The 144,179-nt window shown below is 37.2% G+C and overlaps 1 pseudogene; it reads right to left on the reverse strand.

Moving 5' to 3' along the window:
- Nucleotides 1–16,435: 16,435 nt before the first annotated feature.
- Nucleotides 16,436–70,488, reverse strand: LOC129884231 (uncharacterized; annotated as a pseudogene).
- Nucleotides 70,489–144,179: the final 73,691 nt, after the last annotated feature.

Genomic DNA, 144,179 nt, shown 5'->3' on the forward strand with positions numbered 1-144,179 from the left:
ATTTATCTTTGCATTTTTCGAGGCCATAAATAGAACACTTGTACTTTTTATTATTCATTCAGTTTTAATTTAAAGTTTTGACGAACGAGAGCAAAGGAAACCTTCTCTATGGTTACTTTTTTCCTTCTCTTTCATTTTAGTCTACTTTTTAAAGCCATTAACTCTTTATATGATTGTATTCATGACTATGAGTGCCTAAATTCCCTTATTCTAGGGTTGCAGCCATAAGATTATGGTTTAATATGATTTGCTTTGGTTGAAAATGGGTTCTTGTGTATGATTACTCCTATATTATTGCTTCTACTATTTTAATGCTTGATCACCATTAAAATACATTAGTTCTCTACCTAGAAATTGAAAGACGGATAGGGGATAAAATATTAGAATATAGGGAACATGTTTGTTCTAGAATTGCCAAGGATAATTTGTGTATAAGATATCCGTGACACATACCTATACACCATGTTTGGCTACTATACATGATGCTAGGATTAATGCTTCTTTGTTGGTTTATACTAATTCCCTCTTAATGATGTAGTTAGATTGTAAACAAAGGTACGCAATTAGAAGTCGAGAGACCATGATTGTAATATCAACCCTGTAAATCAGTAATTAGAAGACCCATTGGCTACTAAAGTAAGAGTATTAATCTTGAAATCTATACGTGCTACAACCTTGGAAGTCATTCTTAATTTGATTAAATTTCTGTAAAATTATTGAATCACATTTAATATTATTTTCAATAAGTTCAAATTAGTCATAACAAACTAAACTCTTTGCAACATACACGAGTAATTTAGTTCATTGTGAGGTTAGCAAGTACCTAATTAAAGTCCTTTGGGTTTGATAATCCAGCTTTGGAAAGAGCCACTTACTACATGTGAGACCGCATGCACTTGTGTGTGCTTTGGTAGCAACAAGGTTTTAGCGCCGTTGCCGAGGACTTTAAATTTGGCAATAGTTTCTTTTCAATGTTTCTTTGTTATTTATGGTATACTTAACAACTTGATCTTAGCTATGATTTCTTGCAGGTATCCTTAAACAAGAACACTAGAAGGAGTGGAGAAATTATAGAGCTGCTAGTTGAGCTCGAGAGATTTTTACATCAACAAAGGAAAAAAGAGATTGCTCAATATCCGGTACCACAAGTCAATCTGGAGAACCTGCAAATATGACAGTGAGAATTGTTAGGGATGTGGTAATCCCTCAAAACTACAAATGTTACCAATAACATCCAGAAATCACTTGTTGGAGGTAGATTCTAACTAAAGCAGAATATAGTGCAACTCTTGCACACTAATGGTCAGTTCACTATATTGCCACATGAGGATCCATAAGTTCACTTACAAAATTTCTTAGAGATCAGTGACACCTATACACCAACTGGACTATCATCGGACTATGTAAGACTAACTTTCTTTCCTTTTTCTCTATTGAGGAAAGCAAGGAGGTAGCTGAAGACGGAGCCACCAAACTCAATCACTAGTTGGGATGATTTAGCCCACAAGTTTTGTGATTAGATTCTTACCATCAGGGAAGACAACAAAGCTAAGCAATGAAATCTTGAGTTTTAAACAAAAGGATGGAGAGAATTTATACCAATCTCGGGATAGGTTTAAATCTTACTTATTAGTTTTCCTCACCTTCATCAAGCTAATGAGGTGTTGATCCATACCTTCATTAAAGGGTTGGAACCCAACACCAAAATTCTTCTTGACTCCACTACAGGTGGATAGGGTTTGGAGAAGACCTTTTGATGAGCTCTATGCCCTGATCAACCATATATCTTAGGGAAATCCTAAGTGGAATGGAGGGAGCTCTAGGCCCGTGGTTCAAAAATAGACTAGTATGCTTGAATTTGATGCAGTGACAACATTAACAGCCCAGATTGCAGCAATGTATAATATGATAAACACGTAGTTGAATAGCTTAGCATTAGGGAAATAACATGCTCTAGTAATTATAGTACAACAACATACAACATGGTGAGAGGTGTGTGGTAGCAGTGAGTATATGTCTGAATATTTTAGAGCAAATCCGAAATCGGTAAATTTTGTAAGTAATCCACAAAGAGGTGGACGCCATCAAATCTATGGTAACACTTACAACCCCAATAGGAGGAACCACCTAAATTTCTCTTGGGGTGGAAATCAGCACCAAGGGTAAACTTAGTACAGACCACAAAGTGGAGGAAATCATTATAATCAATAAGGTTAGGGTAGCCAACAACTAGGAAGTTCAGAAAATAGGAGTGTAGAAGATATATTTAAACAACTCGTGGCTGACCAAGCTAAGTTAATCATTGAGGTTCGTTAATACCAGATCACAACTCAAAATTTAGAGAACCAGGTTGGATAGTTATCTAGTGTTTAAAACTCTCGCTGGCAAGGTGATCTACTAGGTAACACTGACCCGAACCCCAAGAAGTAAATGCTATGAGCACCAGAAGTGGTCGCCCATTTGTTAAATTAGCCTCGCAAAGCAACGTTAGTTAGGGTAAAGGTAAAGAAACGTCTTGAAGCAGGTGAAATTGGCTTTCCAAAAGTTGACCAGGAACCAAAAGCAAAACCACCTCCTCAATTTCCACAAAAGTTCAAAAAGAAAGAGGATGACTGTTTTGAGAAGTTCATAGACTTGTTGAAACAGGTACAAATTAACTTAACTTTAATTGATATTTTTTAGGGCATTCCAAAATATGTTAAGTATATCAAATACATAGTGGCTAACAAGAGTAAGTTAATAAAATATGACACGATAATACTCATTGAAGAGTGTAGTTCAAGAATTTTGAACAAAGTCAAGCTCCCAGCTAAGCAAAAAGATCCGGGGAGTTTCACAGTGCAGGTAACCATTGATAAGTGCAGCAATGCTAGAGGTCTCTTTGATTTCGATGCAAGTATAAAATTGATTTCCAGATATGCTTATAAAATTAAGCCTGGGAGAACCTAAACTGATCAAATTGTTTGCAATTGTTTGATCGTCTGTGGCTAGGCCAGATGGTATCATTGAGGATGTGTTAGTATAAGTGGGATCCCTTATTTTCCCTATGGACTTTGTTGTTCTAGATTTTGAGCTTGACCCTGAAGTCCCTTTTATCTGAGATGACCATTCTTAGCGACATGTGGAGCATTAATTGATATAGCTGCAAGTAGATGAGCCATGAGAGCACATGACATTGTCGAGGTATTTGATGTATATCAAGCATTGAAATTTCCCGCAGTTTATGATAAGTTATCCACAATAACTGTAATTGATGAGGAAGTGGTAGGTCAGTGTGTATTATCAAAAGACCCCTTGGAAAAACTATTAGTGGGTCCAGATATTGAAGTTGACACAGAAGAAAATGAGCTAGCCAGTGTTTTGTACTTTCCAAACGTAAGTATGTGGAAGAAAAATATGGAATCTTTAGATAGAGTATTGGGCTTTTCACCCAAACCATCCTTAGATAAAGCTCCTAAATTGGAGTTGAAGCCGCTTCCAGCCCATCTCAGGTATGTTTTTCTTGGTAGTAATGATACTTTACATGTGATCCTTTCTTTTTCTTTGTCTTATGTGCAGGATATAACAGCTCTAAAGGTGCTAAAAGGCATTGGAAAAAAATAGGATGAAAGTTGGATGATCTACATTGGATTAACCCAGCTTTATGCATGAACATGATCTTCATGGAAGACTGGCATAAGTCAAGTGCATAACCACAATGCAGACTAAATCCTGTCATGAAGGATGTAGTTAAAAAAGAGATAATGAAGTGGTTAGATGCAGAAATTATATACCCTATTTTAGATAGTAAGAGGGTAAGCCCAGTTAGTGTGTGCCAAAGAAGGATGGGATAACCATAATAACAAATGAAAAAAAATGAGTTAATCCCTACTAGAACAGTCACTAGATGGCGCATTTGCATGGACTATACAAAGTTGAATGATGCCATAAGAAAACACCACTACCCAGTCCCATTCATTAATTAGATGTTAGATAAGTTCATTGGACAAGAATACTATTGCTTCCTGGATGGGTATTCCGGCTATAACTAGATCACCATCATGCTAGAAGACCAAGAAAAGACTATTTTTACATGCCCTTACAAGATATATGCCTTCAAGCGTATGCCATTTATGTTATGCAATTCTCCTGCCACATTCCAAAGATGCATGATGGAAATATTCCACGATATGGTGGACGATTTTGTAGAATTCTTTATAGATGATTTCTAAGTCTTTAGGGAGACTTTTGATCTTTGTCAACAAAACTTGGACAAAGTCTTAGAAAGATGTGAGGAGATCAATATTGTCCTAAACTGGGAAAAATATCATTTTCTGGTAAATGAGGGGATTGTGTTAGGCCACGAAGTATCCAAAGAGGGGCTAGAGGTAGATAAAGCAAAAATTGAACTGATTGAAAAGCTACCTCATCGAATTTTAGTTAAGGGTGTTCACAGCTTCTTGGGACATGTTGGTTTTTATCGGAGGTTTATCATGATTGCCATACCCATGTGCAGCTTATTAGAAAAAGAGGTAAAGTTTTTGTTTGATGAAAAGTGTTTGCATTCATTTGAGCTCCTAAGGACATGGCCGACTGAAGCCCTAATATTGATAGCTCGTGACTGGTAGTTACCTTTTCAGCTTATGTCTGATGCTAGTGACATAGCAGTAGAAGCTGTTCTAGGGCAAAGAAAGGAGAATATCTTACACTCTATCTACTATACCCGTAAGACTCTCGATTCAGCCCAAGCAAATTACACTTTCACATAAAAAGAGATGCTTGCACTGATCTATGCATTTGATAAATTTTGCTCATACCTAGTAGGTACAAAGGTTATTGTTTATACTGACCATGCAACTCTCGGGGTAATTATTCAGTAAGAAGGATGCCAAGCCAAGGCTTATCAAATGAATCCTTCTATTGCAAGACTTTTGATATATAAATCAAGAATCAAAAAGGCTATGATAATCAATTTGCTGACTATTTGTCCAGATTGGAGGACTTATTAAATGTGGGTAAACAAATGCAAATAAAAGAAGAATTTCTAGATGAGTAGCTGTTAGCTTTGGAAGTGATTAAGTTATCATAGTATGATGATATCGTAAACTACATCGTGAGTGGAGTTTTTCCTTAGGTGTAACCTCCCAACAAAAGAAGAGGTTGATGTACGAGAAAACGTTGTACGTAAGGGATGAGTCATACCTTTTCAAACATGGTGTAGACATAATGATTAGAAAGTGTGTGCCTGAAACTGAAGTGCACCAAGTTGTATAAAGTTGACAATCATCTTCTTATGGAGGCCATCATGGAGGTGAGCGTACTGCTCATAAGATACTCTAATCTAGTTTCATTTGTCCCATTTTATTTAAGGATGCGACAGGTTGTGTCAAGATCTGTGATCAATGTCAAAAGATGAGTACAAAATCCAAATGCCATGAAATGCCATTAAAAATATCTTAGAGGTAGAGATCTTTGATGTGTGGGGCATGTACTTCGTAGGTCCCTTCCCACCTTCATATGGAAATTAGTACATCCTTATGGCGGTAGACTACATGTCCAAATGGTTAGAATCCATCGCCTTACTAGCCAATGATTCCAATGTGTTAAGTCACTTTCTCAAGAAGCATATCTTCACAATGTTCGGCACTCTAAGAGCCATCATCAGTGATGGAGGAAAGCATTTTATTAATCAGACTATAAAAAATTTATTAGCTAAGTTTGGTGTCAGGTACAAGGTGGTGACAGCGTATCACCCCAATCAAGTAGGTAGGTAGAAGTATCTAATCGAGAGGTAAAGCAAATCTTCTAGAAGACTATGAATGCCATGAGGAAAGATTGGTCCATTAAGCTGGATGAAGCTCTTTGTGCTTACTGGACTACGTATGAGATACCTATTGGAACCTAACCATATCATATGGTATTTTTCAAAGCATGTCACTTGCCTGTTGAGCAGAGCATCAAGCCTACTAGTCTATAATGAAGTTAAATCTAGATTTAGAGCTAGCAACAAGAAAGCGTATGAATCAGCTACATGAGTTAGGAGAATTTAGGCTCCACGCCTATGAGAATGCCAAACTCTACAAGGAAAAGAAAAAAAGATGGCATGATAAACAGATTGTTGTTCGCATATTTGAGCCCGAACGAAAGGTACTCCTCTTAAACGCACATTTGCGTCTCTTTCTAGGAAAGTTCATATCTAAGTAGAGTGGGACCTTTGAGGCGGTGTGAATGTCAGTGCATGGAGTCGTAGAATTATAGAACACTGAAAAAAGGACCACATTTGTGGTAAATAGACAATGAGTGAAACACTATTTCAGAAAAGATATGGATTGTGAAGAGGAACAAATAGAGCTTGAGAATGAATAACAAAGGAGCAAAGTCATGTTGCGACAATAAATGAGGGCTACACGAGAGGCAACTAATGGGGTGGTGTAAGATTTCCTATTGTAAATTTGTGTTTTATGGATTGTTTCAATTATATTTTATTTTCTTGTATATTTAGTCTTAAGATAAATTATAATTGAAAATCAAATAAAGAAGAATATAGAACACTAATGAACAGTGGAGTCCTCGATAAGTCTGCATCGCGGACCCACTCCCACCATGCACAAAATTTTCCCAGGTAAGTTTTCTTACTTTGAGTTAAATATTTGGCCCAAGTAAAGTGCGCTCCAGGTCCGCACGGACCTGGCAAAACTAAGGCTCAAATTAATTTTATAAAAATTGGGCGCATGAAATAGTGGAGTCAACGACATCTCTGCATCGTGGACTTTGGGCATTTTTCAAGACAGTTTGATTTAAAAGATGGGTTTTACCTATTTTTCAATAAAATACCCGACTCTAATCTCTTTTTAACCCCAAATCCGACCCATAACCCCAATTATCCTCCCAAAGAATTCAAAATTTCCCTCTCCCCAACTCCCCAACTCTTTTTTTATTCTCAAATCCGCGATGCTTTCTTGGAATTCAATTGATTTTTCTTATATTATCTTCTTTTCCAAGCAGTAAGGTATGTGTTCTTCAGCTTTTCTTTAATTTGGAACATGAAAATTGTTTTGGGTATGCTTTTGGGTCACAAATTTTGAAATTCATCTTATTTTTGGTTTATTATTGGTTGTTAATTGTTATAGGTAGGAAGATTTTGCTATAAAATTAATTTTTTTATTGGTGATTCTATTGGATAAAGTCTTGAACTAAAACCCTAGGTTGCAACCTATGAAGAAAGGGTTTAGGTTGAAGATTTATGAACATGTGTTGTGAATTCTTGAGTAGTAAGCACGTAGAATGACAAATATGTGAGGATTATGCTTATATTGTGATATCTTTGGTTACATGTATGTTTAAAATTCGGGAAATTGTTGGAATTGTACTTAATTAAATAACCATGTAAATTCTTGAGTAGCATGTGAGATTAGTTAGGCCTTGAATTTGTGAATGCAGAATGTATATAATCTCTTATTGTGCTAGTTCTTCATGTTTTAGACTCCATGTGTGACCAAATTATTAAACTAGGAGAAGTCTGAGTACCATATATTGAAATGCATTTGATGATAGCATTTAAGTGTGGGGTAGTTGTTTGGTACTGTTTGACTTGTGTTTTGAATCCGTATTTGAAAAGGCTTATATGTTGTTTTGTGTTAACCATAGGTTATCATGTCATCAAGCTGTAGACAATGGAAGAAACCGTCCACAAGTAGCCGTAAAAGGGATAGATATGTTCCCTCCTACCACCTATTCCTATTGTTCCACGTGGACAAACCCATAGATTTGGCCTGAAGGCAATACATAAGGGGGGTAAAAATTGGTATAAAAGACTTGTTGAGTCCAGGTACTTCTCAGACATGCCTATTGATGACGCGCGCCTAGCCAAAGAATTCCCTCAGATCATAAAGAGACTGATGAATCTCAATATGAACTTTATATTTACAGAACCGCAGCTATGCAACCTGTACATGGTGAGGGATTTCTACATAAACTACCTATCGAATACTCGTACCCACTATGTTAATGTGTGGGGAGTGGATGTCCTACTATCTCTTATGCTGATCAATGAGCTTTTAGGGGCTGTAGAGATGCCTCTTTCAACTTTAACAGAGCTAAACATTCGCCCTACGTACCAGGACATTCGACAAACTTTATATGCGCCTAGATCAATTGATTAATAGGTTTGCCACGGGCACAAAGGTTTCCATCTATCCTACCCTTATGCACATACGAATAGGAAGGCTCGCATCTGGGTGAATATTTTTATACACAGCCTCATCCCAGACTACACTTTACTGAGGTTACACAAGACATGGTCTGCCTGGTGTACGCCCTTATGAAGGGAATGGAGATTAATGTGGGCGTATCATAAAGTCCACCATTCGGAAATCTAGTGTGCACAGAGGCAAGGGATTTGCCTTTGGAGGCTTAATTATGCTCTTGTGCTAACGAGCAGGGGTACCGAAGAGCCCTTTCACTATATGGTGCCCCTCACTGTTGAAATTTATAATGTCACAAAGACTAAGGGGACAACAACTACTTATGGGCCCACCGTCATTTTAAATGAGAGGGATAAGCATGATGAGATGGTCATGGCTCGCATGTATAGTTTGGAGATGCTCCGACACCGGCTACCACCCATCCATTGAGGCTGAACTACATGAGGTGGAAAACAAATACCCTCTAAATGACCATGTTAAAGCTGCACTTGGCATAGATCCCGACTTTTTTGAGCTAATTTATGATGATGTTTCCATTGATGAGGACAAGAGGAGGTTCAATTCGGATGTGGAGTCAGACTTCGAAGAAGAGGAGGTTCCACCCTTGGACCTTGAGTATCCAGCTGATGTTGAGGGTATAAATGAGTAAATAGAGCAGTCTCTCACTTCACACTTTATTTCTGCTTCTATTGTATTTCACTGAGAACAGTGCTTATGTTTTAAGTGTAGGGTGGGGGCATGTTTACTTTTGTAAATATTCTATCTTATTTGAGTTGTTTTGTTTGGTCTATTTGTTTTAGGTTTTATGACATTTGTTTTTGGTTCTTTGGCTTTGGATAGTCCCTTTGAACCGTATAAAAAAATTAAAGTGTCATAAAAGGAAGTAGAATTCATTGAGTGATGTTTCCTCATGATGGATGGATGACGACTGTCCTAAGGGAATTCGTCATCATTTTGTAATATGTATGTAAGATGTTTTGCTAACATATATGATTACAAAAGTAGAAAATGAAGTGGTTGAAAAGCATGTAACTGATGGTACTGGCTAAGTTGAGACACCTAAAGATCTTTTGTTAGACTTTGAGTATGCAAGATTAATTTTGAATTTATGTGAATGTTAGGTTGAAATTTCATAAGAGTTTTCATTCTTGAATTGAGCAAGTGGCATGTGTGTGATGTTGATTGTGTAATCCTTGTTGTTTCTCCATTGCAAGAATTTTCTCAGCGTGTGTGTAGCAAAAACAAAGGGAGTTTATAGTTTAGGGAAAGGATCTAGGTATTTCCTTGGTAGTCTCATTCTACACCACCTTCATGTAAATCTGTAGTTAACCCCTTTTGAGCCTTTGACTTATTTCTTTGGTAGCCTTGTTTGAAGCTCATTCCCATTTTTTCTTGAGACTTTGAATTTGATCCAAAAAGCCCAAGTGCTTTGGAAACAGAAAGTGAAATTATAGGGAAGTCACAAACGTGTGAGACCAAGTGAATAAACATTGGTGCGTGAGAGATGAATTCTTGTTATTGGGGAGTGAAAAAAATGAAAAGAAAAAATGTGTGGAAATAAATAAAACCATGGTATGGTTGAAAGAAGAAAAATAAAAATAAAAAGAATTGCCTAACGCAAGTAGGAAGTGCTTAAAAAGAAAGGGGTAAACATCAAAAGAAAGAAATTGTGAGAATGAAATTGTGAAAAATGTGCTTAAAATGAAAAGATGTATTGTATTAAAGCACTTGGGAACTAGTCAATATTTATTCCCAAAAATAGTACCTACCCTTCCCCTAACCTACATTACTACCCGAAAAGTCCTAAGTAATTCTTAACTCTTAGCTAACTTAAATGAGCTACATATTACACTAAGGGAAAGCCTATGGTTTAGCTTGAGTAACTTGTGATTTCATTTGGGAGAGTGAGCGTACTTTGCTTAAATACCCATTGTTTTGCATCAAATATAATTGTGAGAGGTTATGGGTAAATCTTTCTTGGTGAGGGCACATGTTTAATGAAGGAGTGGTAATTATACATGATTTGTAACTTAACAAATCATATGAGTTTTCTTCATTATAGAGTCAACTCTTGAGGTTAGGTTGTGTTGGATTAGTCAGTCACGCGAATAAAGTTAATCAGTCACCCGAATAAAGTTAAACCTGCTTGTGAAATGTAAACTATTTGTGCAATTGTTGTGGTTTGGTGGACTGTCTTATGTGCATTGTGTTACATATTGCATATATATAATTGGAAGTTAGTTCGAGGACGAACAAAACTATAAATGTGGGTGGTGATTTTGGGTGCATTTATGCGCCCAATAGACAACACCATGTTTGTAGTCAAATTTGAGAACGAATTCTTACGAATTCTTAAAGTTTAGTTCATTTTTAGAGTATTTGTGGGTTATTTTAGCTAACCAATATGTTTAAACACTTTCAGGGCTAAACAAAGAGAAATTCACCTTAAAAAATGCATCTTGATGAAAGTGAAACTTGAAGATGAATTTGGGAACGAAAGTGAAAAAATTATGCTATGAAGCCATGTCGTTAATTTTTCTACCGGAATTTATGCATGATTTTTGGATTAATTATTTGGCGAGATTGTTGAGTCTGTGCCACGTCCGCATCACGAACCTAGCTGATGCTAGAAGGAAATTCTTTGAGAATGAGCAAATTGGGAAATTACACAGTGAAGAAACAAGTCCGCATCGCAGACTTTAGTGCAGTTAATTTATCTTTGCATTTTTTGAGGCTATAAATAGTACACTTGTACCTTTTATTATTCATTCAGATTTTATTCAAAGTTTTGATGAACGGGAGTGAAGGAATAACTTCTGTAGGGTTACTTTTCTCCTTCCCTTTAATTTTAGTCTACTTTTTATTGCCATTAATTATTGCAATGATTGTATTTAAGACTATGGGTGGCTATATTCCCTTATTCTAGGGTTGTAGCCACAATATTATGGTTTAATATGATTTGCTTTGGTTGAAAATGGGTCTTGTGTATGATTACTTCTATATTATTACTTTTAATATTTTAATGCTTGATCACCATTAAAATACATTTATTGTCTACCAAGAACTTGGAAGATAGATAAGGGATAGAAAATTAGAATATAGGGAACATGTTTATTCTAGAATTGCTTAGGATAATTCGTGTGTAGGATGTCCATGACACATACCTATAGACTATGTTTGGTCACTGGACAAGGTGATAGGATTAATGCACCTTTGTTGGTTTATGCTTATCCCCTCTCAATGATGTAGTTTGAATGTCAACAACGGTAGGCAATTATAGGTCGGGAGACCATGATTGTAATGTCAACCCTGTAAATACGTAATTAGAAGACCCACTAGATACCGAAATAACAAGTATTAAGCCTGAAATCTATACGTGCTACAACCCTAGAATTCATTCTTAATTTGATTAAACTTTAGTATAACCATTGAATCACTTTTAATATTATTTTCAATAGGTTCGAATTAGACATAACAAATCTCAACTCTTGGCAACATACATGAGTAATTTAGTTCAATGGGAAGTTAGAAACTACCTAATAATATTCCTTTAGGTTCGATAATTTGGCTCTGAAAAGAGCCACTTTAATACTTGTGAGACCGCGTGCACTTGCGTGTACTTTGGTAGGAATACTCCACGAACGTAGCAAGGGTTTCGCGAACACGAAAGCCAATCCCTCAGGGCTTCGAGAATGAGGCTCTAAGAATGCAACCCTGGAGGCCAAGCCTGTTCTATCCACAAACACGGCCCCAGCGATGCAAAAGCGAAAACCAAAATGGTCCTGCACTAATTGATGCATATTAACTGGTTTTGACCACTTTCCAACTCTCCAATGGGATGCTTGGGATTCGTTCAGAACCCCATGCACACAAATAAACTATGCTACCCCACTAAATTTGATGTTTTAAGACTCAATTATATAATCAAAATTTCCATCCAAGATCATCTCGACAAAAAGGAATCCGACACCCAAGCACCTTTTTAAGCCAAAATCCATAAGGAGGCTCTGAATGAGATCAGAAGCCTCAGGAACAATATGAAAGTTGTTCTGAACCAAACTCAACATTCCAAAGCTTACCACGCTGATAAAATTTTAATTCGAGCACAGTTACCAAGAATGTTGACCAAAGTCAAATATAGGCTAAGGCTTAATGGCTAAAATGCCCAATAGCTCAAACTCGCACAGTAAGACTCGGGACTCCAGCTGAACATGCTACTAGCCAAAATCATTATTTTGGAGCAGATGGAACCATCATAATTTAATTCAGAGATCATTTTCCTAGATTTTTGACTGAAGTCAATTGCTCAACCTCTAAGAACTCCCAAACTAGGAACTAGGCACAAAACCCAAACGAACAACCAGGCGACCGAACTGTTAGCGCCTGAAAGTCATAAATGACTTGGGTCACTATAGAAAAGCTCAAAATGCTAGAAAGATTGAAAAATAAAGAAAATGACCTGGAGGGTCAATACAATTGTTGTGCCGAAATCTTTTAGAAATTGGTATTTCATCCTCGAAATCACTATCATGTGGATAGTTCTTTCAATAACCTAAATGATCCACCTTCTCCTTCCCCTTCTGAGACTTTTCATTAAAAGATTTAACCTTATTTTTTGTCGGACTAATGATAATACATTTAAGATTTTCTTTAATAATGGCAACATCATCTCTTTTACCTTTATTGTCTGGAGATGGAGTGAATGCATGTAATTCAAAACTCGATCATGAACATACAATAGGAAGGCTGCCAAAAATATCTATTAGATTGATTACGCCTAGAGTAGTAGGTGTCAATTCTATTGAATGTTTTCTCATAAACCCATATGAGAAACCAAAATTTGAAAATGGTGATGATCTTGATAGAAATATCAATGGAAAAATCAAAATCTGAGAATGATGATAAGCTAGAAACCAAAAACAATGGATAAATCAAAATTTGAGAATGATTATTTGAAAGAAAAAACAATGGAGAAATGAAAACGTTACTGTACAAATATCAAAGTAAGTTGAAAAGACTAAAGAGAGGGATGAATTTCTTTTACATAGATAGAAGAGATGATTTAGAATGAGTGAAAAAGTGATATATGGAAATAGTAATGGTAGTGGGAAGAGAGAGAATTTTTTACCTTGATATAAGGAAGGTAAAAGATTTGATAGATAGCATTGAATATAGAATCAAGAGAGAGAAAGTAAATACATCTTAAAAGAAGAAACCTATAAGATTATATCTGTACCTACGGGTATATAATGCAGGCCCCGAGGAGAGGGGGTCAGTATGGAAAATGTACTGAATATGTAAAGCATGGACTGTAACAAATAAAGTAATAACCCAAATATAATATGCAGAAAATGAGCGAAATATTCAGAATATCAAAATACTTATCACAAACACAGATAATGCATACAAAAATACATATGTCATATCTGGTCCCATTACGGGACGTAGTGAACAAAATGTGGTCACCATCCCATCACCGGCGCCATAGCACAGCATAATTCCAGAGTAGGAAATATCTCCGTAATAGATCATATCATATCAGATGGCCATATCATATCATATCATCAGACATCAACATATATGTACATGGCACAATGTAACTCCACATCCCATATACAGGGTGTACCTTCCCCCTCACATCGGGGCACGACGAATAAGTCAGAGAAGTACGCACAATCATGTATCTCCTAGACCGGGCTCAGTGAAGGAAGCATTGAGGCATCCACGAGTAGAGTAATGAGAAACTAAATGTAATTAAATCATATTTGAGACTCGATGGAATGATCAAAATAAGATATCATTCAAAAATCAATACAAGCGTCATATCAAGTACCTTTTGAATGTTACTATGGATTGCATCAAAATAGAACCTTTGGAAATCTAAAGCATTGGCCATCCAAGTGGCTCTAAGAATAGAACTTACTTGGAAGCATATAAAAATCATATATTTGTTTCATAAAGACCATGCCAAAGAAAGGAAGATAGCTTCACATTTTTTACTACTCTCCATCATATAGAAGGCTTGAGAACCATAGCTTCATTATTATGGAAGTTCTAACATTAGGAAGTAGATAAGAGTCATAAATCATGCTCGGAGATTTATGGATGGGATAACCCCCAAAACTTACATCATGTAATACTTATCTCAAAACATTCCAAGAGAAGGAAGGGGTAGCTTTACATACCTATGCTAAAAACATGCCAAGAGAAAGAAAGTAGCTTCACATACCTCTTATGGATTACTCTTAACCACGTTCGCCTCGTCGTATTTTGAACCTATTTAACATGAGAGTAATACTAAGATTAATAACCTTTCACTTTCCAATTTCCAACTCTAAAACCACGTATCCATAGGAATTATTTCCTTATCTATTTCCCTTAACTAGCTTATTACTAGCTCCGAAGTTACCAAAATTTGGGCAGCATCTCCCCTATAACTTCAACATCCCCGAGATTTTAACTTGGCCAAAATATCAACAACCATACCAAAAAAAAAAACCATCAGCATATTTACTAGTAAATCACTTCAACTTTACACAATACAAACTCGAACCAACTCGCTTAACTACGATATCAAAATAGAGTTTTTAACCTTTGTTTCGTAAAATCTTTAACTATACGAAATGCATGGTCGTTTGGATGCAACCAGAAGCACCCACACCCTTATTAGAATACTTTTCATCCATGTAACACGCAATCAAACCAGCTGCAACCGCAGCACCACAATCACAACACACTACTCGACTTCGATTTAACTCTAACGACTTCAATTTAGTTCGTTTTTAACATCAAGCATACTTATGCTATTTTTCCACTTCAAGCCTCATTTAATACATGTAATATACCTCATAACAACATCATAAACTCCAATCTAAATGGAAAAGCCTTACCTTGTCAGAAACTCACCAAAACTCGCCAAAACTCGCCTCAGAAGCTCTTCTAGCGCGGCTGAAACTTTGTGGCTGTTTGCTATCCTTTTGGGGCTGATTGAAACTATAAATTTACATTAAAAACATCTTCATACCCTCTTGTTATACCCTATATAATTAATTCACGGAAATAAGTCAGAGAACTTACCTTTTTCTCCTTCCAAAACCGTGGTTCTCTCCCTCTCTAGCTAGAGTTTCTCTTCTCCATTTTTCTAGAATTTTCTTGGAGAAAAGAATGAATTTGGTTGTATATAAGAATGAATCATAATATATATATATATATATATATATGCTACCTTAGGGGGTGACACATGTCAAGCCCTAAGTGGTGACACGTGTCAATCCCTCATTGGGACACCGCATATCCTCCTCCATTACAGGTATGCCAAGTGGAAGGTGGGGTCCACTCCTTGCTTCATCTTCTGCCACTTGACACTCTGTCATGATGCCAAGTTTCACTCTCTTTTCCTCCTCGTGGGTTCATAATCTCATCTTGCTTTATGAACCTATGTAATCCTTGCTACGTAAGCTTGGTATGAACTCAAGTAGCTTAATAATATAATATTTTCAAGTTGGTAGCTTACGTACGTAAGTCGAGTCCTACGTCTCATTACTTGGCCTCCAACTTCTTTTGAATTCTTTTAACCATATTTCCAATCTTTCCTACTATGGGGTGTCACATTCTCCCTTCCTTAGAGTTGTTTGGTAGCATTATAGATTATCCGGCTCACATGGTGACTTCTAAGAAGCTTAATAACCTTTCAAGGTACAAAAGTACGGGGTATAACATATACCTTCACTAAAAGCTTTTGTGTACTACTTTGGCTTTCTCTTGAAATTGGAGTCATGCTTTCCTTATAAATTATAGCTCTCATACTTTTTAGACAATAATGGATATTTAGCTCCTTAATTTCATCAAAATTAAGATCACATGACATTAAATAACCATTGTTGCTTTGAAAAAATCAATAATTTGTCTTTCTATACTACGAATGGCAATTCAATAGGAATACCTCTAATTGTGTATTTTTTTAAATCCAAGACTCATAAAAACTATAATCTTTCATTATCCAAATTTCCATAAAATCTTTTGTTGGATTTAGTAAGAGGTAACAAGTCAATCTTAGAGACTTATTCAAATTGAGGAGACTATAAAGTTTCCCATTTTAAAATTGATGAATAGCAAAGGTTTCACACTGAGAAAGATTTTAGTGCATATATATCAAAACAATGAATTATGTGTTCATCTTGTTCTGAAGTTATAATCCAATGGTAAGCTCCCTTATAAAATATGGAAAATGTAGACCAATATAAATTGGAAAATTATTTATCAACTGATCTAATTCTCTCCAAATATCAATACCCAATTCATAAATTTTATCTTTTTTCTCTCCCACTTTATGGTACCCATCACAATCTTCTATGTAAACTTGGTAAATCCTAAAGAACATTGAAATCATTAACTACAGAATCAAAGCCAAACCAAAAACTTTTAATTGATCGATAGAATCCCTTTGGAACATCAAAAAGGCTTGATGGGAGCAGTCTACAATTTCTTGTAGATGGATTGATTAAGATGGTGGTTTTTATTTTCATCAGAAAAATTAGACCATGGCTAGGATCGGGGAATTTATCATTGTGTCATGACCGAATTTCCAGTGTGATGGCATGTGTCCTTTCCCACCAGACAAGTTAACCTAAAACCCAATATTTTGATAAATAAAGCAGAAACAGTCTAAATAAGTTAATGATAAACCAAAAGCGGAAGTCTTTCAACTTAAAGACCCCTAAACATTGGTTGTCACATGTAAAGAAAACAAAACTCAATGAAATACAAGTCTTAATATGTCTTCAACTCTCAAATAGAGTAAAGCATAAAAATACAGGGAGTGCGAGAGTTCGTTGGATATCAATAGCTACCTCTCTCAAACTCCAAAAGGTTTTAATGATCAGAAAGAGACGGTGATCAAAGTCCAGGCTCGAAACCTACACAAGTGTAGAAGAAAGGGTGAGTATCAAACAACAGGGTACCTAGCAAGCTAAATAGAAAAATTGAGTAAGTCTAATTTAATACATGAACTCCTTTCCAATCCAACTGAACCTCCAGACTACAACCTGCACAGAAATCAACCCAACCCAGCAGTTCATACTAAACAGTTCAACAAGGTTTATGACACAACTCAATATCACAAGATATGTCGTACTATTACTCACAAGTCACAAATAGGCATCAAACTATCAACATAAATATGTAGAATATGTATATGCACACTCAATGATCATGCATATGAACAATTACCGACAAAGACCTTGGCATAATAATCTTTGACTGGATATGACCTTGATCTCATAGACTCTAATTGAAAATGACCATAGTTGTAATATCTCTGGTATGAGAAATATAGAGTATGACATAATAAGATGAATAATTATCCTTGGTGAATCCATTGGTGGGTTAAGGGAGATTTTACATTAAGGGAAAAGTAGTATTTTCCCTAGTTTTATAGGGGGAATGAATCTAGACAATTTTTGGTCTAGGTTCATAGTCTATTTAATCCCCAAAGCACATAATTTTCCTCATTCATTCACTAATCACCCATCCTAAAAATATTCTCTCTACTAAGGGGCTCTCTAAACCTTCATTGAAGACCTAACAAGAATTTTCTTAAATTCTCCATTGATCTTCATGTTCTTCTTTAAGTTTTATTCATAATTTGTATTCAAGATATGTGGGATTCATCCATGGGTACCTTTCACCCATGGAGCCCAAAGAATTTCTTAAATTAAATTAATTTCAAATACAACTTTGAATCTTCTTAATTTCAACTTCAATTGCATGAGGTATGATGTATCTTGTGAATTCAAATATACTTTTGGTATAAATTGATTGGTAATTTCTTGGGATTGGTATATTCTTCTTATATATTCATATTATTATTGATTAGGGCTTAGGATCTCATTTTAGGGGATGAAAATCATGAAAAACAATGAAAAATCTAGAAATTTGCTGAGAGAACGCTGGGGCGGCGCACCACTATCGCACTAGAAATGTGTCTCTATAGTTTTTCTCTTGGAGCGATGCACCACTTTAGTGACCGCAAAGTGTTCCAGTGGTTTACACCTTGGTGTGGTGCGCCACTATAGCCCCATTCCCCAATTTCCCATAAAACACATTCACCAAATGCGACTTATGTGTTAAAATTATTTTCCTTTGGTTTGTTGATCCTTACTTCTCGTCAACTACTCTTTCAAGTCCATGAATTATATTTTATTTATGATTTAACCTCTTAACTAAGCATGAATTACTCCTCCATTATATGAACTTACTATCAAGTATGATTTACGAGTATGTTTCAAATTATGCATTCTTCATGAAAATTATAGAAAAGGTGACTTAGGTCCCTATGTGGTGAGTTAAGTCCTAATGATATGAATTATATCTGCATTATTTGTAATGTGGAAGGAAAATACTCACATTTCATTTACGTTATGAATTGATCTACTTTATGAATTTCAAATCTAAGATCCTGTCTATGATATGTTAACTATGATTACTTTGCTATATATGTATTACTTAGAATTTGACTTAGCTCCAAGTGGACTGGAGGTGGGGGGCCTAAAGCCTTAGTAGCATCTCCAAGTCCTATAAACTACGTGCCACTATAGGTGGCCTTATGGCTTAGCTAGTGAATCCACATATAGCGTATGTACATGACCTGCCTAGCGGAGTAGAGTCTACCTTGGCAAGAAGATTCCCCTTTTCTTCATTGTATAGGGAGAAAATGAGATTCAATGTTGAGCTCGCATGGTCTTAATGTAGGTTATGGTTCCTATCCCACATATGTTTATGACTATTATGCTACTTTATGATCTTCAACTATATCTTTTAAATGCTTTGATCATCAAGGTATTTCTCATGACTCTACTTAACCTTTTTACAATGTATAATCTTGATAATTGCATCTTATGATTCATGTTGCATTTCATACTCTCATACTTATACATTCAAACATACTAATGCATATTGTTGCCCACATTGTGTCACGATCCAATCTAGTGCCTAGTCGTAATACGATGATTGAATTCCCAAAGGGGCTCTAACCAAGCCTCTTGTACATATCATAAGCATACATAAGGTAAAAAAAAGAGAAAACATCAGAAGAGAGTCTAAATCATGAATAGAAATTTAAGAACGGCACATGACAACATAAACTCAAAATATTTGTCCAACTAAATGCTTCTACTTATGAATATGGGTGGAGGATAAGACATGTCCCTAGATTACCCTCAATATGAAACATAGCAAAATTCTTTGAAACAATGACTAACTCGATAACTAGTCCCTGATAAATGAGGACTCACTACAATTGCTTGATAGGAAAGTTTAACTAGCTATGTAGATGAGTGTGATCTTTAGCCTCAACCCCTACATTATGAGATAATGCTGGCAAAAGTATGCATTAGTACGTTGGAATGTATTAAGTATGTGGGTGTGACATGCAACGTAAATCATAGAATACAATGGTCAAGTAAATCACATGGTAAGATGAGGTAAGTAAAAACATGAGAAAATTATATTGACCAAGCATTTAAAAAAACATAATTTAAAATTGTAGCATACTTAAGAGATCATACTTAAGTGGGATAGGAACCATAACCGACAATAAGACCATGCGAGTATAACATGGAATTCCGTTTTCTCCCCATATAAAGAAGAAAAGAAAAATATACTTGCCAAGGTAGAATCTACCTCTCTAGGCAGGTCATACATATGCTATATGTGGATCCAATAGCTAGGCCATGAAGGCAACCTACGGTGGCACATAGTTATGAGGCAAGAGAGTTTATATAAGGATCCCGTATTTCAAGCGCCCATCTTAAGTCCACATTCGGTGCTAAGTCAAATCCCATGAAATACATACATAGCATAAAAGCCATAATTTTATATATTATAGTAATGATCATAGGTTTGAAATTATGGAGTATCTCATTTTCATAACATACTTGTAATATGAGAATTGTCCTTTCATCATTACAATCATTCATACATAGACATGATTTATACTTAGAATTTCATGATCATAGCTTATACTTGAAATTAGGGTAAGACATGAATGCATGATCAATTGACTTGAAAATCTTGAAATTCACTGGAAAACATGCATGATCATAAACTTTCTTTCAGCCCATACACAATTCAGATAGATAATATCATTAGGAAGTATAATTGAAATTACTCATTTTTTTCATCATAAACCCAAGAAATCAAAATAGGAGTATTCATGGAAAAACTCTTCAATTTAATGCAATAATCATCAATTTATATCAAAATAGACTCATAATCATTCTTTGAATCAAAATTCATGCAATTGGAATAGAGATCATAAAACCCATAAAATACTATACTTTAATTTGATAGAAGACTTGATAAATTGATTGGGCTTCATGGATGAAAGGATCATGAATCAATACCCACATAACTTACGTGAGAGCACTAATTAATTTGGAAAAACTTGAGAGTTTTGATGGAGAGCTTGAGTGAATTTACTTGAAGTCATCAATGGAGTCCTTGAGAGTCTTTTGTAGAGAGAAATATTTGAGTAGGTGAATTATAGAAGAATGAATAGAATTAGAGGTTTAGGTTTATTTATAGAGTTGAATTAGGTCCTAAAAACGTCTAGGTTCATTAGCTAATAATTTAGGAAAAGTCTAAAATGCCCTTACTAAAAATCCAACTCCGCTACAAAACCCTTGTCAGGTCTGCGATGCAGACTTATCATGGACCTTTTTATTTTGTGCAGTTTCTTGATAAATCTATCCTTCAATCTACGAGTCCTAAAAATCTACCAAAACTATTTTCCAATAGGTTTTGACCCACTGATCGATATTCCAAACTCAGATTTTCCAAAAAGATTAAGGATGATGCATTACTTGAGCGGCCTATTCCCAAGGCATTCTTAAGGCACTTATAAGCATTTTGAGGGATGTTACACATTGTCTCATAATTTAGGGGTCAAGTTTGACAATCATATCAATCCACGTGGCTAGTAAGCTATCCATAGGCGAAGTCTTGGTACGTCCTCATCAATCGAGGACAAGTATGAGTTGTTGTTTCTTGTTTTTTTTAGACTTTGGTTATTTTTCATATTGAGGGAGAGCTACGTACCTGTTTTATCCCCTGTCCATGTTCATGAATAAAGGCATCTAGTTGAATAAATATTTTGAGTCTATATTGTCATATGACATTCTTCATTGTCCATTCTTAATTTAGATTCACTTATGATGTTTCCATTTTTACTTTATCTTTTGTATGCTTATGATATGAACAAGAGGATTAGTTCGATTCCTTCAAGGTTTCAATCACCATGTTATGATTAGACCCTAGGTCGAGTCGTGATAAACTTAGTATCAGAGCACAAGGTTCAAGTGTCCTAGGGTATCCAACATACCACGTCAAGTATAGTCTTATTCTTGGTTTTGAAGCACGCCACATCTATGAATAGGAGGCTATGAGACATTTTTGGAATTCTCACTTTTTTATGATCTATGTCGTGCTATAGAGTTTACCATAAACTTATTTTCCCTAATGGTCTTTCTTTGTGATTTTCAAAAGAATGACTCCAAGAAGACCACCGTTTCTAAGGGGAAATAATGCCAATGAAGCCCAAGTTCCCCCGGCTCCTCCAGACAATGGTCCTCTATTGGACCAAGTGACTAATGCGGAGTTCCAAACCACCATTAGTATGCTATCCCAAGTGGTGACCAACCAAGGGATTACGGCTCCTCCCAATATTCCTACTCTAGCATCAAGGGTGAGGGACTTTGGATGAATGAATCCTCCAGAATTTTATGGCTTACAACATGGTGAGGATCTTCAAGAGCTCATTGAAGAGGTCTACAAGATAGTGAGTATTATGGGGGTGACTTTGGAGGAAAAATCATAGTTGACAGCTTACTAACTTAAGGGTGTTGGTCAGGTTTGGTGCACTCAATGGAAGTTGGAGAGGATGGATAAAGGTCCCATTGAATGAGAAGCTTTCAAAGTTGCCTTCCTTGATAGCTTTTTCCCTGTTGAGCTAAGGGAGGCTAAAGTGTTGGAGTTCATAAATCATTGACATGGAAATATGGGTATGAGGGACTCCCAATGTGGTCACATGTATGTTACGAGTCTTTAACTTTGATGTTTATACATTGCTTGATCTGTGTGCCAATTTTTCTTATATTACTCCTTATATTTCTATGATATTTGATGTGTTCCACGAAGTATTATTAGACCATTATTTGATTTATACTCCCGTTGGTGATTCGATATTAGCCAAGAGAATTTATAAAAATTATCCTGTGTGGGTCGTGCATAGAGTTATTCCATGTGATATTATTGAACTTGACATGACTGATTTTGATATTATTCTTGGTATGGATTAGTTACATGCCACTTACACATCTATATATTGTAGGACTCGTGTGGTTAAGGTTCACTTTCCTAATGAGCCTATTCTTGAATAGAAGGGTAATGATTCGGTTGTTAAGGGTCTATTCATCTTATGTATTAAGGCCCAAAAAATGATTTTCAAGAGGTGTATTTATCATATAATGTGAGTTAGGGATGTTGATTCCAAAACTCCTACTCTTGAGTTGGTCTCTATAGTTAATGATTTTTTTGATGTGTTTTTTGATGTTTTGCTCGGTATTCCTCCCAAAAGGGAAATTGACTTTGACATACATCTGCTTCCCAATACCCAACCTATTTCTATTCTTCCTTACTGTATAGCTCCGATGGAATTTAAGGAGTTGAAAGAACAATTGAAGGATTTGTTGGATAAGGGTTTTATAAGATCAAGTATTTCACCATGGGGTGCTCCCATGTTGTTTCTTAAGAAGAAAGATGGGTCACTCTGAATGTGTATAGACTATCGACAATTGAATAAGGTCACCATAACGAACAAGTATGCAATTCCAAGGATAGATGACTTGTTTGATCAATTACAAGGACCAAGATACTTTTTTAAAATTGACCTCCATTCCGGTTATCATCAATTGAGGTTAAAGGAGTGTGATATTCCCAAAATGGCTTTTCGTACAAGGTATGGTCATTTTGAATTTGTAGTAATGTTATTTGGGTTGACTAATGCTCCTTCTATATTTATGGAATTAATGACTCGTATTTTCAAGCCATACTTGGAAATGTTTGTAGTGCTCTTTATTGATGACATCTTGATTTATTCTCCAAATGAAGAAGATCATGTGAGTCACTTGAGGATTGTATTGCAAAAATTGAGAAAGAAGTAATCATTTGCTAAATTTAGTAAGTGCGGGTTTGTGATAAGGAAAGTTGCATTTCTTGTCCATGTGGTGTCCGGTGATGGGATTAAAGTAGATCCAAAGAAAATAGAGGCGGTTTAGAATTTACCAAGAACATTATCTCCTTCGGACGTTAGAAGCTTTTTAGGCTTATCCCAATACTATAGAAGGTTTGTTGAAGGGTTTTCATCTATTTCTTCGCCATTAACTAAGTTTACACCAAAGAAGGCAAAATTTCAATGGTCAGATGAATGTGAGAAAAGTTGCCAAATATTGAAGGATCATCTCACATCGACTCCTATTTTGACATTGCTCGTAGGTTTGGATGGGGTTGTTGTTTATTGTGAGGCTTCACGTGTGGTTTTGGGTTGTTTCTTGATGCAACATGGTAAGTGTATAGACTATGATTCTAGGAAACTTAAAGTGCATGATAGAAATTATCCAACCCATGATCTTGAACTCGCGGCGGTTGTGTTTGCTTAGAAAATTTGGAACCATTATCTTTATGATGTGCATTTTAATGTGTTTACCGACCACATAAGCTTGAAATATATGTTTAGCCAAAGGAACTTGAACCTTAGGCAAAACAGATGGCTTGAACTCCTAAAAAACTATGACATAAGTGTATTGTACCATTCGGGTAAGGCAAATATTATAGCTGATGCTCCTAGTCGGTTGTTTATGGATAATGTTGCACATATTGAGGAAGGTAAGAGGGATTTAGTTAAAGAGGTCCATAGCTTGGCACACGTAGGTGTGCGTTTGGTTGGTTCCAATGATGGAGGTGTTCTTATTCATAAAGGTTCAAAATGGTCTCTTATGGTAGACATCAAGGCCAAACAAGACAATGACCCAATTTTTGTTGAATTGAAGAAGTTGGTTGCCGAAAAATCCATTGAGGCTTTCTACCTAGGGGAAGATGGGGTATTACGTTACCAAAGTCGTTTGTGTATTCCAAATATTGATGGATTAAGAGAGTTTATATTGAATAAGACCCAGAATTCTCGGTATTCAATTCATTTGGGATCCACCAAGATGTATTTTGATTTTAGGGAACTGTATTGGTTGAATGGTATGAAGAAGGACATAGCAGAGTTCGTGACTAAGTGTCCAAATTGTCAACAAATGAAAGTTGAACATCAAAGGATGGGATGTCTAGCTCAAGACATTGAAATCCCTACTTCGAAGTTAAAAGATGTGAATATGGACTTTGTCACGAGTTTTCCTCGTACTAGAAGACAACATGATTCTATTTGGGTTGTTGTGGACCGAATGACTAAATCGACATATTTCCTACTTGTTAGGACTTCTTATGGTGCCGAAGACTATGCTAAGTTGTTTATCTGTGAACTTGTGAAACTTTATGGTGTTTCTTTTTCAATTATATCGGATAGAGGTACTCAATTCACATTTTTAGAAGTCATTTCAGAAAGGTCTTGGTACTAGAGTCAAACTAAGTACCTCTTTCCATCCTCAAATCGATGGAAAAGCCGAAAGAACAATTCAAACTTTTGAGGATATATTAAGGTCATGTGTGATTGATCTTTAGAGAAGTTGGGATGAGCATTTGCTATTGGTTGAGTTTGGCTACAATAATAGTTATCACATTAGCCTCCAAATGGCTCCTTTTGAAGACGTGTGTGAGGGAAGATGTAGGTCTTCGGTGGGGTGGTTTGAAGTGGGTGAGATGCTTTGATTTGTTCATATTTCATAGTTGATATAGTGGATAAAGTAAGTCTCATAAAAGAAATATTGAAGATGGTTCAAAGTCGTCAAAAATCTTATTTGAACACTAGGAGGAGAGAACTTGAATTTGATGTTGATGATATGGTGTATTTGAAGGTTTCACCTATGAAAGGGGTAATGCAGTTTGGTAAGAAAGGAAAGTTGAATTCTAAATATGTAGGACCTTATAGAATATTGAAGTGTATTGACAAAGTGGCATATGAGTTAGAGTTTCAATTTGAGTTGTCTTTGGTTCATCCGAAATTTCATGTGTCAATGGTGAGGAAGTTTGTGGATGATCCAAAATCTATTGTGACAATGGAGAATGTGAGTATTGAATAGAATTTTACTTATGAGGAGATCCTGATTGAGATTTTAGATCGTCAAGTGAAAAGATTAAGGAACAAAGAGGCTGCATCTGTTAAAGTCGTATGGAGAAATCAAGAAGTCGAAAGCGCTACATGGGAAGTGGAAGCGGACATGAGAGAATGATACCCTTACCTCTTTCCTAACGATCCATCCTAAGGTACTTAGACATTTATACTCAAATCCTCTAAAAACTCCTACGTTTCAACTTCTCTATGTCATGACACATGCATGCATCCCTGAATGAATGTTCCCAAAGGGGAGATATTGTAATATCCTGGGTGTCAGAAAGAAAGAGTGTGATATAACAAGATGAAAAATTATCCTTGGTGAATCCACTGGTTAGTTAAGGGAGATTTTTCATTAAGGGCAAAGTAGTCTTTTCCCTATTTTAATAGGGAGAATGAATCTAGACAGTTTTTGGGCTAGGTTCCTAATCTATTTAATCCCCAAAGCTATTAATTTTCCTCATTCATTCACTAATCACCCATCTGAAAAATCTTCTCTCTACTAAGAGGCTCTCTATACCTCCATTGAAGACCTAGCAAGAATCTTCTTAAATTTTCCATTGATCTTCAAGTTCTTCTTCAAGTTTTCTTCATAATTTGTATTCAAGGTATGTGGGATTTATCAATGGGTACCTTTCACCCATGTAGCCCAAAGAATTTCTTAAATCTTCATGAATTTCAATTACAACTTGAATCTTCTTAATTTAAACTTCAATTACATGAGCTATGATATTTTTTGTGAATTCAAATCTATTTTTGGCATAAATTGATTGGTAATTGCTTGGGATTGGTAGATTCTTCATATGTATTTATTATATTGTTAATTAGGTCTAAGGATCTTATTATAGGGGATGAAAAATCATGAAAAAAGATGAAAAATCTGGAAATTTATCGGGAGAACCCTGGGGAGGCGCGCCACTATCTTGCCAGGAATGTGTCTCTGTAGTTTCCCTCTTGGAGCGACATGACACTATAGAACCCGCAGAGCACTCCAGTGGTTTACACCTTGGAGCGGCGTGCCAATATAGCGCTATCGCCCAGTTTCCCACAAAAGCATTCACCAAATGCGACTTATGTGTTACAATTCTTTTATTTGGTTTATTGATCCTTAATTCTCGTCAACTACTCTTTCAAGTGAATGAATTACATTTTATTTATTATTTAACCTCTCAACTAAGCATGAATTACTCCTCCATTACATGAACTTACTTTCAAGCATGACTATTCAAGTATGATTTCCAAGTATGTTTCAAATTATGCGTTCTACATTCAAATTATGGAAAAAGTGACTTAGGGCCCTATGTGATGACTTAAGGCCTAATGATATGAATTATGTATGCATTATTTATAATGTGGAAGGACAATACTCACATTGTACTTATGTTATGAAATGAGCTACTCTATGAATTTCAAACCTATGATCATGTCTATGATATGTTAACTACGATTACTTTACTATATATGTATTCCGTGGGATTTGACTTAGCACGGAGTGGAATGGAGGTGGGGGGCCTACCAAAAGCCTTAGTAGCAGCCTCAAGTCCCATAATCTACATGCCACCGTAGGTTGCCTTATGGCTTAGCTAGTGGATCCACATCTAGCATATGTACATGACCCACCTAGAGGGGTAGAGTATACCTTGGCTAGTAGATTCTCCTTTTCTTCATTGTATAGGGAAACAATGAGATTCTATATTATAACTCGCATGGTCTTAATATCGGTTATGGGTCTTATCCCACATATGTTTATGACTATTATGCTACTTTATGATCTTTAACTATGTCCTTTAAATGCTTTGATCATCACGGTATTTCTCATGACTTTACTTAACCTTTTTACAATGTATAATCTTGATCATTGCATCTTATGATTCATGTTGCATGTCATGGTCGCATACTTAGTACATTCAAACATACTAGCACATATTGATTCCCACATTGTCTTATAATGTAGGGGTAGAGATTGAGGATCATATCCATCCACGTGGCTATTAAGCTTTCCATCGGCGAAGTCTTGGTGAGTCCTCATCTATCGAGGATAAGTATGAGTTGATGTTTTTTGTTTTTTTAATACTTTGGTTATGCTTCATATTAAGGGAGAGCTAGGAACATCTCTTAGCCACCGCCCATATTCATGAGTAGGGGCGTCTAGTTGGACAAATGTTTCGATCCTATGTTGTCATGTGACATTCTTCTTTGTCCTTTCATGATTTAGATTTTCTTATAATGTTTCTGTTTTTACTTTACCTTTTGTATTCTAATGATATGAACAAGAGGCTTGGTTCGAGCCCTTCGGGGTTTCGACCGCTGTGTTACGACTAGGTTCTAGGTCAGGTGGTGACATCAGTCTCATAATATCTTATGGGAAATGACATCGGACTCATAACCTCTGACCGAAAATGACCTCCGTCCTACAACCTCGCCGAAAATGACCTCGGCCATATAATCTAATTGGAAATGACCTCGTCCATATAATATCTCTGGAAATGACTTCGACCATATAATCTCTCATTAGAAATGACCTCGGCCATACAATCTCTCGCCGGAAATGACCTCAGCCATATCATAACTCTGACCAAAAATGACCTCCATCTCATAATCATATACCTCTCATCACAGTGTTTTAGAACCAATGAAACAACATGCTCACACAAGTAATAAGGAATAATCAAATCAGACAAACTGCAATCACAATTAGACTATCAAGTATTTCATCAAATACACATAAATATCTAGATTACAACATGTAATATTTAATACTCAAAAACATCACACATCATATTTTATTAAACCCATCAATTCATTTTAGACTAGTTCATATCACAATTTAACTGGTAACCTCATCCCCATTTCACCCTAACACATAAACAATAGGATATTTGGGAATTCGAAGAGATTCACGGAGTTTTAAGAGTCCACTTGCCTTAGCAGAGATGCGATCAATCAATCCACATGTTCCTTATCCTTCCAATTATACTCTAAATCTCCACAATCTATCCAAGTATTGATTCACAATAAGAAGCCAACTCCAACGATACTAAGAATGTGAAATTCGGCGAAAAAAGGGTCAAAGTCACAAAATTCGACTTCACAAAATAGGGGTTTAAAACCAGAAATATTTGGAGGAAATTGTTCCTCTTAGTCTTAGGAATTCAATAGTGAAAATTGTTTCGAAAACACAACCCTAATAAAGTCACAATCACCATTTTAAGAAATTCTCAAAGTTCTTGAAAAGGGGCCATTTTAACCCATTCAAATCCCAAAATACATGTTAAAATCACCAATTAATCATTGGAAAATGACGAAGTAGAGTCAATATAACTTACCCAATGCAATCCCATGATAAATCCCTCTCCAAATCGCCTACCCAAGCTTTCCAAACTCAAAAATGGTGGAAAACACTTTAAACCTCGTCAAAACCTTCTCTGATGTCGCTTTTACGGCTGGGGGTTCCCTTAAGCGGACCTCCCTTTCATGACCACTTGGTCGTTTTTGCAGCCCCCACTCCCTCGCTAAAATAAATGCTAGTAACTTTTGCGACCCTTCCACAAATCTTGTCCTTCGATTTAGTGAAGGGGGTCTCTCTTAAGCGAGTGTCGCTTTTGCAACCTACCCCCTCGCAAAAGCGAGATTTGTACTAGATAATAAGGCACCATCAACTGCTCTAAGTTTCAAAGTCTCCGAATTGACCCTTGGGATTCATTCGGAATCCCGCTCAGACAAACCATTTATGCAACCCTACTAAAATCAATGCTCCGAACTCAACAGAACCATCAGAATACAATTTCAAAGCCTCTGTCACCCAGAAACCAAAAAATCTCAACTAAACCAACATTATACCTCAAAAGACAAAAACACCATCAGAGCTTCCAAAAAATATACATGAATTCTCTCTATGCCTAAAATCACCCTCTGAATCCAATTAAGTCATCGAAAATCAATTACGAGCATCCGATCCTCAAATGTTGACCAAAGTCCATCCTATGGCGAAGAATTCAAAAATTTCCAGCTCAACCCCTCAAATCCACGATATGATCTCCCAAAGCAGTTCCGTCAACTCTCCAAGACCAATTTCAACATTCCAGAACTAATGGAATCAATAGAATTCCATTTCGAAACTCGAAACTCTGAATGAAATCAAATACCACTTTTGAGTCATTCTAACCCTATAAAACTCAAAGTTTACCAAAAATCTATTTTTTCATGAAAACCACAAAATCGACATCAAATATCAACTAAAAATGACTTGAGGTAAAAATACTAGGACGGGTAAAATAGCCTTTTTATGAAAATTTTCATAAATTACCTTCAGGGTCATTGCATTATCCACCACTAAAAATCATGTTCGTCCTTAAATATAACGTAAAAAAATGTACTGAAGCCTCAAAAATTTGTAGATACCGGGCCCCCATGTCATCCCTCGACTTCCAAGCCGCCTCTCTAATTTTGCAGTGCCTCCATTGTACCTTCACTAAAGCTATATACTTGGTCCTAAGCTTACGGAACTGTCGATCAAGAATGGTTATGGACTCCTCTTCAAAAGTCAAATAGGGGCTTAACTCTACCGTGTCAAGAGAAAACACATGAGACTCGTCTGGCACATATTTCAAGAGCATGAAAACTTAAAATACAGCATGTTCCACTAGTAAGCTATGTGGCGAGGCCAATCTATAATTCACCTCTCCCTCTCGCTCTAAAATCTAAAATTTGCCAATAAACCGAGGGTTAAGCTTGCCCTTCCGAAATATATCACGCCCTTCATGGGTGACACTCGAAGACAAATATGGTCACCCTTCATGAACTCCAATGGTCGAACCATCCTATCCACATAGCTCTTTTGCCTACTCTGGGCTATCAAGAGCCTACCCGAGATAACCCAAACCTGCTCCATGGCATCTCTAAGCAAGTCCATGTCTAAAGAGTCTATCTTAACTGAGTCAAACCACCCAATAGGAGATCAAAACTGCCTACCATACAATGCCTCAAATGGGGCGATTTGAGTATTTAAGTGATAGTTGATGTTGTAGGAAAACTCTGCTAAGGGAAAATACTGATCCCACTTAGCACCAAAATCAATAACACAAGCTTGGAGCATATCCTCCAACACCTGAATCATCTGCTCGGACTGGCCATCAGTTTGTGGGTAAAAAGTTGTACTCATATCAAGACTAGTGCCTAGGACCTCCTGTAAAGCCTGTCAAAAGTGCAAAGTAAACACTGAACCTCAATCCGAAACAATTGATACTGGAACTCTATGAAGCCGAACGATCTGACTAATATATAATTGAGCTAGTCTGTCAGTCGTGTACTTTAGAATAAAATGGGAAGACTTTGGTCAGTCTGTCTACCACCACCCATATAGAATCATTTCCACTCACGATGCGAGGCAAACCCACAATGAAATCCATGGTGATCCGCTACCACTTCTAAGTAGGAATAGCCATTCTCTAACTTACACCTCTAGGCCGCTGGTGCTCACACTTGACCTATTGACAGGTCAAACACTTGGACACTAACTTTGTGATGTCCCTCTTTATTCCAACCACTAGTAATGCTGACTATGGTCATGATACACCTTTGCCGCGCCCAGGTGAATAGAATATCGAGAGCAATGAGCCTCCTTTAGTATCAATCTAATCAACTTGCCTATCTTAGGCATACATATCCGGCCCCCAATCCTCAAGACACCCTATGAATCAAGTCTAGCATCCTTGGTTTCACCTCTCAACACCTTCTATTGAATTAGATATAACTTTTCATCATCAAACTACATCTCCCGAATCTGCTCAACAAAGGAAGAGCGGGCCTCAATAGAAGCAATAAATCCTCTATCCTTCTCAAAAACTTGCAATTAGATGAGGCTATTAGCTAATGTTTGAACATCTCTAGCTGAAGGTCTCCTGCCAACACAAATTGCGGAGAGACTCCCCATACTTAGAGTCTTTCTACTTAAATCATTGGCCACTACATTGGCCTTCCCCGAGTGATACAAGATAGTCATGTCATAGTCCTTCAGTAGCTCAAGCCATTTATGCTGTCTCAAATTCAAATCCCTCTGACTGAAGATATACTGAAGACTTCAGTGATCAGTGAGTACCTCATAATGCACACCATATAAGTAATGACATCATAGCTTTAACACAAACACCACTGCCTCTAACTCTAGATCATGGGTAGGGTAGTTCTTCTTATTAGCCTTCAATAATCTAGATGTATAGGAAACTACCTTCTCTTTCTGCATTAGCAGTCCACCCTAACCAACACCAGAAGCATCAGAATATTTGGCGAAGTCTACCCCCTCTTTGAGTAAGGTTAAAGTAGGAGTTGAAGTCAAAAAGGCCTTGAGCTTGTGAAAGCTTGCCTCATACTCATCGGACCAATGAAAATCTACTGACTTATGAGTCAGTCTAGTCAGTGGGGCAATAATAGTAGAGAATCCCTACATGAAGTGTCAGTAATGTTAAGCCAAAGCTACAAAACTCTGAATCTCGGTGTGGGATGTAGGGCTGTTCCACCCTCTAACTGCCTTAATCGTGGCTGGATCCACCTTAACATCCTCCTTGGACACCACATGTCTTAGAAATGCCATGGAATCAAGCCAAAACTCACACTTGGAGAATTGGCATAAAACTTTTCCTTCCTTAATTTCTAAAGCACCAACCTCAAATGGCTAGAATAATCCTCCTCTATTTTGGAGTACACCAAGATATCATCAATGAAAATAATCACAAAGGATTCCAAGTACGACCTAAACATCTTATTCATCAACTCCTTGAATGTTGCTAGGGTGTTGGTCAGCCAAAATGACATAACCAAAAACTCATAATGGACATAACAAGTCTGAAAAGGGGTCTTAGGAATATTTGACGGTCTAATCCTCAACTGATGATACCCAGATCTCAAATCTATCTTGAAGAATAAGGCCACACCCTAAATCTGGTCAAATAAATCATCAATATGAGGAAGAGGATATTTTTTCTTAACTGTTACCTTGTTCAATTGTCTATAATTTATGCACATCCTTATAGACCCATCCTTCTTCTTCAGGAACAGAACTGGTGCACCCTAAGGTGACACACTAGCGCGAATAAAACCTTTACTCAACAGATCCTGCAACTAGTCTTTCAACTCTATTGGAGCAATGCAATAAGGTGGAATAGAGTTAGGCTTAGTGTCTGGCTCCTACTCAATAGCAAAGTCAGTATAACTATCCGGAGGAACTCCCAGAAGATCAGTTAGAAATACATCTGCAAACTCCTTAACCACAGAAATAGACTCCATGGGAGGTGACTCAGCACTAGTATCCTGAATAAAGGCCAAATAGGACATACACCCTCTATCAATCAATCTCTAAGCACATATATAGGAGATGACCTTGCTAGGATAGGAACTACTAGTTCCCTTCCACTCGATCCTCGGAACATCTCGTATCGCTAAAGTCACAGTCTTAGCATAACTATCAAGTATAGAATGATAAGGAGAAAGAAAATCCATACCAAATATTATATCAAAGTCTACCATCCCCAATATAACCATGTCTACCCAAGTGTCATACCCGACTAAAGAAATAAAATAGGATCGATACACTCGATCCACCACTAAGGGCTCACCCATGGGTGTAGAGATATATACATGCATATGTCATGACCCAACCCCGTAGGCCGTGATGGGTGCCTGAATGGAAACTCACATATACCCCTGCTAACTATAAGTAAGTTTGTCCCCTATTTGGGTTATAATATATCAACAGGTATGATAACATATAAGCCGACGAGGCCATCCTAACATATAGGGTCATCTCATAATAAAACCCGCACAAGCCGACAAGGCTGCCATGACAAAGGAGACGTCCTAAAACATCCGTCTTATAGGTATAACTGCACATACATACATATACAACCCACATATACATAAACACAACCCACATACATGTATACACAACCCACATACATATCCACCGACCTCTAAGTGTACAAACAGTAACCTAAGATGGGATAGGTACCCCGCCGTACCCGTAAATAAATAAATATATACATCAAGAGTTAGTACCAAAATCTAGGCTCTGACACAATAGAGCACTTCTGAACTGCTGAGTGAGACTCCTATGCTGGCGGATCCACAAAGTGGGTATCTGTACCTGCGAGCATGAAATGCAGCCCTCCCGAGAAAGGGGGTCAGTACGAAATATGTACTGAGTATGTAAAGCATAACATAGTATAACTGGGAGCATTTCTGAAATAGAGAGTTAGGAGATATCGGTGTTACTTAAGGAACCACTGTACCTGTACTGGTGAATCATATAAAAAAAATGCATGCTCATACAATACAATATAGTCGGCCCCTTCCGGGACTCGGTGAGTCATATTTGTAAAACCATCAAAGGGACCGGCGCCATCATCACCTTATCGCATCACATCATCATACATATATATATATATATACATGCGTACCCGGCCCTTTAGTGAGGGACTCAGTGACTTGTTCATGTTATTGCATTATCATATTATCGCATAGCGTACCCGGCCCTTTAGTGAGGGACTCGGTGAGTTGTTCGTTTCATTGCATTATCTTGTCCTTGTATAGCGTACTCGGCCTTTTAGTGAGGGACTCAGTGGATAATGCAGTGAAATGCACAGGATTACGTACCAGGCTCGAGACTCGGTGATAGGAAGGGTTACAGTATACACGAGTAGAGTAGCGAGTAACCATATGCAATTTAAAATATTGTCAAAGTCTTAGTGAAGTAATAAAGATGAATTATCATTTGAAAATTAGGACGATAGTCATATCAATCACCCCTCAAATATCATTATTGATCATATCAAAAGAGCCTTTGAAATCGTAGGCATGAATCAAGATGATAGAAAGTAACGTATAAAAGCCAAGGAAATTAACTATCGGAGAATCTCTAAGAACAGGAATGATGACTCACCCTTGAGACTTATGAATGGAATTACCCCTAAAGATCATATTAATCCTTATTTAATTCTAAGACATGCCAAAAGAGAGAAGGGACAGCTTTACATACTTGTTACACCCCGTACTTTGGTATCTTAGAATGGTTCTTAAGTTTCTTAAGTTTCTGGGAAGGCTCTTAATTTTTTTAGAAGTCGTCATGTGAGTCGGATAATCTATAACGCTATCAAATAATCCTAAGGAAAGGAGAAGGACATACTCCATAAGAGAGAAGATTGGAAATAGGGTTACAAGAATCCAAAAGAAGTTGGAGGCTAAGTAGTGAGTCGTAGGACTCGACGTACTTGTGAAAGCTAGTATTTGGGACATTTTGCATACTAAGCTACTTGAGTACACATCGAGCTTAAGTAGCAAGGAACACATAGGCTCTTAATGTGAGACGAGATTATGAAACTACGGAAGAGAGATAAGGAGACGACGCACCTACTTGAAGCAAGCAAGTGATGCACCTACTTGAAGCAAGTAGGTGACTCACCTACTTGGGGTGGACCCCATGCTGCCACGTGGTAGCTTTGGGTTGGAAGTTCGGATGAGGTGGCACCCTAAGGGGCTGCCATGTGTCACCCCTAGGGGGCTTCCACATGTTAGATCCTAAGCCAATGTATATATATGTATTACATGACTCTTAAGGTCATTTCTATCCAGAAAACTTCAGCAGCAACCAGAAAATAAGAACCCTAAGTCTAGAGAGAAAAAGAGGATGGCTTGGAGAAAATAAAATAGGTAAGTCCCGATTTTATTTCATAAATTAATTATCCAGTGCATACCAAGATGATATGGAGGTATTATAAGTATAAAATCATGGCTTGGTTCAGCCAAAAAGGACAGCAAACAGTCCATGCAACTTCCAACAGGCTAAAGAGGTTTTCGAGGCGCAATTTTGGCTAGTTTTGGCCAATTTCGGGTAAGGTAAGATTTCTCTTTTAAATTTGGTCTTTATGGGGTTGTTATGGAGGGTATTATGTACCTTTTATACTGCTGTAAGTACAAAAAAGTCGTGGAGATGCTCAGCGAAAGAAACAATCTAAATTGAAGTCGTTGTAGTTAAATTGTAGTCGAAGTAAGACGTTGTGTGTTTGGAGGCGGCTGATGGTTGTGTGGTGTGTGTTTCCGGGACTAAATGTGTTCTAAAATAGGTGGGGGAGCTGCTGGTTTCAGTCAAATGACCCCCGCTTCATACGGTTAAAGGTTTTGCAAAATGGAAACTAGAAACCTTATTTTGGTATCGTGGTTTCGAGCAAGTCATTTGCAGTTTATGTAGTATAAGATTGATGTAAATTGTATATATATATATGCTGCAGGTTATTGTTGTTGGTTTTCTGTAGCTATTAGGATTATAATTTGAAATTCGGATAGGGCACACTATAGGGGAGATGCTGCCCAATTTTTGTTAACGCCTTAACTAGCTCAAGGACTAGTTGAGAAGACGAGCGAGGAAATGAGTTCTATGAATAATCGTATTTAACTTAAGACGCTGGAAAGTCGAGGATTGTTGATGGTCTGATTTCTTTCATGTTAAATAGGTTCAAGAGATGACGAGGCGAACGTGTTAAGAGTAACCCGTAAGAGGTATGAAAAGCTAATGTTTCCTTATTTTGGCATGTTTTGGCATAAGTATGTAAAACCTATCTTTTCTTTCTTTTGGGCATGTCTTAGATTTAAGTGAAAAATGATATGTCTATGAAGCTTGGGGTAACTCTATTCATGAGCTCTGAACATGATTCATGATGCATAATTCATGTTCACTTCTGAATGTTAAAGACTCTTAAAGTAGTTAAGCTCCCATTCCTCAAGTCTTCTATATGCTGAAAAGTAGTGTATGTAAAGTTATTCTCCCTATCTTTTGGCATGACTTAGATGTAAGTATTACGTATATGAAGTTGAAGTTATTCTACTCTTAAAACATTGAGTGTGAGTTAAGGCTCTTATTCACTTCAAGATATTAGAACTCCTGCGATAGTTGAGTTATGGCCTTGTAAGTCCTCTACATGACTAACAGTAGTACACGTGAAGCTTATTCCTTCCTTCTCTTAAAATAGTTAAGGTAAGTGAAGCGAGATATGATATGAGCTAGAGGTGAATCCATTATAGGTTTTGGGTATAACTCAGGACTTGTACTCACTTTGGAATGATAAGGGCCTTGAAGTAGTTGAACTACGACCCTTCAGCCTTCTAAAGGTTGAATAGTGTTGGGATGTGTAAGCTCCTATACCTAGGGGCTCTTCAACATGCTTTATGGTGATATCTAAGGGATCTTTGATACATTACAGAATTTTACATGCACGTATATGCATTATGATATATATGGATTGGGCCGAACGTACCTCGGTATATCTTGCTATGTAAGGATCGGACCGTACGTTCCATGACATATTATATGATATATGGATTAGGCCATCGTACTTCGGCATTATTACATGATATATGAATCGGGCCGTCATTCCTCGGCATTATTATATAATATCCGGATCGGGTCGTCCTTCCTCGGTATTATTATAGGATATGTGGATCAGGCCATCGTTACTAGGGTGTACTTTCTATATATATGGATCGGGCTGTATGTTCTATAGTGCTAATGGTATATATGTTCTTATGATGACAAAATAATGTAGTTATTACACAAGTCCCCGACGGGCCAAATACAGTACACGATGATAGCATGTATGCCTTTATTTTATAAAATACAGGTACGGTAGATGGCTAAATGTTATACTTGCCCCCTGCACCCCTATTTTAGCTGTTGTCTCAGTTATGGTGTTTATGCTTTATATACTCAGTACATATATCGTACTGACCCCCCTTTACTTTGGGGGGGCTGCGTTTCATGCCCGCAAGTATAGATGTTCATTTTGGAGATCCGCCAGCTTAGGGTTTCCACTCAGCGATGTTGGAAGTGCTCCATTGTTCCAGAACCTAGCCTTTGATACTTGTTAGTTGGTATATATATGTTTGTTTATTCAAGGGTACGGCAGGGGCCCTGTCCCACCATATGTTATCATTAATACTCTTAGAGGTCTGTAGATACGTGAGTGGGTTGTGTATATGTGCGTGTTCAATTGTGCCTGTATGACTTACATTTTGGGACGTTCCCTTTGTCGAGGCAGCCTTGACGGCTCGCGTATGTGTTTATAATGGGACAACCCCACAAGTTATGATAGCCTCGTCGGCTTATAAGTTGTGTTGCATATTGAGGCGCTGTGACCTAAATAGGCGACAGGTTTACTTATGGTTACCAGGGGTATATTGGAGTGTCCAGCTCGGACACCCAGTCGCAGCCCATGGGCTTGGGTCGTGACAATACTCTCTTCTTTCCCTCATGTAGTCACCATATACATATGTGTCAAGGAACGTATGACCCGATCCTTATGTAGTAACATATGCCGAGGAACGTACGACCCAATCCTTAGATAGTAACATATACCATACCTAGCCCATCAAGGGACTCAGTACCATAAATATCTCATCATAACATCATAACTTATGTCAAGGACATATTGAGGGAAAATAAGGGTAGCTTTACATACTTATGCCAAAACATGCCAAGAGAATGAAGGTAGCTTCATATACCTCTTATGGATTACCCTTAACCACGTTCACCTCGTCATATTTTGATCCTATTTAACATAAAAGCAATACTAAGGTTAATACCCTTTCAGTTTCCAATTTCCAACTCTACAACAAAGTATCCATAGGAATCGTTTCCCTATCCATTTCCCTCGACTAGTTCATTATTAGTTCTGAAGTTACCAAAAATTGGGCAGCATTTCCCCTGTAACTTGCCCTATCCTAGTTCTAATCTTTGTGTCACGACCCAACCTCGTAGGCCGTGACTGGGGTCCGACCTGGACCCCCAATATGTAACTTTCAAATATAACCAAACTAAACTATGGGTAATGTGATAAAACACCCCAAAACCCCAATGGGTCAAAACTTTTTCATGTTCACGTACCCTCCTTCATTCGTATCGTATCATGAAAGAGAATGCAAGCCGACAAGGGTGCCATAACATAAAACATTTACAATGTGCCGTATAGGCACAACCTAAATAAAGTCATGAACAACCCACACATACATGTCTACAGACCTCTAAGAATAGTACGGTAACATATGGTGGGACAGGGCCTCCGCCGTACCCTTGAATAAATAAATACATATATACACCAGAGGACCAGTACAAAAAAAACTAGGCTATGGAATAGTGGAGCACCTCCAATCATAGGTGAGCAGAAATCCTGAGTTGGCAAATCTCTGAACTGAACATCTGTACTTGCGGGCATGAAACACAACCCCCCAAAGAAAAGGGGGTCAGTACGACATATGTACTGAGTATGTAAATTATAAAACATCATAAAGAGGGCATAACTAATATAAGGATGCAGGAAATCAAGCATAGCATTTAAAAAGGTACTGTACCTGCACCTCACCAAATAAAGTCATGTATACCTTTATCACGTACTATATCCAGCCCGCTCGGGAACTCGGTTTTACAAATACATCATCTATCATGATAGGCATATGCATATTATTAGCACTATGGACGTACCACCCGATCCATATATATAGCAAGCACATGCCTCGGAACGACGGCTCGATCCATAAATCACATGATGATGCCGAGGTATGATGGCCCGATCTATATATCGCATGATAATGCCAAGGTACAACGACCCGATACGTATCTCATATATTAGTCCCGAGGAACGACGGCCCGATCCATATATCACATAACAATGCATATATGTGCCTATAAGACTTGGTAACATGTCAAACATCCCTCAGGTATCACTATAAAATATATTTCGGAGCCCCTAGATATAGGAGCTTACACATTCCATCACTATTTAGCATATAGACGGCTCGAGGGTCATAGTTCAACTACTTCAAGACCCTTATCATTCAAGAGTGAGTACAAGTCATGAGTCACATCCAGAGCCTATAAATGGAACTGTCTCTAACTCATATCATACATCGTTTCACTTACAGTAAGCCATTTTAAGAGAAGGAAGGAATAGGCTTCACGTGTACTACTTTTAGTCATGTAGAAGACTTACAAGTCCATAACTCAACTATCGCAGGAGTTCTAATATCAAGAAGTGAATAAGAGCCTTAACTCACACTCAGAGTTTTAAGAGTGGAATAACTTCAACTTCATATACACAATACTTACACCTAATTAATGCCAAAAGAGAGGAATAATAACTTTACATACACTACTTCTCAGCATATAGAAGACTTGAGGAATGGAAGCTTATCTACTTTAAGAGTCTTAACATTAAATAGTGAACACGAATTATGAATTATGAATCATGTTCAGAGCTCATGAATAGAGTTACCCCAAGCTTCATACACATATCACTTGTCACTTAGATATAAGACATGCCCAAAATAAAGAACAAATAGGCTTTACATACTTATACCAAAACATGCCAAAAGAAGGAATAACTTTACATACTTATGCCAAAAACATGCCAAAAGAAAGCTTTACATACCTCGTATGGACTTCTCTCAATCATGTCCACGTCGTCGTCCTCCAAATCAATTTAACATGGAAGAAATGCGAGTATCAACAACCTTAACTTTTCAGTGCCCTCAGTTGCACCTTAGTATTCATGGAACCTATTTCCTTATTCATCTCCTCGACTAGTTCTATAATTAGTTAAGGCGTTAACGAAAATTGGGCAGCACCTCCCCTATAAAGTGCCCTATCCGAATTTCCAATTACATCCCTAATCACTACATCCAAACAAAAACAACACCCTACAGCATATATACACATAAAAAATGGCGAAATCACACAACACAAGCTCCAACCAACCTGCTGAAAATTACGACACCAAAATAGGGTTTCTAGTCTTTATTTCGCAAAGCCTTTATTTATACGAAATGAGGGGTCGTGTGGATGCTAACAGAAGAACACACACCCCTTTTAGAACACCTTTAGGCCCTGCAACAAATCCCCACACACCTGCAGCAGTACACCACAAGCACAACACTTTACTTCGACGACAATTCAACTATAGCGACTCCAATTTAGTTTGTTTCAAATGTCAATCATTTCCACGAAGTTCGTTCACTTACAGCAGCATAAAAGATGTATAATACACCCTATAAAAATACCATAAAATTCAAATTAAAAGTAAATACCTTACTTTTCCCGAAATTGGCCAAAATTCGCCTCGGAAGTTTCTTAACATGCTGAAACTTTAGCGGACTATTTGTATCTTTTTGGTGATGCTCCAAATCATAAATTTACGTTATTAACACCCTCATAACATGTCCAAACCCTTAAAAAAATTTGGGAGAAGAGAACACAACCATACCTTAACGAACGGCTTCCCAAACTTGTTGAAAATTGGCTTTGGAAGCTCTTGTTGTGGCTGAACTTTGGTGGCTGTTTGCAGCCCTATATTACTGCCCCAATTAATTCATTTAAGTTGTTAAACACCTTCATTTAACTGAGTGATATCTTAAATAATTAATTTACAAAATGGAATCAGAGCTTACCTTTCACTTTGGCCAAAGCCGTCGCCCTTCTCTCTTAGTCTCTTAGGGTTTTCCTTCTTTTATTTTGTTCTAAATGCTGAAGAATGAACTATGTACAGAATGTAATACATATATATACACCTTCTTAGGAGGTGACACGTGACAGCCCCTAGGGGTGACACATGGCAGCCCCCTAGGGCACCACCTCAATCATTCGGCCAATCCAAAGCTACCACGTGGCAGCATGGGTCCACCCAAGTAGGTGAGTCACCTACTTTCTTCAAGTAGGTGCATCACCTGCTTGCTTCAAGTAGGTGCGTCGTCTCCTTATCTCTCTTCCATAGTTTTGTAATCTCATCTCACTTTAAGAGCCTATGTGTTCCTTGCTACTTAAGCTCGATGTGTACTCAAGTAGCTTAGTATGAAAAATGTCCCAAATACTAGATTTCACAAGTACGTCGAGTCCTACGACTCACTACTTAGCCTCCAACTTCTTTTGGATTCTTGTAACCCTATTTCCAATCTTCTCTCTTATGGAGTATCTCCTTCTCCTTTCCTTAGGATTATTTGATAGTGTTATATATTATTCGACTCACATGACGACTTCTAAGAAACTTAAGAGCCTTCCCAGAAACAACAACAACACATCGCAATTCATTTTCCTCAACTATTTTCTCTCTCTAACATCTCACTAGAAAAAAAGCTCTCAAAGAAGACTAGTTTTTAGCTTATGGCTTCCAGGGAGCCGGATCCACCTCCGGACCTCCAAAAATTTCGTTCAAAAGACAGAGTCGTAGGTATCGAAGAGACGAATCCAACACAATAGGAATCGTCTCAATCGGACATCCGAAGCTTCGGGAATGTTGAAAAAACAGCAGCGATCACTGTTCAACATTCTTCCACTGATCGAGGAACCAATTCTAGCTCAACTTCTGTAATTTGTATTGATAAACCATCAATTGGGGATGTTAGAACAACATCCCAGCCACATCATATCAAAAATCCAAGGGATTTCACCATGGAAATTGAGAGAAATCCAGAGGCGACTGTGAGACAGAATTCCGGCGAATCGCCGGCCACTCGAACTGCAAATTGGATGGCCTCCGATGTAATTCGAGGTGGCGCACCACCTGGGGTTGGTAGTGCACCTCCAGGCACACCTCATACTAAAAGCCCAGCTCCAATGGGTGACGGCGTCACCAGTGACACACTGTTGAATTCCGACATCAGCGTTCCGGTGACATTCAAACTCCAAGACCAATGCCACCTTGTAGAGGAGGTCAATACGAATACAACCATCCAAAAATCTCCACCATACACAAAGCCAAACTCGTCGAATATTAATTTGAAGAATTCTGGCGGTGAAGCGATTTCTGACTGTGGCGGCGCCGCTGTGTCTGGTGGCAAAAATACAAATTGTTTTGGGGGTTTGGTACACGATCTTACAATGAACACAATGAACAATAAAGCCCCCTCATCCACAACACCTAGCTCCTCGAATTTGGAAATTAGGGTTCCTATCCCACCTGCAGGAGGCGGCACAGCGGCAAAGCTCCAATTCCAAAATTGGCAATGCCAACCTGTTCATCTTGAAGAGAGGAGTCCAGAAACACAAAAAGCCCCATCAGGTATGATCCCTATCAATTCGAATTTCTCAATTAGGGTTTCCAATTTGAATACTAACGCTGGCAGCGATGGCGCCGGAGCTCCGGTGATCGGAAAAAATATTTCTAGTTTGAATATTACTTCGCACCATCACAGTAATCATCAGGATAATTTACATTCAAAAAAGACTCCCCCGACACTTCAAATGTCAATACTAGTGTTGAACCTAACGTAAAAATCACCGGAATCACTCCTCCGGCGAACGCCCAAAGAAATTCTCAAAGTATTATTAACCCCCGTATCAGTACGAATGTTTTAAACCAAACCACATAAGTTTTAGACACCTCTAACTCAAATTCCAAATTTCCAACTTGTGCCAATAGAGTAGAAAACAGTCTTCTAGTGCCCGAAAATGTTTTGACTGAACAAACCACCACCCCAGACAATCCTAACACCTTAACTAATCCTAAAAGTACCAAACATCCTCTCATCTCAGACTTCCCTCCAATATCTTCTAATTTCCAAAAATACGACCCAAAAAATTCTAGAAATCCGGTAGTGACCCTAACCCCCAGTGCCCTACCCCCAAAGACTAAGTCCCCTACCAACCAACCCACCAACACTAATCATCCTCCACCCCCTATAGCAAAGCAATCCATGGCCACACGTCTGAGAGCTACACAAACTGAGCCTACAACCAAAATTGACCTTACAACTCCAAAAAGAGTGACAAAACAAGGTTGTCGGGCTATTATGTTTAAGAGAGAAGACTACATAATTAAAATGGCTGAATCAGGTAAGTACACTCTCATAGGCAAGTTCTATAGTCCAATGCCCAAAATGGAGGTAATTCGAAAGAAATTTATTACCCAAACAGAGCTTCGGGGCAAGGTCAAGATTACTCACTTTAATTCTAGACATATATACATAGACCTGGACAACGAACATGATAGATCTACTGTGTTAGATAGCAAGCGAATGTACATTGAAGGTGTCTTTATGAGGCTTCAAGTTTGGACCCCTACTTTCGATCCAAATTATGAAACCCCCATTCTCCCAGTTTGGGTCATCCTCCCAGAGCTCCCATGGCATTGTTTCCATAAAGAATTTGTTACAATTTTACTGGAGGACGTGGGACAAGTGTTGCACTTGGACATGGCCTTCATGCAAAAGACGAGGGGAAGCGTAGAGAAACTAAAAGTCCAAATGGACATCACCAAGCCTAGAATCCAAAGTATGTGGATTGGCTTTGATGAAAATGATGATCCAAATAGGGAAGGTAGATGGCAGGATATCGAATATGAGGATATACCACTTTATTGTACTTATTGCAAACACCAGGGTCATACTCCTCTAGCCTGCCCAGTCAGCAGAAGAGATGCAGAATGCAATAAGGCCAAAAACAAGGAAGATGAGCCAAAGAAAGATGAGTCGACAAAAAACACAGGTATGATCTCTTCTCCGACTGTTTTAACTAATGTTGTAAGTGTCAGACAACAGGTACCGATACAAGAAACAACCACCACAACTCAAGGAGGAAGAAACAAAGTACAGGAACACTCAAACAACCAGAACAGGAATCAAGTCCCAAACAACCACTGGCAAACCCAAAAGAGAAGAAAATTTAAAGGAAAGACCCAAACCGTACAAAACACCCAAAAGATACAAGGCAACACTCAACAGGTATATAAACCCACTCAAGTCAGAACTACAGGTATTGATAGTAATACTGTCACTACGACTAGCGCAATTGAAACTGTACAGAGCGAGCATCGATCAGGTATTGACTCAATGCTCCCAATCCCCCATGGTTCCCCCTGTAGTCATAATGTATTGAATGTTTTAACTGCTGCTGCTGAAGTAGTTAATGGAGGTGAGGATGGTGGGTTTCAGGAAAAGCCAATTAACTTGCAGGATGGGGTACCCAGAGGGGGGGTTATGTCTCATGTTTTGCATGAGAACCATATGGTTGACCCTAGGAGTGACTCTAGAGCTCCTACTACCACTTCATATATTTTTTCAGCTGCTAAATTAAACGAAAAGAATGTGCAAAATAGGGCCACAGAGTTACATGAACTAGGACCTGTAGCTTCTCCCACTTTCAATCTAGAAATGGGCAACATTACAACTCCTACTCAGTCTACAAATCTGCAAATCTTGGAAGAAGTTGCACCTGTTAACTCAAAGGAATCCTTGGAGGAAAGAGCAGGTATTATCTTGAAGGACAATGCAATGCATGTTGACAGAAGGGATGTTGATATGCAGCAGCAACAAGGGTACTATCAAGTCCCAATTCAAATACACAACCTGCATTTTCAGGGAGAAGACTCAACCCCTACACTTCATAACATGGATCTTCCTACAATTACTCAGCCTAATGACAACACAGATGGAAAACTTGACACTACCAGTCATACCACTCCACTGGGTTCTATGGCCAAAGAACTAGGGTCTGTAGCAAGCACTAGTGTCACAGGGTCTAATGAAAAAAAGAATAAACTGAGCAAAAGGAGAAGAGATGCATTAAAAAAAAGAATAGAAGAAAGGAATTTGTCTCACGAGGAACAAATTCCTCTGGTAGTAGACAATGTGAAAGAACAACATCCTAACCTTGGATGCCAATAATTTATGCTGGAGGATGACCAAGTGGGGATGGATATTACACCCTTGCAAACTCAGTACAACCACACACCTCATCAACATCCTGCAAGCAGAACTGCAGAACAACACACACAATCTCTCCCCAAATGCACCCTCAATACTAATATAGAAGTCCCTTCTGACTTGGATGAATATGCAGTTATTGAGTCTGAAGATAAGGGTGACTATGAGGACCAACCCTTGAAGGATCTAGATGAGGAGGATGCTGCCAGTGAACACTTAAACAGACCCTTAGGTACATCCTACACAAATGAGTATGATGATGAGATTCAACAAATAGCTAACTCCCAAGGTTTGTCCCCTAGAGGAATTCATAGAACCAGTCACAGTAATAAACCCATCAGTCCAACTATTTCTGCTTACACAAGAAGACCTCACACTAGGCTGTTCACTTCCAAAAACTCTCAATGATTAGTACACTATGCTGGAATGTGAGGGGTATTAATACCCAAGGATCCATGGAAAGACTTAAATCTCTTAAGAGTATCCATCAAATTCCCATTATTGCCATCCTAGAGCCTTTTTTCTGATAGCATTCAGATTCAGTACTTCAGAAATCAACTCAACATGGACCATGCTATTAGTAATCTAAATGGTAAGATTTGGCTTTTTTGGACCAAGGATGTAGACTGCAGGATATTGGAAAATGCAGAGCAGTTGATTACTTGTGAATTTAATCATGTAATGAATCTAAATTAGTTCATAGTTACCTTTGTATATGCAAAATGCAAAGATCATCTCAGAAGACCTCTTTGGGATAGCATGCTACAACAGTCAGCCACCTCCCTTCCATGGTGCACATTAGGTGATTTCAATGTTATCACAAACCCTCAAGAAAAGTTGGGAGGTGTCACTTACAATATGAAAAAGAGCCTTGAGTTCATCAGCATCATAAAAGCTTGTGGACTACAAGATCTTGGGTTTTGTGGTTAGAGATACACTTGGTCTAATCAAAGGGGTATAATTTTCAGAATCTGGAAGAGACTTGACAGAGGAATGGTCAATGATAAGTTGCTAGAGATGATGCCTCATACTACCATTACTCATCTACCCTCTGTGGGTTCAGATCACTGCCCCTTACTGCTGGAGATGACTGATCAAAACCACCAACACACCAAATTTTTCAAATTCCTTAACTGCTGGACAGAACAGCCATCTTTCTTGGATACTGTTAGTAATTGTTGGAACAGGACCATGGAGGGTAATCCAATGTGCTATTTCCATCAGAAAATGAAGAGGTTGGCAGCCACTCTTAGTACTTGGTCCAGATTGCAATTTGGTGATATATATGCCAAAGTTAAAGAATATGAAGACAAGACTAGACATGTAGAGGAAGAGCTGATCTCTAGTAATTCTGAAGAGAACAGAACAAACCTCCATGCCATCAATGCAGAGTATATAAAATACCTGAAATTGGAGGAATCCATGCTAAAGCAAAAAACTCAGTTGCATTGGTTCAAAGAGGGTGATGTGAATTCCAAGTATTTTCATGCCTTTATAAGAGGAAGGAGGAGGAAATTATACATCCATAAGATCCAGAATGAGGATGATAATTGGGTACAAGGTGAAGAAAACATAGCCAAAGCTGCATGTGATCACTTCCAAGCCATTTTCACTGGTGAGGAAACACAAATTCAGGAGCATACCCTCTAATGTATTCCCAGGATGGTCACTGATGAGCATAACAGAAACTTGAAAGCTATCCCTACAATGGAGGAGTTGAGAACTGTCGTGTTTTTAATGAATCCCAATTCAGCTGCTGGACCTGATGGAATGAATGGCAATTTCTTCCAAGCATGTTGGAACATCATAAAAGAGGACCTCCTTAAAGTGATTCTATCTTTCTTCTATGGACAAGCTATGCCTAAATACTTTACTCACTCTTGTTTGGTGCTGCTCCCAAAAGTACACCATCCTAACAAGCTCTCTGAGTATAGACCAATTAGCCTTAGCAACTTCACAAACAAAATCATCTCCAAACTCATTTCCCTTAGACTGGCACCTATCCTACCCAACCTCATTTCCCTTAACCAATCTGGATTTGTCAAAGGCAGGAACATTTCTGAAAATATTATGCTAGCCCAAGAGATTATACACCAGATCAAGAAGCCAAATGTAGGAGGCAATGTAGTTATCAAACTTGACATGGCTAAAGCCTATGATAGGGTATCTTGGTCCTATACTTGTCTAGTTTTGAGGAAAATGAGATTTGAAGAAGGTTTCATTGATATGGTATGGAGAATTATGGCTGATAATTGGTATTCCATCATTATTAATGGTTCAAGGCATGGATTCTTTCATTCCACAAGAGGCCTTAAGCAAGGGGATCCATTATCACCAGCTTTGTTTATCATAGGTGCTGAAGTCCTCTCCAGGCTCATGAACAATCTTCATCAACACCCCCAATATCATGGTTTCCTGATGGCTAAAAAGGGCCCTCAAATTAATCATCTCAGTTTTGCAGATGACATCATCATATTCTCATCTGGAAGATCTCATACCTTGAAGCTTATCATGGAGACACTACATACCTATGAGCATGCTTCAGGCCAATTGATCAACAGAGACAAGAGTAACTTCATGGTACCCTCAAATGCCTTCAACTCTACTGTTAGAAGAATCAAGAAAGTTACAGGCTTCAAGCAAAAGAACAGCCCTATCACATATCTGGGGTGTCCTCTCTACATTGGTAGACAGAGGATCATCTATTATTCTGAGCTTATAGCTAAAGTTGTGGCTAGGATAGCTGGATGGCAGGCAAAGTTAATTAGTTATGGAGGAAGAGTTACTTTGATTAAGCATGTCATCCAAGCACTTCCTATTCACTTGTTATCTGCTAGTTCCCCTCCAAGAACCACTATCAAGCAAATTCAAAGCATCACAGCCAATTTCTTCTAGAGGTGGAAGAATGAAAGGAGGAAATATCATTGGTCTTCTTGGAAGAATCTGAGTTATCCCTATGATGAGGGTGGTATTGGAGTGAGACTAATATCAGATGTTGCCAAGTCTTTCCAATACAAATAATGGTGGATATTCAGAACTAAGAATTCCTTATGGAGTGAATTCCTCAAAGATAAGTACTGTCAGAGGTCAAATCCTATAACCAAAAAATGGCATACAGGACAGTCTCTGATATGGAAGCACCTCATGAAGAACAAGCACAATGTTGAGCCTCATATCCAATGGCAGATACAGTCTGGTTCTTGCCTCTTTTGGTGGGATAATTGGTTGGGAGTTGGCCCCTTAGCTAATTTCAGGTCTGCCAGTAGTAGACAGAATAATACTAAGGTGTCTTCTTTCATGATTAATGATCAATGGAATGCAGAACTGGTCTCTCAGAAAGCAACTCCTCAGTTTATACCTAGCATCCTGGCAAGTAACATCAACTATCAGTCCCACAAACTTGATCAGGCCTCTTGGAAGCCTAATAGCAGTGGGGAATTTAGTTGTTTTTCTGCCTGGGAACTTATCAGGGACAAAAAAAGCAAGACAAGGATCAACTCTCAAACATGGCACAAGCACATACCTTTTAAATGTTCATTTCTACTCTGGAGAGCACTTAGAGGGAAGCTCCCTGCTAATGAAAAACTCACCAGCTTTGGAGAAGCACCAGCCGAATGTTACTGCTGCAACATACCTGGCTTGGATACCATTGACCATGTCTTTGTCTCTGGAAATTTTGCTAGGAAAATTTGGAGTCTTTTTTCTGATTCTCTGGGTATTAACAAGGAATATACCCCCCTTAGAGGTCTGATGATGAAGTGGTGGTCCACTAAATACAAAAATAATGTCCATAAGCTCATCCTACAAGCAACTCCAATATTCATATGCTGGAATCTATGGAAAAATAGGTGTGCTATCAAATATGGTGGGAAGAAATCCAACATTACAAGAGTGATATATTCAGTGCTTAAAGATAACCTCAATCTGCTGAATACTACATACCCCTACATCAACTAGCCAAACAACTGGAAGGAACTGGTCCTTCTGGTGGATAAATGTACTCATGAAGTCACTGTTAAGACTGTTTATTGGAGGAAACCTTCAGCTCATATGGTTAAACTGAACACTGATGGTAGTGCACTTCACAATCCAGGAAATATTGGAGGGGGAGGACTGATAAGGGATCCTCAAGGTAGTCTTATCTTTGCCTTTGCAGCCCCTTTTGGAGAAGGCACAAACAACCAAGCTGAGATGTTGGCAGCCATCTTTGGTTTAACTTGGTATCTCCAACTAGGATATACACAAGTAATCTTAGAAGTAGACTCTGAGTTAATAATAAGATGGATAAAACAATTAGCTCAACCACCTTGGACCATCAAGGAACAACTTCATCAGCTGCAGGAAATCAGCCACCAGTTCCAGGTTCTCAAATGCAACAACACCTATAGAGAAGCCAATTTTATAGCTGATGCTTTATCCAAACATAGCCACAAATGTTCTACACCACAAATATACCTCAGTCAGCAAGAACATCCCAAAGATGCAAGAGCATACTTTGACCTTGACAAGCTGGAAATGGCCAACTTCAGAAGAAGAAGGCTTAAGAGAATCAAGAAGCCACCATGATCTTTCAACCTCCTTGGTCCAACTTACTCTTCAAATTAATTATTGGTATGCATAGCTATACTCACTTTGAAGGTTCTATAGTTAGGACCATGGTAAAAAGGGAACTCTCCCTTGTTCATTGCTTTCTTAGAACAACAAACATATCTTTACAAATTAGGATTAGAATAGAATTTTTCTTCCTTTTCCCTCTCTTTCTTGGCTGTGTAGGTACCTGTAGACATACAACATATCATCCAATCTTTGGAAGACCATCCAAGGATAACTACTGGTACAGCAAGGGCATGAAGGAAAAATCACAACATTGGAACAAGCTTGGAAGCAACACAACATCCAACACAGGGAAACACATTCAACAACCATCAAAAAGGAAGTTTCAATCCTACCTGTGTTGTTTGTTAGGTGCCTCTTTGTACAGCTATCATGCTACTTTGAGCCTTGGGTTGGAGTTCCTACAGCAGTACACCAACAACATAGACCACAGTACAGCAGCAGCAGTGAATGCAAATGACCATCAACAGCTGGTGTGTTGCAGCATGAGGATATGCACCAAGGCATCCAAACTTTTCAGGATTGCAGCATATACTAATTTGACAATACCCAAGAAGTTTCAGCTCAAACGGATAACTGGAGACGTTAGGCGAGCGACCTTGAAAAAATCAGCTGTCTTAAGCCTAAAGAGAGATCCTTTTGTAATTTGGAACCTCCAACTTGGGAAACAAGCCTTCAAATTTTACAAGACTAAATAAAAGGCTATATATGCAAACCTCAAGAAGTTTCAGCTCAAACGGATAATTGGAGACGTTAGTCGAGCGACTTAGAAAAAGATAAAAGGCTCCAAAGCTCTTACTGAGGTCCCTTCTTTTTTGCTAATTTTTGCAAGCTGCTTTTTGCTTGGGTTTGTTTGTTGTATTATTGCAGGTTTCTGGAGTGATATATCAACTTCCACTAACAACAAATACATAGAGCAAATCACAAATACAACTTCCAAAACACCTGCAACATCTAAGCTTCAGCAGGCTAAGAGGTGCAGGATGTGTTGCAGCATGAGGACCTGCACCAAGGCATCCAAACTTTGCAGGATTGCATAATATACTATTTTGACAAGGCCCAAGGAGTTTCAGCTCAAACGGATAATTGGAGACATTAGGCGAGTGACCTTGAAAAAATCAGCTGTCTTAAGCCTAAATAGAGAGCATTTTGCAATTTGGAACTTCCAATTTGGGCAAAAAACCTTCACAGCTTACAAGGATAAAGAAAAGGATATATGTGCAAACCTCATGAAGTTTCACCTCAAACGGATAATTGGAGACGTTAGTCGAGCGACATGGAAAAAGATAGCAGGCTCCAAATCAATCTTCGAGGTCCTTTCCTGTTTGCTAGCTTGTGTAATCCCTTTCTTGCTTAGGTTTGTTTGTTTTATTGTTTCAGGTTGCTGGAGGGATACATCAACATGCCTTAACAACAACTGCATAGACGACATCACAGATACAACCACCAAATCAAAAAGCTCCACTAAGAGGACTTCACATGGCCCTTTCTGGTTATCCTGTTTGGTTCAATGCTTGTATTTTATGGATGGTCTATGTGTAGGCACAATAGCATCTAGAACACCTTGGCAAATAGAAGGCAATAATAAGGAGACATCATCCTGCCATGCTAGGACTTCACCAATACATCAGCCCTCCACCCAGGACAAGTTCTCTTCTGAAATACCTGCAGCAACAAGCATGCACCACAAAACCCCTGCAGCTCTTTGCTCTTTTAATTGTTATGTGCAGGCACATACTTACTCAAAGGAGCTGATCAATTCTTCTTTGGAAGCAACAAGGAGCTGCATACATCAACATCTCTACCACCCTGCAGCACACAAGGAATAACTACAAGTTAATAGTACTAGTTACAGTAGGTTGCAAATTTGTTTGGTTATGTGTTTTGCTAGTTTTGTTTGTATGCACAGGTTCACAGATCCTCCTACTAAGGGAGATAATTGCTTGGCTTACTTGGACCTCTTCATCACATCAACCTGCTTGTTAATGTATTTTCCTGGTGTTGTTTGCCTATGCAGTTGCAGAATTGGAGGCTCCTCATGTTTTTGCTCAACATCTGCAGCAGTTCCTGCAGCAGCAATGCTGCACCCCAGCTGCAACTCCAACTTCAAGAATGCATTGATTCCCAACCCACCAGAAACCAACATCAGCCAACCTCTGCTTCACCAAGATGCAGCACACATTGAGCAATTACAAGCCAATAGTACTTGGTACAGTAGCTGGCAGGTTTGTTTTGTATGTTGTTCTAGTTTTGTCTGTCTGTGCAGGTGTCCCAAGGAGATAACTCTGACCACAAAGAGGGCTCTTACCCTGAGTATATCATGCAACCAAAAATAGCCTGTCCATAAAGGCAAACGAAGGGGAACTAAAGCATGGCAGGATAGGACCTCATCAGCACCATCCCACATTCCTCACTACCTGCAGCAACCTTATTTCAGACAAACTCTGTGGAGACCTATGTTGGTTTATTTGTTTGAATATAGGCACATAACAAGTTCTTCGAATGGCTGGACTGAACAACCACAGTATCACTGGATCCCTACCATATGCAAGGCAGCACCAGTTCACCTCCATAGCAGTTGCCACACTAAAAACTGTACCACCTTCAAGATGCAGCATGCAATAAATTTGTTTCAAGGCTTTTCTAAACAACAACTCCAAGGCTGCTGGTTGCTACAATTCACTATACTTCCTCTCTTTTCACCCTCCTCAGCTGATATATTCTCAATCCTGAAGTGGATGCAACCCTCCATTGGGACTTACTTGGTATGACAAGACTAAAAAGGGCAAAGATGAACAGAATTTTCTCATCCCATGCGAGATAGAAGTTTCATATACTTGTTCTTATTCAATGTAGCTATATCTGGTACGTAGCATAGTTGAATAGGACTAGTGTAGGTTACTTTCCTGTTTGCTCATGGAAGGGGAGAGTCTCCCTCATTTATGCTTTCTTAGTCGATTTGTACCGGGAGGAGTCCTCTCATAGGCTTACTGCTTTCTAGTTAATAGTTAGTCTCTTTTTGTATCGGGGATGAGTTAGCCGACCTTAATAGGTTAGCCGACTTATGAACCACCATAGGAACGGAGGTAAGGTTTATGTCCCCCTCCTTGTATTTTTCCTTTGTTTATTTATGTTAAGGCTTGGGGGTGATGCTCAACCCCTGACTGTGCACGAGAGGTGGGAGCCTCGTGTAGGCTCTGTTCCCATAAAAAAAAAAAAAAGGTAACATCCTAAATGTCCTGTAGCCTCTTGTCTATAGATGTGGTGCACAACACACTAATAAACAAGACTCTACTAGACACGGTCTGTAGATAATCCAAGGAAGAACTGCTCTGATACCACTTCTGTCACGACCCAACCTCATAGGCCGTGACTGGGGTCCTACCTGGACCCCCATATATGTAACTTTCAAATACAACCAAACTAAACTATGGGTAATGTGATAAAACACCCAAAAACCCCAATGGGTCAAAACTTTTTCATGTTCACGTAGCCTTCTTTATTCATATCGTATCATGAAAGAGAATGCAAGCCGACAAGGCTACCATAACGTAAAACATTTACAATGTGCCGTATAGGCACAACCGAAATAAACTCATGAACAACCCACACATACATTTCTACAGACCTCTAAGAATAGTACGGTAAAATATGGCGAGACAGGGCCCCCGCCGTACCCCTGAATAAACAAATACATATATACACCGGAGGACCAGTACAAAAAAAACTAGGCTTCGGAATAGTGGAGTACCTCTTATCATAGGTGAGCGGAAATCCTAAGCTGGTGGATCTCTGAACTGAACATCTATACCTGCGGGCATGAAACGCATCCCCCCGAAGAAAGAGGGGTCAGTACGACATATGTACTGAGTATGTGAATTATAAAACATCATAAAGAGGGCACAACTAATATAAGGATGCAGAAAATCAAGCATAGCATTTAATAGGGTACTGTACCTGCACCTCACCAAATAAAGTCATGTATACCTTTATCACGTACTATATCCAGCCTGTTCGGGAACTCGATATTACAAATACATCATCTATCATGATAGGCATATACATATTATTAGCATTGTGGAACGTACCACCCGATCCATATATATAGCAAGCATATGCCGTGGAACGACGGCTTGATCCACATATAGTGTAATAATGCCGAGGAACGATGGCCCGATCCATATATTGCATGATAATGTCGAGGTACAACGGCCCGATCCATATATCGCATGATAATGCCAAGGTACGACGGCCCAATTCTTATCTCATATATTAGTGCCGAGGAACGACGGTCCGATCCGTATATATGCATATCATATAATAATGCTGAGGAATGACGACCCGATCCACATATCACATAATAATGCATATATGTGCCTATAAGACTTGGTAAAATGTCAAACATCCCTCAGGTATCACCATAAAATATGTTCCGGAGCCCCTAGATATAGGAGCTTACACATTTCATCACTATTCAGCCTATAGACGACTCGAGGGTCATAGTTCAACTACTTCAAGACCCTTATTATTTAAGAGTGAGTACAAGTCATGAGTCACATCCAGAGCCTATAAATGGAACTGTCTCTAACTCATATCATACATCATTTCACTTACAGTAAGCCATTTCAAGAGAATGAAGGAATAGGCTTCACGTGTACTACTGTTAGTCATGTAGAAGACTTAAAAGTCCATAATTCAACTATCGCAGGAGTTCTAATATCAAGAAGTGAATAAGAGCCTTAACTTACACTCAGAGTTTTAAGAGTGGAATAACTTCAACTTCGTATACACAATACTTACACCTAATTCATGCCAAAAGAGAGGAAGAATAACTTTACATACACTACTTCTCAACATATAGAAGACTTCAGGAATGGAAGCTTAACTACTTTAAGAGTCTTAACATTAAACAGTGAACACGAATTATGAATTATGAATCATGTTCAGAACTCATGAATAGAGTTACCCCAATCTTCATACACATATCACTTGTCACTTAGATATAAGACATGCCCAAAAGAAAGAATAGACAGGCTTTACATACTTATACCAAAACATGCCAAAAGAAGGAATAGCTTTACATACTTATGCCAAAAACATGCCAAAAAAAAGCTCTACATACCTCGTATGGACTTCTCTCAATCACGTCCACATCGTCGTCCTCCAAACCTATTTAACATTGAAGAAATGCGAGTATCAACAACCTTAACTTTTGAGTGCCCTCAGTTGTACCTTAGTATTCATGGAACCTATTTCCTTATTCATCTCCTCGACTAATTCTTTAATTAGTTAAGGCATTAACGAAAATTGGACAGCACCTCCCATATAAAGTGCCCTATCTGAATTTCCAATTACATCCCTAATCACTAAATCCACCTAAATACAAAACCCTGAGCATATATACACATAAAACATGGCGACATCACACAACACAAGCTCCAACCAACCTGCTGAAAATTATGACACGAAAATAGGGTTTCTAGTCTTTATTTCGCAAAGCCTTTATTTATACGAAACGAGGGGTCGTGTGGATGCTACCAGAAGAAATCAAACCCCTTTTAGAACACCTTTAGTCCCTGCAACCAATCCCCATACACCTGCAACAGTACACCACAAGCACAATACTTTACTTCGACGACAATTCAACTATAGCGACTCCAATTTAGTTTTTTTTCAAACGTCAAGTATTTCCACGAAGTTCATACACTTATAGCAGCATAAAAGATGTATAATATACCCTATAACAATACCATAAACTTCAAATTAAAAGGAAAGACCTTACCTTTCCCGAAATTGGCCAAAACTCATCAAAATTCGCCTCGGAAGTTTCTTAACATGATGAAACTTTAGCGGACTATTTGTATCTTTTTGGTACTTCTCCAAAATATAAATTTACGTTATTAACACCCTAATAAAATTTCCAAACACTTACCAATATGTGGGAAAAGAGAACCACACCATACCTTAACGAACGACTTCCCAAACTTGCTGAAAATTGGCTTTGGAAGCTCTTGTTGCGGCTGAACTTCAGTGGCTGTTTGCAGCCCTATATTTCTTCCCCAATTAATTAATTTAAGTTGTTAAACACCTTCCTTTAACCGAGGGATACCTTAAATAATTAATTTACGAAACAGAATCGAGCTTACCTTTCACTTTGGCCAAAGCCGTCGCCCTTCTCTCTTAGTCTCTTAGGGTTTTCCTTCTTTTATTTTGTTCTAAATGCTGAAGAATGAACTACGTACAGCATGTAATACATATATATACACCTTCTTAGGAGGTGACATGTGACAGCCCCTAGGGGTGACATGTGGCAGCCCCCTAGGGCACCACCTCAATCATGCGGCCAATCCAAAGCTGCCACGTGGCAGCATGGGGTCCACCCAAGTAGGTGAGTCACCTACTTGCTTCAATTAGGTGCATCACCTGCTTGCTTCAAGTAGGTGCATCACCTACTTGCTTTAAGTAGGTGCGTCATCTCCTTATCTCTCTTCCATAGTTTCGTAATCTCATCTCACTTTAAGATCCTATGTGTTCCTTGCTACTTAAGCTCGATGTGTACTCAAGTAGCTTAGTATGCAAAATGTCCCAAATACTAGCTTTCACAAGTACGTCTATTCCTACGACTCACTACTTAGCCTCCAACTTCTTTTGGATTCTTGTAACCTTATTTCCAATCTTCTCTCTTATGGAGTATCTCCTTCTACTTTCCTTAGGATTATTTGATTGCGTTACAGATTATCCGACTCACATGACGACTTCTAAGAAACTTAAGAGCCTTCCCAGAAACTTAAGAAACTTAAGAAGCGTTCCAAGGTACCAAACTACGGGGTGTAACACTTTGCATCTATATTACCAACAACAACCAGAAGCTATATATACAAGTAAAAGATTCATCATTACATAATACAAACTCCAACCAACACGCTCAAAACTACGATACTAAAAAAGAGTTTTTAATCTTTATTTTGTAAAACCTTTAACCATACGAAACAGAGTATCATGTGGCTGAAACCAGAAGCACCCACACATTTTTTAGAACACTTTCCATATCTGTAACACACAACCAACCCATCTACAACCACATCACCCCAATCACAACACACTACTCGACTTCGATTTAACTCTAACGACTTCAATTTAGTTTGTTTCTAAAGTCAAGCATACTTATACAATTTTTCCACTTCTAGCCTCATTTAAGACATGTGTTATACTTCATAACAACATCATAAACTCTTATTTGAAATGAAAAACCTTACCTTTCCTGAAACTCGCTAAAACTTGCCAAAACTCGCCTCGGAAGTTCTTCTAGCGCGGCTGAAACTTCTTGGCTGTTTGTTATCCTTTTGGTGCTTCTCCAAATCATAAATTTACATTACTAACACCTTAATACCCTCGTGTTATACCCTATACAATTAATTTATGGAATGAAATCGGAGAACTTCCCTTTTTTTCTCCCCAAATTCGTAGTTCTCTTTCTCTCTAGCTTAAGGATTTCTCTTCTTTTTTTTTCTAGGATTTTCTTGGATAAGAATGAAACTATAGTATAAATATGAACTAAAAGTCATAATATATATATATATATATATATGCTACTTTAGGGGTGAAACGTGTCATCGCCTAAGTGGTGACAAGTGTCAGGTCCTTATTGGGCCAATGCATCAAGCCTCCACTCATGGGCTGCCATGTGGAAGGTGGAGTAAATCCCCCTGATGGTTCAGCTGCTACCACGTGGAACTTCCAGTTGCTGCCATGTGGAACTCTCTCTTGCTTCCATGTGTCACTTTCTTTTCCTCCTCATGGATTCGTAATCTCATCTTACTCTACGAACCTATGTAATCCTTGCTATGTAAGCTTGGTATGAACTCAAGTAGCTTAAGAATGTAAGATTTTCAAGTTGGTAGCTTACGTAAGTAAGTTTAGTCCTACGACTCATTACTTGGCCTCCAACTTCTTCCGAATTCTTATAACCTTATTTCCAATCTTCCCTACAATGGGCTGTTACATTCTTCCTTTCTCAGAGTTATTTGATAGCATTATAGATTATCCAGATCACATGGTGCCTTCTAAGGAGCTTAAGAACCTTTCAAGAAACTTAAGAGCCTTTCAAGAAACTTAAGAAGCTTAAGAACCTTCCAAGGTACAAATGTATGGGGTATAACATCCTTCCCCCCTTTAGAACATTCATCCTCGAATATGAACGAAAAACCTTCCTCAAGATCTTATACAGATAACAGGGAAATTTCTTTCTATTGTAATAACACATACTTTCATCACGTAACCAATATAAGAGTTCAGAAGTTGGGATTACCTGTGGATGTAAGAAATAGGTACGGATACTTGTATTTCATTTCCTCTTTATCTTCGCAGGTCATTTCTTCACAATTCTTATTTCGCCACATCACCTTGACGAAAGCTACATCCTTAGTCCACAATCTTCTAATCTGCTGATCCAGGATGGCGATAGGTTGCTCTTCATAGGATAACTCCTCTGTGACCTAGATATCATCTACGGGATATACTCAGGATGGATCACCCATGCACTTGCAAAGCATTGATACATGGAAGATTGGATGTACTACTTCTAGATTCGCCGGTAGGTATAGCTCATAGGCAACCTTACATATTCGGCGAAGGATCTAGTAAGGATCTTGGGCTCATATTCCCCTTATTGCCGAACCTCATTACTTCTTTCATGGGCGACACCTTCAAAAACACCCAATCGCCCACTTGAAATTCTAAAGGTTGATGTCTATTGTCTGCATATGACTTTTTTCGACTCTAGGCAGCTAATAATCTCTCCTAAATAAGGTTTACCTCCTCCCCTACTTGTTAAACCAGGTCTGAGCCTATTAGTCGTGTTTTGCCAATATCAGACTAACTAATGGTGACCTACATTTTCTGCCATACAAAGTCTTATACGGGGCCGTCTGGAGACTAGAATGATAGTTAATATCATAAGTAATCTTGATAGGTAGTAGGAAATCATCCGAGCTACTTTTGGAGTCAACTGTATAGGCCCACAACATATCTTCTAGCGTTTAACTAGTAAACTTAGTCTATTCATTAGTCTGAGGGTACAATGGTGTACGAAGACCTATTTGTCTTCCCAATCTCTTTATGGACTAATCTTCAGTAGTTTGCTGTAACTCGGCCTTCGTCATCTAAGACAATAGCTATGGGAACTCTGTAAAGTCTCACCATTCTCTTGGTCTATAATTTCACACAATCTCAGCTAAATAGGTAGTCCTTGATTGAAGGAACATGGGATGATATTGTTAATCTGCGGATGACATTCCATATAAACTCATCCGTATATGGAGTGCAAAATGAGTCTTATAGCCAAGGTCGTGTTGTGGAATCATCGACCTTATGTATTACTTCTTGCCTTCCTTACATGACATCAACTGGTACATTTACCTTTTGGGTTTTGCTTTTTGGCCATCAGATTTGGCTACCGAATGGTGCTGAAGTTCCCTCAACAATGACCTTCATAGACATTCTGTGTTTTGTCTATCACTACTGGTATAGTGTTATAGAACTTTGGCATAGCAGTGCGCCATTTGTTAGTAACCAGCTACTCTTACTTGTTTTGCTTAAGCCCTTTTTACAACTCCCTTAACCCTACTTATAAAACTCTAGGTACATAATCTCATGTCGTTGCTTCATCATTAGTTTATATTCTTCCATGGTCCTTTTCCTCAAATTTGTCTCAGATTTTTATTTCACACGTTACATTGAAATTCTTGCAACAATGTGTGAAGGCACTCAACTTAGCCCAAGATTTACCTTAGCATTATCTCGCTAGTCTTCAAGTTTCGCCTAGCCCTCTTGTCTTTTTTCTTACAACCAGTATCGGGGTAGATCTTTAGTTCAACCATGACTATGTCCTTTTTGGTTATTTGATTTAATTTGTCTTTGCATTTCTCTATAACATATCCAAAATATCATAACCCTATTTTCCTCATGTACTCCTCCACTTGGTCTTATGCTGTATATATATATTCATAGGTTGTACAACTATTTTTCTACAACTGGTATGAGGTAGACAAATTCTTTTCATTTCTTGGTCCATCTTTCTTTACATATCACCTTCACACTAGAACTTACTCGCGCTAACGCTATTCTGTCCTACCTCTTTCTTTTCCTTCCTTCGGGTACTCTTTGGTCTTCTTATTCCCTACTATAGGATCTTTTCTATTCTTTCTCCTTTCTACTTGTATGTCACATCTCAGCGGCCAAAAACTCTATTGCCATATCTTAATTTTTACTCAACCATGGCCTTACTACCTTTTACACGGTCCTTAGATCGCTAAGTCTTACTCTCTTATTGTGTTCACCCATTTTTGTATGCACCCATCAATTAGGGTCTCTACTAATGGTTCTACGCACGGTCTCAGATATCATGGCTTTTATCCATTTATCGCTGGCCTTTAGCCCTTGCTAACTCATGCCAGCATGGGATTTCGCTTGAAGTTTAAGCGTTCCCATTAAATGTGATAGTGTCAGTTGACTTCGTCTCACACTTGTATTTCTCCTATCTAGTTCCCCCCTTTAGGGTGTACCCATGTCATCCTTGGTTTATTTTCAACTGTTCATATGCATATGATTCTGTTCCAACACATTTGACATACTACACCATATCTACACCTTCTGTTAGATCATCTATACTTTAGGTTGCCCCTGTAAGAACCCTTAATACAACCATGGGGTACTTAGAATTCTCGATAACTAGTACCCAATCTAGTCCAAATACTGGTACTTGAGTCATATAATTAATATAGTAGTTTATCCAGAGCCACATTTCTTTCTTCTCCAACAGTGATTAGCTAGCGCTCATAATCATTTCAACTTGTCCATTCGGAAGTACTTGTACTCCAGTGACCCATGTTTCTAACTCTGCTATAACACTATTTTCATCAAGTTGATAGCACTTGTCCCTTTTAATAGACTTGCAACGCATCAATGGTTTTTGAAGAGCTACCTCCCTCATCTTTGAGGGGTCTTTATATTTTCCATGGCAGAATCACATATCCACAATACTTCTTTATATCTCCTAAGCTTTTATCCTTGTCGGTTACCTAAGGTTAACTTCCAATTCTTCTCAGTCTTATGTCAATTTACTTTAATAATGGTCTTATTTTCTCTCATTTTCATACTACACCTTTATTTCGTAGCTATCTATTCTCTTTTTAGTTCGATACTCTTACTTAATTGATAACGTCTATCTTGAGTGCTCCCTGCAGTAGTCCTTCTATTCTTTTAGTCCATGTCCATTTTTGTGCCCGAGGAGTTTTATGTTACCCCTATATCCCTTGAGAAAATCATTCTTTGGTATCACCGACCCTTCTGAATCCTTCTAGTATGTTATCTAATATATGAAGCACATAATTCTGGACAGCCCATAAGTTCATGTCTTCCATCCACAAGTTATTTTAGTCACTTAATAACCAATAAAAGGTTACCATAAAGCATCCTCTAACCACTACCAGAAGGAAACTAAGATCCAATAAGCACCACAATACTGTTTAGTGCCAAACTCGTATGGTTTCCTTCTAGGTTCATTCTTGAGTTGTGAACAACTTATCTAGTTCACCACTAATGGTTGAGGGTTCTATACTTTCCCACCAAAGTGGAACCCAATTGCTGGACACCTTGCCCTCCAATAGGAGTTTTCCTCCAACCTAAAACTTCCTAAGTAAACATGGGGCCCCCTTACCAACAACACAGAGGGTGCTCCTACAACTTTAGTTCATCATAATAGGGGTACTCGATATCAACTTCCAAGCCGTATGATAAACTTATAGTTTATTCCTTTTTTTAAGAAAATTTCGACAGAGTTTTCTCTATATTCCTTACTATCCCAAACTTGCACTCAGGAAATACCAACAATGCCATGCAAGGTTGACATATATATACATATATATCATATCATATCATAGACACAATGCCTCACAGGGCCAATATATACATATGCTTATAGCATCTCATTTCCCAACCGCACTGGGCTTCCTATATTAGGCCAAAAAAAATGACAAATTATCCCATATAGCCAGCAAAAACTATACTTATCACTCCCCTATACCTATGACTGATCAGTCCCCAGTTCGACTCAATGACCTAGGAGGTAAAGTGTGCTCCCCGTCTTTATCCGTTTGCCATCTGATTGTCTGCCCCTCATCATCTTCCTCGCTTAAATCCAGAAGATATAGATAACCAGGTAACCCCTGGTTTACCGACAACAAAGATAGAGGGCTCGAATATGCCGTAACACTTACCGTAGGAGTTGGCCTGATATAGTGCTCTATCATAAAAACCGCTGTCATGGCTTCCGAAACCACTTCCCTAGTCATCAAATACTCTGGGGAATTCATCGTTGGGCCCTACGATGGATCAGTCTCAATAACATACTTGGGGTCTTCCAAAGGATCGGTCTCAATACAATAATCGAGGTCTTTTGAAGGATCTGTCTCAATTGAGTAACTGGAACTCCGCTTGCTTGGTCCTGGAGCTTGGGGTCTCATATGTACCCTGGGGGCCTTCTCTGCACCCCCTCCATTATCCAGAGCTGGCCTTTTAATTTTTCACCTTAGCCTATACCAACTTGCAAGAAAGGAGGTCAGAAACAAGCTTCCCTTAGAGGTATTACCATACACCTAGTAGTCCGTTAGGGAGGAAGTATCCTAATATAACAGCTCTATCGCCCGATCTAAGACAAGAAAGAAAGATAACATCCTAACTGTCATGTAGCCTCCTATTTATAGATGTGGTGCATAACACACCGATAAACTAGACTCTACTAGACACGGTCTGTTGACATTCCAAGGAAGGACCGCTCTGATACTACTTCTATCATGACCCAACCCTATAGGCCGTGACGGGTGCCCGAACTGGACACTTGCATATACCCTTGCTAATTATAAGCAAGCCTGTCCCCTATTTGGGTTATAATGTATCAACAGGCACGATAACATATAAGCCGACGAGGCCATTATAACATATAGGGTCGTCTTATAATAAAACCCACGCAAGACGACAAGGCTGCCATGATAAATGGGACATCCCAAAACATTTGTCTTATAGGCACAACTACACATATATACATATACAACCCATATACACGTATACACAACCCACATACATGTATACACAACCCACATACATTTCCACCAACCTCTAAGAGTAAGAATAGTAACATAAGGTGGGACAGGGCCCCCATCGTACCCGTAAACAAATAAAGATATACATCGAGAGTTAGTACCAAAATCTTGGCTCCGACACAATGGAGCACTTCTGAACTGCTGAGTGGGACTCCTATGCTGGCAGATCCACAAAGTGGGTATCTATACCTGCGGGCATGAAACACAGCTCCCCTAAGAAAGAGGGTCAGTACGACATATGTATTGAGTATGTAAAGGATAACATAGTATAACTGGGAGCATTTCTGAAATAGAGAGTCAGGAGATGTCGGTGTTACTTAAGGAACCACTGTACCTGTACTGGTGAATCATACTAAACAAATGCATGCTCATACAATACAATATAGCCAGCCCCTTCCGGGACTCGGTGAGTCATATTTGTAGGACTATCATAGGGCCCAGTGCCATCATCACCTTATCACATCACATCATCATACAGATATATATACATACGTACCCGACCCTCTAGTGAGGGACTCGGTGAGTTTTTCATGTCATTGCATTATCATGTTCTCATATAGTGTACCCGACCCTTTAGTGAGGAACTCGGTGGATATTACAGTGAACTGTGCATGATTACGTACCTGGCCCGAGAATCGGTGATACGAGGGGTTACAATATACACGAGTAGATTACTAAGTAACCATATGCAATTAACATTTTTAAAGTCTCAATGAAGTAATAAAGACGAACTGTCATTTGAAAATCAGGACGATAGTCATATCAATCACCCTTCAAATATCACTATTGATCATATCAAAAGAGCCTTAAAAATCATAGGCATGAATCAAGACGATACAAAGTAACGTATAAAAGCCAAGGACATTAACAATCGAAGAATCTCTAAGAATAGGAATCTTGAAGCCAAGAAATGTACGGCTCGATCCTTATATAGTAACATATGCCGAGGAATGTACGCCCGATCCTTAGATAGTAACATATACCATACCCGGACCATCAAGTGAATTGATACCATAAACATCTCATCATAACATCATAACTTATGTCAAGGACATATCAAGGGAAAAGAAGGGTAACTTTACATACTTATGCAAAAACATGCCAAGAGAAAGAAGGTAGATTCACATACCTCTTATGGATTACCCTTAACCACGTTTACCTCGTCGTCTTTTGAACCTATTTAACATGAAAGAAATACTAAGGTTAATACCCTTCCACTCTCCAATTTCCAAAATCTACAACCAAGTATCCATAGGAATCATTTCCCTATCCATTTCCCTCGACTAGTTCATTACTAGTTCCGAAGTTACCAGAAATCGGGAAGTATCTCCCCTGTAGCTTACCCTATCCCAGTTCTAATCTTAGCAGCTATATTACCAACAACAACCAGCATCTATATATACAAGTAAATCACTTCAACATTACACTATACAAACTTCAACCAACTCGCTCAAAACTACGATACCAAAATAGAGTTTTTAATCTTTGTTTCGTAAAACCTTTAACCATACGAAATGTAGGGTCGTGTGGCTGCAACCATAAGCACCCACACCTTTTTTAGAAAAATTTCCATCCCTTCAACCCACAACCAACCCATCTGCAACCGTAGCACCCCAATCACAACACACTACTCGACTTCGATTTAACTCTAACAACTTCAATTTAGTTTGTTTCTAACGTCAAGCATCTTTATATAATTTTTCCACTTCCAGTCTCATTTAAGACATGTATTATACTTCATAACAACATTATAAATTCTGATTTGAAAGGAAAAACCTTACCTTGCCCGAAACTCGCCAAAATTTGCCAAAACTCACATCATAAGTTCTCCTAGCAAGGCTGAAACTTCGTGGCTGTTTGTTATCCTTTTGATGCTGCTCCAAACCATAAATTTACATTAATAACACCTTCATACCCTCATGGTATACCCTAGATAATTAATTTACAGAATGAAATCGTAGAACTTACCTTTTTTCTCCCCAAATCCGTAGCTCTCTTTCTCTCTAGCTTAAGGATTACTCTTCTCTTTTTTCTTCTACGATTTTCTTGGATAAGAATGAAACTATAAGATAAACATGAACTAAAAGTCATAAAACATTTATATATAAGCTACTTTAGGGGTGACACATGTCAGCCCCTAAGTGGTGACAAGTGTCAAGCCCTTATTAGGCCAACATATCAAGCCTCCACTCATGGGTTGCCATGTTGCAGGAGGGGCCACCCTCGATGTTTCATCTGCTGCCATGTGGAACTTCCAGCTGCTTCCCCATGGCACTCTCTCTTTCTACCATGTGGAACTTTCTTTTCCTCCTCATAGGTTCGTAATCTCATCTTACTTTATGAACCTTTGTAATCCTTGCTACGTAAGCTTGGTATGAACTCAAGTAGCTTAAGAATGTAAGATTTTTAAGTTGGTAGCTTACATAAGTAAGTTGAGTCTTACGACTCATTATGTGGCCTCCAACTACTTTCGGATTCTTATTACCATATTTCCAATCTTCCCTACTATAGGGTGTCACATTCTACCTTCCTCAGAGTTGTTTGATAGCATTATAGATTATTCGGCTCACATGGTGCCTTCTAAGGAGCTTAAGAGCCTTTCAAGAAACTTAAGAAGCTTAAAAACCTTCCAAGGTACAAATGTACGAGGTGTAACAGCATGGGCATGTGATCACAAGTCAAATCAAATCCAAATGCAAAATAGGTAGACACATAGGAGAATGTACATCCAGGATCAAATAACACAGATGCAGGTCGATGGAAAATCGGGATGATCCTTATAATGACTTTATCAGAAGCCTCAGCCTTAAGTCTCCTCGAAAAAGAATAACAATCCCCTCATCTACCACAACCAGCCTGAACTATACCCCTACCTCATAGCAGCACAACACCTTAACCAAAGGATCTACCATCTCTACCTGTCTTAGCTCTACCCCAACCTCTAGCCAAAGGCGCTGAATATCACTCTGGAACTGTTGAATAAGTACGCTGGGGCCCTGAATGAGTCTGTAGTATGCACTGGCATATAAAATGACTGGGATCTCCATAACTAAAACACGACCTCGGGATAGAAGATTATTGTGATAACCCTAATGGGATACCATAACCACCTCAGCCTAAACTCTGAGAACCTCGGACTAACTGTCCACTATCAGCTGCTGGCATAGAAGCATGAATAAGTCTTTGGCACTGAAACCGACTTTCGTATCTATTTGAACCTCTACCTCCAAACGAGGTACCTAAAAATTGACCCCTAGTATAGGCTATCTTAGGGTCCCTAAAATCCTCTCTAACCATCAATTTCGCCTATTTGGTGGTGCTTACAATGGACTAGAAGAAAGCCCCCTCATAGGTTGATCTTAACACGTAGGATCGAATGAAGAAGTTCAAACCCTTCATGAACCTACAAACTCTCTCCACATCATCCAGGATCAATGTTGTAGCATGCCTTGACAACTGGCAGAAATGAGCCTCATACTTGGCAACTGACTAGCCATCCTGACTCAAACTCTCAAATCTCAATCTACTTTCCTCATGTACACTCCATGAGATGAAGTGATCCTCAAAAGCACAAGCAAAAACTCCTCACTCAACCACAGAGGATCCAACTGGTCTAAATCTCAAGAATGTCTTTCACCACTCCTCGACTGACCCATGCAGTTGGAGTGCAATAAATCAAACACCTCGAGCATCAGCCATGCTCAGTGCCTCCAACATCTCAAGACACAATGTCATAAAATCATGTACATTCTCTCTCTTATCACCCTAGAAATAGAGTGGTTTCATCTTCTAAAACCTCTTAAAGCACTGCTAATCTGCTATAGTCATAACCATATCTGGAACAATCTGCGCATCGGCAACTGGTATGGAAACCAATGGTGGCTGGATTTTCTGAACCGAACCTGAACCATGGGGACCTGATGCTTCTCTAGAGTCTATACACCAACTCTAGTCTATGAAACCTTCAGTGTTCCTGCAGTTTCCTGAGTCAAACTATCCAACATACCTAGCATCCTCAATAAGGTCTCTTGAAACAATGGTGGTGCGGGCTTAGGAAGAACCTAGTCCTCAGCAATCTCAACCTGTAGCTTAAGGGAGGCCTCTCTAGAACGATCTCAGGCAAGTGCCTCTCCTCTAGCATGACCTCTCCTAGCAACCGCTCCATATTCTCAGCCTGTCACTCATCCCCTACCCCTACCAAGGGTCTCAACATCTTTCTTAAGGACTGCCTCCCCTCTACTAGTAGATATAGATATGGTGCTCGGCATCTTCCAAATCAACATGTCACACTCAGCACTAGCGATAATGACTTGGAAGGACAAGAAAGAATGAATAAAAGAGGTTTTCTAACAATTTTCATAGCTTTTTGAAGATAAGTACAAATGTCTGTGTACCGATCCTCGAGACTCTACTTAGACTTACCTTGTATATGTGAGACCTATAAACCTAGGACTCTGATATTAATTTATCATGACCCAATTTTGGCTGTGATGGCACCAGTCCTTTTCCATCGGACAAGTCATCCTAAAACCCAATATTTCTATAAATAAAGCGAAAATAGTATAAATAAGTAAATGATAAACCAAAAGCGGAAGTCTTTCAACTTAAATACCCCCAAAGATTGGTTGTCACATGTTCAAGAAGCTAAAGAAAACAAAACTGAATGAATTACAAGTCTCAATATGTCTTCAACTCTCAAAAAATGTAAAACATAAAAATATAGGGAGTGCGAGAGTTCGCTAGATATGCATGGCTACCTTTCTAAAATCTTGAGAAACCTTGAATGATCAGAAAAGGATGGTGATCAAAATCCAGACTTAGAACCTATACAAGTGCACCAAACAACATGGTACACAACAAGCTAACTAGAAAAACCGAGTATGTCTAATAAAATACTCGAACTCCTTTTCAACCCAACTGAATCTCCAAATTTTAACGTGTACAGAAATCAACCCAACCTAACAGTTCATACTAAACAGTTCAATAAAGTTTAGGACACAACTCAATATCATAAGATATATCGTACAATTACTCACAAGTCACAAATAGGCATCAAACTGTCAAAACAAATATGCAAAATATATATATGCACACTCAATGATCATGCATATGTGCAATTTCCGACAAAGACCTTAGCATAATAATCTTTGACCAGAAATAACTTCGGTCTCGTAGTCTCTGACTGGAAATTACCTCGGTCTTATAATCTCTGATCGAAAATGACCTCGGTCTCATAATCTCTAATTAAAAATAACCTCGGTCCCACAACCTTGTCAGAAATAGCCTCATCCATATAATCTCACAAGAAATAACCTCGGCCATATAATGTCGTTGGAAATGACCTCAGCCATATAATCTCTCACCAAAAGTAACCTTGGTCATATAATCTCTCACCAAAAATGACTTTAGCCATATCATATCTCTGACCAAAAATGACCTCAGTCTCACAATCATATACCTCTCATCATAGTATTTTAGAACCAATACAATAGCATGCTCACATAAGTAATAAGAAATAATCAATTCAGACAAATCACAATCACAATTAGACTATCAAGTATTTCACCAAATACATATAGATATCTAGATTACGGCATGTAATATTCAATACTCAATAACATCATACATCATCTTTTATTAAACTCGTTAATTAAATTTATATTAGCTCATATCACAATTAAACCCATAACCTAATCCCCAATTCGCCCCAACACATATACAATGGGATATTCGGAAATTCTAAGATATTCATGGAGTTTTAAGAGTCCACATTCCTTAGCCAAGATGCGATCAATCAATCCACATGTGCCTTACCCTTCCGATTATACTCCAAATTTCTATAATCAATCCAAGTATTGATTCACAATCAGAAACCAACTCCAATGATACCAAGAATGTGAAATTTCGGGCAATAAGAGGTCAAAGGCTCAAAATTTGACTTCACGAAATAGGGTTTTAAAATTGGAAATATTTAGATGAAATTGTTCCTCTTAGTCTTAGGAACTCAATAGCGAAAACCATTTCAAAATCCCATCCCTAATCAAGTCACAATCACTATTTAAATAAATTCTCAAAGTTCTTGAAAATGGCCATTTTCACCCATTCAAATCCCCAAATACATGTTAAAATTATCATTTAATCATTGAAAAATGATGAAGAAAAGTCAAGATAACTTACCTAATGCAATCCCATGAGAAATCCCTTTCCAAATCGCCTACTCAAGCTTTCCAACTCAAAAATTGTGAAAAAGACCTTAAACCCTGTCAAAACCTTCTTTGATGTCGCTTTTCCAGGTGGGGGTTCGCTTAAATGGACCTCACTTTTGCGACCCCTGCGCCCTCGCTAATGCAACAACTTAGTCGCTTTTCCGACCCTCCCACAAATCCAGACCTTCACTTTAGAAAAGGGGGTCTCGCTTAAGCGAGTGTCATTTTTGCGACCTACCCCCTCATGAAGAAGAGGTTTGCATCACGTAATAAGGCACCATCAATTGATCTAAATTTCAAAGTCTCTGAATTGACTCTCAAGATTTGTTCGGAATCCCATTTAGATAAACAATATATGCAATCCTACTAAACTCGATATTCCAGACTCAACGGAACCATCGGAATTTGATTTGGAGGCCTCCTTGACCTGGAAACCAAAACCTTGCAATTAATGCATCATTATGCCTAAAAAGACTAAAACACCCTCGGAGCTTCCAAAAACTACACACGAATTTTTCCTAGGCCTAAAATCACCCTCCGAATCCAATGAAGTCATCAAAAATCAACTCCGAGAATCCGATCCTCAAATATTGACCAAAGTCACACCTATGGACAAAATTTCAAATATCTCTAACTCAACCTCTCAAATCCACGATATGACCCCAAAAGCGATTCTGTCAACTCTCCTACACCAATTTCAATGTTCCAGAACTTATGAAATTGATGAAATTCCATTATGAGACTCAAAATTCTGAATGACCTCAAATACCACTTTTGAATTATTCTAACCCTTTAAAACTCAAAGTGTACCAAAAATCTCAACTTTTCAAGAAAACCACAAAAAGGACTTCAAATATCAATCACATATAAGTCAGGAAAACTACCAGAAGGGATAAAATAGTCTCTTTATAAATATTTTCAAAAATGACCTTCAGGGTTATTACACATTGGTAATACTTTGACTGCTAGTTCTATAAGGCACATATATATGTGAATAAATGAATTCCAAGTAATCATCACCATCACTAGAAAGAATAAAAAATATATCTTTATATCTTTCAATATCTTCTTTGGAGGAGCGCTTTAAGAGAATATTATCATATGTCAAAGTTGTTGCATGATTAAGATGAAGATTGATGAAAGTTAAAGATTGTGTGAGAGTCTAAAATATTTTGGAGACACATTTATTGGAAGAGAAATTTTTCTGGAAACTTGAAAATTATATGAATGACCACATTTTGAGGATATTTTTTCGTAACTTTGTCTGCCATCATGTATTCTTTACCATCTAACAACCATTCACTATTTTACATATTTATACATAACTCATTAATGAAAACTTTAGAGCCTTATTTTGTGAGAATTACCATCTCATTCAAATTGTATCCCAATTCTTATTTCTCTCTTGTTAAGATTCATAGTAAACAAAGATTTCAGTGTTTTATGGTTCTTAAGGATTTTCCAATGCAATAATTTAATTTTATTAAATTTATACTAATAATTAACGATGACCCATTAATTTGCTCGAGAGCCACTTTTCACGAAGTAAAGAAATGATTGAATATATAGTCATAAGTTATTTCATTTCTTTTGGTGAAGACATAGATTTATTTAATAATAGCAAATTATTTCCTCTAATATCATTCAATCAAATGCTTTCAAGTTTACTTATTTTTCTCAAGTGTTAAAATGGTGTGTTAGAGACTAGTTTGTTACAAAATAGATTTGTATTTACTTGATTACTAGAAAAAAAAATTGTTATAAATATAATGATTATATGCTTATGAAAAATAGGGAAATACAATAAATTGATGATATGTAAAATAAAAAGATATAAATATTAATTATTACATTGAGATTAAAATATTTGTTTCTACTTAAAAAAATAGCATGCACAATATAAATGCAAAAATAAAAACTATCATGCTAATTAGAATAAAGATTGCAAATATACTAAAAAACAAAGAAAGAAATATGGAGAAAAAAGATAATAAAACATAAATTTCATGACCCAAAACTTGGGGAAGTGATGGACACAAATATCATCCCATGATAGGCAAGCCAACCCATAACAAAGATTGTAAACATATTTTAGATACGTGGAACAAATAACTTACACAAGATAATCTTAAATCAGTTCTTTTCAATAAAATCCAAAGTATCCAAAATAAACTTCTCAAAACCTAATGTCACTAATTCAAGCCTATAAAAGTAGCAATACAACTCAAAAATTCCAACAAATATCTAAATAAGGAGAAAAAAGACATAAACATAAGGATATGAGAGATCCAAGAGGGATGATGATTAGCCAAGCAACTACCTTGGAGATCTCGATGGAAAGCAACAAACGATAGTTAATCGACAATATGAAGAATTAGGTTCTGACCCACACAACAAGTGATTAAAGTAAAATAATATGGATATGATCCACATGTACATAGAAGCATCGTTGACTAACCCAATCCAAACTGTTGTTGAGGTTGGTCTTAACTTCTTTACTTCATTTCTTATCACAATTACTACTCAATTTACTACACATACACATACTAACATCCAATATCAACAATAGTATGTAAATAAGGTAGTATGAATACCTCAAAAATCACCGAGATTAAGACAAGATTAATAAGCGTTGCGGTATTAAAGATGCTTACTAGATAGTCGTGTTGTGTAACATACATATTTTTATTAGATGTGTATATTAGGAGGACTTTGTGAATCTTATGTCTAAGGATGCCTATTTTATAAAGGATAAATAGGGTATTTCATATTAGATGACCCCATTGATTTATGATTCTTCCTTTAGGGTTGATAAAAAAATCACACAGTGTAACACCTCAAAAATTCTAATTCAGACCAGACAAGAAAATCCTAGAAACAATTCAAGTTATTCAGAAGTTTGACTTTTATAGACACCATCTACGGTCTGTTGAAATAATCATAGACCGTAGATAGGCTCTCATAGAGTCAGGCTTTTGAAACTAAGATGTTAAGTCTGAGTTGCATGGGCCAAACTGTAGGTCACAATTCAATATATAGACCGTAAAAAGACACGTGGAACTAAGTCCTGAAAGTCCCTTTTTTTCTAATTTCTACAATCTGCCAGTACGACTCACAAATGGGTTTACGGACTGTAAAAGATTTCTTATACCAAAAGTCGTGAAACCCTCCAATAGAATATTTTCATGGATAAATAGAATGATGAGTGGTAAAAGGGTTTACAACTTGTATAAGAGTCCGTAAAATCCAAAGTTTTGAAACCCCTAAGAGAGCTAAACTTTCTATTTGAGGCTTTTGTGGTCGTAGAAGACCCCGTAAATAGCCTTCGACAGTTTTTAATAAAGGATATTTCAATCTTTCTCCACCCTTTTAAGTCTAAACCCCAATGTTTTTCACCTAATTAAAGCCCTAAATAGTACTATTCAATCAAAACACTCTCTTAATCATTTCCAAGACTTAGAACAACGATTGAAGACGAGAAAACTAGGATTTCAAACGTCTTCTTCAAGTTTCTTCAAGAATCTTATTTTTCTAGGTATGTAAGGCTATTCATAGTGTTGTACTAAGTTCGACCTCATGCCCTGCATATAAATTCAATCATTAAGAGTTAAATCTAGGGTTTATATCCCAATTCTTCTTGAATTTTTGAATGGCCCTGATTTCTTTATATTAAGTTTTGGTTATATATTGAGATTATATTTTTTATGTACTCTAATTCTTGAATTGATGATCATGTTTACTCAAAAACCATAACCTATACACCCAGCATAGATAGGATCGTGTTGTTGGTTTGGGCAACTTTTCACCCTTTCCCCTGATAAGGGCTTTTTAGATGGATCTATAAGTTTAATTGTGTTGTCCTATACTCTTGAGAGGTATAGGATAAATATGAAAAACTAGGCTAGATGTTCTATCATTATGAGGCTCATAGTGATGGTTGTCGGTTAGAGAAACTCATTTGTTAAGTTTTGCTTGTCCTTATCATTTTTCATGCTTTACTTCTAGCTAAGTTATTTTCAGTATTTCTTTCATTAAGTGCTTTTACCTTAGTTATTTTTTCATTCACCTTTATTACATACTGTACATTCTATTTTTTGACGTCATTTAATGGTGCATCATTTTATGATTCAAATATAGGTGCTCAAGATCATCAACAGGTGCTCAGTTGAGGTCATTACTTCACCAGCTTCTTGGTGAGAACACCTTGATTTGGTAGGTCCCTATTTCATCTATGTTTTGAGTATTAGTAGTTCATTTTGAGGTAGTCATGGTTCTTATCCCGACACCTATCTTTAGTTAGTATAGAATTCATAGACAGAGAAGAAAGTCAGTCTAATATTAGATTTCAGAAGTTTTCTTAAACTTTATTAATGATATTTAGTTTATTTTAGAAAATTGCATGACATTTTATTCAAATTTTTTAAAGGCTCATTTATTAATGCTTTCGTTTATTTGCTAGTCTTTAGTTCAGTAGTCGGCTAGGCCAAGAGTTAACTTGGGACTACAATGATTTTTGTGTGTCCCCATTCTTAGAGTGTAGACTTGAGGCCAGAAAAACATAGTGTCACGCTCCAAGTCTACACCCTAGGCATGGCCGGCACTCAAAAATAATTATTGGTCCCAAACAAACTCTTGGCTTGGCCAACTACTAAGAGAAAGACATAACTTGATAGTAAAAGTTAAGAAGCAATGAGAAAATTTAAATTCAAAAAATTAAACTCATAAAACTGTCTGAATATATATAAGGCAAAATCAATGTTTAAAACTATAAGACCCTGAATGTCGGGAAGTCGAACCAAAAGGGAAAATTTGCAAAAACCTACTGGTGCCAATTATATGAGCACTTTTACGGTTCATACAAAGATATATGGACTATAGAGGGAAATCATGTATCATGACCCGGACTAGGCTCTAGACATGACACGACAATCAAAACCTCGAACGACTCTAACCAAGACTCTTGACATATCGTAAACATGCATAAGGTAAAGTAAAGCAGAACATAGCATAAGAAAGAGTCTAAAATCAAAAATCATAAGAAAAGAATAAACTTGACTACATAGACTCGACATCATTTTGTCCAATAAATGTCTCTACTAATGAAGACAAACGAGGACTAAGACATGTCCCTAGCTCACCCTCAATATGAATGAAATAATTTCTTTGAAAGAAAGAACTAACTCATAACTAGTCCTCGATAGATAAGGACTCACCAAAACTCTGTTGAATGGAAGCTCAACTAGCCACGTGAAGGAATGTGATCCCCAACCCTTACATTATGAACTAATGTAGGTAACAAATATGCGTTACTACGTTTCAATGTACTATGTGGGTATGACATGCAATATAAAATAGGATGCAATGATTAATTAACATTCATGATAAAAAAGGATAAGTAAATTCATGAGGAAACAATAATGATTAAAGAATTTAGGACACATAGTTGAAATCGTAAAGAACATAAAGAGAGTATACATATGTGAAATCGTAAAGAACATAAAGAAAGTATACATATGTTGGATAGAACCATAACCGACAATAAGACAGTGCGAGCTATAACATGGAATCCCAAAGTCTCCCCATAAAACTGAAGAAATGGGAATCTAATTTTCAAGGTAGACTCTACCCCACTAGGTGCGTCATGTACATTCACTATATGTGGATCCACTAGCTAGCTCAAAAAGGGAAATCCTACGGTGGAACGTAGTTATGAGAAAAGAGACTTTATATAAGGACCCCGCACTATGATCTTCCACCTTATGTCATCATTCGTTGCTAAGTCAAATCCCATGAAATACGTAACATAGTAGTCATACATAACATATAATCATAGACTTCATAATTCAGAGATTAGCTCATTCTCATGTTATACTTGCAATGTGAATATAAGTCTTTCAACATCACAATATCATACTTATATAATACATGATATTAGGTTCCTTGGTCACCAACATAGGCCACTAAGTCACCTTTTCCATAACTTGTATGAAATTCAAATTTGATCATAATTGAAATAAATAATCATAATTCATACTTTAATTTAGAGTAAAAGTCATAAACATAGTCATTTGAGTGAAAACCATAGAAAATACTTTGAAATCATTGAACTTCATAATCATAAGTCATGTAACTGATCATTGAAAATAGCTTCATGCATGGGCATTCATAATTTATCTTGAAATCATGCCATTAATGTAAAACCATACTTATAATGATCATTAATAACAATTAAAATATAATTGAAATAGCCCAACATAATTCATCAGAATTAAGTTTAGAAAGTAAAGGAAATTCAAGATATCTTTGAGGAAGACCTTGGGACTCCAAGGGTGAGAGGAACCCTGGATTAATCCCCACATACCTTGTGAAATCAACTTAGAATTGAAGAGGAACCTTGATGAACTTGAAATCCTAGCTTGAATTTGTGGAAGAATCTTGAGAGAATTTAGAGTCTTGCCTTAGTGAGATTTTGAAGAATGAATAGAATAGGAAGGGAATTTGAAGAATAAACTAAATATAGACATTGAACTTGGACATAAAAGTGTCTAGGTTTATTGAACTGAACTTGGAAAAAAATGGAAATACCCTTCATTAAATTCTGAATTTCAGACCTACGAATGGGACTCTACACTTTGTAGAAGTGGCGATGAGTTGTAGGAATAACTCATCCTGTATTTCCTTAAAATCCCCTAAAATTTTGGTCTCTGATCCTTCTCTATGAGTCGTTCCTATGACTCGTTCTTTATTCTACGAGTTGTAAACCTCACTCCTCCTGCAAGTCTTGAAAACCTACAAATTTGAGCCTTTGATCTTTTGCTACGAGTCATTGTTACGACTCATCAACTGGACGATGACTCATCCTATTGAGTTGTAGGGGATTCTTACAAGAAAGGTCCTGAACACATTCAAGGAATCCCTATAGGACTCATCCTTATGAGTCGTCGGAAGTTATATGAGTCACTCGACAACTTAGAGTCAATCCATATTTTGGAAAATTTCTCCTCGGTTCTAACTTTCCGACTTTTGGGGTTTAAAATATCTCCCCCTTGTGAATATTCATCCTAGAATAAGATCAACTTAGTACAAAATAGACATGGAACAAGGACTGACAACCCAACATGAATACAATTGTACATAGAAAAGCATAAACTATGAGATTTTCAAACATAACATAAATCATGAGTTTGAAACCAACTTCATCAACATGCATGCATATGAAAAAATACGAAACTGGAACGTAGGAGTTTAATCGATTTGATCATGAATGACTTAGCACCTTAGGCTTGAGCGGAAGGAAAGAGATACAGATAACGCTTAACCATGTTCTCTTTTGCTTCCCATGTAGCACTCTCTACTTGTTGATTTCTCCACCACATCTTGATAGAGGCAACCTATTATACCCCGTACTTTTGTACCTTGGAAGGTTCTCAAGCTTCTTGAAAGTCTCTTAAGTTTCTTGAAAGGTTCGTAGGCTTCTTAGAAGTTACCGTGTGAGATGGATAATCTATAACGCTACCAAACAGCTCTAAGGAAGGAAGAATGTGATACCCCATAATAAAGAAGAGTGGAAATAGGGTTGTAAGAATTCAGAAGAAGTTGGAGACCAAATAATGATTCATAGGACTCGATTACTTACTTAAGCTACCAACTTGGAATTCTTACACACATAAGCTACTTGAGTACATACAAGTCTCACATAACAAGAATTACATAGGTTCGTAAAGCAAGATGAGATTACGAACCCACGAGGAGGAAAAGAGGGTGCCACATGGAAGCAGATGGGAATGCCACATGGCAGCAGCTGCAGCAAGGGGGTGGGCCCTACCTACCATATGGCAGCCTAAGGGCGGAGGAGGGGGTACATTGGCCCTATGAGGGGTTGACACGTGTCACCCCTTAGGGGTTGACACGTGTCACCCCCTAAGGTGGACTATATATATATATATATATATGTTTTATGACTTTTAGCTTTATCCTTATCCCATAAGTTCCATACTTCTCTAGAAAATTCAAGAGGAAAAAGGAAGAAAAGAAACCCTAGAGCTAGAGAGAAAGTAGTGGCGGCCAAGAGGAGAAAAAGGTAAGTTTTTTTATTTCGTTTCGTGAATTAAGTATTTAAGGTATACCATGATGGTATGAAGGTGTTAGTAATGTAAATTTATAGTTTGAAGCAGCACCAAAAGGTTAACAAACAGCCACAAAGTTTTAGCCGTGCTAAAAGAACTTCTGAGGCGAGTTTTGGCGTGTTTCGAGCAAGGTAAGGTTTTCCCTTTCAAATTGGAGTTTATGATGTTGTTATGCAGTATATTAAATGACTTAAACGAGGCTGTAAGTGGAAAACTTATATAAGGATTCTTGACGTTAGAAACAAACTAAATTGAAGTTGTTATAGTTAAATCGAAGTCGAGTAGTGTGTTGTGATTATGGTGCTGCGGTGGCAAATGGTTGGATGTCATATTACATGGATGTAAAGTGTTCTAAAAGGGGTGTGTATACTTCTGGTTTCAGCCACACGACCCTCCATTTCGTATTGTTATAGGTTTTACGAAATAAAGGTTAAAAATTCTATTTTTGTATCAAAGTTTTGAGCTAGTTGTTTGGAGCTGTATTGAGTAATGTTGAAGAGATATGATTTTATATATAGCTGCTGTTTATTGTTGGTAATATGGCTGCTAATATTAGCAGTTAGATAGGGCAAGTTACAGAGGAGATGCTGCCCGATTTCTGGTAACTTCGGAACTAATAATAAACTAGTCGAGGGAAAGGGACAAGGGAATGATTCCTATGAATACTTGGTTGTGGATTTGGAAGTTTGAAAATGGAAGGTTATTAATCTTAATCTTGCTTCTATGTTAAATAGGTTCAAAAGACGACGAGGCGAACGTGGTGAAGGGTAACCCATAAGAGGTATGTGAAGCTACCTTCTTTCACTTGGCATGTTTTTGGCGTAAGTATGTAAAAATATCCTTCTTCTCTCTTGATATGTCTTTGACATCAGTTATGATGTTATGATGAAATGTTTATGGTACCGAGTCCCATAAAGAGTCGGGTACGATATAAGATGATATTAGTATTCACCAAGTCCCATAGAGGGCCGGGTATGATCGAGTACTATAAAGCGCCGGGTATGACCAAGTCCCATAAAGGGTCGGGTATGACCGAGTTCCATAAAGGGCCAGGTATGATATATGTATACGATGGTAAAATGACATGATTATTGACTGGGTCCCATAAAGGTACGGGTACGGTATATATATGCAAATGATGACATAATGATACATTTGTAACACCGAGTCCCACAACAGGCCGAGTATGGAATATGTCACTGAGATACATAATGTCATTTTACAAGATGCAGGTATAGTGATTTATAAATTGTTATACTTTTTCCTTGCATCTCGATGCCAACTGTAATTTCCTTATGATGTCTATGCTTTATATACTCAGTACATATGTCGTACTGACGCCTTTTTCTCGGAGGGCTGTGTACATGCCCGCAGGTACAAATACACTTTGGGGATCTGCCAGCATAGGAGTTCCACTCAGCAGTTCAGAAGTGCTCCATTGTGCCGGAGCCTAGGTTTGGTACTAACCCTCGATGTATATATTTATTTATTCACGGGTACGGTGGGGGCCCTATCCCTCCTTATGTTACTTTTCTTACTCTTAGAGGTCTGTGGAAATATATGTGGGTTGTATATGTGTGTGTGTACAGTGGTGCCTATAAGACTTATGTTTTGGGACGTTCTCTTTTTTCATGGTAGCCTCATTGTCTTATATGTTATCGTTCCTGTTGATTCGTTATGACGCAAATAGGATACAAGGTTACTTATAATTAGTAGGGGTATATGCGAGTGTCCAGTTCGGGCACCCGTCATAGCCTATGGGGTTGGGTCATGACACAACCTCTTTGTTCCTTAACCTCTTTACTTGCCAGTCTAATATTTCCACCAGACCTCCTCATAAGTCAAATTCTCTTCAACATTAACACATTCCTATGGCATAATAGAGTTTGCATCACCCAAAATTTTTCTCAACATCGACACATGCAATACCGGATAAACCATAGCTAACTCAAATAGAAAATCTAATTCATATGCAACTTTGACAACACACTTCAATATTCTATAAGGTACTACATATCTAGGACTTAATTTCCCTATATTACCAAAATGCATTACACCTTTCATGGATGAAACCTTCAAATAGACCCAATCATTCACCTCAAATTCAAGCTCTCTTCTTCTTGTGTCCGAATAAGACTTTTGATGACTTTAAGCCTTCTTCAATCTTTCTCTTATGAGACTTACCTTCTCTATTGCATCTACTACCAAATAGGGACTAATCAAAGCCATCTCACCCACTTCAAACCATACCACTGGGATGTACACCTTCTCTTATACAAGACTTCAAAAGGAGCCATTTGGATGCTAGAGTGATAACTATTATAGTAGGCAAACTCAATCAATGGTAAATGGTCATCCTAACTTCCTTTAAATTCAATCACACACGCCCTCAACATATCCTCCAAAGTTTGGATCATTCTTTTGGTTTGTCCATCAATTTGTGGATGGAAGGCGGTAATTAGCTTGACTTTTTTACCAAGACCTTTTTGAAATGACTTCCAAAAATGTGAAGTGAATTGAGTACCTCTATCCTATATAATCGACAAGTGGACACCATGAAGCTTTACCAATTTCCCAATTATATAACTTAGCATAGTCTTCGGCACTATAAGAAGTTTTAACCAGTAGAAAGTGTGCTGACTTAGTCATTCAGTCCACAACAACCCAAATAGAATCGAGGCAAATCCATCACAAAGTCCATATTATCATTTTCCCACTTCCATGTAGGAATTTTAATGTCTTGAGCTAAACCTCTAGCATTTTATGCTCAACTTTCTCTTGTTGACAATTTGGACACTTAGCTACGAACTCTGCTATGTCCTTCTTCATGCCATTCTACCAATACACTCCCCTCAAATCAAGATATATTTTTTTTGATCCCAGATGAACCGAATACCAAGCACTATGGACTTTATTCAATATCAATTCCCTTCGTCTATCCATATTAGGCACACACAAATGTCCTTGATAACGAAGTACCACAAAAGATGATTCTGAGTCATTATGTACAAGAACACCCCTATCCTTAGAGTCAACCAAATGAATACCTAAATGGGCCAACCTATGGACATCCTTAACCAACTCCTTTTTACCTTCTTCAACATGAGCATCACTATTCATAGACAACCTACTAAGAGCATCGGATACAACGTTTGCTTTACTCGGATGGTACAACACACTCATATCATAGTCTTTTAGGATTTCAAGCCACCTATTTTGTCTAAGGTTCAAGTCTCTTTTGCTAAACACATATTTCAAGCTTTTGTTGTCGGTAAACACATCAACATGCACCCATAAAGATAATGATGCCAAATTTTCAAAGAAACATAACCGTCGTAAGTTCAAGATCATGGGTTGGATAGTTCATTTCATGCACTTTAAGTTGCCTAGAGGAATATGCTATAACCTTACCATTTGCATCAAAACACAACCCAAACCAACACGTGATCCATCATAATAAATAATAAACCCATCCAAACCTTTGGACAATGTCAAGAGAAGAGCCAGTGTAAGATGATCATTCAATATTTAAAAAATCTTCTCACATTCATCTGACCATTGAAATTTCACCTTTTTTTGTGTCAACTTAGTCAAAGGCGAAGCAATAGAGGAAAATCCTTCAACAAACCTCCTATAGTATCTGGCCAAACCCAAAAAGGTTCTAATATCCGAAAGAGACAATAGTCTAGGCCAATTCTGCATTGCTTCCGTTTTCTTTGGATCAATCTTAATCCCATCACAAACACCACATGGCCAAGAAATACAACTTTCCTTAGACAAAATTAGCACTTACTATACTTGGCAAATAGTTGCTTATCTCTCAATGTTTGCAACAAAATCCTCAAGTGATCTATATGATCTTCCTCACTTCGAGAGTAAATCATGTCATCAATAAAAACTACCACAAACATGTCCAAGTATGGATTGAAATGTGATTCATCCAATCCATGAAGATAGAGGGAGCATTAGTCAATCTAAAGGACATAACTAAAAATTCAAAATGACCATACCTTGTTCGAAATTCCATTTTGGAAATATCACATTCCCTTACCCTTAGTTGATGATAATCGGAACGGAGATTAATCTTTGAGAAGTAGGTTAAGTAATGCAATTGGTGAAATAAATCATGTGTCCTACAAATTGGATACTTGTTCTTTATAGTGACGTTATTCAATTGTCAGTAATCATTACACATTAAGAGTGACCCATCCTTCTTCCTAACAAACAACATGGGAGCACCCCATGGTGAAATACTTGGCCTTATAAAACCATTATGCAACAAATTCTTTAATTTCCCCTTCAAATCCTTAAGTTCTGCTGGAGCCATATGATAAGGAGGAATTAAAATAGGTTGAGTATTAGGAAGGAGATCTATTCCAAAGTCAATTTCCCTTCTGAGAGGAAAACTGAGAAAATCATCGAGAAATACATTAGGAAACTCATTAAATATAAGGACCGACTCAAGAGTAGAAGTTTCGGAATCAACATCCCTAACTCACACTATATGATAGATGCACCCTTTAAAAATTATTTTTTGGGCCTTAAGACATGAGATGAATCAACACTTAACCACCGAATCATTACCCTTCCATTCAAGAGGCTCATTAGGAAATAGAAACTTGAACCTAAGGGTCCTACAAGTAATGGATGCATAAGATGCATGTGACCAATACATATCATGAATGATTTCAAAATTGGTCATGTCTAGTTCAATAAAATCACAAGGGATAACTTTATGCAAGACTGACACTGGACAACTTCTATAAACTCTCTTGGCTAAGACCGAATCACCAATGAGAGTATAAACCAAAAAGGGTTCTAACAAGACTTCAGAGCACACATCAAATCTCATAGCAAGGTAAGGAGTAACAAAAGATAAGTTGGCAGCCGGATCAAGCAATGCGTAAACATGAAAGTGAAAATAGCCCATTTTAATACTATACATGTTTATATTAATTTAGAAGAAACATTATCTCTAATGATAATAAAACAGTATTTATCATCTTTCTAATAGTAATAAAATATCCCTACCAAACTAACCTCACCGCCACTGGTAGAGATTTCCAATCCACTGGATAATTCCATAACGAAGAGGAATCACAATATGAACATAATTCAGCAAACATCATCCTATAATTTAGCTTATACTTTCTCGAATCTCTAAAAATAAAAATGACATCGCTTTAGCAATTTCAAGTGAAGATGAATTAATTCAAGTTAATTCAACTATGCGAGACAAAGATAGTTCCATCTTTCCAATTGCGGTATCTCAGATGGCCATTTATAAGAGAATCAATATTAAAATGCCTATGAGTCTCCCTTCGATTCAAACAAATTCTGAGGTTGTTCGAAATGAATTGACCACTGGTCTTTTCTCCTAAGGAAAGCACATTTATTAATTCCAACTTGAGCAAATTCCATGGTGGAATTTACTTCAGCAAGGATTCAGACGAACTCCCCGGAGCTCTGATAAAGAAGATCAATATCAAAATAGGCAGCACAAGATGGTGGACACTCCTATTACCAGTATGACACTCAAATCAGCTCAAAAAGGTTTAAAGGGACAAAATCTCACTGAAGGGTCACAACTTATGGAAGTGTCAACAGATCAATTTATTGGAAAGGGGACCAAGGATAAGGTTGATAATGATAAACACACAAATGAGCCTCAAAATAACAGGCAAGACCAAGTAGTTGGAAGTATAAATATTGATGGGAGGAAGCTGAAGTTCAAGACAGCTTAGCACTGGTTCTAAATCCAATTGAACAAAAAGGACATGAGACATCAGAAAAGCAAATAAATAAGGAACAATACCTAATAAACAAGGAGAAATCAGGGCAGTCTACTCAAGTGGGACTTACGACATTAGGTAAGTGTTCTAACCTTGACTTAGATAATTATCAGGGTGCCAAAATGAACAACTATGAAGCTCAGCTGCAGCCTAATGCAAATAAGCAAAATAAGGTTGTTGTTAGTTTTTTGATGCAGGAGAATGGCAACACCACATTGGGTTCGATTGAGTGCATATTCCATATGATAAGGCCAATATCAGTGTCACTAATAATTTTCCTAAGGTTTCTAATAACTTTGAGAAATATGTCCCCAACACTCAAAGAAACACCAGTATAAAACAATCCCAACATTCAAATAAAAAAGCTTCTAACAACCTGCCTAATAACTTCTTTCCTAACCTTAGAAAGAACCTAGTCACTGAACCAACCCCTATACTGTGGTTCAAACTCTAGCAACAAGATTGAGGTTGAACCATTCCAAGAACGAAGTCCCTATAGAGTTGTCTCCCCCTAAGTTTACAACTAAACAAGGGCTCCCAGTTGTTATTTTTAGAAAAGAGGATTACATGGTTAAGTTGGCATCTAGATGCAAGTATACCTTGGTTAGAAAGTTTAGCAATAGTATGCCCAAAGTTGATTTAATCAGAAGAAGTTTTATCTTACAAACTCAACTGATTGGGAGAGTAAAAATAGTTCATTTCAATGCTAGACATGTCTATATTGATTTAGGTAATGAAATGGACTACATCACTATATGCACAAGGCAGAGGATGAGTATTGAGGGACAACTAATGAGGATCCAAATTTGGACAAAAATATTCAAATAAAAAAAAGAGAGTCCTATAGTGCCAATTTGGGTATCCCTACCTGAGCTACCATGTCACTATTACAACAAGGAGTTTGTGACTGCATTTTCAGAACATGTTGGCAAAGTTCTTTACCCAGACACAGCCTCTAACTAGAAGACTAGGGGTAGTATATCTAAGGTAAGGATCCAAATAGATCTCACAAAGATTAGAACACCCCATGTGTGGGTGGGATTTGATGAAGATAATATATCCATAGGGAGGTGCCAAGATATATAGTATAAAGGGATTCTTGACTACTATACCTATTGTAAACACCAGGGCCACACAGTACATATTTGCATAATAAAAGAGAGAGATGAAGAACAGAAAAGGAGAAAGGTGTTGGAAGCTGAGAAGAAGAATAAAAACAAAATTGATAATAAGAGAAAGGAATAGTCTGATTATCTGCAGGAGAGAACAAGTAACAAAAATGATACTGCAAATCATAACAAGGTGCAACAGCACGATTAGGAGAAAAATGAGGAAGAACAAGAAGAGACATGGAAAATTCAAAAAGAAAGCCATCCAAAAACCAACCAGCAGCATAGCAAAAGAAAGCAGGTATAAAAGACAATGTTTCTACACACAATAATTATATTGATATGGAAGAACAGGTTCAATCCAAGGACCAAGCAACAAAAGTTACACTACTCAAAAATGATATTACAACTAAGGAAAAATAGAAGAAATAGCAGGAAGTTCCTATTCAAGGCTCAGGTATTAACTTATCTCTCCCAACCCCCATGACCCCTTAACCAATCTCAATTGTGATGATACTGATGGAACAAAATAGTATACCAAGAGCTCAAGGAGACCAGGTATTGACTTATATTTCCCAATCCCCCATGACCCCTTAACCAATCTCAATTGTTATGATACTGATGGAACAAATCAGTATACAAAAATCTCAAGGAGACCAGGTATTGACTAAATACTCCCAATCCCTCAAGATCCCTTAACCAATCTCAATTGTGATGATACTGATAGAAAAAATCAGTATACCAAAAGCTCAAGAAGACCAGGTATTTACTTAATACTCCCAATCCCTCAAGACCCCTTAACCAATCTCAATTGTACTTGTGGAACAAATCAGCATACCAAAAGCTCAAGGAGACCAAGTATTGACTTAATTCTCCCCATATCCCAGAACCCCTCTTTTAATGTTGTTGCTGATATTGAATTTGAAGGAGGTATGGATAGAAAGGAAAAGAAGACACCTACTAATGTGCAGGAAGGGGTGTCCCAAATGTGAGATTTATCTCATGTTTTGCATGAGAACCCAAACACTAACCATAAGTGTGACCTTAGAGTTTCTACAACCACTTCTCAAATCCATCATCCACACAATGACAAGCAATAAAGTCACAGTTTTCAAAATAATACAGGAAAACCTGATCACAGTATGCTAAAATAGTGCTAAGGGTGTTGAAGAGAATGTTAACAAACAATCAGAAGGGATCACTAGTACTCATTTACATCATCTAGACAATGAAAGAGATCATAATATGCTACCAGGGACTCAAAAAGGAGAAGATCAGGAAAGTTGTAGGAAAAATGCTGGTTATAGTAGGGAGGAATTTGATATTGATAAAATCTCCAACAACAAATCTCAGGAGAAGTTAAGAAAGAAAAAGAGGGATGATATTAAGAGAACACAATAAAACAAATGGACAAAAAAGGAATCAGTAGGCAGAAAAATCAGAATCAGCAGTCACAAACTACTAAACCTATAGAACCACTCAGATTCAACTCTATTACTAATTACTAATGAGTATGGAGTGCTTAATCTGAGGATGAAGTGGATCATGACAATCAGTCCATGGATGAGAAAATTGAAGAAATAGAAAATAGTGAAAACCTTATCAAAACACTTTCACCATCTTATAATAGTGAATTTCAAGCAGAAGTACAGGAGGTTACAGGCAAACAGGGTCTATCTCCAAGAGGCAAAAAAAAGTCAGAAATAGGACAACAAATATTCAGCTACCAGTACATCTACTAACTCTAGCAGACCCACAACTAGATCCAAAAGTATAGGTTTATAATGATTAAAGCTCTATGTTCAATGCTTGGAGTATCAATACTAAAGGATCATTGGAAAGAATTCAAAATCTTCAGAAATTGCATAATATCTCTTTGATAGCCATTCTTGAACCATTCTCAGATAATTGTCAACTCAACTATTACAAAATCCAACTGGTTATGGATAGCCTACTGCAATCAGAATGAAAAGATTTATCTTTTTTGGACAGCTGATTTGTAATACCCCAATTTTCTCTTTATATCTTTTCTAAAATATTGTCAAGTGATCCACGTTATCTATGAAGTTCTACGTGAGTAGTGACAGATGGAAATAGGTCTAGAGGGATTTAGAAGGAGTTGGAGGCCAGGTAATAAGTCATGGTAATCAACCTACTTGCCTAAGCTACCAACTTTAATATTTTACATAATTAAGCTATTTGAGTACACATCGAGCTTGAGTAGCGAGGACTACATAGGTTCTTAAGGTGAACTGAGATTTCGAACCTTCAAAAATAAACAAGTAGTGATGCACCTACTTGAACTAGGTGAAAAGTAGGTGATGCACCTACTTGGGGTAAGTAGGTGACAACCTATTGAGGTAGACCACACCCTACCATGTGGCAGCCTAGGGTTTGAGGCATGGCGCGAGTTGGCACTCCTAGGGGATAGACACGTGCCACCCTTAGGGAATGCCATATGTCACTCTCTAAAAAGGTTATATATACATGTATTGATGACTAATTCATCATAATTTATCCTTTACAATTAGAAAGTGAAAGAAAAAAGAGAGAAACATAGAGAAAAGAGAGAGGCAGCCATGGATTTGGCTTAAAGCAAGGTAGGTCCTCCTATTTTGTTCCGTAAATTAATTATCTAATGTATTCATCGAATATGTGGAGGTGTTTAACAACATAAAATTTATAGTTGGGGCAGCGAGGAGGTTCTTTTTCTTGTTAACAAACTTATTTTTGGATGGGACTATTGTTAGTAATATTAGTATAACTCTTTGTGTAAAACTTCGTTTTGAGTAATTAAAGATGTTTTGAAAATATATTTCATAGTTCTATAACTTTCATTTAGGCTCTAAAACCCAGTTTTTCTTTTATCAGCTCTAAAAAGGGGAATGAAGTATAGGGGATGTGTTGCCCAGATTTTATTTTAGAAATCCTACATGGACTGTTGTTGGTATTTTGGGCATATCTTCTTGTAATTATTATTGTAGGGGTGATTCAAAATTGTATGCGACCCTAAGACACATGTATATAACTTTGATTGAGGCCACAAAGCCTATTTCCCCCATTGACCCCTTTAAAACTAAGCAATAATACAAGACAGTAGGCTATCCAAAATTCCAGTTTGAACAGTTTAGGTTGATTTTTATTAATTTCATGTTTATTTTCGATATGATGAGACTCTTAAACTTAAGTAGATATTTGATTGTGTATTTAAGGTTTATATGTGATTATACAAGTTAAGAAGAACTGTTTGACGAAGTGGATTTTGGTTGGTCTATGGCAGAGAGGAATTGAGCTCCTCGAGTTGTGGTAGAACCTGTTGTATGCTAAAACACCAAGGTTTGTGTATAAACTTGAACTTGGAATATTTCATTTTTCTGAAATTTAAAGTATTTTGATGGGTTGTTTCCTTACTCCTTGTCTTGTATTATGGTATGACCATTATCTCAAGTATTGTACTTTCGCTAAACCGCTCATTTGTACGAATTGCTTGATTATTTTGCATTCTTGTTGGGACTTTGTCCTTCTTGTTACGGTGACTTGTCATCGATATTAGCATGCCTCTCAATTCAGATCTTGCCCATCTTGACTTTGGATTTATATTTCGTCTTGATGATGGGGTTTCGTCCATTCTCGAGTACGAGTGGAAAGCCACTTTCAACATGGTTATTGATTCTTTTGATATTGGGTGACGACCCTTCTTTCTTTCGGGGCTTCGGTCCATCTTGATACTGATTGTGCTTAGTGTGAAGGCATGAGTACATATTGGGTGAAATTGAATTATAAGTTTCTTGATAATTGAGCCTTCGAATATTGATATTGATATTTTGAAACTCTTTAAGGTTTGTATTGGATACTTTGATATGCCTGTTCACTGGGGCTTTCTTTTACCTTATTGAGTCACCTGCGACGAATAAGGGAATTGAAGAATTTAATGACTCTAAGCCCAAAGTTTTTACTCCACTAAGCTTTATGCTTACCAATAGTTGTTTTCTATCGTAGGTAATGTGCGGGATGAGGTATGAAGATGGCTATTTGGAGTAGACTTTTTGGAGCTCCTTTGAAGATCACATCTACATATGCATCTACTTTTTGTAAATATTTTGGGGGACTTGTACATGATACATGTGGCACTTATGTATGAAATTTTGAAGGCTTGTGAAAACAAAACTATATACTAGTTCCTTGAACAGGATGACTAGTTTTGCTATTTTGGAGTGTGCTTTTAACTCAAATCATGTTGTCTTTTCATTTTACACAAAGTAATATAATAGTTTTGTAATAACTACTGGTTCGAGTTTTGTGTATTTTATGGACCCGCAATGGAGTTGACTATTTGTGATTTAAAAAAAACTACCCTTTTGTTTCGTAAGTGGCATCCTCCCAAAGGGGGTGCTACATGATTGTACATACAACATTATGGAAGTAGATGGCCAACAGATTAGTTGTGATCTTCAACATGTTGTATTTCTGGATAGCTTCATTATTTCCTTTAACTATGCAAAATGCAAAGATCATCTCAGAAGACCTTTATGGGACAGACTTATACACTTCTCCAATCTAGATAGACCCTGGTACACCATTGGAGACTTCAATGTCATCACCTCTATTGAGGAGAAACAAGGGGGAATTCCTTAGAATATGAATAAGAGCTTTGAGTTTATAAGTGTTATTGAGGCATGTGGTTTGTTGGACCTGGGGTACAGTGGTCAACCTTCATCTGTTGCAATCAAAGAGATAAGGAAGCTAGGGTGTAAAAGAGATTGGATAGAGTATTAGTCAATGAAAAATGGCTTGCTAGAATGCCTCAAACTATGATAACTCACCTCCCATTAGTTGGTTCTGATCATAATCCTTTACTAATGGAGATGGTTGTAAGAGAGGAGAATAAGAAAAGATATTTCAAGTTTCTCCACTGTTGGATAGATAACAGGAATTTTATGGATATTATTAGAGAATGTTGGAATGGAGAACTTGATCCCTTGTGGGTGCTTCATCAGAAAATGAAGAGGTTATCTACTACTCTCAGCAATTGGTCTAGGAAAGAATATGGGGTCATTTTTGCTAAAGTTAAAGAATATGAAGAAAAGTTCAGAAACTCTGAAGAAGAGGTGATCAACAATAATTCAGAGGAGAATAGAACCAAGCTTCGTGCACTAAATGCTGAATATATTAGATACTTAAAAGTGGAGTCTGTTCTTAAGCACAAAACTCAATTACAGTGGTTTAGAGAAGGGGATGAAAACTCCAAGTACTTTCATGCTTTGATGAGAGGAAGAAGGAGGAGATTGTTCATTCACCAGATTTTGACTGAATATGAATAATGGATACAAGGGGATGATAATATAGATACTGCAGCATGTGATCACTTTAGTCAGATCTTCACTGGTCATGATAACAATATTGATGAGAGTCTTCTTCAGTATATTCCAAGAAAGGTCACACGGGAGCAGAACCAGGTTCTTCAAAATATGCCTACAATAGATGAAGTAAGAAAGGTAGAATTCTCTATGAACCCAAACTTAGCAGCTGGCCCAGATGGTATGAGTGGTCAATATTTCTAGACATGTTGGGATATTATTAGTATAGATGTTCATGCAGCTGTACATGCCTTCTTTTGTGGTCACAATATGCCAAAGTTCATATGCCATGCTTGCTTAGTTCTTCTCCCTAAAGTAGACCAACCTACCAAGCTCACTGAATTCAAACCCATAAGACTTAGCAACTTCACCAATAAAATCATCTCCAAGCTTTTTTGCATCAGATTAGCTCCCATTCTCCCTAACCTTATCTCTAACAACCAGTCAGGATTTGTTAAAGGCAGAAGTATATTTGAGAATATTATGCTACCTCAGGAGATAACTCATGATATCAAAAACCAAAAGAGGGATATAATATGGTGATAAAACTAGACATGGTCAAGGCATATGATAGGGTGTCTTATTCATACACATGAATAATTTTGAGAAAAATAGGTTTTGGTAAGAGTTAGTAGATATGGTTTGGAGAATTATGAGCAACAATTGGTACTCAATTATCATCAATGGTACAAGGCATGGATGTTTTCACTCAACCAGAGGTCTTAAACAGGGAGACCCCTTATCTCCTACACTTTTTATTCTTGGTGCTGAAGTTCTAGCCAGAATGCTTAATAATCTTCACCATAATCACCTTCACCAAGAATTTTATACGGAGACAAGAGGTCCTCAAATAAATGTAACATCCCTCAAAACTGCCCACAAAATACCTTAAAAATGTATTGGAAATAGGCCTCTCATGTAACGCATTATCCTTAATCTTCTTAGAAAATCTGAGTTCGAAATATTGATCAGGGGGTCAAAACCTGTGGGAAAATAGTCTCAGTGGATTTTTAGGACACATAGATTGGAAAAAGAATTTTTGAAGAAACCATAAAATAGTGTGGTCCGCGACAGCACCGCGTCATGGACCTGGGACAGTTTTTCGGCCAAGTTAATCAGAACAGGTCTGCATCGCGGACCTAGGAAGGACTTCTGGCCGAATTGAGTATTTTTAGGGGTATTTTAGACTTTTCCGAAATTATTAGTTAATGAACCTAGATGTTTTTAGGACCTAATTCAACTCTATAAATTAACCTAAACCTCTATTCTATTCATTCTTCTACAACTCATCTATCAAATATTTCTCTCTCTACAAAAAAGGCTCTCAAGGGTTTCCATTGAATACTTCAAGTACACTCACTCAATTTCTCCATCAAAACTCTCAAATTATTCAAAATTAATTGGTGTTATCACTCAAGGTATGTGGGTATTTATTAATGGATCATTTCATCCATAAAGCCCAATCAATTTCTCAAGGTTTTCTATCAAATTAAAGTATAGTATTTTAAGGGTTTTATGATCTCTATTCCAATTGCATGAATTATGTTCAACGTATGATCATGAGTCTATTTTTATATAAATTGACTGTTATTGCATTAAATTAAAGAGTTTTTCTATGAATCTCCTATTTTGATTTCTAGGGTTCATGATGAAAATTATGAGTATTTTCAATTATACTTCCTAATGATATTATCTAAATGAATTATGTATGGGCTACTATAAAGTTTATGATCATGTATGTTTCCAAGTCAATTTCATATTTTCAAGTCAATTGATTATGCATTCAGGTCTTACCCTAATTTCAAGTACAAGCTATGGTTATGAATTTTTCAAAGTATGAATTATGACTATGTATTTCCATTATGATCATGAATTATAAATATGTCTCAAATTATGGTTTTTCATGCAAGTTATGAAGTAAGGCAACCTAAGGCCTAACAATATGAATTATGCAAATACGATTGTAATGATCAAAGGGCAAATTCTCACATTACAAGTATGTTATAAAAATGAGCTACTCTATGATTTTAAACCTATGATCATGACTATGACATATAAAATTATGATCTTATGTTATGTATGTATTCTGTGGGATTTGACATAGCGTCGAATGTGGACTTGAGAGTGGGCTCGAAGCAAGGGGTCCGTATATAAAGTCTCTTGTCTCATAACTACGTGCCACCATAGAATTGCCTTTTGACCTAGCTAGTGGATCCACAAATAACACATGTTCATGATTAGGAGTCTACATTGGCAAAGTAGCCTCCTCCTTCTCGATGTGGGTATCATCGGATTTCATGTTATAGCTCACATGGCTTTATTGTCAGTTATGGTTCCTATCCCACATATGTATGATCTATTAAGTATGTTATAATTTTGAACTTATTCTTTTAAATACTTGGGTCAATATAATTTTCTTATGACTTTACGTATTCCATCTTATCATGTGTTTTACTTGACCTTTGCATTTCATGATTTACGTTGCATGTCACGCCCTCATACTTAGTACATTTCAACGTACTAATGCATACTTTGTGCCTACATTGTCTCATAACGTAGGGATTGAGGTTGAAGATCCTAATCATCCACTTAATTAGTAGGCATTCCTATCCGAAGGTGTTGTGGTGTATCCTCATTGACCGGGGACTAGTTTCAAGTTGGTTACTATTTTCTTTTCAAAAGACTTTTGCTTATGTTGTCTATTAAAGGTGAGCTAGGTACATGTCTTAGCACCACCCATATTCATGGTTAGAGGCACCTAGTTGGACATATGTGTGAGTCTATGTTGTCATAAGATATTTTCAGATTTTCGTTCATATTTTAGACTCTCTTATGATGTTTCCGCTCTTATATTTCACCTTATGTATGCTTATAATATCTACAAGAGGCTTGGTTGGAGCCCTTTGGGATTTCGATTGCCATGTTAGGACTAGACCCTAGGTCGGGTCATGACAAACTTATTATCATAGCACAAGGTTTTTCAAGTGTCCTAGGGTGTCCAACATATCGCGTCAAGTAGAGTTTTATTCATGGGTGTGAAGTGTGCCACACTTATGAATAGGAGGCTATGAGGCTTATTAGGAAATTCTCACTTCTTTCATGATTCATGTCATATGATAGAGTGGTACTCTACGACCTTCCCTTCTAATGATTGTTTATTACAATTTTTTAGAACATGCCTCTGAGAAGACAAATCCCTCAAGCTAATGGTCCTCTTCCCGATCAAGTAACTAATGAGGTATTTTGGACCTCTATCAATGTGCTAGCTCATATAGTGTCCAACCAAGGAGTAATGGCTTCTCCAAATATGATCACACCGGTTTCAAGATTGAGAGACTTCACAAGGATAGAGTGTCTAACCCTAGATATCAAGGTGACAATTATAGCGGTCAAGCTTTTCTCGCATGCCAAAAGTATGGAAGGTACCATTTGGGAGATTTTCTAGCCAGTTTGGGTGTATGTTTTTGTTGTGGTGTGAAGGATCACAAGTTGAGGCATTGTCCAAGGGTTTCTAAGAATAATAAGGATAGTCATCGGTAATCTCATCCCTACTCCTCTGTGGGTCCCCAAACATAGTGTGGTGCTTCATTCGGTAAGTGTGAATTCCCTTTTTGAAATAATAATGATTAGGGTGGAATGGTTGCAGGCACCTTTTAGCTTCAATAGATTTTTGAAACTCATTGAGTAAAGTTTCAATTCCTAAGTAATTATATTCTAGAATCAAAGGGTCATGACTCAGTAGTTAAAGGGTAGATTATCTCTTGTCTTAAGGCCCAAAAGTTGATTCCAAGGGTTGTATTTAGTATGCTATGTTGGTTAGGAATATCAACTCTGGAATTCCTTCTCTTGAGTTAGTTTTCGAAATTAATGAGTCTTATGACATGAGTGTGCATTCTCATCTAGATAAGGATAATTTGTGGTCAGTGTACTTAGTAGGGTGTTTATAGGGAGTGTGGCTCATGTTAATGAATAGAAGAGGAAGTCATAAAGGATATCCATCGGTTGGATAGAGTGAGGGTGAAGTTGAGTGGTTCCGATTATGGTGGTGAAAATTAGATCCAAATTATCTTTGGTAGTAGATGTTAAGTCAAACAATACCTTGACCCGTCATTGGCAAAGTGAAGGAATTGGTGGGGAAATATGAGAGTAAAATCCTTTCCCTAAGGGGGAGATAGAGTACCTAGTTACCAATGTCGGTTATGTGTTTTGGGATTGATGATATTAGATGAGTCATGATAGGTAGAGAAGAAGTACATGTTTTGTATTGTGATAATTGTGGTATGCTTGACACATTTAAGGTTATAGACTTAGAGAAAGAGCTAGATGAGACCTTTTTGTGTGCATTGGATAGGTAAGAATATATTGGTGTAACCTTTTGTAAGACTGAATACCAATGAGGATATAAAGATGCTAAGATATACACGAAAATTGTTAAGTGATATTGAACTCAAGAGAGCCATAAAATGGTTAGAATGGTAGGCTCGAATGTAAGGTTGTAGGTATGTGAGTGATTGTAGTAGGCTATTGATGACTTCTCGTTAAGTGTTTCAAATAAGTATACTAAAATGACTATAGAACTAGGCTTGAAAGTAGTGTTGATAGAATATGGGTGAATGTATGATGTAATGTGTGTTTCTATATTAGGTCTCGAGATTTGTTGAATATGGTAGTAAGGGGTAGTACTCTTGAGGTGAACATTTGCCACTGATTGAGTTTTCCTACAACAATAGTTACCACTCTAGCATCCAAATGGCCTCTTTTGAAGCCTTGTATGGGAGAAGATGTAGGTCTCCGGTGGGGTGGTTTGAAGTGGGTGATATGGCATTGATTGGTCCAGATTTAGTAGTTGATTCAATGGAGAAAGTAAGGCTCATAAGAGAGAGAAAGAAAATGGCTCGAATCATCAAAAATCCTATTCAGACACTAGGAGTAGAGAGCTTGAATTTGATAAGAGTGATACAGTGTATTTGAAGATTTCACCTATAAAAGAGGTAATGTAATTTGGCAAGAAATGGAAGTTGAATCCTAGATATATAGGACCTTATAGGATATTGAAGCGCATTGGTAAGGTAGCATATGAGTTAGACTTGCCACTTGAGTTGGCTTTGGTTCATCCGGTATTTCATGTGTCAATATTAAGGAAGTTTGTGGGTGATCCAAATTTAATTGTACCAAGGGAGAACGTGAGTCTTGAAGAGAGTTTGAATTATGAGAAGATCCTGATTGAGATTTTAGACCCCAAAATAAAGACGGTACATCAGTCAAAGTGTTGTGGATGAATCAAAAACTAGAGAGTGCTACATAGGAAGCAGAATCGAACATGATGAAGCGATATCCTTATCTCTTTCCTTTCACTCAAGCCTAAAGGTACTAAGTTGCTCAGGATCAAATCGATTAAACTTCTACGCTTCAGCTCCATATGTCATTCATATGCATGCATGATTCATGAGAATGATTTCTCTCAAGGACTATGTTTTACTTTAAGTATGAAGTTTACACGTTCTATGCATTTTTTAAAGTGTCCTCATATCCATGTCGGGTTTCTAAATCCTTTTTCCATGTCTTTCCTGTATTAGTTGAATCTCATTCGAGGACGAATATTCCCAAGGGGGAGATATTGTAATATCCCTCAAAAATGCCCACAAAATACCTTAAGAATGCCTTGGAAATAGGCCGCTCATGTAACACATTATACTTAATCTTTTTAGAAAATCTGAGTTTGGAATATTGATCAAGAGGTCAAAACCTGTGAAAAAATGGTCTCGGTGGATTTTTAGGACACAAAGATCGAAAGAAGGATTTTCTAAGAAACCACAAAATAGTGTGGTCTACATCGCGGACCTGGGACAATTTTCCGGCCAAGTTGATCGCGACAGGTCCGCGTCGCGGACCTGGGAAGGTCTTTCGGCCGAATTGAGTTTTTTAGGGGCATTTTAGACTTTTTCGAAATTATTAGTTAATGAACCTAGACGTTTTTAGGACCTAATTCAACTCTATATATTAACCTAAACCTCTAATTCTATTCATTCTTCTACAATTTATCTATCAAATATTTCTCTCTCTACAAAAAAGGCTCTCAAGGATTTCCATTGAAGACTTCAAGCAAATTCACTCAATATCTCCATCAAAATTCTCAAGTTCTTTTAAATTAATTGGTGTTCTCACTTAAGGTATGTGAGTATTGATTCATGGATCCTTTCATCCGTGAAGCCCAATCAATTTCTCAAGGTTTTCTATCAAATTAAAGTATGGTATTTTAAGGTTTTTACGATCTCTATTCCAATGGCATGAATTATGTTCAACGTATGATCATTAGTCCATTTTGATATATATTGATGGTTATTGCATTAAATTGAAGAGTTTTTCTATGATTCTCCTATTTTTATTTCTAGAGTTCATGATGAAAATTATGAGTATTTTCAATTATACTTCCTAATGATATTATCTATATGAATTATGTATGGGTTAATATAAAGTTTACGATCATGCATTTTTTCAAGTCAATTTCATGATTTTCAAGTCAATTCATCATGCATTCATGTCTTACCATAATTTCAAGTACAAGCTATGGTTATGAATTTTTCAAAGTATGAATTATGACTATGTATTTCTATTATGATCATGAATTATAAGTATGTCTCAAATTATTGTTTTTCATGCAAGTTATGAAGTAAGGCAACCTAGGGCCTAACAATATGAATTATGCAATATGATTGTAATGATCAAAGGGAAAATTCTCACATTACAAGTATGTTATAAAAATGAGCTACTCTATGATTTTAAACCTATAATCATGACTATGATATATGAAATTATGATCTTACGTTACGTATGTATTCCGTGGGATTTTACTTAGCACCGAATATGGACTTGAGGGGGGGGATCAAAGCAAGGGGTCCTTATATAAAGTCTCTTGTCTTATAACTACTTGCCACCATAGGATTGCCTTTTGGCCTAGCTATAAATCCACAAATAGCATATGTTCATGATTAGAAGTCTACCTTGACAAAGTAGCCTCCTCCTTCTCGATGTGGGTATCATCGAATTCCATGTTATAGCTAGCATGGTCTTATTGTCGGTTATGGTTCCTATCCCACATATGTATGATCTCTTAAGTATGTTATGATTCTGAACTTATGCTTTTAAATGCTTGGTTCAATATGATTTTCTCATGACTTTATGTATTCTATCTTATCATGTGTTTTACTTAACCTTTGAATTCCATGATTTATGTTGCATGTCACGCCCTCATACTTAGTACATTCCAATGTACTAATGCATACTTTGTGCCTATGTTGTCTCATAATGTAGGGGTTGAGGTTGAAGATCCTAATCGTCCACATAATTAGTAGGCGTTTCTATCCAAAGGTGTTGTAGTGAGTCCTCATTGACCGGGGACTAGTTTCAAGTTGGTTACTATTTTGTTTTCAAAAGACTTGTTTATGTTGTATATTGAGGGTGATCTAGGGACATTTTTTAACCTCCTCCCATACTCATGTTTAGATGCATCTAGTTGCACATATGCTTGAGTCTATTTTGTCATAAGACATTTTCAGATTTTTATTCATTTTTTAGACTCTCTTATGATATTTCTGCTCTTATATTTCACCTTATGTATGCTTATAATATGTACAAGAGGCTTGGTTGGATCCCTTCAGAGTTTTGATTGCCATATTACGATTAGGCTCTAGGTCAGGTCGTGACAATAAACCATTTTAGTTTTGCAGATGACATTATTATTTTCACCTCTACTGCCAGTGATTCCCTCAACTTGATCATGAAGACTCTTTCTATTAACAAATAGAAAAGTCATTTCATGATGCCTCTTAAAACACCTACCATTACTGCAACCATGATTCAGGATATCACAGGTTTCACTCAAAAAGGGAGTCCTATTACTTACTTGGGTTGTGCATTATACATTGGACGTCAAAGGATTATTTACTACTCTGAACTGGTGGATAAGGTCATAAAGAAGATTAGTGGTTGGAAAATAAGACTACTCAATTATGGGGGAAAGGTGACCTTAATCAAGCATGTTCTACAATCTATGCCCATTCACACTCTTTCAGCAATCACTCCCCCCAAAACTACTATAAAACTCTCAGTTTCCCATATGAAGAAGGAGGTATAGGTGTAAGGCAACTGACTGATGTTTGTAAGTTCTTTCAATACAAACAGTAGTGGAGCTTTAGGTCCAAAGCCTCACTTTAGGGGTAGTTTCTAAGAGCTAAGTATTTCCAAACAGCCAATCCAGTAGCAAAAAAATGGCATAATGGTTATTCTTTAGTATGGAAATATATGATGAGAAACAAGTACGACATTGAATATCATATTTGCTAGAAGATTCATTCAGGGAGTTATCACTTTTGGTGGGATGACTGGATTGGAACTGGTGCTTCAGCAAACTACAACCTTGAGCACAGCAGTTCTAATAACATCAAGATGTCACATTTTTTTATTAATGGTGTGTGAAATGAGACCATGGTGAAAAGATATGCACCTCCTCTTATGGTCCCACAAATCCAAAATACCAGATTTCAGTACCAAGAAGGAATAGCAGATGAAGCTATATGGAAACCCAATGACAATGGAAAGTTCACATGTACTTCATCTTGGGAGATTATTAGGTAGATATATGCCAAGAGCAAGATCAGCACTTTAACTTGGCATAAAGGAATTCCTTTCAAAGTTTTTTTCTCCTTTGGAGAACTTTAAGGATCAACCTTCCAACCAATGACAAAATTGTTCAGTTTGGTGCAGAAGCTGTCCCTTTTTCTTGTTGTTACAATCTTGATTTAGATAATATAGAAAACATATTTATTGGTGGAAATTTTGCTAATCATATATGGAAATACTACTCTGATTTTCTGGGCATGGAACACAACCAAACACCTTTGAAGCATCTCCTAATGAAGTGGTGGATTGTGCGGGTAGGTAATGAGGTCCAAAAACTCATGTTTCATGCTCTCCTAATATTCATATGTTAGAATCTCAGGAAGAATAGATGCTCAGACAAATATGGGAACAAACAATCCAGTATTCAGAGGGTTAAGTTCATGATTTGTAAGAACATAATTTAGTTGTTAAGCATTTATTCCCCTATATGGAATGGCCTAGCAGTTGGAGGGACTTGCGTATTATGATAGAAAGGTGCAAGCATGAGGTATGGATCACCACAGTGATCTAGAACAAACCTCCCAGCAACATATATAAGTTGAACACCGATGGTAGTACTTTGCAAAATCTAGGAAGAATAGGAGGGGGGATCTTAAGATATGACCAGGGGCAGTTAATTTATGCATTTGCTATTCCTTTTGGAGTAGGAACCAATAATCAAGAGAAAATTGAAGCAGCAACTTATGGTGTGTACTGGTGTATCCAACATGGCTATAATCAAATTATTCTGGAGATGGACTCAGAGTTACTCACAAAATGGCTTCACTCCAGTGCCAAAACTCCAAGGAAACTACTTCCATTTATGCAGGAACTTCAGCATCACATCAGGCAGTTGAGGTCATTCCAATGCACACACACCTATAGGAATGCAAATGATACTACATACTACCTTTCTAAATGGAATCATAGGTCTAATATTGTGCAACATTTCTATACTCAGCATCAATTACCACCACTAGATAGAGGGAGCTACATTTTAGAGAGACTTGGATTTATAAATTTAAGAAGAAAGAAGATGAAAAGGATTGAAAGCTTCCTTAAGCTCTTGAGACCCTATTTATGTTAGTATGATATAGAATTCCCTATATCTTTTTGTTATCTAACCCATTTCAATTTGGTTGTCACTTACTTATAACTATCTTGAATAGGTTTAGGTTTTTGGTTTCACTTTTCTTACTATTTAAAAGGGAGAGTCTCTCGTGTTTATGCTTTCCTAGTTATTTTGTATCGAGAGGAGTCTTCTGCTTAGGTGCATTAGTAATAGGTTTATATTTAATAGTATTGGGATAAGTTGATAGAACTTAGTAGGTTAGTCGACCTATGTACTATCTTAGGATTGGAGGTAAGGTTTATGCCCCCTCTTTGAACTCTTATTACATTATTTTATTTATGTTAAGGCCTGGGGGTGTTTCTCATCCCCTAACCCCCCTCCCCAAGGGTGGTTAATTTAAAAAAACAAGACCGGTAACTTACCCGTGACCACATCAGGAGTCTCATCCATATCTGCCTAGCAAAAAGGGTATAGAATCGGTTGTTTTGTTGGACATCCTTTTGTTGAGCTTGGGAACCTTGTTGCACTTGTCCTTATTGGGAAAATTGACCTTGAGGACAACCTTCTCCTCCTTTGTTCGCAACATAAGGGAACTTGGATTGCTTATGGCCCACCTTTCAACATTCATAACAAGCACCCGTTCTCATAAGGCATCTTCCTCCATGATTCTTTCCATATTTAGCACACTTTCGGAGATAGGGCTACAAGAAATCACACAACCACCTTGACCCTTAGGGTATGCCACCCTATCTTTAAAAAGCTTCTTTCCCAAACCTTGGACTTTTTTGGAATAGCCACTACCACCACCACCGGTCCTAACATTTGAGAACCCACCTTTATACCAAGCCCTCTTAGAGTATCTCATCCTCATCTCTTTGAGTTTCTCTCCTTCAATTTTTGTGGTAAAATTCATGAGCTGAGATATGTCCATTTTCTTGATAATCATGGTGATATGACATTTCATTGCAACCAAGTCAAACACCCCTGATATAAATTGACTCATTCAGGCATGTGGATCGACAACCAATGAAGGAGCATACTTGGATAGCTTGGTAAACTTGAGGGAATAGTCCCTCATACCCATGTTTCCTTGTCGGTGATTAATGAACTACAATACCTTGGCTTCTCTTAGATTAAGAAGGAAAAAGCGATCAAGGAAAGATAGTTTGAATGCTTCCCACTCAATAGGACCTTCATCCACTCTTTCTAATTTCCATTGAGTATATCAAACTTGAGCAACACTCTTGAGTTGGTAGGCCACCCACTCTGCTTTCCCTTCTAAAGTCACCCCCATGATACTTACTATCTTATAAACTTCATCAATAAATTTTTGGTGACCCTCATCAACTTTCGAACTATGGAACTCGAAAGGGTTTATCTTTGCAAAGTCCCTCACGCTAGAAATCAGAGTAGGAGCATTAGGAGGAACTGCAACCCCTTGGTTGGCCATAACTTGGGCTATATGTTAATAGTCATCCCAAAACTCCGCATTAGTCACTTGGTCGGGTAGGGGACGATTGCCTTGAGGGGATGGAGGAGCTTGTTCTCCATTAACATTGATTCCTCTTTGCATAGGTGATCTTCTTAGAGGCATTTCTGAAAATTTGAAAGGACAATCATTAGGGAAAGGAGGTCTTAGAGTATACTTTATTGCATGATATAGATCATGAAAGAAGTAAGGATTTCCTAAAATGCCTTATAGTCTCCTATTCATAGATGTGACATACTCTACATCCCTGAATAAAACTCTAATTGACTCGGCACATTGAACTCTATAGTACATCTTAAACCTTGTGCTCTGATACCAAGTTTGTCATGATCGATACTATGCCGTAGATTAGACACAATGATTGAAACCCCAAAAGCCTCCAACAAAAACTCTTGACATGTAGTAATCATGCATAAGGTAAAGTAAAGTGGAATATAATATAAGAAAGAGCCTAAAATCATGAACTCATAAGGAAAGAGTAAACTTGAATACATGGAGTCCACATGATTTTATCCAACAAATGCCTCTACTAATGAAGACAGTTGGGGGTTAAGACATGTCCCTATCTCACCCTCAATATGAATGAAATCAATTCTTTGAATGAAAGAACCAACTCATAACAAGTCTTTGATAGATGAGGACTCACCAAAACTCCATCGGATGGAAGCTCAACTAGCCACGTGTAGGAATATGATCCTCAACCCTTACATTATAAAATAATGTAGGCAACAAATATGTATTAGTACATTTGAATGTACTAAGTATGTGGGGATGACATGTAATATAAATCATAGGATGCAATGATCAATTAACATTCATGATAAAAAGGGATAAGTAAAGTCATGAGGAAACTATAATGATCAAAGCATTTAGGAAACATATTGAAATCGTAAAAAATATAAAGAGAGTATACATATGTGTGATAGAACCATAACCAAAAATAAGACCATGAGAGTTGTAACATGGAATCTCGATATCTCTCTATACAATAGGAGAAAGAGGAATCTACTTGCCAATGTAGACTCTACCCCACTAGGTGGGTCATGTACATTCGCTATATATGGATCCACTAACTAGGACAAAAAGAGAAATTCTACAGCGGCACATAGTTATGAGATAAGAGACTTTATATAATGACCCTGTAAGTCGAGCCCCCACCTCAATTCATCATTCGATGGTAAGTCAAATCTCACGGAATACATAACATAGTAATCATATATATCATATAATCATAGACTTCATAATTCATAGATTAGCTCATTTTCATGTCATACTTGCAATGTGAGTATAAACCTTTCAACATCACAATATAATACTTACCTAATACATGATATTAGGTTCCTTGGTCACCAACATAGTTCCCTAAGTTAACTTTTCCATAACTTGCATGAAATTCATATTTTGATTATAATTGAAATACATAATCATAATTCATAATTTAATGTATAGTAAAACTCGTAAACATAGTCAATTGAGTGAAAATGATGGTAAATACTTTGAAATCATTAAACTGCATAATCATAAGTCATGTAAATCATCATTGAAAATAGCTTCATACATGGACATTCATAATTTAACATGAAATTATGTCATTAATGTAAAACCATACTTATAATGATCATTAATACCAATTAAAAATGTAATTGAAATAGCCCAATACAATTCCTCAAAACTAGGGTTATAAAATAATTGAAATTCAAGAGATCTTTGAAGAAAACCTTAGGACTCCATGAGTGAGAGGGACCCATGGATTAATTTCCACATACCTTGATGAAATCAACTTCGAATTAAAGAGGAACCTTGGTGAACTTGAAACCCTAGCTTGAATTTGTGGAAGAAGTTTGAAAAAGAATTTAGAGTCTTGCCTTAGGGAAACTTTGAAGAATGAATAGAATAGGAGGGAAATTTAAAGAATAGGGTAAATATAGACTTTGAACTTGGCCATAAAAGTGTTTAGGTTCATTGAACTGGACTTGGGATAATAGGTAAATACCGTTCATTAAATTCTAAATTTTGGACCTACGAATGAGACTCAATGATTCGTAGAAGTTGTGACGAGTCTATCTATGACTCATTCTTTAGTCTACTAGTCGTAAACCTCACTCGGCCTACAGGTCGTGAAAACCTACAAATCTGAGCCTATAATCTTTTGCTACGGATCATTGTTATGACTTGTCAACGACGATGACTCGTCCTGTTGAGTCGTAGAGGCTTCTTCTGAGAAAGGTTCTGAACAGGTCTAAGGACTCCCTCTATGACTCATAGAGTTATATGAGTGATAGAAAGACTCATCAACCTGGAGTCAGTCCATATATTGGGAAAGTTCTCCTTGGTTCAAACTTTTTGACTTTAGGGGTCTTACATCGTGAGAATAAGTAATCCAATACTTAGGAAAATTTTGGCATTGATGACTTAGATGAGACTCTTTATGGGCCGTATAATGTTCCACGTTTTGTAAGAGGCCTCATGGAAGAAGTCATGAGAGTTTGGGAAAAAGTAAAGTGAAGGGTATTTATACTGGACTACCTACAAATTGTATAAGGTCCTATGATCCATTGAGGATCCAATAGAAGGAGATTCAGACGGAAAGTTGGAGGGCTTATATAGGACAAAAGGGTCGATGGCCTGTGATAATTTCTATGTCTCCTAAACCAGGTTTGTAGAAATTAAAATCAATTCCACTAGCTCCTAGTTCGGGATACGACTTCTGTGGATGCATTTCATGGGTCATCTAAGGTTCTACGACCTGTATAGGGGATCCATAGACCTTGAATCCAAAACTCAAAAACTCAGGAACTTTCTACGGATGTCCCTCTATGGGTCGTACAAGCTTCGACAATTCGTAGAGTCATCCGTAGACTTTGACAGTCAGTTAATTCTAGGGGTATTCCATACATTTCCTATTTTTTTAATATTGAAACCATGTCATTGTGGGACTACTTTGGGAGGACCTATAACTACCCAAATTCTTCAAACTAACTCCATTCCCTCTAATTCTCCTAAAATTCATCTAAGGCATATAGTTCCCTCTTAAGGTTTATTCTCTAATTCAAGGGTAGGGTTTTCAAGTTCAAGACCTTTCATCTCCATTGATTTTAGGGACTTGATACAAGTATGTGAGAATTCACCAATGGATTTCATTTCATCCATTGGGTCTCAAAAGATCTCCAACTTTCAAGTCAATTTCACCCAATTCAATGAGAGTTTCATGTCAATTCTTTATGGGTCCTTTCTATTTTGATTCAATTGATATTATTTTATAATTTTATGCATGAACATACTAATATACAAGATTTTCAGTTATTATAACATGGACCCGTGAATTATGCCTATGATTGTCACGACCCAACCTATGGCCTAGTCATAATACAGCAATCAAAACTCCAAAGGGCTGAAACCAAACCTCTTGACATATCATAAAGCACGCATAAGGTAAATAAATGTGGAAGTAATATAAGAGAGAGTCTAAACCATGAATCATAACGAAAAATGTAACTTGACAACATAGACTCAAACATTTGTCTAACTAATGCCTCCAATCATAAACATGGGCGGGGGCTAAGATATGTCCCTATCTCACCCTCAAACACGGAATAAATAATTGTCTTTGGAAGTAATAAAACAACAACTCATGACTAGTCCTCGATAGATGAGGACTCACCACAACTTTTCCAGAATGGGAAGCTCAACTTACCACGTAGATGGATATGATCCTCAACCTCAACCCCTACATTATGAGATAATTTAGGCAATATTATGCGTTAGTACATTTGAATTTAATAAGTATGAGGGCATGACATGCAATGTAAATAATAAGATGCAATGAGTAAGTAAATGTCACAACCCAAGCCTAGGGCCTAGATGTCACATGACGAATGAGGAACCTGAAAGTACCTCAAACAAGCCTCTTAGCATTCTTTTAGACTTTTATAGGTAATGACAATAAATAAACAAGCAGAAATCATAATAGTCAATATTCAACTTACATATGTCCCACAATACCTCTAACTTTTAGATTTAATGGGGCTAAGATAATTCCCTAGCTCACCCTCAATCATAATAGAAAGAAATGTCATAGTAAGTATCTAAAGATCTTAACATATCATAAGCTAGAAAGATAAAGGAGTATTGTTCCTAGAACATGAGAACTCACCAAAAGTAGTCTTCAAATGAAATTTTAACTAGCCACGTGGAGGAGAACGATGAGGAGCACTGGTCCCTACATGGTAATATCATGTAAGCAAAAGAGTATGCGTTAGTACTTTGAATGTACTAAGTATGTAAGCATGCATGAATATTGAGAAAACATTAAAATATTTATGTAATATGAAACCTAATGCAATGCATGCATAATCAATCATATAGATATCCTTTAAGATATTTATTTTGTGGAAAGATGATCATAACCGACATTTAAGACCATGCGACCTATTACATGGAATCCAACATAACCACCTACGTTGGCCGGGTAGAACTCCGTCAACTTTATTCATTTCTTTAACTTTAACTTTAAGGGCTTTCATGGATCCATTAGCCTAACCCTACAACGGCTCCTATATTGTCACATAGTTAATGAAACAAGGGTTGCTACTAGGATTCCCTTACCGAATCCCATATTAATGCCCCATTCGATGCTAAGTCAATCCCACGGAATAGTTTAATACTTCAAAATATTCATAGCATATAACTTGAGAATTCAAAATATCATATTTGGGGGAATAGCTCATTAAAACATTTAGTTATTCAAATATGCAAGAATTGATCTTATTGCATAAAGAATCCATCATTCATATTATTTCATCATTATTTTATTTCATAAGACTCCCTTTTGATTATAGATATTACTTTCATAAATATTCATTTGGAGTCAAAGCTTTCAAGTCAAACTTCATTGAAAAATATAGTAAAATTAGGTGGGTTCAAATTACTTCAACTTTCATACATTTATGTAACTGAAATTATGAATAAATAGTTTGATATCCATTAATTAAAAATTATGCTTTAAACAACCCACCATGAATTTCAAGAACCTTTAAAAGATCTAAATAGAGAAAATACTTGCAAACCATCAATTCATACATAAATCATTTTACATCAAAATAGATCAATAATCATTATTTTAACCATAATTTATGCTATTAAGTAAAAATAATAATTACACATAAGAAAATCTTACTCGAAATCAAGAGATTTAGTTGGAAGAGGTTTGGACTACATTGATGGAAGAATCCATGGATAAACACCCACATATCGTAGAGTAAAGCTTAATGAAAATAAATATAATTTATCATATAAACAAAATAATTTAGACATGAGAGTGGAAGGAATACTCTCATTGAAGCCTTACATATGCTAATATAAGATAAGTAATTAAACTTTCAATACTTAATAATCTATATATTTGGAATCGTGATATGAAAACATATAAAGTTTCATACATGAATTAAATAGAAGACTTTGATAATTCATTTGAGCCTAATGAATGAAAGAATTCATGAATCAATACCCACATATCTTAGAGTAAAGTTTGAAAAACATTGGGTAAATAAACATAATTTATCATATAATCAAAATAATTTAGGTATGAGAGTGAAAGAAATATTCTCATTGAAGCCTTACATACGCTAATATAAGATAAGTAATTAAACTTCAAATACTTAATAATCTATACATTTGGAATCATGATATGAAAACCCATAAAGTTTCATACTTGAATTTAATAGAAGACTTTGATAATTCATTTGAGCTTCATAGATAAAACAATTCATGAATCAATACCCACATACCTTAGAGTAAAGTTTGCAAGGAATTAGGTAAATAAATATAATTTATCATATAATCAAAATAATTTTGGCATGAGAGTGTAAGAAATACTCTCATTGAAGCCTTACATACCTAGAATCCGAAGCATTAATCGGAATTGAAGAACTTAATAAACACTCTTGAATCCTAACATTTTTCCTCCCCAGAGAGTTTTGTCTACTACACGGAGTATATGAATCACCAGAATAGTATTTCTATACTACTAAGAACTAAAACTATATTTTGAGAATGAGTAAAGGAGTGTATAGAGAGAAGAGTTACTTAAGAAAACTTGACGAACAAAATAATGAAATAAGGTGGGTATTTATAGGTGTAAAGGAGGGACGTAACAATAATTAAAATAATTCTAAAGAAAAATATGAAAAATTAATGAAAGATTTTGATGTCATGGGTGATGTCAAATGGAGGACTATTGATGTCATGGGTGATGTTAAATGGATCTAGATCTTTCCCCCGTTGGTGAGATGAACCTTATTTTAATGGAATACCCTTTTTTGGAGTTGCATTTAAAAAAGATAAACTCCTTATTAGGATTTGGTGTCCATATGAATTATTGCTCTAGAAGTCTACTTGTATTTCGTTTAAGAATCAACTGATTTGGAGTATCCTACAGTGAGATATGATTTTTCTTCTACAAACACTCTATTTCATCACAGCACCATGTCTTGTAACAATTAATTTAATTTACTTACTTAACGTCTGAAACTTAAAATATAGTCTTTAGAAAAGTTGTAGGTAATGATGTTTGGTTATTTAAAAATTTGAATCACCTAATTTGGACTATTCTATTAAAAGTTATGCTCAAAATATAGAAGCAATATCATTATCTCCCCCTTGAGAACATTCGTCCTCAAATGAGGAAAGACTTAGCTTGAGTAGAGTAGAGTGTAAACCAACAACCCATCATTAATGCAATAGTGCAATTTAAAAGATCATTCGAAACATATTTCATAATTTTTTAAGCATATTACATGAAAAGTTGAAGTGCAAGGATTTCAAGTAATTGAGCAAGGACAATTTAATACCTTAGGTTTGGGTAGAGTGAAAAAGATGAGGGTATCTCTTAATCATATCCTCTTCCACTTTCCATGTAGCATTTTTGACTTGTTGATTTCTCCAAAGAACTTTAACAAATACAACTTCTTTGTTCCTCAATATCTTAACTTGCCGGTCCAAAATTTCAACCGAAACTTCTTCATAGGTCAAGGTTTCTTCAATATTCACTACTTCCAAAATTACAATGGAACTAGGATCACCCACACATTTTCTCAACATAGACATATGGAACAACGGATGATCCATTGCCATTTCCAATGGCAACTCCAACTCATATGCAACCTTGCCAACACGTCTTACGATTCTATAAGGCCCTACATACCTAGGGTTCAATTTCCCATTCTTACCAAATCGAACCACACCCTTCATGGGTGAAACCTTCAGATACACCCAATCGTCCACATTAAACTCAAGATCCCTTCTTCTAGTATCGGAATAGGACTTTTGATGACTTTGAGCCATCTTTAAACTTTCTCTAATGATCTTCACCTTCTCTAAAGAATCAAGTACCAAATCGAGGCCCAATAAGGTCATATCACCTGCTTCGAATGAACCAACCAAGGATATACATTGTCTCCCATACAAGCCTCAAATGGCGTCATCTCAATACTTGAGTAGTAACTATTATTAGAGGTAAACTTGATGAGCGGTAGATGATCATCCCAATTTCCTTTAAACTCCAACAAACAAGCCCTTAACATATCCTCTATTGTTTGAATCATCCTTTTGTCTTTCCCATCTATTTGAGGATGGAATGCGGTGCTTAATTTTACCTTAGTACCGAGGCCCTTTTGAAAGATCTCCAAAAGTGAGAAGTGAATTGGGTACCACAATCCGAAATAATGGATAATGGCACACCATTCAACCTTACTAACTCCTGAATATACAACTTGGTATAGTCTTCAGCACTATAGGAAGTCTTAACACTTAGTCATTCTATCAACAATTATCCAAATTGAATCATGACGCTTTCAGGTATGAGGCAAACCCACTACAAAATCCATAGTCATATCTTCCCACTTCCAAGTAGGGATTTTAATGTCTTGGTCTAGTCCACCCGACCTTTGATGTTCGACCTTCACTTGTTGGAAATACAGAAATTTAGACACAAACCTTGCTATGTCCTTCTTCATGACAGCCCACCAATAGAACTTTTTTAAGTCTCGGTACATTTTTGTCGAACTAAGATGAATGGAGTATGTAGAATTATGAGCCTCCATCATGATCAAACTCCTTAGGCCATAAATATCCAGAACACATAGCCGACCTTGGTAGTATAGCACCCCATCTCCCCCTTGGGAAAAGACATCTATCTTCTTTTCCTTTACCAACTACTTTAATTCGATAAATGTTGGATCTCTTTTATTTAACATCTACCATCAAAGATGATTCAGACCTATTTTGAACATCTATATCACCATCATCGGTACCACACAACTTCATCTCTAATCTAGCCAACCGGTTAACATATTTTACCAACTCCCTCTTCCCTTCATACACAAGGTCCACACTTCCCATAGACACTCTACTAAGTGCATCAGCAACCACATGGGCTTTACCCGGATGACAATGCACACTCATCTCATAGTCCTTAAGGAGTTCTAGCTATCTCCTTTTTTAGATTAAGGTCCTTTTGGGTGAACATATATTGAAGACTTTTATAATTGGTATACACATCCATATGCACCCCATAGAGGTAATGCCTCCAAATCTTCAGAGTAAAAACAACGGCTGCCAATTCAAGGTCATGGGTAGGGTAGTTACGCGCATGCACCTTTATTGTCTAGAAGCATAGGTTATGAAATTACCATTTTGCATTAAGACATAACATAAACCAATCTTTGAGGCATCACAATAAACTACAAACCCTTCTAATTTTTCAAGTAGAGTCAAAATAGGAGCGAAGGTAAGTCGATCTTTCAAGTCTGGAAACTCTTCTCACACTCATCTATCCATATGAATTTGGCTTTCTTTTGGGTCAATTTCATCATAGGAGATGAGATGGAAGAAAAACCTTCGATGAACCTTCTATATTACCCGGCTAAACCCAATAAGCTCCTAATGTCTGAAGGAGACAATGGTCTAGGTCAATTCTTGACTTCCTCCATTTTCTTAGGATCAACCTTGATCCCATCACCAGATACTACGTGACCAAGAAATGCCACCTCCTTCAACCAAAATTCACACTTACTAAATTTTGCAAACAATTACCTATCCCGCAACGTTTGAAGCACAACTCTCAAGTTATTTTTATGTTCTTCCTCACTCCAAGAGTAAATCAAAATATCATCAATGAATACCACCAAAAATATATCTAGGTAAGTTTTGAACACCCTATTCATCAAGTCCATGAATGCCGCCGGCACATTCGTCAACCCAAAACTCATCACCACAAACTCGAAGTAACCATACCTTATTTGGAAAGCCATTTTGGTAATGTCACACTCCCTCACCCGCAGTTGGTAATAGTCGAACCGAAGGTCGATTTTGGAGAAGTGACTTACCCCTTGCAATTGATCAAACAAGTCATCTATTCTAAGGAGTGGGTACTTGTTCTTAATGGTAATCTTATTTAATTTTTGGTAGTTATGCACATTCGAAGTGACACATCCTTCTTTCTCACAACTAACATGGAAGCACCCCATGTCGAAATACTTGGTCTTATGAACCACTTTTCTAACATCTCCTTTAATTGTTCCTTCAACTCTTTTAATTCTGCTAGGGCCATCCGGTAAGGAGGAATAGAGATAGGTTGGGTATCAAGGAGGAGATCGATAACAAAATCAACTTCCCTTTTGGGAAGGACACCAGGAAGGTCATCGGGAAAGACATTAGGGAACTTAATTACTTTGGGAACTGGAGGAGCTTGGTCCTCATCGTCAACTCTTTCTCTTGGAGGTGATCTTCCACGAGTCATTATCTGAGAATACGAAATGAGTCATTCATTAAAGGAAATCTTAGGAAACTCTAAGGCACAACATGAATTTGAAAGAAGTGAAAACTTTCCTAAATGTCCCATAGTCTCCTATTCTTAGTTATGGCGTGCTTTACAACCATGAACAAGGTATTATTTGACGTGGTATGTTGGACTCCAAGGACCATTCAAAACCTCAGGATCTAATACCAAGTTTGTCACGATCCCATAGGTGCAAAATTCTTCGAAAAAGTATGGGTTGACTCGGAGACCTGAATCCTAGGGCCTAGACGTGACATGGCAAATGAGGAACCCGAAAGTACCTCAAACAAGCCTCTTAGCATTCCTTTAGACTTTATATGTAATGAAAATAAATAAACAAGCAGAAATCATAATAATAAATCTTCAAATTACATACGTCCCATAATACTTGTAACTTTTAGATTTAACGAGGCTGAGACAAGTTCCTAGCTTACCCTCAATCATAATAAAAAGAAATGTCATAGTAAGTGTCTAAAGATCTCAATATATCATAAGCTAGAAAGATAAATGATTATTATTCCCAAAATATGGGAACTCACCAAAATTAGTCTTCAAATAAAATCTCAGTTAGCCACGTGGAGGAGAATGAGGAGGAGCACTGGTCCCTACATGGTGATATCATCTAAGAAAAAGAGTATGCGTTAGTACTTTGAATGTACTAACTATGTAAGCATGCATGAACATTGAGGAAACATTAAAATATTTATGTAATATAAAACATAATGCAATTCATGCATAATCAATCATATATATATCCTTTAAAGTAAAGTTTGAAAACAATTGAGTAAATAAGCTTAATTTATCATATAATCAAAATAATTTAGGTATGAGAGTGGAAGAAATACTCTCAATTAAGCCTTACATATGCTAATATAAGATAAGTAATTCAACTTCAAATACTTAATAATCTATACATTTGGAATCATGATTGACAACCCAGAAAGTTTCATACTTGAATTAAATAGAAGACATTGATAATTCATTTGAGTTTCATGGATGAAAGAATCCAAGAATCAATACCCACATACCTTAGAGTAAAGTTTGAAAAGAATTGGGTAAATAAATATAATTTATCATATAATCAAAATAATTTAGGCTTAAGAGTGGAAGGAATACTCTCATTGAAGCCTTGTATACTTGGAATCCAAAGTATTACTCGGACTCGAAGGAATTAATAAACACTCTTGAATCCTAGCATTTTCTCCTCTCCAAAGAATTTTGTATACTTCCCGGAGTATATGAATCATCGAAATAGTATTTCTATACTACTAAGAATTAAAACTATATTTTGAGAATAAGTAAAAAAGTGTATAAAAAGAAATGTTTCTTGAGAAATCTTGATGAAAAAGGTGGGTATTTATAGGTGTGAAGGAGGGACCTAACAATAATTAAAATAATTATAATAAAAAATCTAGAAATTTAATGGAAGACTGTGATGTCATGGGTGATGTCAAATGGAGAACTATTGATGTCATGGGTGATGTCAAATGGATCTAGATCTTTTCATGGTTGGTGAGATGAACCTTCTTTTAACAGAATATCCTTTTTCGAAGCTGCATTTGAAAAAGATAATTTCCTCATTAGGATTTGATGTCTAATATGAATTGTTTCTCTAGAAGTCTCTTTCATATAGTTCAAGAATCAACCAATTTGGAGCATCCTACAGTGAGATATGATTTTTCTTCTACAAATACTCTATTTCATCACAATACCATGTCTTGCAACAATTAATTTACTTGACCTAATTAACCTCCAAAACATAAAATATGGATTCACAAAAGTTTTAGGTAATGATATTGTCACGACCTAATCCTATAGGCGGCGACAGGGGCCCGACCTAGACCCCCGTCTACATAACTGTCAAATATAAGAACTATACACCAGAACCTCTATGGGTGATAGCATATTTAAATACATATAGCCTCTTTCATTTACATCATGTCATGAAAGGGAATGTGAGCCGATCGGGTTGCCTCAACATAATAACATTTACAATATGGCGTATAGGCACCACTGAAACAAAGTCGTAACACACCCACATATATATGTTTACAGACCTCTAATAATAGCAACCGTAACATATGGCAGGACAGGACCCCCGCCGTACCCATGACTAAGCAAAAGAAAGCATATACACTAAGGATTAATACAAAAACTTGGATCTGATACAGTGAAACTTCTTCCAAACTGGCTGAGCGGAATCCTAAGCTGGCGGACTCCCAAACCTGTATTTGTATTTGCGGGCATAAAATCCAGCCCCCCCAAGAAAGAGGGGTCAGTACAATATATGTACTGTGTAGGTATAGTATAAAACATCATAAGGAAATTACAGTTTCCATAGGGACGCAGGGGACAAGTATAACATTTAACAGCGTACTTTACGTGCACCTTACAAAATAAGGTCATGTATAATATTATCACATACCCTATCTGGCCCGCTCGGGGGCTCGGTGTTACAAATGTTCCATTAGGTCATCATATGCATGTATGTGTTGTACACGGCCCTCTAGTGAGGGACTCGGTAAACAATCATACTATCATAATAATCATACCATCATATATCTTACTCGGCCCTTTATGGGACTCGGTCATATCCGACCCTCTATGGGACTCGGTTAATGCTCATATGGTCATATATCATATCCGGTCCTTTATGGAACTCAGTCATACCCGACCTTTTGTGGGAATCGGTGAATAATCCTATCATCCTATATCATATCTGGCCTTTTATGGGACTCGTTCATACCTGGCCCTTCATGGGATTCGGTCATACCTGGCCCTTTATGGGACTCGGTTAAAGATGTATTAACATCATGCACGAGTAGAGTAGTGAGAAACCATATGCAATTTAACTCATCATCTGAGACTCAATCAAATAGCCAAGTTAACCATCACTTGAAGACCAGAGCAATAATCATCTCAAGTACCCTATGAAATATCGTTAGGGGTCATATCTACTCGAGTCTCAGGAATATTAGATGCATGTCCAGTCAAGGCTAAACAGCTCATAGAATAAGAGACGTTCGTCATCGCAGAGACCTTAGGAGTAGGAGCTTATACATTCAGGTAATATTCAGCATATAGGAGACTCGAGAACTTTATGTTCAGACGTGACTAAGAGTCATAGATCATGTCTTTTCATATAGAAGGGTCGAGGGTGATAGCTCAACTACCTTAAGAGCCTTAGCATTTAGAAGTGAACACGGGTCATGTGTTATACTCAGAGCTTACAACTGGAACTACCTCTACACTCATATCATATCTCATTTCATTTACCTTTAAGATATCCCAAAGGAAAGGTGCAGTAGGCTCTATATATATTACCTTTTATCATATAAAAGCCTTAATAAGGCAATAGCTCAACTATTACTAGAGTTCTACCATCACGAAGTGGGAGCTTTACGAATGGAATGATCCCCATGTTTCATATACAAACCATTCATAACTTATATCTAAGACATGCCAAAAGAAAGAAGAATAGCTTCACATACCTGTAGTAGCTCGATTGTAGTCCAACTTGTTTGGTTTCTCCTTAATCCTATTTAACTTGAGAGTAATATGAAGATTACTAACTTTTATATTTCTAGCTTCCAAATTTATACTCAAGTATCTATAGGCACCATTTCCTTACTCGCCTTTCTCGACTAGTCTATTGGCTAGCTCCGAAGTTAATGGAAATCGGGCAGCGTCTCCCCTATTACTTGCCCTATCCGAATTTCCAATTTTAACCTCTAACCTTAGAATACATATCAACAACAATAAGCAGAAGCCATACACCATGAAATCATTACCATATCACGTAACATAAGTTCCACACAACTCACCTAAAACTATGACGCCAAAGTAGGGTTTTAACTCTTTATTTCGCAAAATCTTTAACCATACAAAACGGAGTATTACGAGGCTGAAACCAGAGGCATATATACTCATATTTAACCATGTTCCGGCCCTTAAACATATATAAACCACCTCCAAATACAACACCATGCTAACGACAACACTAGCCAAGCTTTAACTTGCAAGAATAGCGTCGAAACAGTCCCTACATGACCTGCAACATGCTTTAGATGTAACGTGCATATTTTCACGTTTCTAACTAATATTTATACACCCACAACATATCTAAACACTTTCCCAAATGTGTGAGAAGAGAATTGATCCATACCTTAACAAACAACTTCCCCAAACTTGCTGAAAATTGACTTTGAGAGCTCTCAACGTGGCTAAAAAATTGGTGGCTGCTCGTTGCACTCTTTCGCTGCCCCAAATATTAATTCATTTTGTTAACACCTTTATCTAGTTGAAGAATACCTTAGATAATTAATTGACGGAATGAAATTGAGGGCCTCACCTTGCTGCCATGGCCGTTTCTCTCTTGCTCGTGTTCTCTTCAAGTTGCTCTCAATAGTTCTAAGTAACAAGCTGAAAATATGTCTAAGTACAATGCTGAAAATAAGAGCCCTTAGTCATGACTTAGGGTTTTATACCCTTCCTTTAGGAGTGACATGTGGAAGCCCCTAGGGGTGACACGTGGCAGCCCCCTAAGGCACCACCTCGTCCATGCATCCAATCCAAAGCTGCCATGTGGTATCGTGGGGCCCACCCCAAGTAGGTGTGTCACCTACTTAGTCCAAATAGGTGCATCACCTACTTGTCACCTACTTGCTTCTCTTCGTAAGTTTGGAATCTAGTTTTTGCTCTTTTTCGTGGGTTAATGGCCTCGTCTCACTTTAAGAACCCATATAATCTTTGCTACTTAAGCCTGATGTGTACTCAAGTAGCTTAATTTTATAAGCCATCCAAGTTTGTAGCTTACGCAAGTAGGTTGAGTACCATGACTCCTTATTTGGCCTTCAACTCCTTCCGAAGCCTTCTAGACCTATTTCCAACCATCACTACTCACGTAGAACTTCATAGATAACGTAGACCACATAGCAATGTTTTAGAAAAAATAATGCTCCGATATACCAAGGTGCGGGGTATAATATCTTTCCCCCCTTTAGAACATTCGTCCTCGAATGTTAACTAAGCTTATAGGTAGATAATCATCCCAGCTACCTTCAAAGTCAACAACACCTTCTCATGACATACCTTCCAGCATTTAAGTAGTACACGTAGCCTGTTCATCAGTTTTGAGGGTGACAGGCGGTACTAAGACCTACCTGCATTCCCAATCTCTTCTCGGACGGATATCCAAGCGCTAGCTGTAATTTAAGCCCCTCTACTCGAGACAATAACTGTGGGGAACTCATATATTTCTCCTAAACTTCTTTAAAAGATTTTAACTTGTACTTTACCTATTATTAACTGGTATAATTATGAAGGAATTTGGCATATAAGTTTGCTATCTTTTAGTAACCAGCTAATTCTTTTCGTTTTGCTTAAACCATTTCACCATTCTCTTATCCCAACTTGTAACATTCTAGATGCATTCTCGTGTCATTCTTTACCTTTACTAGGATATAGGTAAGGTACTCAACTTAGCCCAAGAAATACCTTAGCGTCGTCTCGCTTGTCTTCATGCTTTACCTTACCTTCCCCTCTCTTCTCTTATAATCAATATCGGGATAGATCCTTGGTCCAACCGTGGCTATGTCCTATTCTTCCCGTAGTACTAATTCCCTCTCGGTAGTTGACTCAAACCATCTTTGTACCTTTTTGCAACATATCCTAATTTCTTTTATCATGCACTTCCTTACTTGGCCCTATACTTAACATATACAATCATAAGTTGTCTAACCATTGTGATATACTTGTATGAGGTGGACGTAGTCTTTTTGTCTCCTGGTTCATTCTCCTGTATTAATCTTCTTCATATTAAAACTCGCTCGTCCCAACTTGTCGCACTTCTTTCTTTTCTCCTATTCACTCTTTGCTCTTCTTATCTCGTACCATAGGAAGTTTTCTATTCCTTTATCTTGGTTATTTATCTATCACAACATCATTTGCGACCAACTCTATACCCAATATTTTGGCTTTTGGTCTAGCATGATGTCATTATCCTTTGTAGTTTCTCTTGAGTTATTCCATGACCTTTTCTTGTTATACCCTGTTCTTTTTATCCACACCCACCTTCTAATGTTATGTCATTCAGGGTCTTGTTAAAAACTTCTTAACACTACCTTATGTACCGTTCTGACTTCTATCCAATTATTGGTGGCTTCCAGACCTCCCTAAATTGGTTCAGCAAGGGATCTTATTGAAGTGTAAGCATCCATCTCAAATATGTTTCCATATCAATTGCCTCTACCTTACCCTTGCAGTTTTCTCATTTGCTTCCCCCCTTTAGAAGGTACTTATACCTTTATCTTCTTATACGTTGCTCTATGTCTCTATGTCCAGTCTCAAATTTGTCTAATCTGTTCCCCAAATAAAAAGGGTGCCCCATACTAGCGACATGGATAGTACCTCTTACATTTTTAGTTCAACATAATAGGGGTACTTGGTATGAACTTCCAACACATATTAAGAATCTATGTTTCATTCCCCTTTTTTTGGAAAAATTTCGGCAGACTTTCCTCTATACTCCTTACTATCCCAAAACCTGCACACAAAAAATACCAATAATGCCTCACAAGGACAACATATATATATATATATTATTCATATCAACTCACATCTACACAGGGCTTTCAATATCAACAATAGTATGAAAATGATGGACTTACCTCGTGTGTCCAACTCAACCTGCATCTATTACACTTTTCGCTCTACTTTACTTTCAATTTTCAACTTTACATATCAATCGTATTTCAATACCTTACCTGACATATATCTTTCGTGCCTTGTCTTACCTGAATGCTTTATAACTTTCAATATCGTCAGACACTTTCTTCTATCGAGGTTGTCCTTCTGCCGAAATCAGAGGTTAGCATAAGGAATTTCACTTCCTATGACTCGGCTCTATCGCACGATCTTAGATACAAAAAAAAGTAATATCTTAAATGTCCTATAGCCTCCTATTTATAGATGTGGCATGCAACACATCGATAAAAAAGACTCTACTAGACATAGTTTGTAGACACTCCAAGGACAAATATCTCTGATACCACTTCTTTCACAACCTAAACCCGTAGGCCATGACTGGGGCCCGACCTGGAACCCCGTCTACATAACTGTCAAATATAAGAACTATACACCAGAACCTCTGTGGGTGATAGCATATTTAAATATATATAGCATCTTTTATTTACATTATGTCATGAAAGGGCACGTGAGCCGACTGGGCTGCCGCAACATAATAATATTTACAATATGGTGTATAGGCACCAATGAAACAAAGTTGTAACCAACCCACATACATATGTCTACAGACCTCTAATAATAACAACCGTAACATATGGCAGGACAGGGCCCCCGCCGTACCCATGACTAAGCAAAAGAAAGCATATACACCAAGGATTAATACAAAAACTTGGCTCTGATACAATGGAACTTCTTCCAAACTGGATGAGCGGAATCCTAAGCTGGTGGACTCCCAAACCTGTGTTTGTATTTGCGGGCATGAAATCCAGCCCCCCGAAGAAAGAGGGGTCAATACAATATATGTACTGTGTATGTATAGTATAAAACATCATAAGGAAATTACAGTTTCCATAGGGACGCAGGGGACAAGTATAACATTTAACAGCGTACTTTACGTGCACCTTACAAAATAAGGTCATGTATACTATTATCACATACCCTATCTGGCCCGCTCGGGGGTTCGGTGTTACAAATGTTCCATTAGGTCATCATATAGATGTATGTACTGTACCCGGCCCTCTAGTGAGGGACTCGATAAATAATCATACTATCATAATAATCATACTATCATATATCGTACCCGGCCCTTTATGGGACTCGGTCATACTTAGCCTTTTGTGGGACTCGGTGAATAATCTTATTATCATATATCATACCCGGCCCTTTATGGAACTCGGTCACACTCGGCTCTTCATAGGACTCAATGAAAGATGTATTAATATCATGCACGAGTAGAGTAGTGAGGAACCATATGCAATTTAACTCATCATCTGAGACTCAATCAAACATCTAAGTAAACCGTCACTTGAAGATCAGAGCAATAATCGTCTCAAGTACCCTATAAAATATCGTTAGGGGTCATATCTACTGGAGTCTCAGGAATATTAGACGTATGTCCAGTCAAGGCTAAACATCTTGTAGAATAAGAGACGTTCGTCATCCCAGAGACCTTAGGAGTAGGATCTTGTACATTCAGGTAATATTCAGCATGTAGGAGACTCGAGAACATTACGTTCACATGTGACTAAGAGTCATAGATCATGTCTTCGCATATAGAAGGGTCGAGGGTGATAGAAGTGAACACACGTCACATGTTATACTCGGAGCTTACAATTGGAACTACCTCCACACTCATATTATATCTCATTTCATTTACCTTTAAGACATCCCAAAGGAAAGGAGCAATAGGCTCTACATATATTACCTTTTATCATATAAAAGCCTTAAAAAGGCAATAGCTCAACTATTACTGGAGTTCTACCATCACAAAGTGGATAAGAATTATGAACTGTACTCGGAGCTTTAAGAATGGAATTATCCCCATGTTTCATATACAAACAATTAATAACTTATATCTAAGACATGCCAAAAAAAAAGAATAGCTTCACATACCTGTAGTAGCTCCATTGTTGTCTAGCTTGTTTGGTTTCTCCTTCAACCTATTTGACATGAGAGTACTACCAATATTACTAACTTTTATATTTCTAGCTTACAAATTTATACTCAAGTATCTATAGGCACCATTTCCTTACTCGCCTTTCTCGACTAGTCTATTGGCTAGCTCCGAAGTTAATGGAAATCGGGCAGCGTCTCCCCTATTACTTGCCCTATCCGAATTTCCAATTTTAACCTCTAACCTTAGAATACATATCAACAACAATAAGCAGCAGCCATACACCATGAAATCATTACCATATCACGTAACATAAGTTCCACACAACTCACCTAAAACTATGACGCCAAAGTAGGGTTTTAACTCTTTATTTCGCAAAATCTTTAACCATACAAAACGGAGTATTACGAGGCTGAAACCAGAGGCATATATACTCATATTTAACCATGTTCCGGCCCTTAAACATATATAAACCACCTCCAAATACAACACCATGCTAACGACAACACTAGCCAAGCTTTAACTTGCAAGAATAGCGTCGAAACAGTCCCTACATGACCTGCAACATGCTTTAGATGTAACGTGCATATTTTCACGTTTCTAACTAATATTTATACACCCACAACATATCTAAACACTTTCCCAAATGTGTGAGAAGAGAATTGATCCATACCTTAACAAACAACTTCCCCAAACTTGCTGAAAATTGACTTTGAGAGCTCTCAACGTGGCTAAATAATTGGTGGCTGCTCGTTGCACTCTTTCGCTGCCCCAAATATTAATTCACGTTGTTAACACCTTTATCTAGTTGAAGAATACCTTAGATAATTAATTGACGGAATGAAATTGAGGGCCTCACCTTGCTGCCATGGCCGTTTCTCTCTTGCTCGTGTTCTCTTCAAGTTGCTCTCAATAGTTCTAAGTAACAAGCTGAAAATATGTCTAAGTACAATGCTGAAAATAAGAGCCCTTAGTCATGACTTAGGGTTTTATACCCTTCCTTTAGGAGTGACATGTGGAAGCCCCTAGGGGTGACACGTGGCAGCCCCCTAAGGCACCACCTCGTCCATGCATCCAATCCAAAACTGCCATGTGGTATCGTGGGGCCCACCCCAAGTAGGTGTGTCACCTACTTGCTTCTTTTTGTAAGTTTGGAATCTAGTTTTTGCTCCTTTTCGTGGGTTCGTGGCCTCGTCTCACTTTAAGAACCCATATAATCTTTGCTACTTAAGCCTGACGTGTACTCAAGTAGCTTAATTTTATAAGCTATCCAAGTTTGTAGCTTACACAAGTAGGTTGAGTACCATGACTCCTTATTTGGCCTCCAAGTCCTTCTGAAACCTTCTAGACCTATTTACAACCATCAATACTCACGTAGAACTTCATACATAACTTGGATAACATAGCAATCTTTTAGAAAAAAAATATGCTCCAATATATCAAGGTGCGGGGTATAACTGATGTTTGAGTTATTCAGACATTTGAATTACCTAATTTGGGAAATCCTATTAAAAGTTATGTCTAAAATACAGAAGTCATATTATTTTCTTTGAGAATTGGAATATCATATACAACGGTTTTAGGGGGTGTTACAGTAAAATACATGATAAGATGAGATAACTAAAGTAATGAGAGAATAATAATGATCAAAGCATTTGAAAAGCATAGTTGAAATCATGAGTGTTCATAAGAGGTCATACATATGTGGGATAGAACCATAACCGACAATAAGACCATGCGAGCTATAACATGAAATCCCGATGTCTTCTCATACAACAAAAGAAAGGGGAATCTACTTTCCAAGGTAGACTCTACCCTGCGAGATGGGTCATAACATACGCTATATGTCCACTAGCTAATCCATGAAGGCAACCTTTGGTGGCACGTAGTTTAAGAGACTTAAGGCTTCTACTAAGACTTTTTGTAGGGCCCCCACCTCAAGTCCACTTAGTGCTAACTCAAATCCCATGGAAAACATAACATAGTAAACCTTAGCATATATTATAACTTGTTCATAAACTTCATAATTCATAGAATAGCTAATTTCATAACATAATTGCAATGTGGGTATTTACCTTCCATCATTACAAATCATACTTGCATAATTCATATGGTAAGGTCCTAGGTAACCACATAGGGCCCTAAGTTACTTATCTTCATAACTTGCACAAAATTCATCTTGAACATACTTGTAATTCATGATCATAATTCATACTTGAATTTAGAGTAAAAATCATATACATAGTCAATTTGAATGAAAATCATGATAATACCTTAAAATCATTGGATTCATAATCATACTTCATATCATCATCATAGAAAATAGGCTTCATGCATGAGAAATCATAATTCAAGTTAAAATCATGTAATTAATATAGGAACATACTTATAATGATTAATTACATAATTTAAATAGCCCAATACAATTCATAAAACTAGGGTTACAAACCCAATTGAAATTCATGAGATTTTAAATAATAGGACTCCATGGATGAAAGAGACCCATGGGTGAAAGGGACCCGTCGATCAATCCCTACATACCGTGATTGAATTTAACTTTGGAATTGAAAAAGGAGATATGTTCTTGAATAAACCCTAGCCAAAAAAAAATTGATAAAGAAGATGAAGTTTGAAGGAACCTTGAGACAGAAGTCCTAAAGTTGGTTGGGAGTTAATGAGGGAAAATAATAGATTTATAAGAATATTTTCATACTAATCTACTCCCAAAAACGTCCACATACATTAATAAAATAATAGGAAATAAACCGAATTACCCCTCATTAAGCTATAACTGGACTCACCATGGAGGACCCATCATGGTCCGTGATGCTCATCACGATCCATAGTGGTGTCTGTGATGATTGACTTGAGCTTGGATTTTGGGAGTTGCAGGGAAAGGTTTCAGAACATCCTCCATGGGACCCTTCACGGTCCGTGAAGTTCACCACTGTCCTTGGACCATAGACATGGTGTAGGCCCTGCAGGTGGGTCTGTAGGAGTGACCATGTCACGACCCAGCCTAGGGCCTAGTCATAACACGGCGATCGAAATCCCGAAGGGCTCCAACCAAGCCTCTTGTACATATCATAAGCATACATAATGTAAAATATAAAAGCGGAAACATCATAAGAGAGTCTAAAACCTTGAATAAAAATTTGAAAATGTCTTATGACAACATAGACTCAAACATATGTCCAACTAGATGCCTCTAAACATGAGTATAGGTGGGGGCTAAGACATGTCCCTAGCTCACCCTCAATATACAACATAAGCAACAGTCTTTTGAAAAGAAAGTAGTAACCAACTTGAAACTAGTCCCCGGTCAATGAGGACTCACCACAACACCACCGGATAGAGGATGCCTACTAGTTACATGGACGATTAGGATCTTCAACCTCAACCCCTATATTATGAGACAATGTAGGCAAAAAGTATGCATTAGTATATTGGAATGTACTAAGTATGTGGGGCAATGCAATGCATGAGAAACCATATTTTTAACAATGACCATTTAAATTAGCATGTTAGGAGAAATAGTCAAAAATCATAAGTAGACTTTAAGAAAGATCAATGCATAATAACTATAAGAGTATCATGTAAATTAAAAGATAGGATTAGTAGTTTAAAACATAAATAAATGTACATATGTGGGATAGTAATGATAACCGACAATAAGACCATGCGATCTATAACATGGAATCCGATGATACCTACATCGAGAAGGGGGGGCTACTTTGCCAAGGTAGACTCCTAATCATGAACATGTGCTATTTGTGGATTCACTAGCTAGGCCATAAAGGCAATCCTATGGTGGAACGTAGTTATGAGATAAGAGACTTTATATAAGGACCCCTTCTTCGAGCCCCTACCTCAAGTCCACATTCGGTGCTAAAGTCAAATCCCATGGAATACATACATAACATAAGATCATAAATTTCATATATCATAGTCATGATCATAGGCTTGAAATAATAGAGTAGCTCATTTTCATAACATAAGTGAAATGTGGGTATTGTCCTTTCACATAATAAATCATACATACATACACATAATTCATACTTGGAAATTAGGGTAAAACTTGGATGCATGACCAATTTGAATGAGATTCATAATAATACCTTTGAAATCATTAAATAAAACTTCTCATATAATATAACTTGAAAATTCATGATCATAGCTTATACTTGAGATTAGGGTATGACATGAATGCATGATCAATTTACTTGAAAATCATGAAATTGACTTGAAAACATGCATGATCATAAACTTTATATTAGCCCATACATAATTCATATAGATAATATCCTTTAGAAGTATAAATCAAAATACTCATAATTTACATCATGAACCCTAGAAATCAAAATATGAGAATTTATTGAAAAACTCTTCAATTTAATTCAATAATCATCAATTTATATCAAAATAGACTCATAATCATACTTTAAATCAAAATTCATGCAGTGGAATAGAGATCACAAAACTCATAAAACACCATATTTTAATTTGATAGAAAACCTTGAGAAATTGATTGGGTTTCATGGATGAAAGGATACATTAATCAATACCCACATATCTTGAGTGAGAACACCAATTAATTTGGAAGAACTTAAGAGTTTTGATGGAGAAATTGAGTGAATTTGCTTGAAGTCTTCAATAGAAACCCTTGAGAGCCTTTTTGTAGAGAAAGAAATATTTGATAGATGAATTGTCGAAGAATGAATAGAATTAGAGGTTTAGGTTAATTTATAGAGTTGAATTAGGTCCTAAAAATGTCTAGGTTCAGTTACTAATAATTTAGAAAAAGTCTAAAACGCCCCTTAAAAAACTAAATTCGGTCGAAAGACCTTCTCAGGTCCGCGATGAGAATCTATCATGATCAACTCGGCCAAAACTACTTTCCAGGTCCGTGACGCAGTCCTATCACGGACAATACTATTTTGTGGTTTCTTTGAAAATCTTTCTTTTGTTTTACGGGTCCTAAAAATCCACTGAGACCATTTTCTCGCAGGTTTTGACCCCCTGATCGATATTCCAAACTTGGATTTTCCAAAAAGATTAAGGATAGTGCGTTACATGAGCGGCCTATTTCTAAGGCATTCTTAAGGTATTTTATGGGCATTTTTGAGGGGTGTTACAGACCACCACGGAACCCATCACGGAACCCACCATAGTCTGTCAAGAGCTACACCGGCCCGTAGTGGCCAGTCGTGGTCCAAGCCTTGGGATCATTTTTGAGGTGTCAGAGGAGGGGTCACCACGAAGGGCTTCACGACCCGTGGTGCTTACCATGGTCTGTGGTACCCTGTCGTGGACCTCACCCTACAGGGGTGAATCTCGGGGTCACAACCACGGTAGCTCCCCATGCGGCGTGGTGCTCACCATAGCCCGTGATGGTTTCCCTAGTCAAAACTTGGTGCCAAATTGCAGTTTTTTTCTAAAATTTCATGTTTTGATCCTCTTTTTTCGACTTTTCGAATTTCGGGGTCCTATAATATCTCCCCCTTGGGAATATTCGTCCTCAAAAGGGACTCAAACTAGCATGAATGGAATAGGAAAGGAAGATAATATCCCAACATGAATGCAAAACCTCTCGATAATGTATAAAACATGAAATTTTCAATCCTAATCAAATCATAACTTTCAAACTCATTTTACGAACATGAATGCATATGAAACCATGATAATAACTAAAATGCATGATTTGGGCTGGTTGGATCATGAAGGAGATAAATACCTTTACTAGGCATGAAAAGAAAGAGATGTGGATATCGGGACATCATATCGTCTTCGGCCTCCTATGTATCACCCTCAACCTCTTGATTCCTCTATAACACTTTAACTGAAGCTATTTCATTATTTCTTAACTTTCTCACATGTCAGTCTAAAATCTCAATCGGAACCTCTTCATAAGAAAGGCTTTGTTTAATCTCAATGATTTCAAATGGCACAATGGAGATAGGATCACCTATAAACTTCCTCAATAATGACACATGGAACACCGGATGCACTGATGCCAAATCCAAAGTTAAATCCAACTCATAATCCACTTTACGAATTCGCCTAAAAATTTTATATGGGCCAACATAGCGGGAACTTAACTTTCCTTTCTTACCAAAATGCATCACACCCCTCCTAGATGAAATTTTCAAGTAAACCAATCATTAACTTCAAATTTAAGTTCCCTTCTTCTCATATATGAATAGGACTTTTGTCGGCTTTGGTCCATTCTTAATCTTTTTCTATTGAATCTAAATTTCTCCATGGCCTCAAATACCAACTCAGGTCCTATCAAAGAAACTTCACCCACCTCAAACCAACCGATAGGGGATCTACACCACCTACCGTACAAAGCTTCAAATGAAGCTATCTCAATTCTAGAATGATAACTATTATTATAGGAAAACTCTATTAAAGGCAAATGGTCATACCAATTTCCTTTAAAATCAATCACGCATGCTCTCAAAATATCCTCTAAGGTATGAATTGTATGTTCAGCCTGACTATCCATTTGTGAATGAAAAGTTGTACTAAGCTTCACTTGGGTACCAAGAACCTTTTGGAAAAATCTTCAAAACTGAGATATAAACTGAGTACCTCGATCATAAATGATGGACAATGGAACACCATGAATCTTTACCCACTCTCGAATATATAATCTAGCATAGTCCTCGGCTGAATATGAAGCTTAACTTAGAGTAAATGACCTGAATTATCATTTATTCAATGACCACCCAAATAGAATCATATTGCTTATGAGTATGAGGTAACTAGTAACAAAGTCCATGTTTAAGGCTTCCCACTTCCAAGTAGGAATATCAATGTCTTGGGCCAAACCTCTAGGTTTTTGATACTCAACTTTCACTTGTTGAGAATTCGGAAACTTAGCCACAAATTCTGTTATTTCCCTCTTCATGCCATTCCACCAATATATTACCCTTAATTCTCGATACATCTTCGTGGAATCAGGATGAGTAGAATAATCCAAACTATGAGCTTCGAATAATATCATATCCTTCAAGCCATCAATATTTGGCACACACAATCGGCCTTGATATCTCAAAACACCATCTCCCTCTTGGGAGAAAGCCTATATGACTTTTTTAGAAACCACTTCTTCAATTCAACCAAAGCGGGATCATCATCTTACTTTTCCTTTACATCTTCCACAAGGGACTATTCAGAACCGTTTTTCATAATAACTTCACCAGCTTCCGAATCAACCAATCGTACACCAAAACAGGCTAACCTATGCACATCCCGAACTAACTCTTTCTTCTCATCATCAACATCGTAAGCACTGTTCATGGAAAATCTACTAAGGGAGTCGGCAACCACATTCGCCTTACCCAGATGGTATAGAACACTCATTTCATAATCTTTCAACAATTCAAGCCATCTTCTTTGTCGAAGGTTCAAGTCCTTCTGAGTGAATACATAGTGCAAAATCCTGTGATCGCTGAAAAAATCTATATGGACACCATAGGGATAGTGTCTCTATAATTTCAAAGCAAATACCATCGTAACCAACTCCAAGTCATGAGCTTGGTAATTCTTCTCATGTGTCTTGAGTTGCCTTGAAGCATAAACTATCACTTTGTTGTTTTGCATTAGCACACAACCAAGAACAACTCATGAAACATCTAAATACATAATAAAACCATCGAAATCTTCTAGTAAAGTCAACACTAGAACGGAGGTAAGTCTATCGTTCAATTGGAAGATTTTCTCATATGCCTCAAATCATTAGAATTTCACTTTCTTTTTACTCAAAGCAGCCAAAGGCAATGCTATGGAAGAGAATCCTTCCATAAAGCATCTATTTTAACTTGTTAAACTGAAGAAACTCTAAATATTAGAAGGACTCAATGGTCTACGCCAATTCTTAACTGCCTCGGTCTTCTTTAGAATAGCCATAATTCCTTTTTTGGAAATAATGTGACCAAGAAAAGCAACCTACCTAAGCCAAAAATCATATTTGCTAAACTTTGCATATAACAGTTGGTCCTTGAGAATTTGCAACACAATCCTTAAATAATTGGCATGCTCTTCCTCACTCCACAAGAAAATCAAAATATCATCAATAAAGATGATCAAAAACATATCCAAATACTGCCTAAACACCATGTTCATCAAATACATAAAAGCTACAGGGGCATCTGTTATTCCAAAAGACATAAGAAAACATTCAAAATGACCATACCAAGTTCTAAATGCCGTCTTTGTAAAGTCACACTCCCTCACTTGGAGTTGATGATAGCCCTATTGTAGGTCAATCTTTGAAAAGTAGCTTGCCCTTGAAGTTGATCGATCAAATCATCAATCTTAGGGATGGGATACATATTCTTGATTATGACCTTATTCAATTATTGATAATCTAGACACATTCGGAATGACCCATCTTTCTTCCTAACAAATAACATAGGAGCACCCCAAGGTGAAATGCTCGGCCTTATATAACCCTTATCTAACAAATCCTTCAATTTTTCCTTCAACTCCTCAAGTTCCGTCGGAGCCATATGGTAAGGAGGAATAGAGATAGGTTGTTTATCAAGAAGGAGATCTATAACAAAGTCTATTTCCCTTTCGAGAGAAATACCTGGGAAATCTTTGTGAAAAACTTTCAGAAATTTATTTACAACTGAAACTGACTCAAGAGTAGGAGTTTTGGAATCAACGTCCTTAACTCGCACTAAGTGATAAATTCACCTATTGAAAATAATTTTATAGGCCTTAAGACATAAAATGAATTGACCCTTAACCACTGAATCAATACCCTTCTATTCAATAATAGGCTCATTAGGAAACTAAAACTTAACCACTCAGGTTCTACAACATATAGATGCATAAGAGGCATGTAACCAATTCATACCGAGAATAATTTCAAAGTCATTAATGTTAAGTTCAATGAGATCACAAGGGATAACTTTATGCATGACCGACACGAGACAATTCCTATAGACTCTTTTAGCCATAATCAACTAACCTATGAGAGTGTAAATGAAAAAAGGCTCCATTAGTATTTTGGGGCTAATATCAAACCTCATAGACACATAAGAAGTAACAAAGGATAAATTTTCCCCCGAATCAAGAAAAGCATAAACATCAAAGTGAAAGACCCGTAACATATCAGTAACAACATTGAAAGTCTACTCCACCTCTTGCCTACCATGGAGAGCATAAAATTAGTTGTTGCATTGCACACCCTTAGGTTGAGCTTGGGCACCTTGTGGAACTTTGCCTCTTTGATCAACTTGGCCTTGAGGACGACTATTTTTACCCTTTTTGGTAGCGTGAGGTCATTTTAATTGCTATGTCCCATTTTGCCACATCCAAAGCAAGCACTAATTCCCATCAAACATCTCCCTCTATGATTTTTCCCACATTTTGCACCCATTGGAAATAAAGGGCTAGCAGCATTTGCACCTCCTTCTTGAACCTTAGGGTATGGCACCTTATCATTAACGAACTTCTTTCCCAAACCTTAGCCTTGTTGAGAACGACCACTACTACCATCGTACTTAGCATTGGAGAGATCACCTTTATTTAGAGCTCTCTTAGAATCTCTCATTATCATCTCCTTGAGTTTCTCTCCCTCAATTTTTTCGATAAAAGTCATAAGCCGAGATATGTCCATTTCTTTGATAAGCATGGCGGTATGACATTCTTTAGCAACCAAGTCGAATACCCCCGATATGAATTGACTCATTCGGACATGTGGGTCAGCAACCAATAAAGGAGCATACTTGGAGAGCTTAGTAAACTTTAGTGCATAGTCCCTCATACCAATTTGCCTTGTAAAAGATTGATAAACTCCAACACCTTGGCTTCCCTTATCTCAAGAGGGAAAAATGAATCTAAGAAACCAAGTTTGAAGGCTTCCTATTTTAATTGACCCTTCTTCCACCCTATCCATCTTCCATTGGGTATACCAAACTTGAGAAACACTTTTAAGTTGATAGGCCGCTAACTCCGCTTTCTCTTCCGACTACACCCTCATTATGCTTACTATCTTATAAAACTCATCAATAAATTCTTGAGGATCCTTATCAACCTTTGATCTATGAAACTCTGGAGTATTCATTCTTTCAAAGTCTCTAACCCTCGAAGCTCGAGTGGCAATATTAGGAGGAGACGCAACTCCTTCATTGTCCATAACTTATGTTAGCATAGTAATATTGATGTGGAAATCTGCATTGGTCACTTGATCTGGTAGGGGACTATTGCCTTGAGGAGCCAGGGGAACTTGGGCTTCATTCACATTATTCCCTCTTGGAAACTGTGGTCTTCTTGGAGGCATTATTTTAAAAATCTCAAAGGTAGATAGTTAGGAAAAGGGAGTCTTAGGATAAACTCTATAGCATGACATAGACCATAAAAAAGTGAGAATTTCCTAAAACTCCTTATAGCCTCCTATTCATTGATATGGCACGCTTCACAACCATGAATAAGATTCTACTTAATAAGGTAGGTTGGACAACCTAGGACATCTTATACCTTGTGCTCTGATACCAAGTTATCACCACCCGACCTTGGGCATAGTCATAACATAGCAATCGAAACCCTGAATGGCTTAAACAAAACCTCTTGACATATCATAAAGCATGCATAAGGTAAAGTAAATGTAGAAGTAAAATACAAGAGAGTTCAAACCATGAATCATAAATATAGAATGTAACTTGACAATATAGACTCAAACATTTGTCTAACTAGTGCTTCTAAACATAAACATGGGCGGGGCTAAGACATGTCCCTAGATCAACCCCTATATTATGAGACAACGTAGGCAATAAAATGTATTAGTAAATTTGAATATACTAAGTATGAGGGCATAACATGCAACGTAAATAATGAGATGCAATGATCAACTAAAGTACATGATAAGATGAGATAAGTAAAGTAATGAGATAATCATAATGATCAAAGCATTTAAAATGCATAATTAAAATCATGAAAGTACATAAGAGGTCATCCATATGTGGGATAGAACCATAACTGACAATAAGACCATGGGAGCTATAATATAGAATCCCGATGTCTCCCCATATAATGGAAGAAAGGGTAATCTACTTGCAAAGGTAGACTCTACCCCACTAGGAGGGCCATAACATACGTTATATATGGATCAACTAGCTAAACCATGAAGACAACTTATGGTGGCATGTAGTTTAAGAGGCTTGAGGCTGCTACTAAGGCTTTTAGGAGGGCTCCCACCTCAAGTCCACTCGGTGCTAACTCAAATCCCACGGACAACATAACATAGTAAACATACTTTGCATATATCATAACTTGTTCATTAACTTCATAATTCATAGAATTACTCATCTTATAACATAATTCCAATATGGGTATTGACCTTCCATCAGTAAAAATCATACTTGCATAATTCATATAGTTAGGTCCTAGGACACCACATAGGACCCTAAGTAATCTATCTTCATAACTTATATAAAATTCATATCTTGAACATACTTGTAATTCATGATCATAATTCATACTTGAATTTAGAGTAAAACTTATACACATAGTCAATTTGAATAAAAATCATGGTAATACATTGAAATCATTGGATTCATAATCATACTTCATAATATCATCATAGAAAATAGGCTTCATACATGGAAAATCATAATTCAACATAAAATCATACAATTCATGTAGGAACATACTTATAATGATCATTTATAATGATTAAAAACATAATTTAAACAGCCCAATGCAATTCATAAAACTAGGATTACAAACCCAATTAAAATTCATGAGATTTTGAGTAATGGCACTCTATGGTTAAAAAGGACCCATGGATCAATTCGTACATTCCTTGATTGAATTTGACCTTGGAATTGAAAAAGAAGACTTTTTAATGAAGAAACCCTAGCCAAACAAAAACTGGATGAAGAAGATGAACTTTGAAGGAAACTTGAGAGAGAAGACCTATAGTTGGTTGGGAGTTAATGAGGATAAATAATAGATTTAAAATCATTTAGGATATTTTTGTACTGAATCTAGTCCCAAAAATGTCTTTATAGTTTATAAACAATAGGGAAAAGACCGAATTACCCCTCATTAGGCTGTAATTGGGACTTGCCACAGAGGACCCATCATGATTCATGATGCTCATCATGGCCCGTAGTAGTGTCCGTGTTGATTTAATTGGGCTTGGATTTTGGGACTTGCAGGGAAAGGTTTCAGATATTCCTCCATGGGACCCTTCATGGTCTGTGAAGTAAACCACGGTCCGTGGACCATTAGCGTGGTGAAGGACCTGTAGGTAGGTCTGCAGGAGTGACCACCATGGTCCATCAAGAATTACCTGACCCGTGGTGGCAAGTTGTGTCCCAAGCCTTGGGATCAAGTTTTGAGGTCTCAAGGGAGGGATCAGCACGGAGGGCTTCACGATCTATAGTGCTCACCATGATCTGTGGTGCCCTGTCATGGACCTCACCTAGTAAGGGTGAATATCAGGGTCACCACCATGGTGTCTCACTATGCATCATGGTGCTCACCAAGGCCCATGATGGATAGCGTGGTCAGTACCTGTGCCAAATTGCAGGGTTTTTTTCTAGAAATTTCAAGTTTTGATCCTCGTTTTTGGACTTTCCGAAATTCGGGATCTTATTATGATTTTCATTATGAACTATGAAATTTTGATCATAAACTTTATGAAAGATTTATGAATATTTTATGAAAGCTATGAATTATGTTTTAGGGATATTTTCAAGTATGAATCAATGAATTGTGAAAGTTTTCTCACAATATGAATGAAATCATAATATAGATACTTAGAAGGGTAAGTGTCTTCTGATAAATATTATTATATCATGATTTAAGGATCTACTCTTATTTAATTTTATGAACATGGATTGGTATATGTTTATTGCCTTTCCTAATGTTAATGATTTTGTCTATTCCATTAGAATTTGGCTTAGCACCGAGAGGGCTTGAGGTGGAAGTTTGGTAAGGGAGCTTCTAGTAGCAACCTCTAGTCCCAAACTACATGCCCCTTTAGGTTATCTTAAATGACTTAGATAGTGGATCCACATATATCTCATGATATGAATGATACAGAGTCTACCTTGGCAAGTAGCCTCTCCTTTTTTAGGGTAGGAGTTACACCAGACTCCATGTTATAGATCGCATGATTTTATTATCGGTTATGATCCATATCCGACAAATGACTCTATTTTCTTACAATCTCTTAAATGATGTTTTATGATGAGTTGACCTTTCTATATGTTTTCATGATTTACTTCACACTTTTCAAGGTATTTTGTTCATGCATCTCATGTTCAAGATTATGAAGTTATTTTTACTTACGTTATGCATATTTCTCACATACTTATTACATTCCATGTATAACACATAATTTTCCTATATTATTTTATAATATAGGTCACGATGCTCCCACTCCTCCAAATGGTTATTTGCGCTCTCCACTTGGTGTTACTAGTGTTTGGTGAGTCCTCATGATTCGAGGGAGAATCCCTATGTTTAGACTATTTCATTTAATGGTTTGGGTAAGCTAGGGCTTGTCATATGCCCCCATTTAAGATTAGTAGAGGCATTGTCTGATTATGAGATCATGTTTATGTTCGATTTTGACAATTATGTTTGAATTCTCTTTTATTGAGATCCTATGCTTTGAGACTATCTTCAATGTTTAAAGTTTACTTTCGTTTTCATGCATTGTATGTCATGTTATGTATTCTAAGAGGCTTGGTTGGAGTCTTTTGGGAATTCTATCACCATGTAACATCTAGGGTCTAGCTTGGATCATGAAAAACTTGGTATCACAGCCTTGTTCAAGTGTCTTAGGGTGTCTGACATGACGCATAGAGTAGAGTCTTTTCCATGGGTGTGTAGTGTACTACAAATATGAATAGGTTATAAGGCATTTAGAGAACTTCACTATTTTCAACATTCTTATGTTGTGCAATGAGTCGAACTCTCTAAGATTTCCTTCTAACTCTTGTTCTTTGCTAATTACAAAATTATCCCTCTATGAAGAGCTCATGTTTGAAAGAATAATAATGCTTATGTTGATGAGAAGCAACACACTCCAAAATCTACTAATGATTCTTTAGTTGGATAAGTCTCCCATACCGAGTTCCAAGCGACTTTCCAAATTCTTGCCCAAGGTATGGTGACACAAGCCAACCATGAGGTTGTTGCTCTTGTGAACCCAAATATAGGTATGATGGTTATTAGGTTTCAGGATTTCACAAAGATAATACCTCTGGATTTTTAGCGTTTAATGGTGGATGAGGATCCACAAGATTTATAAATGGTATCCATGAGATCTTTGACATAATGGGTGTGAAACCGGTGGAGAAGGCGGACTTGGTCGCTTATCAATTAAAGGGTGTAGTCAAAAAAATATTCAAACAATGGAATGGTGAAAGAACTAAGAATGTGGGTCCCATAGATTTGGAAGAGTTCAAAGATGCCTCTCTTGACCGTCCTATCACTCGAAACTAAGGAAGGCCAAGATTCAACATCTTATCAATCTCAAGAAAGGTAACATGAGTATGAGAGACTATGATTTGAAATTTACTCAACTGTCTTAATATGCTCCGTTGATGGTTGCTGACTCAACAACTCGTATGAGCATATTTATATTAAGTGTTTTGGATTTTCTGATCAAAGAATATAGAACTGCCATGTTGATCAAAGAGATGGACATGTAGAGGTTAATGACATATGTCAAGCAAATAAAGAAGGAAAAGATTAAAGAGAGAGATAGGGAGTCAAAAATATCAAGGACCAATGGTGGTGACTTTTCACATGGGAGGTCCACAAATGGTGGCCCTTCTCAGTTTCGCTCAAGGTTCTCCTACCAAAATTATTCTAACACTCTATTTCCATAGTTCAAAAAGAATAGGGTATCTAACCCTAAGCCTCAAGAAAGTGATCAGACTATCCCCGCATGAAACAAGTATGGGAAGAACCATTAAGATAATTGTTTGGTGGGTTCTGATGCTTGTTATGGTTGTGGCAAGATGGGCCATAGAGTGAGAGATTTTCCTATAGTTTGTAGTAGATGTGGAGGTGGTCATCCTCAAACTAAACTACTACTTCTGGTTGTCCAATGCAATATGGTACTACTTTGGGATCTAGAGGTGGTCAGCACCAGAATAGGTTTTTAGCTCTATAGACTCGACATGAGTTAGAGGATTCTGCCTATGTGGTGACATGTGTGTTACGAGTATTTTAGTTTGATGTTTATGCATTGTTAGATCTTGGAGCTACTCTATCTTTTATTACTACTTATCTTTTAATGAAATTTGATGTTAGTCCTGAAATCTTATAAAAGACTTTTTCGGTCTATACTCTTGTTGGTGATTTAGTCTTGGCTAAAAGAGTCTATAAAAATTGCCCAGTCATAGTTATCCAAAAGATCACCTCAGTTGATCTTGTAGAGCTTGATATGATCGATTTTGATGTTATTCTTGGTATGGTTTGGCTCTATTCATGCTATGCTATTATTGATTATAAAACCCGAGTGGTTAAGTTTTAGTTTTCTAATGAGCCCATCCTAGAATGGAAGGGTAGCAATTCTGTGTTTAAGAGTCAATTCATCTCGTACCTTAAAGCTCCAAAAATAATTGCTAAGAGTTATATCTACCATCTTATATGAATTAGGGATACGAATTTTGAAGCCCCTAATGTTAAGTCAGTTTTTGTGGTTAATAAGTTTCTAAAGTGTCTCCTTATGATCTTTCGGGTATTACCGTTGAAAAGGAAATAGACTTTGGCATTAATATTCTTCTCAAGACCTAGCCTATTTATATCCTTTCTTATAGAATGGCTCTGGCAAAACTTAAAAGATTAAAGGATCAGTTAAAGTATTTGATGGATAATGGTTTCATTAGATCGGTATCTCTCCATGGGGTACTCTGATTCTCTTTGTTCAAAAGAAGGATATTTTATTTTGCATGTATATAGATTATCGACAGTGAATAAGGTCAAAATTAAGAAGAAGTATCTCATCCCAAGGATTGATGACTTGTTTAATCAACTCCAAAGTGTGAGTTATTTCTCAAAGATTGATCTTTGATCGAGTTATCATCAACTTCGAGTGAGGAAATATGACATTCCGAAGATGGCCTTTAGAATCTCGGTATGGTTACTTTGAATTTTTAGTTATGTCTTTTGGACTAATAAATGCTCTTGTAGATTTTAAGGATTTGATTAACAGGGTGCTCAAGCAATACTTGAATATGTTCATTATTGTGTTCATCAATGATATTTGTATCAATTCTTGCAGTAAGGATGAGCATGGAAATCCTCTGAGGATTCTCTTTCTAGTTCTCAAGGATAGTCAGTTATTTTTCAAGTTTAGCAAGTGTGAGTTTTGATTAAAGTATGTGGCATTCCTTGACCTCCGCTGATGAGTTTTGGTTGAAGTCCATGGCATTTCTTGGCCTCCGGTGATGGTATTCAAGTTGATCTTAAGAAAATGGAGGTAGTAAATAATTGGCCTAGACCTTTATCTCTTTCCAATATTCAAAGTTTCTTAGTTTTATCTGGTTATTATAGACACTTTATGGAGGGATTTTCTTCCATCTCATTTTCCTTGACTACTTTGACTCAAACGAAAGTGAAATTCCAATGGTCAGAGAAATGTGAGAAAAGTTTCTAAGAGTTGAAAGATCAACTTACTTCCTCTTTGGTGTTGACTTTACCAAGGAAGGATCTGATGGTTTAGTGGTGTATTATGATGCTTCGAGAATTGGACATGGTTGTGTATTGATGCAAAATGGTAAGGTGATAGCCCATTCTTCTAGGCAACTTAAGGTGCATGAAAAGAACCATCCAACTCATGACTTAGATTTGGCGGCGATTGTGATTGGTTAGAAGATTTGGAGACATTATCTTTATTGTATCCATGTTGATTTAGTCACTGACCTTAAAATACACAATATGTGTTAAACCAAAATAATTTGAACCTTCGACAAAGGAGATTGCTTGAGTTGTTGAAGGACTATGACATGAGTGTTCTCTTTCATCCGGGAAATGAAAATGTGGTTGCCGATGCTCTTAGTAGGCTGTCTATGAATGGTGTTGCCCATATTGAGTATAAAGAAGAATTTAGTTTGTGACGTGCATACGCTAGGTCATTTGGGTGTTTGGTTGGTTGATTTCAAGGATAGTGGTGTATTGTTTATAATGGTTTAGAATTGTCTCATGTGGCAGATGTGAAGGCAAAGCGAGATAATAACCCGACTTTGGTGGAGTTGAATAAAATAGTTGCTGACAAAGACATTAAGGTTCTCCCATAGGAGAGATGGTGTACTCAGATATAAAGGTTTTATGTTCCCAATATTGATGGCTTGTGGGAGATGATATTGTTTGAAGCTCATAGTTCTCGATATTCTGTTCACCCAGAGATCCAACAAGATATACCGTGATTTGAGAGAAGTGTATTGGTGGAATGCCATTAAGAGAGATATTGCATAATTTGTAGATAAGTGTCCAATGTGTCAACAAGTGAAAGTTGAGCATAAAAGTAGGGAGGTTTAACTCAAAATATTGAGATTCCTACTTGGAAGTGGGAATACTTGAATATGGACTTCATTATGGGTTTGTCTCGTATTCATAGGAAACATTATTCGATTTGGGTTATTGTGGACCAAATAAGTAAGTTGGTGCATTTTCTTCACGTTAAGACTTCTTATTCAGCTGAGGATTTGAGAGCTTGCATAATTGACTTAAAAGGAAATTTGGATGACCATTTTCCATTGATTGAGTTGTCTTATAAAACAGTTATCATTCAAGTATCAAAATGGCTCTATTTACTTATTTTTATATTTGCATGCTTTATTTGAGTTGAGTTAATCCACTATTCTATCCAGTTTAGTATTTAGTGAGTATATTTATTTTCAGCAATTTTACATACCGCACATGTCATGTACTGACGTCTTTTGACACTGTATCTTTTCATGATGAAGATACATGTGTTATATATCCTCAACAGGCGCATCGTTGAAGATAACATCAATCCACCTTGTTGGTGAGACCTTCATGCTTTCAGAGGAGCTTCTTTTGTTTCCTTATTTTGTTATCATTAATACTTGAGGTGGCTGTAGATCTTTCCCAGTACCTATAAGTCATTAGAGGCTTCATAGACTTAGTTGTAAGACCCTCAAAGTTGGAAAGTTAGAACGAAGGATAAATTCCAAGAAAAGGAACAAATTGCAGGTCTATGACCTTTATTACGGATCATAGTTGTTCCTACAACTTGTAGAAACGAGCCTTAGAGGGAGTCCTTGAACTTGTTCAGGACATGTCTCTGAAGGAGTTCCTACAACTCAGCAGGATGATTCGTTGTCCTGTTGATGAGTCTTAACTTTGACTCATAGCCAATCTTCAGAAGCTCTTAAACATACAAGATTCCAGGCCTGCAAGATAAGTCAAGTTGACAACTCATAATCCTTTCGACGAGTCATCGACAAGACTCATAGGAAAAGATCAGAGACCCTAAAATTAGGGTTTTCTCAGGAACCTGCATGATGACTCAAGTCTACGAGTCATAGATTTGAGGATGACTCATAGAACCCTAGTCGTAGGTTCAAAATCTGAGTTTAATGAAGGGCAATCTCGTCTTTACCCAATGTTTGGTTTAATGTATCTAGACACTATTATAGAAAAATTAAATCCTATAACTACCCATCCCTTCAGAATTCCCGCAATTCTAAATCATTCATCCAAATTCTCCTAAGGCAAGAACACAAATTCTCTCAAGGTTCTTCTCTAAGTTTCAAGCTAGGGTATCAATTCCACCAAGGTTCTTCATTAATTTTGAGTAGATTTCACCAATGTATGTGGGGATTGATCCATGGGTTCTGTTCACCTAAGGAGTCCTAAGGTTTTCCCAAAGTTTTTCTCAATTTTCAATTATTTATTAACCCTAGTTTTGATGAATTGCATTGGGCTATTTCAATTTTGTCTTGAAGTGTTATAAATGATTATTCTAAGCATGTTTCTACATGAATTTCATGATTTTAAGTTGAATTATGAATGCCCGTGTATAAAGCAATTTCCAATTATGATTATGAAGTTAAAGAATAATTTTCATGAATTGATTATGAGTTCAATGATGTTTAAAGAAAGTTTTTATGAATGAATTTGAGATTATAATTTAATGATGAAAGTTATGATGATGATCAATTATGATCCAAGATAGCTATTATGGTGTGATAAGTACAATTCTCACACAATCATGTCTAAGGTGGTGACAAGGATAATTCTCATCGAAGTTATGAATTTTTATGAATCACTAAAGTTAATGAGTTACTCTTATTATGTTTTATAAAGATGGATTAATAGGCAGTTACTATCTTTCCCTATAATGTTATGATCATGTTTTAATGAGTTCCGTTGGGATACGAACTAAGAACCGATAGGACTTCTAGGTGGGGTTCAGTCCAGTAATACAGTTACTTACCTAAAGGAATTCTAGTAGCAACCTAAAGTCCCAAGCTATATTGCCCAGGCAGGTTCCCTTTATGGCCTAGCTAGTGGATCCACATATAACTCACAAAGTTAAAGTTGTTCTCACGCAGTATACCTTGGTAAGTGATCTCTCTCTTATCTATGCGGGAGTTACATCGGATTCTATGTTATAGATCGTATGGTCTTACGATGTTGGTTAGAGTTCTTATCCCACACAAGTTGAATGTTAAGCTATGAGATTTACTATGGAGTTTTATGATGCATTGACCATAAGTTTTTATATGTTTACAAATGTTTTTAAGCTTTCGTCATGTTCATTATGTTGTTCATGCATCCTTTGTCATATTGCTCATGTTCCTTTACCTATTCATGTATATGTCACATACTTAGTACCTTCTATGTACTAACACAGATTTTGCATACGTTATCTCATAATATAGGAGTGACCGACGACCATCCTATTCGTGGCTAGAGTTGTTAGGCTTTCAAAAGTTGGTGAGTCCTCATTCATCGGGGATAATTATTTTCCCTTCACATTGCTACTTTTACATTCTCTTATGTTTTGAGTGAGAAAGGATCTTGTCTTAAACCCCATCAAAGTCTATAATAGAGGCACGATTAGATGTTCCAAGTGATGTAGTCCATTTTGGACCTATGTTGAAGTTTATAGCCTTTGACTTTTATATTGAGTTATACTTCCACTAATCTAAGTATGTTGCTTTACCTTATGTATGTTTAATGATATGTCAAGAGGCTTGGTTAGATGCCTTTGGGGTTTTGATCGTTGTGTCAAGGCTTGGCCCTAGTACGGGTCATGACATAAGTAGCGATTTATTTTCTGTTATTTAGATTATGTTTCTAACATTGATTTATTCTATATTCAGAGCATTTTGAGCCTTTTATTTTAATAAGTAATGTTTATGTTTTATATTGCCTATCTGAGTTTGTTTTTTCTGTGAGTTGAGTCTTCTATTGAGTAGTTAGCCAAGCCAAGGGTTTGCTTGGAAACCAGAAAATGGTTTTTTAGGTCCGTCCATGCCTAGATCTACTGATAGTTACTAACTTTCACATAGACAAACCGTCGTGTATACTAGGGATGTGAAAAATATGGTATTAGAGCACCGAGTTCAAGAGCTCTAGGATATATATGAAGCTATGTCTAGTATAGTACTCTTTATCGATAAGAAGAGTACCACATCTATAATAGGGAGGCTATAGGACTTTAGGTATTGTCTCACATCTTTCATACTCCAAGTTCATTTGATTGAGTTTAACTCTATAAAATCTTTTTCTAGCTCGTATGTTACACATTTTAAGATCATGTATTCAAAACACACTATTAGCCAAAGGAACGTTGCTAAACTGAGATCCCACAGACTAATATGCCTCCACTATATGGAATGCAGACAAGGAATAAAGCCTGAGTAACTAAACCTAAGAATGACTATGGAATTCAAGACGTTCCATAGACACCTACTACTCAGCCTACCATTTTATCTGAGGCAGAGTTCAGAGGACATATTACTATGTTCGCTCAGTTAATGATCGCTTAGTGAGGTAATCAAAATGCTTTAGTCCCTAGCTCTAGTTCTCAAGAGCCTTCAGCTGCTACGAGGATTAGAGACTTCTTGAGGATGAATCTACCAGTCTTTATCGGATCAAAGGTTAAGGAGGATCCCCAGAACTTCATATATGAAATGTGAAAGTTCATCATGGTTATGCATGAGATAGATATTGAGGGAATTGAGCTTATCTCTTATCAGCTTTAGGATTTAGCCAATGATTAGTACAACTAGTGGGAGGAGAGTCATGGTGAGGATTTTGAGCCTGGTATTTGGGATGAGTTCGAAAGCGCATTCCTAGACCACTTTTTTCCCTGGTAGCTGAGTGAAGCAAAGGTTGAATAGTTTGTTAATCTAAAACAATAAGGGTTGATGGTGAAAGAGTATAGCCTTAGGTTCATCAAGCTGTCTAGGTATGCTCTAGAGATGGTTTTCCTTTTAGAAGAGATATTCTAGGTATGCACCATCATCAGCAAGTGCATCGGCAGTGAACAATAGGAATGACCAGAGATCTCAAAGTAACTAGAACATCAGAGGTCAAGGTTCTCAGTCTCAAGAAAATGTGGCCCAAGGGTCTTCACGTAAGTTGCCTTGTGGTAAGTTTGGTAGACCACATTTGGAAGAGTGTCATGATGACACTAGTGGCTTCTATAAATATGACCAAATGGATTACTATATGAGAGATTGCACATCAAACAAGCAAGGTAATAGGGGAAATAAGGCCCAGTCTACTTCAGCAGCATCATCCGGTAAAGTTGGCAAGAAAGGTACTACTTCAGGGGAAGGTGGAGGTTCAAACCGTTTATATTCTATTGCTAGTCACCAAGACTAAGAGAAATAACCAGATGTTGTCACTGGTATGCTTAAAGTTCTTTCTTTTGATGTTTATGCTTTAGTTGATCTGGGTGCAACCTTGTCCTCTATGATTCCATATATAGATGTGAAGTTTGGGATCCGTCCCGAACATCTTTTAGAGCTCTTCAGTGTATCTACTCCAGTTGGTGAGTCTATTCTAGCAAAAAGAGTCTATAGAGAATGCACAGTTTCCATTTATCATACAGATACTGTAGCTGAATTAGTTGAATTAGACATGGCAGATATTGATATCATTATCTTCATGGAGTCATTTTATGGTTGTTATGCCTTAGTCAATTATAGAACTCGAGTTGTCAGATTCCACTTTTCAAATGAGAATGTTATCGAGTGGTGCCTAAGGTCATTTCATCGCATACCTTAAGGCCAAAAAAATAGTTTTTAAGGGGTGTATCTACCATATTTTTCAAGTTAGAGCTAATAGTGTGGAGACAACATCCCTTCAGTCAGTTCCAATTGTAAATGAATTACCTGAAAGACTTTCCTTATGATTTACTTGGAGTCCCTCCCCACAGAGAGATAGACTTTGGTTTAAATATTCTTCCTGATACTCAGCCTATCTCTATTCTGCCATATAGTACGGCTCTAACTGAGTTAAAAGATTTAAAAGAGCAGTTGAAAGATCTTCTTGATAAGGGATTTATTAGGCTAAATGTTTCACCTTGGGGTTCTCATATCCTATTTGTACGAAAGAAAGATAGTTACCTTAGAATGTGCATTGACTACCGTCAGTTTAACATAGTTACCATAAAGAATAAGTGCCCTCTTTCGAGAATCGATGACCTATTCGAACAACTTCAGAGGGGTACTTGTTTCTCTATGATAGACCTCAGACAAGCTATCATCAGTTAAAAGTGGGAGAAAGTGACATTCCGAAGACAACTTTTACAACCTGATATAGTCATTTTGAGTTTCTTGTCATGTCCTTTGATTTGACTAACGCCCCTTCAATATTAATGAACCTCATAGATAGAGTGTTCAAGCAGTATCTAGATATGTTTTCTATCATGTTCATCGATGACATTGTGATTTATTCTAGAAATGAGGAGGAACAACTAACCATCTAAGAATTCTTCTCCAAACTCTCAAGGATAGGGAGTTGTTTGCTAAATTTTCTAAGTGTGAGTTTTGACTTGCATATGTGGTGTTCTTAGGCCATATTATTTTTGGTGAAGGTATTCGAGTGGATTCACAAAAGATCAAAACAGTAATGAATTGGCCCATACACGCATCCCTGACTGACATAAGAAGTTTCTTAGGCTTGCCCAGTTATAATAGAAGGTTCGTAGAGGGATTCTCATCCATATCATCCCCATTGACTAAGTTGACTCAAAAGAAGACTAAGTTCTAATGGTCTGATGCTTGTGAGAAAAGCTTTCAAGAGTTGAAAACCAGATTGACTACTACACCGGTGTCGTCCCTTCCTGAGGGAACAAATGGTTTTGTTATTTATTGTGATGCATCCTTAGTTGGACTGGGTTGTGTTCTGATGCAAAGAGGTAAAGTCATAGCTTATGCTTTCAGACAACTTAATATTCACGATAAAAATTATCTGACTCATGACCTCGAGGTGGCAGCGGCAGTACTTGAGTTAAAATATGGTGTCACTATCTTTATGGCGTGGATGTAGATATGTTTACTGATCACAAAAGTATTCAACATGTTTTCTGTCTAAAAGAGCTGAACATGTGGTAAAGGAGATGCCTAAAGTTTCTAAAGGATTATGACATGAGCATTCTCTACAAGCCAGGTAAAGCTAATTTTGTTGACAATACTCTTAGTTGGCTATCCATGGGGAGTACTACTCTTGTGGGGGAGGAAAAGAAGGAATTATCTAAGAAAGACCATAGACTTGCACATTTGGGAGTTATCCTTATGGACTCAGATGAAGGTGGTGTCATTGTTCAGAATGGGGTTGAATCATCTCTAATGGTAGAAGTGAAGGAAAAGCAACACCAAGACCCCATCTTGCTTTAGTTAAAGGAAGATTTTCACAAGAAGAAAGTGATGGCTTTTTCCAAAAGGGAAGAGGGTGTGTTGAGGTATCAAAGTAGACAATGTGCTCTAAAAATTGATGGTCTTCGAGATAAAATCATGGCAGAGGCTTATAAATATAGACATTCAATTCATCCGGGTTCCACAAAAATGTAACATGACTTGAGAGAAGTCTATTGGTGGAGTGGCATGAAGAGAGTTATAACAAACTTTATTTCTAAGTGCTCAAATTGCCAACAAGTTAAAGTTAAATATCAAATGCCTTGTGGTGTAGCTCAAAATATAGAGTAGCCAAAATGGAAATGGGATCTAATCAATGTCATGACCCATGCTAGGCCTTGGAAGTGACACGATGATTAGGATCCCATGAGACCCCAACTATCATACGGGAGACACATAAGGTAAACACAAAGCAAGAAGGTAAAGCATGAATGAAAAATATAAGTCTGGTTGCTACTAGGCACTCCCTTACCAAGTCCCAACCATGAATTTCTCTCGATGCTAAGTTAATTCCAATGAAATACATAAATTGTAGTCATTAGGAAAGATTATTATTAACCAATCAACATCATAAAATAAATCATAAGAATAGCTCCTTGAAAACTAGGATCATGACATGAACATATAGACACCTACCTTTCTAAGTATCTAAATCATAATTTCTTTCATATTATGAAAAAACCTTTAACAACTCATGGATTAATAGATCATTGAAATTGAATAAAAGCATAATTGAATTGACCAATGCAAATTAATCAAAAGTAGGATTTAGGAGAATTTCATAAAAGTGATGCTTGAACTCCATGGACGGAAGAGGATCTATGGATGAATTCCAACACACCTTGATTAATAAAATCCCTAATGCAATTGGAATTGAGTGACTTGAACTTGAAGATCCTTGAAACCCTTAGCTTAGAGAAGAAGATTGATCCTTGGGAAAGAAAATATTACAGAGATGTTTTTGTATTATGTGCTTAAGAGGGAATGAGGGGAATTTGGAGGGT

The sequence above is a fragment of the Solanum dulcamara genome, chromosome 4 (assembly GCF_947179165.1).
Source record: "Solanum dulcamara chromosome 4, daSolDulc1.2, whole genome shotgun sequence".
Taxonomy (NCBI): domain Eukaryota; kingdom Viridiplantae; phylum Streptophyta; class Magnoliopsida; order Solanales; family Solanaceae; genus Solanum; species Solanum dulcamara.